This window comes from Vipera berus (assembly GCF_964194415.1).
Source record: "Vipera berus genome assembly, chromosome: 6".
Classification (NCBI taxonomy): Eukaryota; Metazoa; Chordata; class Lepidosauria; order Squamata; family Viperidae; genus Vipera; species Vipera berus.
This window is the reverse complement of record NC_138208.1, coordinates 89,686,350-89,829,684: the sequence shown is the minus strand read 5'-3', so window position 1 is coordinate 89,829,684 and position 143,335 is coordinate 89,686,350. Positions and strand designations below refer to the sequence as shown.

At 45.9% G+C, this 143,335-nt stretch overlaps 2 protein-coding genes and 1 pseudogene across 3 annotated transcripts; all 3 read left to right on the top strand.

The window, feature by feature from the left end:
- The first annotated feature begins 62,684 nt into the window (after positions 1 to 62,684).
- Positions 62,685 to 92,062, top strand: NET1 (neuroepithelial cell transforming 1). The gene is made up of 10 exons (XM_081331760.1): positions 62,685 to 62,912; positions 77,419 to 77,526; positions 78,699 to 78,866; positions 79,719 to 79,781; positions 81,622 to 81,718; positions 82,759 to 82,835; positions 84,725 to 84,982; positions 85,953 to 86,123; positions 88,115 to 88,301; positions 89,961 to 92,062. The coding sequence occupies exons 1-10, from the start codon at positions 62,820 to 62,822 to the stop codon at positions 90,359 to 90,361; spliced, it is 1,623 nt and encodes a 540-aa protein (XP_081187886.1). The 5' UTR covers positions 62,685 to 62,819; the 3' UTR covers positions 90,362 to 92,062.
- A 19,621-nt stretch (positions 92,063 to 111,683) lies between these two features.
- On the top strand, positions 111,684 to 112,148 carry LOC308670203 (calmodulin, striated muscle-like; the record flags this gene model as incomplete). The annotated part of the gene is made up of 1 exon (XM_081331524.1): positions 111,684 to 112,148. The coding sequence occupies exon 1, from the start codon at positions 111,702 to 111,704 to the stop codon at positions 112,146 to 112,148; it is 447 nt and encodes a 148-aa protein (XP_081187650.1). The 5' UTR covers positions 111,684 to 111,701.
- Positions 112,149 to 125,727: 13,579 nt separating this feature from the next.
- Positions 125,728 to 126,318, top strand: LOC308669575 (annotated as a pseudogene). The gene has a single exon. The product of its transcript is annotated as an uncharacterized misc_RNA (transcript).
- Positions 126,319 to 143,335: the final 17,017 nt, after the last annotated feature.

Below are 143,335 nucleotides of genomic sequence, written 5' to 3'. Positions count from 1 at the left end.
GCGCCGGTTCTCCGCTCGGCCATAAAATAGCTTTCTTCCAGCAGCCTCTCCCCTTAAATAGAAAGGTATGCTTCTCCTCCCCACTCCGTCCAAGAAAATAATAAGTGGTTGAACAAGTACACCAACAATATTTATGAGACTCCAGCCCTAACTATCCCATGGGCTTTTTGCATGACTGTATAGGTAGGCCTCGCTTTATAACGGAGCCCGCCCACCACGGTCGTCAGTCGCGATGGTCATAGAATGGGTCAGTTGGGTTTTTAACGAACTTTTTTCCTATTGGTATTAAGCGAACGCGGAGGCGGTGAAATGAATCGAAAGGTGGGCTTGGTAAGCATAACTTTGCCCAAAACTGGAAGTGGTTTGGGGGGGTGGGGACTGCTGTAAAATGTGATCACATGACCACAGGACACTACAAACGGCCGTAAATGCAGCCCGGCTGCTGCGTGGCCAAACTCTGATCATGTGACCGCTTCTGATTTGTAAGGACCCCCTTAGGTTGGTCTTTTGGAATTTGGAACAGTTGCTAAGCGATGGGTCCTAGGTTCAGGACTATCTCTATAGACTTATTTTCTCCCTAGAAACCTTTCTGCAGCCTTCACACATCCTATTAACCCCTAAAATGTGTTGACTGGCGAGCCATTGCAACAGTAGCCGAAATAAGCAGACTATAACGGAGTGTGCGCTTGATGATGATGATGATGATGATGATGATGATAATAATAATAATAATAATAATAATAATAATAATAATAATAATAATATAATATAATAATAATGTTGGAAGGGATCTTGGAGGTCATCTAGTCCAAACCCCTGCTCAGGCAGGAAACCCTACACCAGGTTTCTTCAAACTTGGCCCTTTTATGACTTGTGGACTTCAACTCCCAGAATTCACACTAGCTGAGGAATTCTGGGAGTTGAAGTCCACCAGTCATAAAAGGGCCAAGTTCGAAGACCCCTGGCTTATATGGTCCATGCTGGCTGAGGAATTCTGGGAGTTGAAGTCCACAAGTCATAAAAGGGCCAAGTTTGAAGACCCCTGGCTTCTATGGTCCATGCTGGCTGAGGAATTCTGGGAGTTGAAGTCCACCAGTCATCAAAGGGCCAAGTTTGAAGACCCCTGGCTTCTATGGTCCATGCTGGCTGAGGAATTCTGGGAGTTGAAGTCCACCAGTCATAAAAGGGCCAAGTTTGAAGACCCCTGGCTTCTATGGTCCATGCTGGCTGAGGAATTCTGGGAGTTGAAGTCCACCAGTCATAAATGGGCCAAGTTTGAAGACCCCTGCCCTACACCATCTCAGACAAATGGCTGTCCAGTCTCTTCTTAAAAACTTCCAGCGTTGCTCTTTTACCTGACACAAGTATAATACAGGTGGTCCTCGGTTTGCAACGCTTCGTTCAGTGACCGTTCAAAGTTGCAGCGGCGCCGGAAAAAGTGACTTAAGACATTTTTTTCAGTCACGGCTTTTGCAGCAACTGACTCGTATTTATGACAGCTGCAGCATCCCAGGGTCACGTGATCCCCTTTTGTGACCGTCTGACAAGCAAAGTCAATGGGGGAAGCCAGATTCACTTAACAACCGTGTCCCTAACTTAACAACTTCAGTGATTTCCCTTAACCACTGTGGGGAGATAGGTCGTACAATGGGGCAAAAACTCAATTAACAAATGTCTCGCTCAGCAAGAGAAATTTTGGGGCTCAATTTTGGTCGTACGTCGAGAGCTATCAATGATGATGATGATATAATAAAATTGGAAGGGACCTTGGAGGTCCTCTAGTCCAACCGCCTGCTCAGACAGGAAACCCTATACCATTTCGGAGAAATGGCTGTCCAGTCTCTTCTTAAAAACCTCCAGTGTTGGAGCATTCACCGCTTCTGGAGGCAGGTTGTTCCACTGGTTAATTGTTCTGTATATTTAGGTGCTAGTCCCTTACGTTTGGTTTCACCCCAGCCAGACAGCCATGCACCAAGTCCATACATCTCTCTAGGTGTCTAGTTTGGCTTAGCATGTTACATGAAACCAGCTCCTTTTGCTCCTCTCGATAGCCATTCCTAAAACGAGACTTCGCACAAAATGCTGATACTGTCAGAAGCCACTCATAAAAGAGAAATTGTGGCACCCAATTTATTTATTTATTTATTTATTTATTTATTTATTTATTTATTTATTTATTTATTTATTTATTTATTTAGATTTATATACCGCCCTTTCCCGAAGGACTCAGGGCGGTTTACAGGGAATTTAAAAGAAAGTCAAAACAAACGTTAAAACAAAGATTAAATAGAACCCTGAGAAAATTAAAACCCAGTTAAAATTAAAATTAAAAAATTCTCAGACTGGGCCAGAGAGCTCGAAGAGCCAGGTCTTCAGGTCCCGGCGGAATGAACGGAGGTTGGGGGCAGTCCTAAGCTCCGCAGGCAGCTGGTTCCACAGGGCAGGCGCACCCACTGAGAAGGCCCTACCCCTGGGTGTTACCCGCCGGCAGTCTTTAACCGGCGGCACCCTGAGGAGACCCTCCCTGTGGGAGCGCACTGGACGAAGGGAACTTGATGCTGGTAGCAGGTGTTCCCTCAAATATCCCGGACCCTCGCCATTTAGGGCTTTATAGGTCAATTTATTTATTTATTTACTGGGCCGGTTAAGTCATCGCAGTCAAACAGACTCCGAGCGATGTGCAGTTACCCAAATCTGTAACTTGGCTTAACAAAAGGGCAATGAGCATAAGCGAAATCAGAACTAAAACCCACAACGCAATCATACATAAATTGAGGATTTAAGCACTTAAAAGAATCCGCTCCTTTTGCCGAGAAAATATTCATAATAACCCTCCTCTCAAGGCCTTATAGAATAATCTTTTATTTATTTTTTTGGCAGTAAATCGGGAAAAAAGGGAGACTATTCTAGAGAAGGGACAATGGCTTCCACGGCCGATCTCTGACTTGAGGGGGCAAAGAGTTATTCTCTGATTGAAAAGAGCCCAGCTTTATTCGATTTTATTGGAAACTCAGATTTGACACGGGGAAAACAGTCCTGCAGATAACCAGACCCTGAATTGTGAAGGACTTTAAAGGCAACAAGAGATAGTATACGGGTGCCTTGAGGATATTATTAATCTTGTACTCTTTTGAAGGTCCCAGACATGAAGACAGATAATCCAAACAGACATTTGATAAATTGCTATCCAGAAATTCTTTGATGAAGTCCCTAATGAGTAATTTAGTAGCCTTGAGTTTTTAAAAAACGCCAGCTAAAGAACAAGAGACAGTAGAAATTAGCAGATGTTTCATTTACAGGCAGTCCTCGATTAAACGACCAAGACAGAGCCCAGAATTTCTGCTGCTAAGTGTGACAGCTGTTTTAAGTGAGTTTTGCCCCTTTTTAAAACCTTTCCTGCTACAGTCGTTAAGCGAATCACTGGGGTTGTTCAGTTAGTAACCGTCGTTGAGTGAGCCTGGCTTCCTCCTTGACTCTGTCGGTCAGAAGATTGCAAATGGGGATCACATGACCCCCTGGGACGCTGCAGCCGTCATAAGTATGAGTCAAGTTGCCAAGTGTCCAAATTTTGATCATGTGACCCCAGGGAAACTGCAACGGTCGTTAAGTGTGAAGAACGGCTTTAAGTCACTTTGTTCAGGGATGTTGCAAATTCAAACAGTCACTAAACGAGCTGTTGTAAGTCGAGGTCTACTTGTATACTGTATATATACCAGGGGTAGGCAACCTTAACTCTTTTATGACTCGTGGACTTCAACTCCCAGAATTCCTGAGCCAGCATGGGGGAACTATGGCCCTTTCATGACTCATGGACTTCAACTCCCAGAATTCCTCAGCCAGCATGGGGGAACTATGGCCCCCTCATGACTCGTGGACTTCAACTCCCAGAATTCCTGAGCCAGCATGGGGGAACTATGGCCCCCTCGTGACTCGTGGACTTCAACTCCCAGAATTCCTCAGCCAGCATGGGGGAACTATGGCCCTTTCATGACTCGTGGACTTCAACTCCCAGAATTCCTCAGCCAGCATGAGGCAACTATGGCCCCCTCGTGACTCGTGGACTTCAACTCCCAGAATTCTTGAGCCAACATGGGGGAACTATGGCCCTTTCATGACTCATGGACTTCAACTCCCAGAATTCCTGAGCCAGCCTGGAGGAACAATGGCCCCTTCATGACTCATGGACTTCAACTCCCAGAATTCCTGAGCCAGCATGGGGGAACTATGGCCCTTTCATGACTCATGGACTTCAACTCCCAGAATTCCTCAGCCAGCATGGGGGAACTATGGCCCCCTCATGACTCGTGGACTTCAACTCCCAGAATTCCTGAGCCAGCATGGGGGAACTATGGCCCCCTCGTGACTCGTGGACTTCAACTCCCAGAATTCCTCAGCCAGCATGGGGGAACTATGGCCCTTTCATGACTCGTGGACTTCAACTCCCAGAATTCCTCAGCCAGCATGAGGCAACTATGGCCCCCTCGTGACTCGTGGACTTCAACTCCCAGAATTCTTGAGCCAACATGGGGGAACTATGGCCCCCTCATGACTGGTGGACTTCAACTCCCAGAATTCCTGAGCCAGCCTGGGGGAACTATGGCCCCTTCATGACTCATGGACTTCAACTCCCAGAATTCCTGAGCCAGCATGGGGGAACTATGGCCCCCTCATGACTTGTGGACTTCAACTCCCAGAATTCCTCAGCCAGCATGGGGGAACTATGGCCCCCTCATGACTGGTGGACTTCAACTCCCAGAATTCCTGAGCCAGCCTGGGGGAACTATGGCCCCTTCATGACTCATGGACTTCAACTCCCAGAATTCCTGAGCCAGCATGGGGGAACTATGGCCCTTTCATGACTCGTGGACTTCAACTCCCAGAATTCCTGAGCCAGCATGGGGGAACTATGGCCCCCTCATGACTCGTGGACTTCAACTCCCAGAATTCCTGAGCCAGCATGGGGGAACTATGGCCCCCTCGTGACTCGTGGACTTCAACTCCCAGAATTCCTCAGCCAGCATGGGGGAACTATGGCCCTTTCATGACTCGTGGATTTCAACTCCCAGAATTCCTCAGCCAGCATGAGGCAACTATGGCCCCCTCGTGACTCGTGGACTTCAACTCCCAGAATTCTTGAGCCAACATGGGGGAACTATGGCCCCCTCATGACTGGTGGACTTCAACTCGCAGAATTCCTGAGCCAGCCTGGGGGAACTATGGCCCCTTCATGACTCATGGACTACAACTCCCAGAATTCCTGAGCCAGCCTGGGGGAACTATGGCCCTTTCATGACTCATGGACTTCAACTCCCAGAATTCCTGAGCCAGCCTGGGGGAACTATGGCCCCTTCATGACTCATGGACTTCAACTCCCAGAATTCCTGAGCCAGCCTGGGGGAACTATGGCCCCTTCATGACTCATGGACTTCAACTCCCAGAATTCCTGAGCCAGCCTGGGGGAACTATGGCCCCTTCATGACTCATGGACTTCAACTCCCAGAATTCCTGAGCCAGCATGGGGGAACTATGGCCCCTTCATGACTCATGGACTTCAACTCCCAGAATTCCTCAGTCAGCATGGGAGAACTATGGCCCCCTCATGACTGGTGGACTTCAACTCCAAGAATTCCTGAGCCAGCATGGGGGAACTATGGCCCCCTCATGACTCGTGGACTTCAACTCCCAGAATTCCTTAACCAGCATGGGGGAACTATGGCCCCCTCATGACTGGTGGACTTCAACTCTCAGAATTCCTGAGCCAGCATGGGGGAACTATGGCCCCCTCATGACTGGTGGACTTCAACTCCCAGAATTCCTCAGCCAGCATGGGGGAACTATGGCCCCTTCATGACTCATGGACTTCAACTCCCAGAATTCCTGAGCCAGCATGAGGGAACTATGGCCGCTTCATGACTCATGGACTTCAACTCCCAGAATTCCTCAGTCAGCATGGGAGAACTATGGCCCCCTCATGACTGGTGGACTTCAACTCCAAGAATTCCTGAGCCAGCATGGGGGAACTATGGCCCCCTCATGACTCGTGGACTTCAACTCCCAGAATTCCTGAGCCAGCATGGGGGAACTATGGCCCCTTCATGACTTGTGGACTTCAACTCCCAGAATTCCTGAGCCAGCATGGGGGAACTATGGCCCCTTCATGACTTGTGGACTTCAACTCCCAGAATTCTTGAGCCAGCATGGGGGAACTATGGCCCCCTCATGACTGGTGGACTTCAACTCCCAGAATTCCTGAGCCAGCATGGGGGAACTATGGCCCTTTCATGACTCATGGACTTCAACTCCCAGAATTCCTCAGCCAGCATGGGGGAACTATGGCCCCCTCATGACTGGTGGACTTCAACTCCCAGAATTCCTGAGCCAGCATGGGGGAACTATGGCCCCCTCATGACTCGTGGACTTCAACTCCCAGAATTCCTCAGCCAGCATGGGGGAACTATGGCCCCCTCATGACTCATGGACTTCAACTCCCAGAATTCCTCAGCCAGCATGGGGGAACTATGGCCCCCCTCATGACTCGTGGACTTCAACTCCCAGAATTCCTGAGCCAGCATGGGGGAACTATGGCCCCCTCATGACTCGTGGACTTCAACTCCCAGAATTCCTGAGCCAGCATGGGGGAACTATGGCCCCCTCATGACTCGTGGACTTCAACTCCCAGAATTCCTCAGCCAGCATGGGGGAACTATGGCCCCTTCATGACTTGTGGACTTCAACTCCCAGAATTCCTGAGCCAGCATGGGGGAACTGTGCCCCCTTCATGGCTCGTGGACTTCAACTCCCAGAATTCCTCAGTCAGCATGGGGGAACTATGTCCCCTTCATGACTCGTGGACTTCAACTCCCAGAATTCCTCAGCCAGCATGGGGGAACTATGTCCCCTTCATGACTCGTGGACTTCAACTCCCAGAATTCCTCAGCCAGCATGGGGGAACTATGGCCCCCTCGTGACTCGTGGACTTCAACTCCCAGAATTCCTGAGGTAGCATGGGGGAACTATGGCTCCCTCATGACTTACCTACCCCTGGTACACACACACACACACACACAAACACACACACACACACACACACACAGAGAGAGAGAGACAGAGAGAGAGACCATTAAACCAGCAGTGACATCAATCCATGCTCCAAAGGTTCTTCAAAATGATATTTTTTTTCACGACTTAAGGAAAATATCAGGGCCGATCAAACTTCAGAGGCCAGGCTGTTCCAAGAACAGATACGCAAAGAGAGAAACTGCTCCGGAGCCTCCCGGCCACTTTATTCACAGGTGTGGGGAGAACCACAGACAGACTCGCTTAGTCTAAAGCAGCGCTTCCCAACCAGGGGTGCGAGACGATATTCCCCAAGGGGCGCGAAAAGTTGGGCTTTTCAAAACTGTAGCTCCACGCCTAATCCGTTGCCGTTAGTTTGAGCTTTTGTAAGAGGTGCGAGAATATGTCAGAAGGCGTGCGGGATAGAGAAAAGGTTGGGAACCCCTGGTCTAAAGAAAAGAAGAAATAGGGGAGACAGGATGGCAGCGTTCCCAGTATTTGAGGGGCTGCCCCAAAGAAGAGGAGGGGGGCCACGTTATTCTCCAGAGCAGCAGAGGGCAGGACGAGAAACGATGGATGGAAGCTGATCGAGGAGAGAAGCAGCCTGGAATTAAGGAGAAACGTCCTGACAGTGAGGACAATTAACCGGTGGAACAGCTTGCCACCAGAAATCGTGGACGCTCCATCACTCTTTTTCAAGAAGAGACTAGACAGCTAATTGAGATCCAACCCCCTGCACAGACAGGAAAGCCTGGCAACCTCGGCTCTTTTATGACTCATGGACTTCAACTCCCAGAATTCCTGAGTCAGCATAGCTGACTCAGGAATTCTGGGAGTTGAAGTCCATGAGTCATAAAAGAGCCGAGGTTGCCTACCCCTGGCCTAGACCATTTCAGACAAATGACTGTCCAGTCTCTTCTTAAAAACCTCCAATGTTGGAGCAATCACAGCTTCTGGAGGCAGGTTGTTCCACTGGTTAATTGTTCTAACTGTCAGGAAGTTTCTCCTTAGTTCAAGGTTGCTTCTCTCCTTGACTAGTTTCCATCCGTTGCTTCTTGTCCTGCCTTCAGGTGCTTTGGAGGATAGCTTGACTCCCTCTTCTTTGGGGCAGCCCCTGAGATACTGGAAGACTGCTATCATGTCCCCCCTGGTCCTTCTTTTCATCAGACTAACTAGACAGAGTTTCATTAAACTAGATAGAACCGGCGTCCAATTTGATAACTAGCTCCACACATCTGTTTACCGACTCCAGATCACTCGGCAGGCCTGCAATTTAACTGGGCTTCGTCTCTCCGGCCGCTGGCCCCCTTCGATATGTAAATAATACGCAAGGGAGGTTTGGAGACGTATTAATGACCGGGCAGCCAGAGAAATTGCCTTTTCATGAGCGGGGCAGGCCTCTTAATTCAGCGTGTAAAAAAAATGAAAGATTTATTCCTCTACTGCAGTTTGACCACACACGTTCAAGGAGTGTCTCTTAAAGTAACATTATCTTCGACTGCAAACATGCTTCTCGCTAACAGGCCCAAGCTGGCAGATGTTTGCTGCCCACCCTCGAAGTGGGTGGCAAGCCAAGAAGGAAGGCCGTTATTTATTTATGGTTACAGTCTATCTCAGCAGGGGATCCCATAGAACAGGGGTCCCCAGCCTGTGGGCCGCAGCCGGTAGTGGGCCGTGGCCACTGGGCCACGGGAGAGGACACTTGCGCTAGCTCCGTGGCCGCAGGACGCAAAACTGAGCTGCCGCTACACTTTGGGGGCGTGAAAACGGCACCACGGGGCATGAAAATGGGCGCCACCGCACCATGGGACACGAAAGCGGGCCACCACCGCATCGCAGGGTGCAAAAAACTGGGGTGCCGCCGCGCTGCAAGGCGCAAAAATGGCAGAAAGAAGGGGCTGCGCCATGCAAGAACGGGGTAGGGCTAGTGAGTATCACGCGGGCGCTAGCCCAGCCCTGTCCGTGCGCGCGCGCATGTAAAATGCTTCCCCCTCCCTTTTCCTCCGGTCTGCCAACCGACAAAGGTTGGCGACCTCTGCCGTAGAACACCACGGTCAGTGATGCCCAAAGCAACTGAGGGGTCTCAGAGAATAGGCTGTTTACCCCGGGGGTGTCCAACGTTGGGACCTTTTAAGACTCGTGGACTTCAAGTCCCAGAATTCCCCAGCCAGCAAGGTCTTAACGTTGCCAAAGTTGGATACCTCTGGTTTATACAGATCCTGGTCAACCAGGCAAGGAAGACGATCGTTTCTGTCCCCAAATCAGGCCTAAATGAGATCGATAATGATAATGATAAAGTTGGAAGGGTCCTTGGAGGTCATCTAGTCCAACCCCCTGCTCAGGCAGGAAACCCTATATACCATTTCAGACAAGTGGCTGTCCAGTCTCTTCTTGGAAACCTCCAGTGTTGGAGCACCCACAACTTCTGAAGGCAAGCCCTTCCACTGAATACAGAATAACAGAGTTGGAAGGGTCCTTGGAGGTCATCTAGTCCAACCCCCTGCTCAGGCAGGAAACCCTATATACCATTTCAGAGAAATGGCTGCTCCAGTCTCTTCTTAAAAAGTCTTCCAGTGTTGGAGCATTCACCGCTTCTGGAGGCAGGTTGCTCCACCGTATTTTTCAAGTCTACATCGCTTTGACGGGGCACAGCCTGCTCCAAAATTTTGCTCTAAAACTTAGGTAGTGCAAGAAATTAGAAACTGATTGGTTTCCCCCCCCCCTAATTAAAGCCTTGCTACTTCTTATTTAATTTAATTTAATTTAATTTAATTTAATTTAATTTAATTTAATTTAATTTAATTTAATTTAATTCAATAATTTAATTTGTATACCGCCCTTCTCCCGAAGGACTCAGGGCGGTGAACAGGGCGATACATAATAAAAAAACAATACAAAAATTAAAAAGTGATTAAACAATTATGCCCGTAGTAATTAATACATATTAAAAATTAAAACTAGTTATAAACACCCAACCGTATCCCATCAGACCAGGCCAGCTTGTTCAAAAAAGAAGGTTTTAAGACACCGTCTTTCTTCAGATCTCAGTCTTACAGATAAAGCTTTCTTTGGCTCCTGATGACTTGGTGGATATGTTCAGGGCCTCCCATCCAAGGGACCAGAGCTACACTAATATCGAAGAAATGGTGGAACAGAACCATGAAAGAAAGGATGCAAAAGCAGGGACGAAAGGAAATGTGAACGTAATTTTTTTTAATTATTTTAAACACAGGCAGTCCTCGACTTACAACAGCTCATTTGGTGACGGTTTCAAAGTTACAACGGCACGGGGGGAAAAAGTGACGTAAGGCCGTTTTCCCACAGTTACGACCTTTGCAGCTTCCCCCGTGGTCACGCGAACAAAAATCAGACGCTTGGCACCCGGCTCATACTTACGACCGCTGCTGTGTCCCAAGGCTCACGTGTTCCCCCCTTTTTTGCGGCCTTCTGACAAGGAAACTCAAAAGGGAAGCCAGATTCAATTAACAACCGGGTGACTATCCATTGCGGCGGTTCACTTTGCGACTGTGGCAAGAAAGGTCGTGAAACGGGTCGAAGCTTGCTGAGCAAGTGTCTCGCTTAACAGCGAAAACGTTGGGCCTCCATTGCGGTCGTAAGCCAAGGACTGTCTGTAATGAAATGGAATTACTGAATTGTCCCACGACATATGGGCCGCGTTGAGCCAGCCACGGTGAGCTGGCTGTGGCACATTGGCCGCGATGGGTTTTCCCATTCCGCTCGTCGGAAACTTAACTGGGGATTCGTTTTATGTACCCGAGTGTTTCCTTAAAAAGGCGTCGGAATCAAACCCGTTGGGCCGTGGGTTGGTTGCAAAAAGCAGTGACCTGCACCGCATCTTACATGGAAACAATCCGGTGCGCGTCGGGCTGCTGAAATTAGCACAGCACGATCTGCACTTTCCCAATAAGGCTGTTCCCATTTGTGTGTGTGTGTGTGTGTGTGTGTGTGTGTGTGTGTATGTTCTACTTTGGAATTAAAGTTCACTTTTATCTTGATCGCTGGCCACATCTTAAGCCTGTTTATGGCCAAAGTTTTGCTCAAGAGCGCTGGGGGTTTGTGGGGGCTCCCCTCCACCTTTTCGAATGTCGCTGGCTTGGCTTATTTAGATCAAGAAGCCAGAGATAAGCTATCCTGGCCTGATAAGACAATGTCCAGAGGGTGCCTGTTGGACTTGGAACCTACAAGGAGTCTTGTGTGTGTTGTAATTCCGCCCCCCCCCCCCACACACACACACTGTTCTTACAGCCTAGCAAGATTCTCATCCGCTCGGCTGATTTAGGTTGCAAACTACAGAAGGGAAAAAGAGGTGGGTTTTTTGGATCATAGGATCACAGAGCTGGGAAGGACCTTGCAGATCTTGTAGTCCAGGGGTCCCCAACCTGTGGAGCGTGGCTAGGTAGTGGGCTGTGGGCTGCTGGCCACCGGGCCGCGGACAGGCTGGCCAGCGTGCGCACACGTGTGCACCCACCCACTCGTACTAGCGCTGTGGCTGCGGAGCATGAAACCCGGACGTTGCGCCACACGGTGCAAAACCAGGCTGATGCCACGCTGCGGAGTGCATAAACGGGCCGATGTCACGGCACACCGTGCAAAAACGGGCCGATGCTGTGCCGCGGGATGCAAAAATGGGCCAACGGTGCACCGCGGGGTGCAAAAACGGGACGCCGCACTGCATGAAAAGAATTTCCTTTTTTCAGCCAAGCCAGGATCCCAAATATGAAAGGTTGCTAGGGTTAGGCAGCTTGGCTGGGATCAGAAGTCTCCTCTGTTGGACGAAAATTGGAGAGACAATGTGAAAAGGAAGGGCTTAATTCCAGCGAAGGAAGTCTGGTGCCGGGTGATAACGGGGCATCCAAGGGGACGTTTAGAGGTCGGGGCATAGCGAAGTGGGAAAAGCACGGCAAATCACAACTCCGCAACCTCCCGTCGGACGCGTTACTTAAAAACTTCCAGTGATGAAGCACCCAGAACTTCTGGAGGCAGGTTGTTCCACTGGTTAATTGTCCTCACTGTCAGGAAATTTCTCCTTAGTTCTAGGTTGCTTCTCTCCTTGGTGAGTTTCCATCCGTTGCTTCTCGTCCTGCCTTCGGGCGCTTTGGAGAATAGCTTGACTCCCTCTTCTTTGGGGCAGCCCCTGAGATACTGGAAGACTGCTATCCTGTCCCCCCTCGTCCTTCTCTTCCTTAAAGTAGACATACTCAATTCCAGCCACCGTTCTTGATCTATGTTTTAGCCTCCAGTCCCCTGATCATCTTTGTTGCTCTTCTCTGCACTCTTTCCAGAGTCTCAACATCTTTTTTAAAATCGTGGTGACCAAAACTGGATGCGGGATTCCAAGTGTGGCCTTACCAAGGCCTTGTAAAGCGGTATTAATCCTTCACGTGATCTGGATCCTCTCTCTCTCTTAACGCAGCCTAGCACTGCCTTGGCTGTTTTGGCAGTTGCCACACACTATGTCTTGAATTAATCGTTGCTGTACGAACCCAACCACCGTGCAATTTTGCCTATATTTTTATTGATTACATTTTTGTTCCGCTTTGATTATGTCACAAAGGTAGTCCTCGGCTTACAACCCTTCATTTAGTGACCGGTCCAAGTTACAACAGCAATGAAAAAAACAGTTTTTCACGCTTAACGACCGTTCCGACGTCCCCGGGGTCACGTGATCAAAATTCAAGACGCTTGGCAACCGGCTCACATTTACGACGGTGGCCGCGTCCCCGGGGGTGTCACGTGACCCCATTTTGCGACCTTCTGCCAAGCAAAGTCCATGGGGGAGGGGAAGCCAGATTCATTTAATGACCGTACCGTATCGCTAATTTAACAACTGCACGGGTGGCCTTAGCCGCTGGGGCGAGAAAAGTCGGAAAATGGGCCAAAGCTCACGGAACGACTGTCTCGCATAGCAACGGAAATTTTGGGCTCCATTGCGGTCAAGGACCTAGCTCTCATTGCGGCTAATATTTTTAATTTTCTCTCGGTGATAAAATAGCAAGGGAGCTACGTGAAAACAGTCTGCTCCTCCCTTTCGATCACATTTACATCACGTCAAGCTTATTTCCTTTTCTTAAGTCAAAAATTGGCCCTGGGCTCGTCTGGCTGCCTGCAAAAAGCATTATTCCAAATCGCTTTAACATCAAAGAAATTTAGTGAAATGCTAGCCTTTAAAACTCGAGCTGGGCAGGCAGAAGAGGAAGGAACTGGAGAATTGCTGTCCCGTCTGAAAAATTGCTTTTGGATAACCGGGCGCAAGGTTAAGACGGCTGTCTCATTAAACTTTGCAACTCTCTGGATAAACGATTAGGAGGAGATTTGTTGGGGATGTTGATGGAAGCTTTTCAGACCGGCAATAACTCAGCCCGCTTAAATTCTCGCTTTTGCGGAGGGGGGGGGAACTAAAAACACGGCCTCTTGCAGACTGCTTCGATTGAGCTTATTGCTGCATTCACCCGAGTCTTACGGGCTTGTTCAACAAATCATGTCTGAAATAAACTTGGCTTTGTCTTCTGAGCAAAGGGCATCCATTAGCTGAGTAGGATGGACACATTTGGGGACACCTTTTGGGCCTAGTTTTCTTGAAGGAAAAGTCTTCATCGTGGTTCAGTCCAAGCCGGGAATAAACAACACGGCGACCGCTTTAGAAAGAAGGTTGCAGTTTATTGAAGACGAGAGCCAGACAGGAAGATGGCTGTGGAAGAAAAGAGAGCGAGCACATGTAGGGAGTGGGGTTTTATACCGTCTGGAGCCTTTTGCTTGGAGTTGTTTCTGTGGCATGAACTTTGACCTGAGTCTAAGTGTGCCCCTTTGGCATCTGTGGGTTAATCCTATTATGTCCCGTCTTAGAGTTTGGGTGGGGTATGTAGGTTTTAGATGTCTTTGTCTTCTTAATCTTCTAATTGGGGGCCTCCAACCTTCCTGAATGGATTATTTACACCTGCATTTCTACAGAGCTGGTTTCTGCTTTTTGCCTTTTGGTACTGTCCATGGTCTTCCTGTGCTCTTCCCAGTTGCAATGTGTGGCTGTGAAAGTTGGACCATAAGGAAGGCCGAGCGCCAAAGAATGGAGGCCTTTGAACTACGATGCTGGAGAAGACTCCTGCGAGTTCCTTGGACTGCAAGGCCATCAAACCGGTCAGTCCTAGAGGAGATCAACCCTGACTGCTCTTTAGAAGGCCAGATCCTGAAGCTAAAACTCAAATACTTTGTCCACCTAAGGAGAAGGAAGGACTCACTGGAGAAGAGCCTCATGCTGGGAAAGGTGGAGGGCAAGAGAAGAAGGGGACGACAGAGAAGGAGGTGGCTGGATGGAGTCACCGAAGCAGTAGGCGTGAGCCTAAATGGACTCCAGAAGATGGTGGAGGACAGGAAGGCCTGGAGGATCGTTGTCCATGGGGTCACAATGGGTCGGACACGACTTCGCAGCTAACAACAAGTTTCTGCTTGTGGGAGGGAGACTTGGGACTATTAAGAAAAAAACTGGGCCTGCTTTTCTGCCTCTTTAAGATCCTTTGAGGAAATATATTTTTTTGCCCTTTTAATATTTGCTTCTCTGGGGGGGGGGCTGACTTCCCAAACTAGGGAGTGGCTGCCTTAATCTTCATGCAAAATATGCATTTATTTCTTGATTTTTTTATCTCGCCCCTCTCCTCTACAAGGTGACTCTGGGCAGCGTAAAATTCAGCGGTAGTCCTGGGCTTAGGACCCTTTGTTAGTGGCCGCTTGAAGTCACTGGTAGTCCTCGACTTAACAACTCGGTTAGTGACCGTTCGAAATTGCAAGGGCGCTGAAAAAAGGGACTTCCGACTGTTTTTTCACCTTTAACGACCGTTGCGGCATCTCCGTGCTCACGGGATCAAAATTTGTCCGCTTGGCAACTTGACTCACGTTTATGATGGTCGCGGCATCCCGGGGTCACGTCATCCCCCTTCTGGGAAGTCAGATTCACTTAACAACCGTGTTACTAACTGTTAACTACTGCAGCGATTCGCTTAAGAGCGGTGTCAAGAAAGGTCGTAAAATGGGGCCAAACTCGCCGAACAAGTGTCTCACTTAGCAACGGAAGTGTTCAGCTCCTCTGTGGTCGTAAGTCAAAAGACTGCCTGTATACCAGAACTGAAAAGTCCTCACCCTTATGGCCATCACAATGTCCCTGCAGTAATGTGCCGGGCAATTTAGGAACTTGGTAACTGGCAGCTCTTTATTTAATTTTTTAATTTATTGATGGGTTGGAACCCCCGCCTTTATTACTTTTCCAAATAAACTCAAGGTGGCAAAACGTGACCATCCCACCGTTTTCCTTTCTATTTGGCACCACAGCCTATTTACAACAGGGAGCTTTGAACAAGCAAAGTCAGTGGGGGGGGGGGGGAACCCGTGTGATTGACTTAACAACTGGCAAAAGTTGAAAAAAAAAACTTTGAAAATCGGGCAGTGCCAATTTAACAGCCATCTCACTTAGCAACGGCGGGTCCAATTATAGCCGTAAGTCCAGGACCACCCGTACGTATCCTTGAAGCAGAGATTTGTGGTTTATGAAAAGTTGAAAGAGCTGTCAGTAATACAGTGAGGCCGGTCAGATTTTGCATCTTAAGTATTAGGTGAAGGAACATTTTGAGTTTATTTTGCATTTTTTGGGGGGGGGGGCAAGCTCTATGGCTATACTCGGTGTTAAGTCCTCCGTTTTTACTACACAACTTTCACAAGCGAAGTATTCTCTCTGATGTCTAATCCCGCAGGAGCTATTTTGATAGGCTGTTCCAAGTGTGGGACATTTAGAAATTGTAAACCACATTAACTCAATTTTTTTTATGACTGCAATTGCGGCCCGCCGAATTAAACACAACTGGCTGTGTTCACAGATCCAGCTGAGCTACGTAGTTTACAAATGGCGAGGGCTAGATTTACACAGTATGCTGAGCGAAATCTAAAACACACTTTAGCTAAGGGTGATATTCAAATCCAGCCTCTGCCCATGAATTAGCCCTCTTGTTTAAGCTAAATCATTACAGACTTTAAAAAAAAAAGGCTGTCTAATTTAACCGGCTACTTGGTACAGCATCTGCTAACTATTTCAGACAGCTGCTGTAACTTAAATTAGCATTTCGAGTTATTGGGAAAAGAAATAGCAGACCGAAACAAAAGCAGCTGAAGACATGGCATAGCAAATTGAATTCTGCACAGCCAGGCAGATCCTCACTGTGTATAGGATCAGGAACAAAATAGAAACAAGTGAGAACTAGTTTTTGTTCTTACATAGTTTGTGGCGTAGTCTGCCGAAAGTTTAGACTGGATTTGGCATATTTTAATCCACCAGTTGGGTCCTTCCCTAGGACCCCGGATAGGAAGATGCTTGATGGTGTTCGAGGTAAGAATAATAAGAATAATAAGTTGGAAGGTACCTTGGAGGTCATCTAGTCCAACCCCCTGCTCAGGCAGGAAACCCTACACCATTTCAGACAAATGGCTGTCCAGTCTTTAAAAACTTCCAGTGTTGGAGCATTCACCACTTCTGGAGGCAGGTTGTTCCACTGATTAATTGCTCTCACTGTTGGGAAGTTTCTCCTTAGTTCTAGGTTGCTTCTCTCTTTGGTTAGTTTCCTTCCGTTGCTTCTTGTCCTGCATATATATTATATTATATATTATTATTATTATTAAACCTATATGCCGCCTATCTCCCCAATAAGGTGAATCTGGGCGGCTTAAAAATCGTAAAAAGGTAAATAGAAAAAGTTAAAATTTTATATGTCTCCCAATGATAAAGGAAATTGATTTTTTTAAAAAAAAATGCGTCAAAGGGATGAGCAACTAAATGTGTTTTAATTGATTGACAGCTCATACAGGCAATCCTTGACTGACAGTCATAAAGGAGTCTGCCAATTAATGGTTATAAATTACAGATCATAAAGCGACCTTTGTTTGCGGCGGACATTAAGCAAAGCCGTTGTTCACTGCGGGGTGTTGCTGCCGATCATCAGAAGTAAACGCCGGTGTCCACAAAACCGCCTTAAATCGAGGCCAGATAACTGCGGGATGCTGCAGACAGCCTTAAATGCCGACCAATCGCTGGGCACCCAAGGACGGTCACGTGACAGCCGTCTCTAAGTGATCCGTCATAAGTCGAGGACAACTTGTCACATGCCACTGTTTTCGAACCATGCTTCCCTGCCTTTTCGGTCTTGTAAAAACTGGGATTTCAGACTATATTCTTGCGAAGAACCCAGATTTATTGTTGTCTTTGAGGATTTTTTTTTTCTTCCAGTGTTTCCTCTGTCGCAGGTAAGCTTAGGTGGTCCTCAACTTATGTCTACCACTGGGCCCACAATTTCCGTTGCTAACCGAGAAAGTTGTTAAGTGAGTTTTGCCCCATTTTTACGACCTTTCTGCCCACGGTTGTTAAGCGAATGACTGGGGTTGTTTAGTTAGTAACCCGGTTATTAAGTCAATCTGGCTTCCCAACTTGATTTTGTATGTTGGATGGTCGCAAAAGGGGATCGCTTGACCCCCTCCAGGCTGCTGTGACCATCATAAATATGAACCAGTTGCCAAGGGCCCGAATTTTGATCACATGACCACGGGGATACTGCAACGGTCGTAAGTGTGAAAAACGGTCATAAGTCACCTGGAACTAAGGATATATTTCCTGACAGTTAGGACAACTAACCAGTGGAACAGCCTGCCTCCAGAAGTTGTGAATGCTCCAACACTGGAAGTTTTTAAGAAGAGACGGGACAGCCATTTGTCTGAAAGGGTTTCCTACTTGAGCAGGGGGTTGGATTAGATGACCTCCAAGGTCCCTTCCAATTCTATTCTATTCTATTCTATTCTATTCTATTCTATTCTATTCTATTCTATTCTATTCTATTCTATTCTATTCTATTCTATTCTATTCTATTCTATTCTATTCTATTCTATTCTATTCTATTCTATTCTATTCTATTCTATTCCATTTTATTCCTTCTCACTGGAGAAGAGCCTAATGCTGGGAAAGGTGGAGGGCAATAGAAGAAGGGGACGACAGAGAAGGAGGTGGCTGGATGGAGTCACTGAAGCAGGAGGCGTGAGCCTAAATGGACTCCGGAAGACGGTGGAGGACAGGAAGGCCTGGAGGAACGTTGTCCATGGGGTCACAATGGGTCGGACACGACTTCGCAGCTAACAACAACAATTCTATTCCCTATTTTCTATTCTATTCTATTCTATTCTATTCTATTCTATTCTATTCTATTCTATTCTATTCTATTCTATTCTATTCTATTCTATTCTATTCTATTCTATTCTATTTCTATTCTTCTATTCTATTCCATTCTATTTCATATTTTCTATTCTACTGTACTCTACTCTCTACTCTCTACTCTATTCTATTCCATTCTTCGCTGCCATTGTAACTTTGATAGCTAAGTCGAGGACTGTCTGTACCGTCAGAAGGAGACTTCTCTTTTCAGCAGACTTAACCACCCGAGTCCGATAAATTTGTCTGATGGCATTCTGGTTTTTCCTGCCCCGCTCGGCTCCCTCGGTGCCCATTAACTCCGAAGGGGAGAGGGCGGAGTAGGTTAAACAAACAAGCCGGGATCCCAGCCAGCCGAAAGGAACTTGCTGCCGAAGGCTCTTTAGAGAGGCAAAGCAGAAATTAGAAAAAATAATAATAATAATAGTAATAATAACCAGATGGCATAAATATCACATCGAGTTGCTCCGGCTAGACTGGGCAGCCTCCAATCTCAACAGAGGTACGGAATGCGCCATTTCCAAAGCCCCCAAGAGGGATTTGCTGATGTCTGCTTTAGCACCATTTGCATTTTCAACCCGATCTTTGCCGGGTAATGAAGAAAGAAATGATAAAAACAGAAGCCACGATTAAACCGTACAGAGGGCTGTGTGGAACCACAGCGGTAAGGTGTCTCTGGAAAATATCCAGGTCAGGGTTTATCCCAAAGGTGGTTTTTCCAAAAGGGAACTGGCTTTTCTTGGGGTTGTTATTTTTTTGGTCTTTTCTTCGAACACGTTTTGCTTCTTATCCAAGGGGCGTCTTTTTTTTTTTAAAGATGTTTGAGACTCTGGAAAAACAAAAAGTGCAGAGAAGAGCAACGAAGATGATTAGGGGGAATTGAAGGCTGAAACATGCCAATAATGGTTGCTGGAATTGGGTATGTCTAGTCTGAAGGGACGCGGTGGCTCAGAAGGGACGCGGTGGCTCAGTGGGTTAGGACGCTGAGCTTGTCAATCAGAAGGTTGGCAGTTTGGCGGGTCGAATCCCGAGTGCCGCGTAGCAGAGTGAACGCCTGTTACTCGTCCCAGCTTCTGCCAACCTAGCAGTTCGAAAGCACATAAAAATGCAAGTAAAAAAATAGGGACCGCTCCGGTGGGAAAGGTAACAGCGTTCCGTGCGCCTCTGGCGTCTACTCATGCCAGCCACGTGACCACAGATACGTCCTCGGACAAGCGCTGGCTCTTCGGCTTTGAAACGGAGATGAGCACCGGCCCCTAGAGTTGGAAACAACTAGCACGCATGTGTGGGGGAACCTTTACCTTTTACTAGTCTGAAGAAGAGAAGGACCAGGGGTGACATGATAGCAGTCTTCCAATATTTGAGGGTGTTGAAGGAAAAGTCTTCATCGTGGTTCAGTCCAACCTTTAGAAAGAAGGTTGCAGTTTATTGAAGAGCAGAGCCAGACAGGAAGATGGCTGTGGAAGAAAAGAGAGCGAGCACATGTACGGAGTGGGTTTTTATATCCTCTTGGGCTTTTTTTTTTGGAGTTGTTTCCTGTTCCTGTTTGAGGCTTTGTATTTCCTGTGTCATGTATTTTGACCTGTGACCCTTGCGCATTGGTGGGTTAATCCTATTATGTCCCCCGTCCTAGAGATTGGGTGGGGTATGTAGATTTTAGGTGTCTTTGTCTTCCTAAGCTTCTAGCTGGAGGCCTCCAACCTTCCTGAATGGATGATCACATCCGCATTTCCACAGAGCTGGTTTCTGCTTGGGGGAGGGAGACTTGGGTCTATGAAGAAAAAACTGGGCACACATTTCTGCCTCTTTAAGATCCTTTGAGGAAATACGATATTTTATTTATTTTTATTTTATTTTAATTCCATTTATATCCCGCCCTTCTCCGAAGACTCAGGGCGGCTTACAAGCTTAGCAGTAGCCTTCATTCTATGTATATGCCTGCTTATTAGGGCTTTCGCCCCCCCCCCCAAGTGGCATTATTACAAAGTCAGCTTATTGCCCCCAACAATCTGGATCCTCATTTTACCTACCTCGGAAGGATGGAAGGCTGAGTCAACCTTGAGCCTGGTGGGACTCGAACCTGCACTAATTGCAGGCAGCTGGTGTTACTTAAGGAGGCATTAGCCCACTGCTCCACCAAGGCTCTATAATTTTGCCCTTTTCATATTTCCTTCTCGGGGGGGGGCTGACTTCCCACAAGGAGCTGCCCCAAAGAAGGCAGGGGTCCACCTCTTCTCCAAAGCACCCGAAGGCAGGACAAGAAGCAACGGATGGAAACTCATCAAAGAGAGAGCCAATCTATAACCCAGGAGAACTTTCCTGACAATTAGAACAATTAATTAATCTGTGGAACAACCTGCCTCCAGATGTTGTGGATGCTCCAGTATTGGAGGTTTTTAAGAAGGGATTTGTCTGAAATGGTGTAGGGCAGGGATAGGCAACCTCGGCTCTGTTATGACTCATGGACTTCGACTCCCAGAATTCCTGAGTCAGCTGACTCAGGAATTCTGGGAGTTGAAGTCCATGAGTCATAAAAGAGCTGAGGTTGCCTACCCCTGGTGTAGGGCCAGGGTCTTCAAACTCGGCCCTTTTATGACTCGTGGACCTCAACTCCCAGAATTCCTCAGCCAGGCATGCCTGGCTGAGGAATTCTGGGAGTTGAAGTCCACGAGTCATAAAAGGGCCGAGTTTGAAGACCCCCGATGTAGGGTCTCCTTGCTTGAGCAGGGGGTTGGACTAGAAGACCTCCAAGGTCCCTTGCAGCGTGGGGATGCTGCAAAGGTCGCGAAAAACAGTCCTAAGTCGCCGTTTTCATTGCCGTCATAACTTTCATACGGTCAGTAAGTAGACTGTTGCAAGCTCGTATTCCAGGTTTAATCCTCCGTTTCGACGTGCCGAGAAAGCAGCCCAAACCTTTTGCTAGAACTCTTCAAACTCTCTGGGCTTTCAAAGCGTTTTACCCTCACGGATTTAGCACGTCGTGGTGGCTGCTCGGATCTCATTTCCCCACGTTAGTGACGCTTAAGCTACGATACGGGTTTTCGGTGCTCGGTTAACTCTAGGTGTCACGTGGCGAATACGTTGGTTTTGTTAGCCCTGATTTATTGGGTTGTAGGGATGCAGGCCCCCCCCTCCCTCCCTCGTCCTTTGGACTTGCAAGGGACCTTTTTCCTTTCTGGCTGGAATTTCCAATTATTCAGGAACGAGCCCAATTTTGTGCTTGCTTGGATCAGAGGCAGACACCCCATTCTGGGCTCCACAGCTGGGCCTTAAAACTGAACTGAACTGAAGATCATATAATAATATAACCAAGTTTGCAAGGGATCCAGTTCTCCTCCACCCGCTTCCCAGCCTTTGAAGTCGGCAACGTGGAGATTGATGGCTTCAACAGCCGGCTCGTAGAAAAAAAGGCAGCCCATAATAGACCTTAACAGGCGCTCAGGATCTTCCTGTTAAATCCCAAACTGATTGCAGTTTCCCCACTAAAGGAAGTAGTGCCATTGTTCGGTCTCTTCCTGGAGTAAATATTTTGGAGGGCCTAATTTTCATAAGAGGCTTATGGCCAGTCTAGATATACATGTATTAAAAAAAAGGACTGGGGGAGCGGGGGAAAAACATGATAGTAGTATTCCAGGATTTGAGGGGCTGCCACGAAGAAGAGTAAGTGGGAGAGGTCAACTTGCTTTCCAAAGCTCCTTGAAGGCAGGACGAGAAAGAACGGATGGAAGCCGATCAAAGAGAGAAGCAAACCAGGAATTAAGGAGAAACGTCCTGACAGCGAGAACAATTAACCAGTGGAACTACTTGCCTCCAGAAATGGTGGGTGCTTCGTCACTGGAGGCTTTTAAGAAGAGACTGGACAGCCTCTTGTCCGAAATGGTAGAGGTCTCCTGCTTGAGCAGGGGGTTGGACCAGATGACCTCCAAGGTCCCTTCCAGCTCCATTTTGATTAAATTGATTGAAGAGATAGATAGATAGATAGATAGATAGATAGATAGATAGATAGATAGGATGGATACAGATAGATAGATAGATAGATAGATAGATAGATAGATAGATAGATGATAGGATGGATACAGATAGATAGATAGATAGATAGATAGATAGATAGATAGATAGATAGATAGATAGATAGGATGGATACAGATAGATAGATAGATAGATAGGATGGATACAGATAGATAGATAGATAGATAGATAGATAGATAGATAGATGATAGATAGTCAGAAATTGTGGGTGCTCACTGGAGGTTTTTAAGAAGAGACTGGGCAGTCACTTATTTGAAATGGTAGAGGGTTTCCCGCCTGAGCAGGGGGTTGGACTAGATGACCTCCGAGGACCCTTCCAGCTCTGTTCCAATTGACTTTTGCTGGAAAGAGCTGTGAGCATTTCACCCTTGCGACCGTTGGTCCCGTGATTTACATTCGGGCGCTTGGCAACTGACTCACACTTCTGACGGTGGCAGCCTCCCGGAGTCCTGCCATTTCCCCTTTGGCGACCTTCTGACCAGCAAAGTCAATTGGGGAGGCAGACCCGTTTCACTTAGCGACCGCGTTACCGACTGAACAACTGCAGCGATTCACTTAAGAGGAAGAGCGGCAAGGAACCTCGTAAGACACGGGGCCAAGCCCCCTTGACAAATGTCTCCCTTAGCGAACAGAAATGTTGGGGCTCCTTTGCGGTCGTAAGTTTGAGGACCCAGCTGAACGATACCTCCCAGGGGAAGGCAGCGAGGCGCGATCAATTTCAGACACTTTTCTCGGCCTCCTTCGAAGTCATTTGAAGCCGTTGGAAAGCTTCCTCTTAATTATTAAGCGTAAATGATGGAATTGCCGGCCTGATTTATCCCTTTTAATTATTTGATCTTGAATACCGCTCAGCTCCTCGACGTCTTCCGGCAGCTTTCCGAGAATTGGAACAACTTGAACGAGGTTATGGGTGGCATCAATTAGACGCCTGGCACCATTGCTGGCACTGAAGTGGGACCACACGTAAATCTTACTCCCAGCCTGCTATCCCAGTCCCTATCAAGACTCTGCAATTTTATAACCGGTTTCCCTTTTTTTAAAAAAAAAAATTTTTTCCCACCTCTGGAGATAACTGTCTTCCAATTTGGGAACTGTCTTTCTGTCCTAAGATATAAAACAAGAGTCTTTCATACTGCATCCAGTTTGAATCACCACGATGTAAAAAAAAGGCTGCATCAACAGAGGGATAGAATCGAGACCACGTGAAGTGTTAATACCACTTTACAAGGCCTTGGTAAGGCCACACTTGGAATACGGCATCCAGTTTTGGTCACCACGATGTAAAAAAAGACGTTGAGACTCTAGAAAGAGTGCAGAGAAGAGCAACAAAGATGATCAGGGGAGTGGAGGATAAAACATATGAAGAACAGTGGCTGGAATTGGGAATGTCTGGTTTAATGAAGAGAAGCATGAGGAGGGACATGATAGCAGTCTCCCATTATCTCAGGGGCTGCCCCAAAGAAGAGGCAGTCAAGCTATTCTCCAAAGGGCCCGAAGGCAAGACAAGAAGCAACGGATGGAAACTCATCAAGGAGAGAAGCAACCTGGAACTAAGGAGAAACTTCCTGACATTGAGAACGAAATTAACCATTGGAACTCCTTGCCTCCAGAAGCCGTGAATGCTCCAACACTGGAAGTCTTTAAGAAGAGACTGGACAGCCATTTGTCTGAAATGGTATAGGGTTTCCTGCCTGAGTAGGGGGTTGGACTAGATGACCTCCAAGGTCCCTTCCAACTTTATTGTTGTTGTTATTATTATTGTTTCAAACAACTCCGACCTAAAACGATACTAGCTTTCTTGGGCGTTCCTTCTCTTTCTGTGGTTGGAATAAAAAAAGCATATACAGGCAGTCCTCCCCTTAACGTCAGAAGGGAGCCCAAAATGTAAGTGGCTAAGCTTGCGAAGTGAGTTTCGCCCCGTTTTTATGACGCTTTTTGTCACCTTTGTTAGCTGAATCGTTGCAGCTGTTCAGTTAGTAACACGGTCGCTAAGCGAATCTGGCTCCCCCCCCCCAAATTGATTTTGCTTATCAGGAGGTCGCCAAAGGGGGATCACGTGACAACCCCCCCCTTCCCCCAGGACACTGCGACTGTCATAAACGTGAGTCAGTCGTCAAGCGTCCAAATATAAATCGCCTGATCCTGGGGATGTGCAATTTTATCATGTGTGAAAAAAATGCTCTTAAGTGGCTTTTTTCCCCCCAGTCTGTTGTAACTTTGAACCGTCACTAAATGAGCTGTTGTAAGTTCAAGGACTGCCCGTATAGAACACACGCTCTTTTTGCTTGCCTCAACCGTATGCAAATAAACAGGGAAAAAAAACAACCCCAACTTGTCTGTCCACAGGTATCCTTTGCGGCGAGGAAGTTCCTTCACATTCCTAACTCCGGGATCCCAGTGGGACTTTACCCTGGTAAGTGAAAGTAAATTAACTCACTGCTTCATTCCAGTGGGACTTTACTCTGGTAAGTGAAAGTAAATTAACTCACTGCTTCATTTTGTTTGCCCACTTGGTCCATATTTGTGCTACAGACACTTTCCATGCAACACTGCAGGCAGAACTGGAATTACAGCAATGCTTCTCAGCCCTGGAATTCTGGGTGTTGAAGTCCAGCCCTCTTAAAGCAAGCCGGCTGAGGAATTCTGGGAGTGGAACTCCACCCATCTTAAAGCGTGCCGGCTGAGGAATTCTGGGAATTGGAGTCCATCCCTCTTTAAAGCATGTTGGCTAGGGAATTCTGGGAATTGGAGTCTACCCCTCTTAAAGCATGCCGGCTAGGGAATTCTGGGAATTGGAGTCCACCCTTCTTAAAGCGTGCCGGCTAGGGAATTCTGGGAATTGGAGTCCACCCCTCTTAAAGCATGCCGGCTGGGGAATTCTGGGTGTTGAAGTCCATCCCTCTTAAAGCATGCTGGCTAGGGAATTCTGGGAATTGGAGTCCACCCCTCTTAAAGCGTACCGGCTAGGGAATTCTGGGAATTGGAGTCCACCCCTCTTAAAGCGTGCCGGCTAGGGAATTCTGGGAATTGGAGTCCACCCCTCTTAAAGCATGCCGGCTGGGGAATTCTGGGAGTCCACCCCTCTTAAAGCGTGCCGGCTGGGGAATTCTGGGAATTCAAGTCCACCCCTCTTAAAGTAGGCTGGCTGGGGAATTCTGGGAGCTGAAGTCCTCCCATCTTAAAGCAAGCCGGCTGAGGAATTCTGGGAATTCAAGTCTACCCATCTTAAAGCATGCCGGCTAGGGAATTCTGGGAATTGGAGTCCACCCCTCTTAAAGCGTGCCGGCTGGGGAATTCTGGGTGTTGGAAGTCCACCCCTCTTAAAAGCGTGCCAGCTGGGGATTTCTGGATGCTGAAGTCCACACAACTTAATGGGTGGATGATTAGAAGAGCGGAAGCTTAAAACACATGAGGAATGGTTGCAGGAATTGAAGTCCACCCCTCTTGAAAACATACTGGCTGGGGAATTCTGGGTGTTGAAGTCCACCCCCCCTTCACGTTGCCACGTTTGAGAAATACGGAACTAGCTATCTTCATAGCTTTCAGCAGAGCCCTCCATGTCAGCTTCTCCGTCCCACTCCTTTCTCTTTAATTGCTAGCAGTCCTTTCATCTTGTACATCAACGCAGCTTCCCCCCTCCCTTGATCCTCCACAATAGCAGAGTTTTTTTTTTTTAAAAAAAATTACACAACTGTATGATCTTGGCTACCCTGCCTTCGTCCTGTGGTCAGAGAGAGGCTGTTCTTCAAGGCAGTGATCCTAATCTACTGCCGTAGCCCGAAAGAAAAAGAAAAAGAAAAAAATTAGAAATTATTTTTTCCCCCTTGTTTTACGGCACCCTTCGAATTAAAAAAAAAAAGCACGAAAACCAGGAAACGTTCAGTTGTGTAGCTCTGATGTTTCAAGGCCTTTATGCCAGGACGGATTCCCTGTACACCGTCCTATTTCACACGCTTTGGAATATGTAGGAAGAAAAACTGGGATCCGGCTGGCCTAATCGGCGTCTCCAGCCCGCTGGGTTTGCGTGGCTGTAAAAGAAGCAAATTAAACTCGGGATGAGGCGAATTGAACTTCTTCGTTAACTCGAAATTACCCGTCACTCCAAGTCTGGTCCTGACATGCCTTGCTCAAGAGATGCCTGTTCAGTATCTATGAATAAGGAGGGATTAATAATTCTTGGAATTAGACGGTTTCTGCACACTTCGGATAAGTTTCCTTGAGAACTGTTCTGCTGAGGCTTTAACTAAGCCTGGGGTTCACCATAGTACAAAGGCATGCGGTAAACGGAGCTATTTTAAGCTCATTTTGGTAGAAAAGGAGAGCAGCGAGGTCAGAGCACTTGTGCGGTACAAATGTTTCACTGTATTTTTAAATGTAAGGGTCACTAGGCAACTCATGACTCATTGGGTCATCCTTCCAGAAGAATTTCGTTATCCAAACAGAAACAGAATGACCGCAGATGGGCAGAAATGCAGTGGGAGTCGTAAATTTCTGATTTCCTGCTGGCTTCCCCATTGACGTTACTTGTGGGAGGCTAGCAGGAGCTTGGAAATCCCTCCTCCTCCTCCTCCTCCTCCTTTCTGCAAACCCCACTCATTCTAGCACTAAGGATGTTACCTCAGAGAGTACCAAGGACCCCACAGTCATCGTCCTCCTCCTTTCTGCAAACCCTACTAGCACGGAGGTTGTTACCTCAGAGAGTACCAAGGACCCCACAGTCGTCGTCCTCCTCCTCCTTTCTGCAAACCCTACTCCTAGCACGGAGGATGTTACCTCAGAGAGTACCAAGGACCCCACAGTCGTCGTCCTCCTCCTCCTTTCTGCAAACCCTACTCCTAGCACTGAGGATGTTACCTCAGAGAGTACCAAGGACCCCACAGTCCTCCTCCTCCTTCTCCTTTCTGCAAACCCTACTCCTTCTAGCACTGAGGATGTTACCTCAGAGAGTACCAAGGACCCCACAGTCCTCCTCCTTTCTGCAAACCCTACTCCTAGCACTGAGGATGTTACCTCAGAGAGTACCAAGGACCCCACAGTCCTCCTCCTCCTTTCTGCAAACCCTAGTCCTTCTAGCACTGAGGATGTTACCTCAGAGAGTACCAAGGACCCCACAGTCCTCCTCCTCCTCCTCCTTTCTGCAAACTTTACTCCTTCTAGCACTGAGGATGTTACCTCAGAGAGTACCAAGGACCCCACAGTCGTCGTCGTCCTCCTCCTCCTCCTTTCTGCAAACCTTACTCCTTCTAGCACTGAGGATGTTACCTCAGAGAGTACCAAGGACCCCACAGTCGTCGTTGTCGTCGTCCTCCTTTCTGCAAACCTTACTCCTTCTAGCACTGAGGATGTTACCTCAGAGTACCAACGACCCCACAGTCGTCTTCTTCCTCCTCCTCCTCAACTGACCCATGGAATTGTCACTTTGCTGGATGGAGGGGGAGCAAAAGATGCCATGGACCATAGAGAAAACCCCCTTGCACCCCATCCCAGCATTCTCCCAAGGGCCTCCTCTCCCTCTCCAGGCAGGAAGAGGGCTCACACATGCCGACCTCCGACACGCCCCTTCCCCCAGCCAGCCCTCCCTCAGCAGAAAGCGTCAGAGTCACCCCGTCGTCCTTCCTACATCGTTTTGGTTCCCAAACAGCCATTTGACGCTCCCCGTTGTGCCTTGCCGCCTGTATGGGAAAGAGTGGTAGAACGTGGGGGGCGGCGTTAAAAGAGGGATCAGCCTAGAATCCCTACGTAGCCACAAGCGGACTAACTCCAACCCTCTGTAGGGATTCCGCTGACTCTTATCTAATTCCAAACAGATGCCGACCGTTACTTGAGAATATCCCTGGGCATAGAACAGGGGTAGGCAACCTTGGCTCTTTTATGACTCATGGACTTCAACTCCCAGAATTCCTGAGCCAGCGTGGCTCAACTTGGAAACCTCTCCCTTTCCCCTCAGCATGGCTGGCTCAGGAATTCTGGGAGTTGAAGTCCACGAGTCATAAAAGAGCCAAGGTTGCCTAACTCTGCCCCAGCCAGCCAGGAATTCTGGGAGTTGAAGTCCACGAGTCCTGTATATATTGTACTGTTTTAATTTGCCCTGTGAACCGCCCTGAGTCCCTCGGGGAAAAGGGCGGTATATAAATCGAAATAAAATAAAATAAATAAATAAAAGAGCCAAGGTTGCCTACCCCTGCCCCAGCCAGCCAGGAATTCTGGGAGTTGAAGTCCACGAGTCATAAAAGAGCCAAGGTTGCCTACCCCTGCCATAGACTGTTTGGCATTAAATCCAGTTAATTGCACCTTCGCTTGTGGACCTGATCTCTCGCACCAGCCAATCGGGAGGGCCAGCATTGTGAGCGAGAGCGACTTCTGACTTCCTGCCAGCTTCCCCAGTGACTTTGCTTGCGGCAAGCTGGCAGGGAGCATCGGAAATGAGTCCTCCTCCTCGGCTGACTCATGGAACTACCTGCCACTTGGAGGAGGAGGAGGAGGCACAGTGGAATACAAGGAAAACTGCACTCCCACTCCCCATCCCAGTGGTTCCCCAAGAGCCCTCCCCCCCTCCTTACCTGTGGACCGTTAGCATCCCCCAGCCAGCCCTACCTCACCCGCGGGCATCTAAGTCGTCCCCTCATCTTTCCTTTGACCTTTAAAACATTAAATAATAAAAAAAAATCAAAGCTCAACCTCTGTTCCAAAGCAGCCAATCCCCGCTTGCCTGTCATGCCTTCTGCCAGCCAATAGGAGGCAGGGTTCAGAGGGAGGTGGGAAAACGAGAGCGAACTATTAATGATTGGAATCGTCTGCAAAAGGAAAGATAAATATATTTCCTTTTCAAGAAAAGTGACGGTTGGAGACGGGGCATCAGATAATAATAATAATAATAATAATAATAATAATAATAATAATAATAATAATAATAATAATAAGAAGAAGAAGAAGAAGAAGAAGAAGAAGAAGAAGAAGAAGAAGAAGAAGAAGAAGAAGAAGAAGATGACCTCCGAGGTCCCTTCTATTAATAACAACAACAACAACAACAACAACAACAATAATAATAATAATAATAATAATAATAATAATAATAATAATAATAATAATAATAGAAGGGACCTCGGAGGTCATCTAGTCCAACCCCCACCTATGTCGATTACCAGTTCTGGAATAGGACAACTCACTGCGGGCATCTCCCCCTGTGTGTGTGTGTGTGTGTGTGTGTGTGTGTGAAATCCAACCATTCAGTTTAATTATTTAAAATAATTTAAAAGGTATTTTAATTTTCTCGTCCTTCCTGTTTCCTTTGGCACCCTTTCTTTCATGATTTTCTCCCACCGTTTCTTCGATCTTAGCGTAAGTAACTCTTGTCCTACGGCGAGTTTTTCCCTGGTGAGTTGGCCCCCACGAGTTGTCCCCAGTGGTTCCTTAAACAAATATATATATATTATTATTTTTTTTGGAGGAAAAAGTTCAAACAAGAGCAGCTAAGATGATTAAGGACCCGGAGACCGAAACGTACGAAGAACAGTTGCTGGAATTGGGGATGGCCAGTCTAGAGAAAAAAAGGACTATGGTGGGGGGGCGAACACACATGATAGCATACGTTCCAATATTTGAGGGGCTGCCACAAAGAAGAGGGGGTGTCAACTTATTTTCCAAAGCCCCCAAAAGGCAGGACAGGAAACAACGGATGGAAAGTAAGAGAGAAGCAACCTGGAATTAAGGGGAAGCTTCCTAACAGTGAGGACAATTAGCCAGCGGAACAGCTTGCCACCAGAAGTTCTGGGTGCTGCAACACTGGAAGCTTTAAAGAAGAGATTGGGCAACCGCATGTCCGAAATGGCATAGGGTCTCCTGCTTGAACAGCGGGCTGGACTAGAGGACCTCCAAGGGCTGTTTCTGAGACCAGATTGAGGGATCCGGAGTCAGACCATTGACACGATAACACTAGGGAAGTGTGACTGCTTTGCCTTGTCCTATCACCCCTACAGTAGTCCTCAACTTATAATCATTCGCTTACTGACCGTTCAAAGTTGCAACGGCACCAAAAAAACCCTGACTTACGACTGTTTTTCACACTTAACAACCGTTGCAGCACTCCCCACGGTCAAAATTTGGACAGTTGGCAACCGGAATGTATTTAGAGACGGTCACAGCGTCCCGGGGTCACGTGACCCGCTTCCGCGACCTGACAAGCAAAGTCAATGGGGAAAGCCGGGTTCACGTAACAAAACGGTTCACCAACTTAATGGCGACAGTGATTCCCTTAGCAACAGTGACGAGAAAAGGCCGTAAAATGGGGGGGCAAAATTCACTTAAGAAAGGTTTCTCTTAGCCACAGAAATCCCGGGCTCAGTTTTGGTCGTAAAACGAGGACCGCCTGTATATATGTTCTCTTGGTTGTTATGGCTCATTTGCTGTGTGGGCTGCTTTGTTCTGCTGTCGGGTCTGTAACTATTTTAATTGTAGACATGGATCCATTGGGAAGCCACCCAGAATCTCTTGTGTGTGGGTGGCCTGAATGCATAAATTCATTAATAACGTCTGCAGTTTTTTTTTAAAGGCCCTTTTTAAAAGAAGAATGACCGATGTATTGTTAGAAATAACACTGGGCGTTGAAATAAGGAGGAAAAAAAGCAGAAAAAGCAAAAAAAGCTGAATTCTTGCCAAAGAAACTTTCTTGCCTTAGTAGCTGACCTCATCCTTGTGTGTGCGTGTGTGTGTGTGTGTGTGTGCGCGCGTGTGTGTGCGTGTGTGTGTGTGTGTGTGTATGTGTGTGTGTATGTATATATGTATATATATGTGTGTATGTATATATGTGTGTGTATGTATATGTGTATGGATATATATATATATATATATATATATATAAGGTAAGGTAAAGGTTCCCCCGCACGTGCGTGCTAGTCGTTTCCGACTCTAGGGGCCGGTGCTCATCTCCGTTTCAAAGCCGAAGAGCCAGCGCTTGTCCGAGGACGTCTCCGTGGTCATGTGGCCGGCATGACTAGACGCCAAAGGCACACGGAACGCTGTTACCTTCCCACCGGAGTGGTCCCTATTTTTCTACTTGGCTTTTTACGTGCTTTCGAACTGCTAGGTTGGCAGAAGCTGGGACGAGTAACAGGCGCTCAATCTGTTACGCGGCACTCGGGATTCGACCCGCCAAACTGCCGACCTTCAGATCAACAAGCTCAGCGTCCTAACCCACTGAGCCACCGCGTCCCCTATATATATATATATATATATATATATATATATATATATATATATATATGTATGTATGTATGTATATATATATATATATGTATGTATGTATATATATATATATGTGTGTGTGTGTATATATGTATATGTATGTGTGTATATATATATACACACACACATACATATACATATATATATACACACATACATATATATATACATACATATACATATATATAAAAGGGACGCAGTGGCTCAGTGGGTTAGAACGCCGAGCTTGTCGATCAGAAGGTCGGCAGTTTGGCAGGTCGAATCCCGAGTGCCGCGTAGCAGAGTGAGCGCCTGTTACTCGTCCCAGCTTCTGCCAACCTAGCAGTTCGAAAGCACGTAAAAATGCAAGTAGAAAAATAGGGACCACTACGGTGGGAAGGTAACAGCGTTCCGTGCGCCTTTGGCGTCTAGTCATGCCGGCCACATGACCACGGAGACGTCCTCGGACAAGCGCTGGCTCTTCGGCTTTGAAACGGAGATGAGCACCGGCCCCTAGAGTCGGAAACGACGAGCACGCATGCATGGGGGAACCTTTACCTTTACCTTTACCTTATCTATCTAATCTATCTATCTATCTATCTATCTATCATCTATCTATCTATCTATCTATCTATCTATCTATCTATCTATCTATCTATCTATCTGTCTATCTATCTATCTATCTATATTGTTTAATAACAGTTACTGCTTTTCATCGCCTTTGCTGAGTCTCAGTAACACCGACGGCTTTTTCCCCCCCGCAGTTTCTCTCAGACCGTATTCTGTATTAAAATATATATATATATATATTCGCCTGGAGATGGTTTTCTAATTTTCGGCATCCGATGTAGCCGAGCAGAGCCAGCTGGCTTCGTTCATCTTCAGTGCAGGAACCTCAGCCGTGCTGAAAAGATTCAAGGGCCTTGTCAAGGCAAGCCCTATTAAACAAGTCTAGCCGGTCTTAAGAAAACAAACTTTTGAACTTCCTTTAATGTCTGGAATTGGAACGGAGAGCAAAACTGAATGGCAGGAATATTACCTAATGCAGCATATAAGGAATCTACGGTGGGAAATAAAGCTTGATCATTATATACATATGTATGTATGTATGTATGTATGTATGTATGTATGTATGTATGTTAAAGAGGCCCATCTTTTTCCACTTGCCCAATTTTTTCTGTATTCCCCCCCCCCCTGTGCTTTCCTGCTTCTTCTTCCTGACAAACAAGAGAGGAGGACGAGGGATTCTGAATGGCAGAGTTGAAAGGGACCACTGGAGGTCTTCTATTCCAACCCCGCTGCTGGAGCAGAAGGCCTTCAGAGACCAGGGGCTGTCCATTTTTCTTCTTAAAAACCTCCAGTGATGGAGCACCCACCACTGCATATTGATATTTGATTTTATTTGTTTAATTTCTTCCCCCCCCCCAACCACCTTTCTCAGTTTCATAAACAGCGCAAAAGGTGGCGAACAAATCGGATATTCCTTCCTTCTCCTACTTTCCTCACAGCAACAACCCTGTGAGTTGATTTGGGCTGGGAGAGAGGGACTAGGTCAAAGTCACCCAGCCCGTTTTCATGCCTCAGGCGGGACTAGAACTCACCGTCTCCTGGTGATTGGCCAAAAGTCACCCAGCCCGTTTCATGCCTCAGGCGGGACTAGAACTCACCGTTTCCTGGTGATTGGCCCAAAGTCACCCAGCCCGTTTTCATGCCTCAGGCGGGACTAGAACTCACCGTTTCCTGGTGATTGGCCAAAGGTCACCCAGCCCGTTTTCATGCCTCAGGCGGGACTAGAACTCACCGTTTCCTGGTGATTGGCCAAAAGTCACCCAGCCCGTTTTCATGCCTAAGGTGGGACTAGAACTCACCGTCTCCTGGTGATTGGCCAAAAGTCACCCAGCCCGTTTTCATGCCTCAGGCGGGACTAGAACTCACCGTCTCCTGGTGATTGGCCAAAAGTCACCCAGCCCGTTTTCATGCCTCAGGCGGGACTAGAACTCACTGTCTCCTGGTGATTGGCCCAAAGTCACCCAGCCCGTTTTCATGCCTCAGGCGGGACTAGAACTCACTGTCTCCTGGTGATTGGCCCAAAGTCACCCAGCCTGCTTTCATGCCTCAGGCGGGACTAGAACTCACTGTCTCCTGGTGATTGGCCAAAAGTCACCCAGCCCGTTTTCATGCCTCAGGCGGGACTAGAACTCACCGTCTCCTGGTGATTGGCCAAAAGTCACCCAGCCCGTTTTCATGCCTCAGGCGGGACTAGAACTCACTGTCTCCTGGTGATTGGCCAAAAGTCACCCAGCCCGTTTTCATGCCTCAGGCGGGACTAGAACTCACTGTCTCCTGGTGATTGGCCCAAAGTCACCCAGCCCGTTTTCATGCCTCAGGCGGGACTAGAACTCACTGTCTCCTGGTGATTGGCCAAAGGTCACCCAGCCCGTTTTCATGCCTCAGGCGGGACTAGAACTCACTGTCTCCTGGTGATTGGCCCAAAGTCACCCAGCCCGTTTTCATGCCTCAGGCGGGACTAGAACTCACTGTCTCCTGGTGATTGGCCAAAGGTCACCCAGCCCGTTTTCATGCCTCAGGCGGGACTAGAACTCACCGTTTCCTGGTGATTGGCCAAAGGTCACCCAGCCCGTTTTCATGCCTCAGGCGGGACTAGAACTCACCATTTCCTGGTGATTGGCCAAAAGTCACCCAGCCCGTTTTCATGCCTAAGGTGGGACTAGAACTCACCGTCTCCTGGTGATTGGCCAAAAGTCACCCAGCCCGTTTTCATGCCTCAGGCGGGACTAGAACTCACCGTTTCCTGGTGATTGGCCAAAAGTCACCCAGCCCGTTTTCATGCCTCAGGCGGGACTAGAACTCACCGTCTCCTGGTGATTGGCCAAAAGTCACCCAGCCCGTTTTCATGCCTCAGGCGGGACTAGAACTCACTGTCTCCTGGTGATTGGCCCAAAGTCACCCAGCCCGTTTTCATGCCTCAGGCGGGACTAGAACTCACTGTCTCCTGGTGATTGGCCCAAAGTCACCCAGCCTGCTTTCATGCCTCAGGCGGGACTAGAACTCACTGTCTCCTGGTGATTGGCCAAAAGTCACCCAGCCCGTTTTCATGCCTCAGGCGGGACTAGAACTCACCGTCTCCTGGTGATTGGCCAAAAGTCACCCAGCCCGTTTTCATGCCTCAGGCGGGACTAGAACTCACTGTCTCCTGGTGATTGGCCCAAAGTCACCCAGCCCGTTTTCATGCCTCAGGCGGGACTAGAACTCACCGTCTCCTGGTGATTGGCCAAAAGTCACCCAGCCCGTTTTCATGCCTCAGGCGGGACTAGAACTCACCGTTTCCTGGTGATTGGCCAAAAGTCACCCAGCCCGTTTTCATGCCTAAGGTGGGACTAGAACTCACCGTCTCCTGGTGATTGGCCCAAAGTCACCCAGCCCGTTTTCATGCCTCAGGCGGGACTAGAACTCACCGTTTCCTGGTGATTGGCCAAAAGTCACCCAGCCCGTTTTCATGCCTCAGGTGGGACTAGAACTCACCGTCTCCTGGTGATTGGCCCAAAGTCACCCAGCCCGTTTTCATGCCTCAGGCGGGACTAGAACTCACCGTTTCCTGGTGATTGGCCAAAAGTCACCCAGCCCGTTTTCATGCCTAAGGTGGGACTAGAACTCACCGTCTCCTGGTGATTGGCCAAAAGTCACCCAGCCCGTTTTCATGCCTCAGGCGGGACTAGAACTCACTGTCTCCTGGTGATTGGCCCAAAGTCACCCAGCCCGTTTTCATGCCTCAGGCGGGACTAGAACTCACTGTCTCCTGGTGATTGGCCAAAAGTCACCCAGCCCGTTTTCATGCCTCAGGCGGGACTAGAACTCACCGTTTCCTGGTGATTGGCCAAAAGTCACCCAGCCCGTTTTCATGCCTAAGGTGGGACTAGAACTCACCGTCTCCTGGTGATTGGCCCAAAGTCACCCAGCCCGTTTTCATGCCTCAGGCGGGACTAGAACTCACCGTTTCCTGGTGATTGGCCAAAAGTCACCCAGCCCGTTTTCATGCCTAAGGTGGGACTAGAACTCACCGTCTCCTGGTGATTGGCCAAAAGTCACCCAGCCCGTTTTCATGCCTCAGGCGGGACTAGAACTCACCGTTTCCTGGTGATTGGCCAAAAGTCACCCAGCCCATTTTCATGCCTCAGGCGGGACTAGAACTCACCGTCTCCTGGTGATTGGCCCAAAGTCACCCAGCCCATTTTCATGCCTCAGGCGGGACTAGAACTCACCGTCTCCTGGTGATTGGCCCAAAGTCACCCAGCTGGCTTCCATGCCTAAGGCAGGACTAGAACCCGCCGTCTCCTGGTTTCCAGGTCAGCCCCTTAACCATTAGCTATAGGAATTTCACATGTCCCCTAACTTCTATCAAACCAATTTGCGTCGTAGTGATCCAGTTCTAGTAACACTGGCTGCGTTCATTCGTCATATTTAACAGGGAGCCACAGAGAGGGTTCACGGGCTGCAGTGGCCGTGGTCAAGCCTTGTTCTAAGCCCGAGGCAAACAAACCACAGTTTGACCTGGCAGGCTGTGTGAATCCAGTCCCTGCTTTGGGTGCAAAGAGTAGTGGCAGTTGTCGACCTTGACAACAGTTCGTTTAGTGACCATTCAAAGTTACCCCAGCCCTGAAAAAACGACTTATGGCCGTTTCCCCACAACCGTTTCGGCATCCCCGTGATCTAAATTCATACCCTTTGCCATCGACTCATATTTATGACGGGATCAGGCGATCACCTTTTGTGACCTTCCGAGAAGCAGAGTCAATGGGGAAGCCAGATTGTCTTGACAACCGTCATAACGACGGCAGTGGTCCACTTAACGGCCGCGGCAAGGAAGGCCGTAAAATGGGGCAGAACTCCCTTAACGAATGTCTCGCTTAAGAACGGAAATTTTGGGGGCTCAATTACGGCCACAAGCCGAGGACTACCTGCACAGCGGTACAGAGACTTGCATAGAGTTTAGGAAGGCTTTGGCTCACTCCCTCTCTCCCTCAGCCCAGCCCACCTCACAGGGTTGTTGTTATTGGGAAAACGGAAATCGGAGTTGCATCGGAGAAGTTCCCCGCCTTGAGTTATTTGCAAAAAATTAAATACAGGTGGGCTGCAAACAAATACCCATGAGGTTCGGATGGCCCCAGATCTCCAGTCCTTTCGCCGCGGCCTCAAAACACTCCTTTTCCACCTGGCTGACCTGGACTGACAGGGATTTCAATTATGTTTTTAATTTTTTTAACTCTAATTTTTAATTTATTTTAATTTTAATTTATTGTACAGAGGCCTTTAATTTTAATTTTATCTTAACTTCTGTATTTATTGTATGTTATTGTTGTTAGCCGCCCTGAGTCCTTTGGGAGATAGGGCGGCATATAAATCCCAATAATAAATAAATAAATGAACGAATGAATGAATGAATGAATGAATGAATAAATAAGAGGGGAACCACTTTGTATTATGTAGAACTTTATCCAGAAATGTAGGACAGCAAATTACAATCCCTCCAAGGCGGTGGAAACTTGCTCCTCTGGAGGGAAGCTTTTGCTTGCAAGATCAGATGAAAAGATAATTACAAGTTTTGTCGGTATGTGGGAATTAACCGCAAGAGAGCCTTGCAATCCCCCATCACCCACGGCCAATTCTTTTTTTATATATATTATAAAAAAAACGTAATTGTGAGTTCACGAGCCACAGCAGGTCCCTTATTGCATTAAGTAAATTCTGGAAATAATTCCAGGTGTCGGGGTTATATTAATATATGCCTCTTGCCTTCCTTTCCTTTCCTTTCCTTTCCTTTCCTTTCCTTTCCTTTCCTTTCCTTTCCTTTCCTTTCCTTTCCTAAACCCTTTTCATCACTTGACACAAGTAAAGGGAGCCGAGGACACTTTTCAACCTGTCATTTACATGTCAAGTCGGATGACGTTAATGGCCAGAATGACATTTATCCCGGCGGTTTATATCTACAATTTAAAAAACAAAAAAACAACAACGCAGTTTTGAGGTCGTTTTCGTTTCCCCCCCCCCTTTTTTTTTTGCATCGGAGTGGCCCGCATAGCAAACCAGATCCCATCAGTAGATTCTGACGCTTCTTGCATAACGGGTTTTTTTTTCCTCTTGTTGCAGAAAAGGAAGCGGAGAGAGAAAGATGACGACGCGGTCAGTATTTGCAGCTTCGATCTGAAGGTAATTAAAAAGTTTTGCCCCTGAATGTACCATCGGTTAAAAATGTGGCCTCCCTTGATTCCAGCTGGAAGGTCTTGACCCAACAGACCAGAGAAAAGCCAGAATTCCTTTAATCTATCTCCTCAATCTCTAGCTGACATCTGAAATTAAACTTCATTCAGCTCAACCTCAGTACATGCCATTACTCATAGTTTACCCTCTGTATTATTCACTCGTCCTTTCTTAACTTGACTCTCGTCATCTAGAGCAGGGCTGGGGAACGATGGGCCTTTTATGGCTTGTGGACTTCAACTCCAATTCTGGGAGTTGAAGTCCACAAGCCATAAAAGGGGCCATCCAGCCATGCTGGCTCAGGAATTCTGGGAGTTGAAGTCCACAAGCCGTAAAAGGGGCCATCCAGCCATGCTGGCTCAGGAATTCTTTATAAGGAAGGCTGAAGTTTTGGGAAATACCACTAAGTCCCCACCTTTGGAGTGCAGAGAAGAGCAACAAAGATGATTAGGGAGACTGGAGGCTAAAACATACAAGGAACGGTTGCTGGAAATGGGTATGTCCAGTTTAATGAAGAGAAGGACGAGGGGGGACATGATAGCAGTCTTCTAGTATCTCAGGGGCTGCCCCAAAGAAGAGGCAGTCAAGCTATTCTCCAAAGCCCCTGAAGGCAGGACAGGAAGCAACGGATGGAAACTCATCAAGGAGAGAAGCAACCTGGAACTAAGGAGAAATTTCCTGACAGTGAGGACAATTAACCAGTGGAACAACCTGCCTCCAGAAGCTGTGAATGCTTCATCCTTGGAAGTCTTTTAAGAAGAGACTGGACAGCCATTTGCCCAGAATGGTATAAGGTCTCCTGCTTGAGCGGGGGGGTGGGTGGGTTGGACTAGATGACCTCCCAAGGTCCCTTCCAACTTTGTTCTTCTGTTATCTGTGCCCAGACCTAGCCTTTTTCCCTGTACATAAGTCTGCATATCCTTGGCTCTGCGCGAAAAAGTAAATATTGTGAGATTCGCATCCGCTGAGCGCTTGGTTCTTAAAGAGAGATTTAGGCCGGGCGCAGCCTTCTGTCTGGCTTTGAAAAATATGGGGTTCTTCCAAAAAAAAAATTGTGTTTTTTTTTTAGTATTATATTGCTTCTACTTCTTTCGAGATCTTGTAAGAAAATAAACCCTGAAAATGAGATACAGTCCGTCTGGGAAGTTTGTATGATTCAAACCTCAAGCTTTTTTTTTTCCTTCCTCTTTTTCTCCCCCCCCCCCCCACTACTTCCCAGAGCACAGCCTATTTCTTAAAAAGTCAGTTCCCAATTATTATCTGAGCCTCTGCCCACTGGATGATCTCATTTGAGCTTTCAAAGATTGGTTTCCTAGGAAGAGACTTCTGCTTTCCTGATCTAGGATTTTGGGTTAGAGATTCTTCCGCTATCATTTTTGCCTTCTTCTGAAGAGTAAATGAGGGCTCCTCGGCGCTCTCTGAGCTTGGCTGTTTTCTGGCAGACGTTTCCTGACCCAGCTAGGTAACGTCATCAGTTCTGATCTGCTACTTGGCCAGCGCTGATGATGTTATGTAGTTTGGCTTGGGTCCGGGATATCTGAGCGAGCACCTGCTGCCGGCATCAAGCTCCCTTCGCCCTGTGCGCTCCCACAGGGAGGGTCTTCTCAGGGTACCGCCGGTAAGAGATTGCCGGCGGACAATACCCAGGGGGAAGGCCTTCTCTGTGGGAGCGCCTGCCCTCTGGAACCAGCTGCCCGCGGAGCTTAGGACTGCCCCTGACCTTTGCTCATTCCGCCGGGACCTGAAGACCTGGCTCTTTGAGCTCTCCGGCCTGGACAGAGAGTATTAACTGGGGTTTTAATTGTATTTTAATTGGGGTTTTTATGCCAAGGTTAATGTAATCATTTTAATTGTTTTTAATTTTTGTAATTTGGTGTGTTGTTTTTAAAAACCTTGTGAACCGCCCTGAGTCCTACGGGAGAAGGGCGGCATATAAGTCTAATAAAATAAATAAATAAATAAATAAATGCCTGCAAGAAAACAATTTAAGCTCCGAGAGCACTAAGGACTCCACACAATCCTCCTCCCATCTTCCCCTTCTACCACTGATGATGTTCCCTAGTTGGGTCGTGAAACGTCTGGCAGAAAACCACCCAGCTCAGAGAGCGCCAAGGACCCCACAGTAGTCGTCGTTGTCATCGTTGTCATCGTCGTCGTCGTCCTCCTCCTCCTCCTCCTCCTCCCTTCCATCACTGAGGATGTTCCCTAGTTGGGTAATGAAACGTGCACTAGAAAACCACCAAGCTCAGAGAGCGCCAATGACCCCACAGTAGCCTCCTCCTCCTGCTCCTGCTCCTGCTCCTCCTCCTCCTCCTCCTCCTCCTCCTCCTCCTCTTCCCCCTCCCTCCTAGCACTGATGATGCTACCTAGTTGGGTAATGAAACGTGCACTAGAAAACCACCAAGCTCAGAGAGCACCAAGGACCCCACAGTAGTCGTCGTCGTCGTCCTCCTCCTCCTCCTCCTCCTCCCTTCCATCACTGAGGATGTTCCCTAGTTGGGTAATGAAACGTGCACTAGAAAACCACCAAGCTCAGAGAGCACCAAGGACCCCACAGTAGTCGTCGTCGTCGTCCTCCTCCTCCTCCTCCTCCTCCCTTCCATCACTGAGGATGTTCCCTAGTTGGGTAATGAAACGTGCACTAGAAAACCACCAAGCTCAGAGAGCGCTAATGACCCCACAGTAGCTGCCTCCTCCTCCTCCTTCTCCTCCTCCTCCTCCTCCTCCTCCTCTTCTCCTCCTCCTTTCTTCCTCCTTCCTCCTCCTCCTCCCTCTCCCTGCAAATCCCCCTCCCTTCTGTCATTGATGATGTTCTCTCTTTGGGTCGTGAAACGTCTGCCAGAAAACCACCAAGCTCAGAGGGCACCAAAGACCCCTCATTTCAACCCTGAGCGAGAAATATTCCCCTTGATCGGAAGAATCCGTGGCGGTTTATTTCAGCTGGGGAGATGCCAGTCTTAAGAGAACCGGTGCTGCTTAGCAGTGCCAGCCAAAGCTCATTTTCCTCTCTCGAAGCCGTTCCTGTCTTCAAAAGCTGGTTGCTGTGGCACTCCCTAAAATGTCAGCTCTCTGCGCCAAGCCCTCGTCCCCGCCTCCGCCTCGCCTAAGTCAACACCTCCTATCTCACCTCACCTGCCCTTTCGTGGGGCCTGCCCCAGCCTTGCCACTCGGCCCTTTCAGATCTCTTGATTTGGCCTTCTCACAGCTGCCTGAAGCCGGCTGGACCATTTAAAAAAAATCTTATGTATTGATTCGCACAGGTGGTCCTTGACTTACGAGCGCAAAGTTTCCGTCACTGAGCAAGACGGTTTATCCACTGAGTTTTGCCCCCTTTCACGACCTTTCTTGCCACCGCTCTTCAGTGAATCACTGCAGTTGTTAAGGCAGTGACACAGTCGTTAAGCGAATCGAGCTTCCCCGTGGACTTTGCTTGTTGGAAGGACGCAAAAGGGGATCGCGTGACCTCTGGGCACTGCGACCGTCATAAACAGGAGTCAGTCACCAAGTGCCTGAATTTTGATCATGTGAGCATGGGGGATGCTGCAAAGGTTCTGAATGTGAGAAAGGGTCATATCCCTTTTTTCAGTGCTGTTGTAACTATGCACAGTTTGATGATGATGATGATTAGGTAGGTAGGTAGGTAGATAGCTAAAGGTGACAGACAGACACATAGATAGGAGAGAGGAGAGAGATGGAAGAGAGATAGACAGACAGACTAGATAAATGGATTGAGTGAATGAAGAGATAGATATAGACAATAGATGATAGATAGATAGATAGATAGATAGATAGATAGATAGATAGATAGATAGATAGATAGATAGATAAATGATAGGTAGGTAGATAAAGATGATAGATAGATAGAAAGGAGAGAGGAGAAATAGATGATAGATAATAGTTAAAGATGATAGACAAACATAGATAGATAGAAAGGAGAGAGGAGAAATAGACGATAGATAGATAGATAGATAGATAGATAGATAGATAGATAGATAGATAGATAGATAGATAGATAGTTAGATATAGACAAACAGATGATAGAGATATAGAGATATAGATAGATAGATAGATAGATAGATAGATAGATAGATAGATAGATAGATAGATAGATAGATAGATAGATAGATGATAGATATAGATAGAGAGGAGAGAGATAGACATAGACGATAGATAGATAGTAGATAGATAAAGATGATAGACAAACAGATACATAGATAAATAGATAGAAAGAAAGGAGAGAGGAGAAAGATAGATATAGACGATAGATAGATAGATAGATAGATAGATAGATAGATAGATAGATAGATAGATAGATAGATAGATAGTACACATTAAAAATGAAATTTAGTTCCTTGCTCTCAAAGTGTACGTATACATAACACACATGAAAACATACTATATACAACATATGTATAGACCTACACTCTTACAAATAAGTAACATATAAATATTAATCACTGCCCATCTTGAACACATAGTGGAAGGAGGAAGCTTGAGAGCTCACAAGGTTCATACTGTATGGAACAAAACTATTGTCATTGTTATTGTTGTTATCTACTAAACAAATGGTTGTAAGTCGAGGGCTACTTGTATCCTGCTTTTATTATTTTTCGGAAAATAACTCAAGGCAGTGAAGCTATCCAACGCACCTCCCTCCTCCTCCTCCTCCTCCTCGTTTCCCCAGAACAGCAACCCTGTGAGGTGGGTTGGGCTGAGAGGGAGGGATGGGCCCAAGGTCAGGGTTTTAGCACAGGTGCCCTCTTGCAAAAAGCCAGCAACTAATTGCTCATATTCTTCAAAATAGAATAGAATAGAATAGAATAGAATAGAATAGAATAGAATAGAATAGAATAGAATAGAATAGAATAGAATAGAATAGAATAGAATAGAATAGAATAGAATAGAATAGAATAGAATATTGGAAAATAGAATAGAATAGAAAATAAAATATGAAATGGAATGGAATGGAATAGAATAGAAAATATGGAATGGAATGGAATGGAATAGAATAGAATAGAATATTGGAAAATAGAATAGAATAGAAAATAAAATATGGAATGGAATGGAATGGAATAGAATAGAAAATATGGAATGGAATGGAATAGAATAGAATAGTATAGAATAGAATAGAATAGAATAGAATAGAATAGAATAGAATAGAATAGAATAGAATAGAATAGAATATTGGAAAATAGAATAGAATAGAAAATAAAATATGGAATGGAATGGAATGGAATAGAATAGAAAATATGGAATGGAATGGAATGGAATAGAATAGAATAGAATAGAAAATATGGAATGGAATGGAATGGAATAGAATAGAATAGAATAGAATAGAATAGAATAGAATAGAATAGAATAGAATAGAATAGAATAGAATAGAACTGGAAGGGACCTTGGAGGTCTTCTAGTCCAGCCCCCTGCTCTTGCAGAAGGTTACTGACAAAAGCTGCCGTAGGTTTTTTTAAAACAGCTCTCCAGAAAAATGTACTTGGAGAACTTATTTACCGCTCCCGGGGCTCTCTGTACCAGCTGTAAAGGAGATTAAAGAGTGTGTACTTTGAACAGCAGGAACTCTGTGTAAAGAGAGTTACTGATAAATGCGGCACTTGGGGTTTAAGTCAGCCAGATTAGAAACTGTTGAACAACTTTGCTAGCTGAACAACACAGCCCTTTAGTCCAGCTGGGGGAAGGCGATTGGTTCACTATTAGCATTTCGAGTTCTGCCAGTCCTCGGGTAGCACGGCAAAATATTTGCATTTCCCTCTTAACGTTCAGCTGGGTGGATTTGTTGATTTTATTTTTTAATTTGAGACGTTTTTAATCTCGCCACTATTATTCCCATAAGCAACTCAAGGCAGCAAAGATGCCTAATGCTCCTTTCTGCTCCTATTTTCCCCATAATAACAACCCTGTGAGGTGGGTAAGGTTGAGAGAGAGGGACTGGCCCAAAGTCGCTCAGCCAGCTTCCAAGCCTAACAAGGGACTAGAACTCACAGTCTCCTAGTGATTGGCCCAAAGTCACCCAGCTGGCTTTCCTTCCTAAAGCAGAGCTAGAACTCACAGTCTCCTGGTGATTGGCCCAAAGTCATCCAACTAGCTTTACTACCTAAGGCAGAACTAGAACTCACATTCTCCTAGTGATTGGCCCAACGTCACCCAGCTGGCTTTCCTTCCTAAAGCAGAACTAGAACTCACAGTCTCCTGGTGATTGGCCCAGTCACCCAGCTGGCTTTCCTGCGTAAAGCAGAACTAGAACTCACAGTCTCCTGGCGATTGGCCCAAAGTCACCCAGCTGGCTTTCCTGCCTAAAGCAGAGCTAGAACTCACAGTCTCCTAGTGATTGGCCCAAAGTCAGCCAACTAGCTCTACTACCTAAGGCGGAACTATAACTCACAGTCTCCTAGTGATTGGCCCAACGTCACCCAAGTGGCTTTCCTGCCTAAGGCGGAACTAGAACTCACCGTCTCCTGATTTCTAGCCTGGTGCCTTCCTGACCAGACCAAGCTGGCTCCCTCATCAACATGAGCCCCAGGAAACGAAGAAGAGAAATAACACTGATGACTTTTGTATTAGAATTCTCTCTTCTTGTCTCTTTATCCAGCAAATGAGATCCGTTGTGAAATGAACAGGTTGCACATGGCATGTTTTCCGGTGGCTAACTTAACCCTGGCTTGCTTAATCAAGCGCCCGGTGGAGCGGTAATCCCTCTGGGATATATGGCTGCCCCTAAACCGGTTGTCGTTTTGCAAGCCTTTGAAGCCCTGCCTTCTTCACAGGCGTTTTTTTTTTGTTAGGAATTTAGGGGACTAATTACCAGCTTGCCCTCCTTCCTTTTTTTTTTAACAGCTCAACTGGAGATTAACGCTCTCTGTAACCTCATTCACCCTAACCCTAACCTCATTAACCCTGCTAATTATTCTCTGGTTAATGGCTGCTGCCTGTGGGCTGTGCATCCTTTCAGTTCTCCATGGGATTATTATAATATCTTCTGACCAATGAGACGGAGAGGCAGATTTAAAATAGGTCCCCATCTTTGCTCCGAATCCTCCCTTCTCCCGTCCCGAAGTTCGGATTGTCCTAAGGAGGCCATTTAAAGCCGTCAGTGGGGCCAGAACGTAACAGGTTGCAAGTTTGGTAAACCGTCAGGGACTTGGGTTTTTCTCATGGGTGTGAGCTGCCCAGAGTTCTTTTTTCATAAGATGGGCGGCCATATAAGATGATGGCTAAGTGGATAGATAGGTAAGATGGATAGATAGTTAGATAGGTAGGTAGGCATGTTGACAGATAGGTAGGTAGACAAGTAAATAGTTGGTCTTGTAGACAGTTGGATAAATTTGTTGAGTGGATGGATGAATATTTAGGTAAGATATCTATAAGATGGATACATAATATGGCTAGGATGGATGGATGGATGGATAGATAGATAGATGTATAGATATAGATAAATGGATAGATTGATTGAATGAAGAGATAGTCAGACAGTAGATGATAGAGATAGATAGATAGATAGATAGATAGATAGATAGATAGATAGATAGATAGATAGATAGATGATAGATAGATTGAATGAAGAGATAGATATAGACAGACAGTAGATATAGATAGATAGATAGATAGATAGATAGATAGATGATAGATAGATTGAATGAAGAGATAGATATAGACAGACAGTAGATATAGATAGATAGATAGATAGATAGATAGATAGATAGATAGATAGATAGATGGATGGATAGATTGAATGAAGAGATAGATATAGACACAGTAGATGATAGAGATAGATGGATGGATGGATGGATGGATGGATAGATTGAAGAGATAGATATAGACAGACAGTAGATGATAGATAAGATAGACAGACAAACTAGATAAATGGATATATGGATTGACCAGATAAATGAATAGATTGAATGAACAGATGGATATAGGCAGACAGACAGTAGGAGATAGATAGATAGATAGATAGATAGATAGATAGATAGATAGATAGATAGATAGATAGATAGATAGATTTTGTCCTAAGCCTTAGGGATTCAGTATGCATTTTTGATACACTTCAGTGGCCAGCTTTACCCTAGACAGAACCTGAACATTTTCTGAATTTGCTTGGGATTTCTTTTGTGATCATTCTTTGACTTGGGAATACCTAACTAATACCTAAAAAGTTGCTATTTCAACAATAGTGTTAGTTGCCATCAACAGTGTAAACTAAGGGTCAGCCTTGGATGAGTGGAAGCTTTTAAAAAGTGTCAATCGCTGCAAAGGATTGAAGAGCAGATTGAAAAGAAAAGAAAAGAAAAGAAGAAAAAAAATAGGTAGATACCACGACTTAATGGCTGAACATCACCTAGAAAGTTAGCAGACTGAGAAACTTGCTTTTAGCTAAAGCCTTCCTTGTTTTTCCTGTCTTGGCACTAATCCTGCTCTCGTATATGTAAATAAACATATAGGGATTCATTGTCAAGCAGAGCTGTCAAAGAGTGCATTCAACAAAAGGGTGGATCTGGTGTGTGTGTTAGCAACCAAATTGTGGTGGTTTGTGTATCCAGTGACAGGTAACCTGGGCTGACTCAAAACTTCCCTCTCAGCCAGGCACAGACCGTGAAAAAATTTGATTCTGAAAGAAAAATCCTGCATCGAGAATGTCTGGATGGTTTTCTTTGTCTTTTTCCTTTATTTTTTTTAAAAAAGAAAGAAAGTCTGTTTGTTTATACACAGCAGGTTCACAAGTAATCCTGCCTACAGGTAGTCCTCGAGTTAGGATGTAAGTGGAGCCTCCTGTACAACTGTCCTAATTTGTGAACGGTTGTGTAAATCAGGTCATCCACGCGACCGACTTGACATTTCCACTTATCTGCGGTGGTCATTAAACAACGCCGCGGTCTTTAACTAAATGCAGCGGCTCTTAAGCCAATGTTTGGTTTTGCTGTGGGCAGAAGTAAATACTGGTTTGGGGCCAAACTTTTGGGGTTCCGTTGTGGCTATAAGTTGAGCGCTACCTGCGATGTGTCTAGTCCTCTTTTCTCTAAACTGGTTCTTCACCGCAGTTACGTGCAGCCCGAAATATTTTCCGTTGTCTGCCGCGAATCCATCCCTTGAATCAGAGTTTTGTTTTAACCGGGTCACCGATTCCAGTGATTATGGGGGGGGGGAGACTTAATTCCACTTTCTCCTTATCCATTTCTGTCATCTTTCTGTTCTCCTGTGGAGTCTTTAAAAAGAAAAAAAAACACAAAAACGATGGCTTCTCAATGCTATTTTTTTTTTAAAATCCGGATTAGGAAGTTGTTCCTAAGGAAAAAAATATGGCTGTCTTGGGACTCCCCCCCCCTCCCCCCCAGCTCTGCGATAATTTTCCGAGATGGGATGGTCAGCAATGCACTCGGCATGGCAAATATGCAGTTCGGGTAGTCCTCGACTTACGACAGTTGAGGCCAAAATTTCGACTGCTAAGTGAGGCGGTCGCTAAGTGCATTTTTGCCCCATTTTACCACCTTTCTTGCCACGGCTGTTAGGTGAATCAGTACGGTTGCTAAGTTAGAAACACGGTTGTTAAGTGAAACTGGCTTTCCCGTTGACTTTGCTTTGACAAGACGGTCACAAAAAGGGAATCACGTGACCCTGGTGTCATGATTCCGACAGGTGAAACTCTTCAAAGAACTTCGAGGCATTGTTTACCTTAAAGAATCTTTATTCGAGTAGCATAGCATCGGCACTAACATAGTAAAGAATCTTTATTCGAGTACCATAGCATCGGCACTAACATAGTAAAGAATCTTTATTCGAGTAGCATAGCATCGGCGCTAACATAGTCGAAGCCAAAAATCTGAGTTCCCCTCCCCTGAGCACCTAGTATCAAAGCACAATTCCCTCCTCCAATTAACAGTCATAAATCACATCCTCCAATTACCTTGAAATGCAGGCTTTCCCTCCAGTTCTCCAGCCCGCCAATTCTTATCATCTCTTATTTCAATAACCTTGGTTCTCACGCTAGGCACAGCATTATTATGTCTAGCTAAACTCTCGTGCCCATTCCTCCCCTCAGCATCATCTAACTCTAGCTCTAACTCTTAAAGAGTAAAACGTAAGAAGAAAATGGTTGCACTTCCATCTGTCGTCAAAGCAAAAACATCCGATGTTAGCAGCGTTGAAATCCGGGACGCCGTCATAAATGCGAGTCAGTTGCCCAGCGTCTGAAAACCGGTCAAATCACGTTTCTAGGTGACGTTTGTAACGGATGAGAAAAGCTTGCAATAATGTTTGGGATATGAATATGCCTGTGCTTTTCTATGGAATGAGGCGTGTTGGCCGAGAACCCAACAATCTGCGGTAAATGTTAGCTATAAATACATGTGTAAAGATATAAAAACCTATAAAGAATGGTTGCCGGAATTGGATATGTGCAGTTTAATGAAAAGAAGGTCCAGGCTGACGTGATAGCAGTCTTCCAATATCTGAGGGGCTGCCACAAAAAAGAGGGGGGGGTCAAGCTACTCTCCAAAGCCCCCGAAGGCCGCAACGGATGGAAACTAATCAAGGAGAGAAGCAACCTAGAACTAAGGAGAATTATTCTGACATTAAGAACAATTAATCAGTGCCTCCAGAGTTTGTGGGCGCTCCATCACTGGAGGTTTTCAAGAAGAGCCTGGACTGCCGTTTGTCTGAAATGGCATAGGGTTTCCTGCCTGAGCAGGGGGTTGGACTAGAAGACCTCCGGGGTCCCTTCCAACTCTGTTCTGTTAATAACCATCATGATCAACAACTATGGGAACTCGGTATGGTCGTTTAACGAAGAGAATGACCAGGGATGATGTGATAGCATTAGTATCTGAGGGGGCTGCACAAAAAAAGAGGGGGTCAACTTACTCTCCAAAGCCACTGAAGTCAGGACAAGAAGCAACGGATGGAAACTAATGAAGGAGAGAAGCCACCTGGAGCTAAGGAGAAATTTCCTGACAGTCAGAACAATCAACCAGTGGAACTACCTGCCTCCAGAAGCGGTGAATGCTCCCAACACTGGAAGTTTTTTGAGAAGAGACTGGACAGCTTTTGTCTGAAATGGCAGTCGGGTTTCCTGCCTGAGCAGGGGGTTGGACTAGATGACCTCCAAGGTCCCACTGCTCTCCTGTTATATTGCACGATGCAAAGTGCATTTCTCTGAAAATCAACGTGTCACAGACCAAGGGTAGCTAATGGGGGGAAAAAAAAACACGATTGGGCGCCCGCAAATACGGTGGAAAAAACAACAACAACGAGATGGATTTGGGCACTTCGGAATGTTTCCTAAAGATGGGGGAATTCAGAAATGCCAAGGTACGAATACTGGCAGAAAGGAAAGTGGGTAGGTTGAGAATGAATTTCCGTGGGAAGAAGGGGGGAAAACCTGTACTTCTGCCTCTTTTGCTGTAGAGAAGGGGACGAAGGCTACGTGGGGAGAAACAGAGAGGAAATGAATGAATTCTCAAGAAGCGCAGGTGATAAAGAGAGCGGAATGGGGCTGAGTGAATGTGGTTGGATGGAGCTAACCAGATCCTGAAAGAAAGAAAAAAAGAGAGAGAGAAAGAGTAAAAAAACAACAACATAAAAGGCTATACAGGTAGTCCTCAACTTACGATCACAACTGGAACCAGAATTTCCACGGCTAAGCAGAGTTAAGTGAGTCATGCTGGCTGGGAAGGTATCGGGTCTCCTGCTTGAGCGGGGGGCTGGACTAGAAGACCTCCAGGGTCCCTTCCAGCTCTGTTCGATTATAACTCTGCCCACGGCCAGCAGTTCGATCTTTACTTAACTAACTTAAGCCTTCCATCCTTCCCAGGTCGGTCAGATGAGGAGCTAGTTTGTTGAGGGCCATAGGCTGACTCTGTAAACCACTTCGAGAGGGCTGTAAAGCACTGTGAAGCGGTATAAATAATAAAGTTGGAAGGGACCTTGGAGGTCATCTAGTCCAACCCCCTGCTCGGGCAGAAAACCCTATACCATTTCAGACAACGAGATGGATTTGCTAAGCTTGTAAGCCGCCCTGAGTCTTCGGAGAAGGGCGGGATATAAATGGAATTTAAAAAAAAATGGCTGTCCAGTCTCTTCTTAAAAACCTCCAGTGTTGGAGCATTCACAGCTTCTGGAGGCAAGGAGTTCCACTGGTTAATTTAGTTCTCAATGTCAGGAAGTTTCTCCTTAGTTCTAGGTTGCTTCTCTCCTTGACTAGTTTCCATCCGTTGCTTCTTGTCCTGCCTTCGGGTGCTTTGGAGAATAGCTTGACTCCCTCTTCTTTGGGGCAGCCCCTGAGAGATTGGAAGACTGCTATCACGTCCCTCCTCGTCCTTCTCTTCATTAAAGCAGACATCCCCAATTCCAGCAACCGTTCCCTATATGTCTCATCCTCCAGTCCCCTGATCATCTTTGTTGCTCTTCTCTGCACTCTTTCCAGAGTCTCAACGTCTTTTTTTACATCGTGGTGACCAAAACTGGATGCCGTATTCCAAGTGTGGCCTTACCGAGGCCTTGTAAAGTGGTATTAACACTTCGCGTGATCTCGATTCTATCCCTCTGTTGATGCAGCCTAGCACCGTTTTGGCTTTTTTGGCAGCTGCAGCATATCTAAATCTAAGTGCTATTGCTAGTGCCGTGTTCCCACTGCTTTGGGTTCCCAGAGACAGTGGTTGGCTCCCGACCCAGCAGAGCTTCCCCTGGGATTCTCAGAGCAGATCTGCTAAAAATGTCCGTTTACGAGAATATGGCTGTTTTTCATTTTTTTGGACATGGATATAAATACCACTTGATGGAATGTAGCAGATAGATGGCATGCAGGAAGAAATTTAAGAAGAAATTTAATTCTTTTTTAACTTTTGTATTTTTGTAGTTTTATGATATGCCCTGTTCACCGCCCTGAGTCCTTCGGGAGAAGGGCGGTATAAAAATTTAATAAACCGTAAACCGTAAACCGAAATGTGGCCGGACTAGTTACAGGGAACCAGCTCAATCTTAGTTGCAAAATTCAGACGAAGTTGTGGCTTTTCCCCCAAGTGTTATAGTGGGTAATCATCTTCTTAAAGTATGTGCATGTTCGTCATAGTCTTAATAAAGATAGCTTTTCATTAGCCCAAACCAGCTATGATTTCCCAAATCTGACCGCAGAGAAATGCCAATCTTTTAAAGGATCTGCCACTGTTCCTTTTCTTCCTTTTTTGTTTTGTTTAAATATTTTATTGATTTTTAACATAATCGCCTTAATGTTTGGTAAGAGCGTGTTGTCTGGGTTAGTATTTAAAAAAACAATAACAATTAATGTCTATTAATTCTATAGTCCATATAATGCCTTTCCTTGATTTTCTACTCTTCCAATAATACTTTGCCAACCTTAAATTAACACAGTTCTTATTATTTGAATAAATGACCATTCAATATCTTAAATATAGACAAACCTGGCTGGGAAACTGTGATTTTCCCCACATTGGGGTGGATAATTTGCTGCAGATTAGATTTGGAAGGGTTGAATAAGAGAATCACAAAGCTGGATGGGGCTTTTGAGGTCTTCTAGTCCAACCCCCTGCCCCTCTACCATTTCACACAACTGGCTGTCCAATCTCTTCTTAAAAGCCTTCAGTGATAGAGCACCCACAACGTACGTATGTCTGTCTGTCTGTCTGTCTGTCTGTCTGTCTGCAGTCAATTTAATCAGAGTAGAGCTGGAAGGAAACTTAGAGGTCTTCTAGTCCAGCCCCCTTGCTCAGGCAGGAAGACGCTATACCATTCCAGACAAGTGGCTGTTCCAGTCCCTTCCTCATCTCCTCTTTCAAATGAAAACAGGGAGGAAGGAGGTCAGGAATAAGGAGAAAAATGCAACTTGGTGTTAATTCCCGATTTGCAGGAGCCCAATGTTTGCCGGCATTGTTCCCACTATCGTTTACCAGCACAGAGGAGATAAACCTAAAAAGGAAGTTTCTATCGGTGGAAGAGCAGCCAAGCAAAGCAACACAGGATGATGAAAGAATGCTACTAAGTGGATAGAAGCAAAAAAATATCAGGAGGTGCCTGAGTGTTTTATTTGGGATGCTTTCATTTCATTTCCCTGGCCCAGGGGTTGGCAAGCTTGGCTCTTTTATGACTCGTGGACTTCAACTCCCAGAATTCCTGAGCCAGCATGGGGGAACTATGGCCGCTTCATGAGTCGAGGACTTCAACTCCCAGAATTCCTCAGCCAGCATGGGGGAACTATGGGCCCCTCATGACTCGTGGACTTCAACTCCCAGAATTCCTCAGCCAGCATGGGGGAACTATGGCCACTTCATGACTTGTGGACTTCAACTCTCAGAATTCCTCAGCCAGCATGGGGGAACTACGGCCCCCTCATGACTCATGGAACTCCCAGAATTCCTGAGCCAGCATGGGGGAACTATGGCCCTTTCATGACTCATGGACTTCAACTCCCAGAATTCCTCAGCCAGCATGGGGGAACTATGGCCCCCTCATGACTCGTGGACTTCAACTCCCAGAATTCCTGAGCCAGCATGAGGGAACTATGGCCCCCTCATGACTCGTGGACTTCAACTCCCAGAATTCCTGAGCCAGCATGAGGGAACTGTGGCCCCCTCATGACTCGTGGACTTCAACTCCCAGAATTCCTGAGCCAGCATGAGGGAACTGTGGCCCCCTCATGACTCGTGGACTTCAACTCCCAGAATTCCTGAGCCAGCATGAGGGAACTGTGGCCCCCTCATGACTCGTGGACTTCAACTCCCAGAATTCCTGAGCCAGCATGAGGGAACTGTGGCCCCCTCATGACTCGTGGACTTCAACTCCCAGAATTCCTGAGCCAGCATGAGGGAACTGTGGCCCCCTCATGACTCGTGGACTTCAACTCCCAGAATTCCTGAGCCAGCATGAGGGAACTGTGGCCCCTTCATGACTCGTGGATTTCAACTCCCAGAATTCTATCTGTCTGTCTATCTCTATCTCTCTGTCTGTCTGTCTATCTCTATCATCTATGTCTATCTATCTCTGTCTCTCTGTCTGTCTGTCTATGTATCTATCCCAACTTAACTGCAGCAATTCACTTAACAACTGTGGCGAGAAGGGTCGCAAAATGAGGCAAAACTGACTTTATCCCCTGCCTCGCTTAGCAATGGAATATTTGGGCTCAGTCGCAGGTGTAAGTTGAGGGCGACCAGCATTGAAAATAAAATAATACAATTTAAAAATAAATAAACAAAACAAAAACAAACAACAACACAGCCGACATCTTTTTTTCATCGAAGCTCGTTTCTTTTTTTATTACGCTTCCTGCTCTCGGGTTGACATGACTGTAATAGGGAAGAATGTTAAAAGCAAAGGACTTCAAAGGGAGCCAAGGCAGAACAAATAATCGTCCTCGTGCTTGGAGTTTGGCAAACCTGAAGCCTTGCAAGCTGAAATGTTTACTTTTTTACGTCAATTCTTAAGATCAAGGAAAGAGCAGCCGGGCCAGGCTCACCGAACGCGCAAAGAAAGCTGGCTATTCCTTCTGCTGCTGAATTGTTTTAATGGCCTTGGGCGCTGCTCGGCAGTTGTCTGAACCTTTTTAAATACACCCCCCCCTTTTTTTTCTCTCCCTCTCTCAAAGAAATAGACAAGCCTGTGGGAGGTAGGACCAAAACCCTTAGTAACTTCCCCAAAAACAAGAGAGGTTCTTGCAGAAGGACTGAACTCTCCCATTTTTTTTCAAGGTGCAAAATTATAGAGAAACGTGCTGCCAAGTTCTAGCAGACCCCCCGTCTTTCTTTTTCTTTCTTTCTTTCTTTCTTTCTTTCTTTCTTTCTTTCTTTCTTTCTTTCTTTCTTTCTTTCTTTCTTTCTTTCTTTCTTTTTCTTTCTCTTTCTTTCTCTTTCTTTCTTTCTTTCCTTTCTTCCTTCCTCTTTCTCTCTCTTTCTTTCTTTTTTCTTCCTTTCTTCCTTCCTTCCCTTTCTTTTCCTTTTCCTTCCTTCTTTCTTTTCCTTCCTTCCTTCCTTTCTTTCTTTCTCTTCCTTCCTTCCTTCCTTCCTTCCTTCCTTGTTTCTTTTTCTTTCTTTCTTTCTTTCTTTCTTTCTTTCTTTCTTTCTTTCTTTCTTTCTTTCTTTCTTTCTTTCTTTCTCTCTTTCTTTCTTTCTTTTTATTTCTCTCTCTTTCTTCCTTTCTTCCTTCCTTCCTTCCCTTTCTTTTCCTTTTCCTGCCTCCTTTCCCTTCTTTCTTTCTTTCTTTCTTTCTTTCTTTCTTTCTTTCTTTCTTTCTTTCTCTTTCTCTCTCTCTCTCTTTTTTCCCCTTTCTTCCTTCCTTCCCTTTCTTTTCCTTTTCCTTCCTTCCTTCTTTTCCTTCCTTCCTTCCTTCCTTCCTTCCTTCCTTCATTCCTTCCTTCCTTTTTCTTTCTTTCTTTCTTTCTTCCTTTCTTTCTCTTTTTTCTTTCTTTCTTTCTTTCTTTCTTTCTTTCTTTCTTTCTTTCTTTCTTTCTTTCTTTCTGTCTTTCTTTCTTTCTTTCTTTCTTCATATTTCATACTTAAAAATTTTACTTATTTCTTAGATTTTTATCCCGCCTTTGTTACCTTTATAAGTAACTCAAGGCGGCGAACGTTCATAATACTTCTTCCTCTTCCTATTTAATCCACAACAACAACCCAGTGAGGTAGATTGGGTTGAGAGAGAGGGGACTGGACCAAAATCACCCAGCTGGCTTTTATGCCTAAAGTGGGACTATAATTCCCTATCGCCATTTGATTGGTCCGAGGTCATCCAACTGTCTTTCATGCCTAAGGCGGGACTAAAACTAAAACTCAGTGTCTCCTGGTAATTGGCCTAAACTCACCTAGTTAGCCTTCCTGTCTAAGGTGGGACTAGAACTCACCATCTCCTGTTGATTCGCCCAAGGTCACCCAACCTGCTTTCATGCCTAAGGCAGGCCTAGAACTAGAACTCACTGTTTCCTCCTGATTGGCCCAAAGTCACCCAGCCAGCTTTTGTATCTAAGGCAGGACTAGAACTCACAGTCTCCTGGTGATTGGCCAAAAGTCACCTAGCCGGCTTTCATGGCTGAGGCAGAACTAGAACTCACTGTCTCCTGGCAATTGGCCCCAAGTCATCTAGTTAGCTTTCATGCCTAAGGCAAGACTAGAACTCACCATTTCCTTGTGATTGGCCCAAAGTCACCCAGCCGGCTTCCATGACTTTTGGACGACTAGAACTCACCATCTCCTGGTGATTGGTCCAAAGTCACCCAGCCGGCTTTCATGGCTTAGGCAGGACTGGAACTAAAACTCAGTGTCTCCTGGCAATTGGCCCCATGTCATCTAGTTAGTTTTCGTGCCTAAGGCAGAACTAGAACTCACCGTCTCCTGGTGATTGACCCAAGGTCACCCAGCAGACTTTCATGGCTTAGGCAGGACTAGAGCTCACCGTTTCCTAGTTTCTAGGCCACCCCCTTTCCTTTCCTTTCCTTTCTGTGCTACATTTTGAAAGCTCTTCTTTAGTGTGGTTTTATTTGTAACTTGGGAGGGCTTCAAATTATATTTTTATAAGGAAGGCTGAAGTTTTGGGAAATACCACTAAATCCCCACCTTTGGAGTGCAGAGAAGAGCAACAAAGAGGATCAGGGGACTGGAGGCTAAAACATATATAAAGAACGATTGCAGGAATTGGGCATGTCCAGTTTAACGAAGAGAAGGACGAGGGGGGACAGGATAGCAGTCTTCCAATATGTCAGGGGCTGCCCCAAAGAAGAGGCAGTCAAGCTATTCTCCAAAGCGCCTGAAGGCAGGACAAGAAGCAACGGATGGAAACTCACCAAGGAGAGAAGCAACTTAGAACTAAGGAGAAACTTCCTGACAGTGAGGACAATTAACCAGTGGAACAACCTGCCTCCAGAAGTTATGGATGCTCCAAGACTGGAGGTTTTTAAGAGGAGACTGGTGTCCGGCCCGCGGCCTGGCAGTTTGACACCCCTGCTATATAGGGTTTCCTGCCTCAGGAGGGGGTTGGACTAGATGACCTCCAAGGTTCCTTTTTTTAAAAAATCCCATTTATATCCCGCCCTTCTCCGAAGACTCCCCAACAATCTGGGTCCTCATTTTACCTACCTCGGAAGGATGGAAGGCTGAGTCAACCTTGAGCCTGGTGGGACTCGAACCTGCACTAAGATTGTTAATTGCTAATTGTTAATTGTTAATTGCCAGATTGTTGGGGGCAATTAAGCTGACTTTGTAATAATGCCGCTTGGGGTGTGTGTGAAAGCCCTAATAAGCAGGCATATACATAGAATGAAGGCTACTGCTAAGCTTGTAAGCCGCCCTGAGTCTTCGGAGAAGGGCGGGATATAAATGGAATTAAAAAAAAATTGCAGGCAGCTGGAGTTTCTTAAGGAGGCATTAGCCCACTGCTCTACCAAGGCTCTGCTCCTTCCAACTCTATTATTATTATAAAACTTATTCATAAAACATGAAACTCAGTCAACTGAACACTCAAATTGACTGGGGCTAATGGTTGACACGGGTTGCTGCCAGCATCCTAGGTATCGACTGGCAGCAACCCAGTATTAATTAATTAATTAATTAATTAATTTACCCGCCTGCATCAGTTTCCTTAAAAGCTGTTCCTTTCATTAATTCATTCATTAGTTTCATTAACGGAGCTGCTTCTAAATATAGGGCAGGTTGTTCATTCAGCCCTGCTGATAAGGTTGGAGACGGGAAGATTGAGTACGTGGGAATAGGGAAGAGGAAGCAGGTTCCTTCAGCTTCCTTGATTGTTGGAAGAGATTACCTCCAATCCGTCTTTGGGCTTCCTCATTAGGTCTGATGGAGCGGGAAGAGGAAAAGCACATCGTTTATGCAGGTGTGTAAGGTGTTCCTCGATTTACAGCCATTCACTGAGTGACGGCTCGGGCTTGCATTAGTGCCGCTGAAAAAAAGTGACCAAGGATCCTTTTTTTCCATACTTAAAGGTTATATTCAAGGTGGGAAAATTCTGAAGTGATTTATCTTAGTCTGATTTTTTAAATATATTTTTATATGTATTATAAATATATATATATTTATATTTATATTTCTATATGCTCACTCTGAATTCAAGGTTAAGCACCAGAGCACCCAAAATTCTTGGCCTGGAATTGTCCTGGGATTGCCATCATACAGGCAGTCCTCACCTTACGGCAAGAAAGCAGTCCAATCTTTCCGTCGCTAAGCAAGACGGCGGTTAAACGGGTTGCGCCCCATGTTACAATATTTTTCGCTGTTGTTGTCACTGTTCAGTGAAATCACTGCGTGCTGCTTGAGGTTGTTAAGTGGCTTCCAGCGTTGACTTTGCTTGTCGGAAGGTCGCAAAAGTGGGGGTCACGTGATCCCCTTTCGCAACCGTCATAAGTACGAGTGGGTTGCCAAGCGGCAGCGCTTTGACCACGGGGGATGCTGCAACGGCCGTAAGCGTGAGAATTGGTCATGTCGCTTTTTTTCAGTGCCGTTGCATCTTCCCACGGTCGCTAAACGAATCGTTATAAGTCGAGGACTGCCTGTAGGGTGAGACCCACAGAGTTTCCTGGCTCCATCCTTTAATAAAACGGAAGGAATGCCTGTGCTGTAATGGTTTTGGCAATTTGGTGCTTCTTGGTATACTAACTAAGGCCACCAGGTGTGGGCAAAATGCAGGTAGTCCTCACTTAACGACCCCAATCAGGATGCGACTCCGTTGCTAAGCACGTGACTACTACCGCTTTGCTTGTCAGAAGCCAGCTTTGAAAGTTGCAAAAGGGGAGATCACAGCACGCTAGGATGCTGCAAACTTTGCCAAATATCTGAATTATGATCCCATGACTGTGGGAATTCTACCACAGCCGTAAGTGCGAGGACCGGTCATAAGTCCCTTTTTTTAGCGCCGCCGTAACTTCAAACGGTCGCTAAACAAATGCTCACAATTTGAGGACTACCTGTAACCTCGCTGTGTAACTGCAGCTGGATTGTGCAGCCTGCTGAGGACCGGTTTGATAGCTTGCAAAGTTCGCTTTGCTTAGTGGTCTCCTTTCCTGCTTGTCTGTTGCAAGCCACTAAGGTCAGAAGCCATCGGCGGCTTGTTTTGGCTTATCAATCATTCCGGTGGTGGTCTGTTGACCGTTGTGTTATCGTGTTGTCTGTAAGCAGCAAGCCATGATTTAATCCCGTATACCAGTCTCGGCCTTTCCGTTTGACTATCTTTAAATGGCAAAATGAACTAACCCAATCAGCGCCGAGTCCAGATTGAACTAACCTAATCAAGCTTTAGCCCAAGTTGAGGGATTCTCTGGGTGTTTGGGTGGGTGTGTGTATGCGCAAATCCGTAAAATGAAGTGGATTAAATTATATTATGCAAACACAACACTTCCGACGCTTAATTCCTGGCTAAGGGCCAGCATTAGACCTTATCAGCTGCCCGGAGAGCTGGATTTGCACAACACCCTCGGCTAGAAATCTGCCAGTTACATTTCAGCTGACCCAATTGTATTGAACCCAGCTGGCGGTCAGGTACAGATAAGTCCTCGGCCGTACGGCCGCCGTTGAGCTCGAGCAAGACGCTTTGCTAAGTACGCCTCGCCCCATTTTGTGACCTTTCTCGCCGCAGACGTTCAGCGAACCGCTGCCGTTGTTCAGGGAGCAACGCGGTTGTTTTAAGTAAATTTTATTTATTTATTTATTTATTTTTATTTTATTATATTTGTATACCGCCCTTCTCCCGAAGGACTCAGGGCGGTGAACAGGGCAATACGTGTTAAAAAACAAGAATACAAAAGTTAAAAAAAGATTAAACAAGATGCCCAAAAACTATAACAATAAGTTAAGTTAAAATACATAATAACACAATAAAACCCAAACCCATCACCCATCAGGCCAGGCCGGCTTGTTCGAACAGGTAAGTCTTTAGATCGCGCCGGAAGGAGCAAAGGTCGGGCGCCATCCAGAGCTCAACCGGAAGATGGTTCCATAAATCCGGCGCGCCCACAGAGAAATGGGGCTTCCTGCTCGACTTGGCCAGTCGCGAAGATCTCCAGAAGGGATCGCCTGACCCCAGGGCGCTGCAACTGTCAGAAGCACAAGCCAGTTGCCAGAGTGCCTGGATTCAGGTCATGTGACCCCGGGGACAACGCGGTGCTTGCGAAAGGGAAAGATGGTCATGCCGGGTTTAAACCCGCCCCCCCCCCCCAGTTCCGTTGTAACATCTTAATGGTCCCTAAAACGGTTACACGTTGCGGATTACCCGCGTAGCTATATATTCACAGAATGCGTTTGCCCGTAACGTATTCAAATAATATTCATTTTCTGGATTTTTGTGACATGCCACATAGCAGCAAACTGAGGACACCGGGGGGGGGGGTGTCACTAACCAAATTTTGAGTCACTAACCAAATTTTCCCTGGAAAATGGAGAGTTCCCTAAACGGCCACAAAGACTTTTCCATTAGAAGAATAATTTTAATTATTCCCCCCTGCGTAGAACGCGCGCGCACACACACACACACACACAATTCAGAAGTAATTTCCAGTAATTAACTATGCTTCAGATTAGCCCTCCACATCTGGAGCTTTGCAGCTGGAATGGAAAAAAATGCTCCGGTTCTGGAATATTTGCTGGTTTTGTCAGCTGAGTGCGTGTCTAAGCAAGAACCCGGTGTAGTTTCCCCGCCTCTCTCCAAAGCCAACCCAGGTCGGTCCAGCTGTTGCACATCTGGAAAGCCTGTCTTATTTGAAGTTTTCTAGCGCTTCCAGGCCTTGCGAGACTTTCATGGGAAATTGCCTCCAGCCTTCAAATAACAACCCTCTAACAGGGAAAGTGGTGCTGTTGTGTGAACCCCTGGGGGGTGGGGGTGAAAAGTGTGTCCACAGGTGTCTGTCCGGAGGGGTTTCGGAGGCCACAATCCAATTAAAAGGAGCTGGTCCTGGCTTGGGCCGGTCGCAAGGGTTGAGTTTTGGGGGCCAGGTCAGGCTGCCGTTTCTTACGTTACACGCATTCTTGCCCCGAAGTAGCACCAGGAAACCCAGCGGGATGGACTGCCCTGGGGTTTTGAAGGGAACGGACCCTCCATAATCTAGGAGGGGATGGTCAATAAAGGAGAATATTCGTAGCTCAGGGTTGAAATGAGGGGGTCCTTGGTGCTCTCTGAGCTGGGTGGATTCCTTGCAGACGTTTCATGACCCAACTAGGGAACATCATCAATGCCGGGAGGGGGGTTTGAAGGGAGGAGGAGGAGGAGGAAGAGAAGGTGGACTGTGGGGTCCTTGATGCTCTCTGAGCTGGGTGATTTTCTTGCCGACGTTTCATGACCCAACTAGGGAACATCATCAGGGCTAGAAGGGAGGGGGGTTTGTGGAGGAGGAGGAGGAGGAGGAAGGACTGTGGGGTCCCTGGTGCTCTCTAAGCTGGTTGGTTTTCTTGCAGACGTTTCATGACCCAACTAGGGAACATCATCAATGCCGGAAGGGAGGGGGGTTTGCAGGGAGGAGGAGGAGGAGGAGGAGGAAGAAGAAAAGGACTGGGGGGTCCTTGGTGCTTTTCTTGCAGACGTTTCGTGACCCAGCTAGGTAACATTATCAGTGCTAGAAGGGAGGGGGGTTTGTGGAGGAGGTGGGGGGGAGGAGGAGCTGGAGAAGGATGTGGGGTCCCTGGTGCTCTCCGAGCTGGGTGGTTTCCTTGCAGACATTTCGTGACCCAACTAGGGAACATCATCAGGGCTAGAAGGGAGGGGGGTTTGTGGAAAGGAGGAGGAGGAGGAGGAGAACGACGACTGTGGGGTCCTTGGTGCTCTCTGAGCTTGCTTGTTTCCTTCCAGATGTTTCATGACCCAACTAGGGAACGTCATCAGGGCTAGAAGGGGGTGGGATTTAGGAGAAGGAGAAAAAGAAGAAGGAGTGTATGATCCTTGGTGCTCCTTGAGCTTGCTTGTTGGCTCACAGTTGTTTCATTAGCTAACTAGGCATCATCAGTGCTAGAAGGGAGGGGAGCTTGCGGAGTGGAGGAGGAGGAGGGGGGAGGGAAAGGGCTGTGGGTTCATTGGTGCTCTCTGAACTTAGGTTTCTGGCAGATGTTTAATTACCCAATTAGGTAACATCATCAGTGCTAGAAGGGTGTGGGGAGGAGGAGGAGGACCACTGTGGGCTCCTTGGCGCTCTCTCCGCTTGGTTATTTTGTTGCAGATGTTTGGTGACCCAACTAGGTAACGTCATCAGGAGGGGGTGGGGTTGTGGAGAAGAGGGTGGGGAGGACAGCTATGGGGTCCTTGGTTGTTTTCTTGCAGATGGTTCATGACTCATGTAGGTAACATCATCATCAGAAGGAAGTGGGGTTTGCAGAGAAGAGGGCAAGGAGGACTTTGGGGTCCTCGGGGCTCTCTGAGCTGGGCGGTTTCCTTGCAGACGTTTCGTGACCCAACTAGGGAACACCATCAGGGCTAGAAAGAAGTAGAAAGGGGAAGGAAGGAAGGAAGGAAGGAAGGAAGGAAGGAAGGAAGGAAGGAAGGAAGGAAGGAAGGAAGGAAGGAAGGAAGGAAGGAGGAGAAGATGACTGTGGGGTCCTTGGTGCTCTCTGAGCTTGGCTGTTTTCTTGCAGACGTTTCATGACCCAACTAGGTTATATGATCAGGGCTAGAAGGGAGGGCGGTTTGACGAGGAGGAGGAGGAGGAGGAGGAGGAGGAGGAGGAGGAGGAGGAGGAAGAAAAAGACTGTGGGGTCCCTGGTGCTCTCTGAGCTTGGTGGTTTCCTTGCAGACGTTTCATGACCCAAGTAGGTGGCATCATCAGGGCTAGGAAGGAGTGGAAAGAAGAAGGAAGGAAGGAGGGAGGGAAGGAAGAAAGAAAGAAAAGAAAGAAGGAAAGAAAGAAAAAGAAAGAAAGAAAGAAAGAAAGAAAGAAAGAAAGAAAGAAAGAAAGAACTGTGGAGTCCTTGGTGCTCTCTGAGCTTGGTTGGTTCTTGCAGATGTTTCATGACCCAACTATGGAACATCATCAGGGCTAGAAAGAAGTAGAAAGGAGAAGGAAGGAAGGAAGGAAGGAAGGAAGGAAGGAAGGAAGGAAGGAGAAGAAGAACTGTGGGGCCCTTGGTGCTCTCTGAGCTTGGTGGTTTCCTTGCAGACGTTTCATGACCCAACTAGGGAACATCATCAGTGCTGGAAGGGAGGGGGGTTCAGGAGGAGAAGGAGAAGAAAGAGAAGGGAGGAGGAGGAGGAGGAGGAGGAGGAGAGGAAGACTGTGGGTGTCCTTGGTGTTCTCTGAGCCGGGCGGGTCTCCTTGCAGACGTTTCATGACCCAACTAGGGAACATCATCAGTGCTAGAAGGGAGGGGGGTTCAGGAGGAGAAGGAGAAGAAAGAGAAGGGAGGAGGAGGAGGAGGAGAGGAAGACTGTGGGGGTCCTTGGTGTTCTCTGAGCCGGGCGGGTCTCCTTGCAGACGTTTCATGACCCAACTAGGGAACGTCATCAATGCTAGCGGGGAGGGGGGGGGAATCGGTGGAGAGGGGGGGGATCCCGGGGGCTCTCTGACCTTGGCGGTTTCCGTGCCCCAAACCAGCCCCCATCCTCAGCGCAGGAGCTGGCCAAGTCCTAACTAACCTTTCCGCCGGCCCCTTGGCCCCGACACGTGTCTCGGGACGGCCAGTTCTCCACAAGCGCGACACACCTGCTTGCGAGCTCTCCCGCCCCAGCGAGACAGCCCACCCCTCCGGCCCCCTCCGGGACTCCCCCCTCCCACCCAGCCAAGGTGCGCGGGCAACCGGAGAACGGGGCGGAGCTTTCCCGGCTCCCCCCCCCTCAGCCAATGGCTCCCCGGCAGCCGAAGCCACGCCCCCGCGGCCACGCCCCCGCCTCTTGGAGCGCGGCACTCGGCGCGGCGGGCTTCAGTCGGCGCGGGGCATCGTCGGGCGGCAGTCATGCGGCTCCTGCTTTCGCCCAGCCGGGAAGCGCCGGGCATCGGCGCGGGCCAGTAGCCGCTGGATTAATCGGGGGCGAGGCCGGGGGACCGCGCTAGCAGCCGGAGGCCATGGTAGCGCACGACGAGGCCGGCGGGCTGCTGCCCATTAAGCGGACTATCCGGGTGATGGACGCGCAGAACCAGACCTTCCGCGAACAGGAGGTAAAAAGCGGGGCCGTGCAGATCCTCTCCGTTCCGGGTTTGCGCCTGCCTGTCGCGCTGCGGCTGCCGTCCGTCTAAGGTCGGGCGCTGCTGACTCAACTCGCCCGGGGGTTGCTCCGGGCGCGGGGAGGAAAAAGCCAGCCGCGCTTCGGACGGCTCCGGCTTCTCTTGCAAAAGAACCGGCTCCGGATCTTTCGAAACAAGCCGCGCTTGTAAAAAAAAAAAAAACAAAAACCACCCCCCACCCCCCGGTTTTTCCCTTTTGCAAATGGCTAATTTTATTTTATTTTTTAAAAAATGATGATTTGATGACATTTCCTGCGTGCCCACGCAGGAAATGTCATCAAATCATCATTTTTTTAAAAAATAAAATAAAATTAGCCATTTGCAAAAGGGAAAAACCGGGGGGTCGGGCGGCTTGCGACAGGCTTGCGGTTGGCATGGTGTTGGCATGGTGTGCCTTTGTGCCAAACGTGGGTCCTTTTTTTCTCTCTCTCCCCACCCCGTAAAAAGGAGATTGCCCAGGTGAGAGTTTTTTTTTTTTTAAAAAAAAGCCCTTCCACCTGGGTTTCCCTCCCCCTTCTTTTTTTTTTTAAAAAAAAGTATATTTAACATTGGCTAAAAAAGTGGGATTATTAGCTGCAATTGCTTTGGAAAAGGCAAAAAAAAAGAGAGAGAGAGAGGATTTTCCTACCGGGTTGCTTTCAAATCGGTTTGCCGTTTAAGGAACTTGAAAGCAAGTGACCCTTAGTGGCCTGGAGGGTTTGTATGACTTCTTCCCCCTTCCCTGCCCTGCTCATCGTGTATCATCCCTGCAATTAAAATGGAAGGAGTGTGGGGGGGAACATTCTTTGTTTCCCCCGGGCTTCCTCGGCAAATGAACCAATTCACAAGGAAAGAGTCGGCTTTTCTACTTGGAATTCCAACAATCCTGCCTTGACTTTCTTGTAAGTTGGTTTGTTTATTCGGACGAGTGAGAGAGTTTGAGCCTTTTGCAGGCTTCCGTCTCTGAAAAGGCGCCTTATTTATTTTATTTATTAAATTTATTGGCTGCCCTTCTTACCACAGGGTAACTCTTGTAAGTGGCTTATGGCATTAAGAAGAATAAAATAACATAACATAAATAAAGTGTGTGTGTGTGTGTATATATATATATATATATATATATATATATATATATATAGTGTGAGTGTGTGTGTGTGTGTGTATATACATATATATATATATATATATATATATATATATATATATATATATATATATATATATGTATATATGTATATATGTATATATGTATATATGTATATATATATATATATATATCTTCGCTCTTGCCGGCCTGAACTGAGGGACTGGGATTTTAGATTTTAGATTTTACATTTTAGAAAGTGTTTTATTGTTTAGGGCTACTTGGTTTAATTTATTTTAATTTTTGTATATTATGTGTGGTATATAGTGTTTTAATTGCCCTGTACACCGCCCCGAGTCCTTCGGGAGAGGGGCGGTATATAAATCCAAATAATAAATAAATAAATTATATATATATACACACACACACTTGCCTTCTCTTTATGATGACATCCTGTAAAACTTTTTTTTTAAAGTTGTGGGTGTCTTCTGCTCATGCAATTAAACTGGAAGAGGGGGGAAAATACCCTTTGTTTCTTGGGCTTCCTCCGCAAATTACGCGGAGAGGGTGTGTGTTTCTCTACTGAAACTCAAGCATTGATGGCTTGACTTCATGTGAGTTGGCCTGTTTATACCGATGAATGAGAGCTACCCGTTTTATAGGCTCCGTCTCAAAAAAAAAAACGCCTTATTTTTATCCATCTGTTTATTAAATTTATTTCCCCCTCCCCCTTCTTAACCACCAGGTGGCTTACAGGTATTAAAAAGATAAGGCCGTCTAAGTAAAAATACTACAAAAAATAGACACGCACACAAATATTTTTGCCGCCTCTTCAGGATGCCCACCCCTGTAAAGTTTTTTTTTTTTTAAAGTTGTTGGTGTGCGCACGTCCCCCCCCCCCCCGGGTGATTACAACATGTGAGGTAATCATTGGGAGTCCCACAAAATGCATCGCCCGGAGCTACTCTCTGAAGTCAGAGTCACAAGAACGGCCGAGTCAAAATCTCCCACAAATGACAGCTTTGTCTGACACGAGACATCCTGTCCGGAGACTGGTTGTTGTTTTTTTTTTGTTTCTTTATGATTCAGTTCTCCTTTAGAAAGGTAGCAGTCCTCTCAATGCTTTTTTGAAGCTGAGCAGGAGAAAAGCAAACCTCAGGATTTGTCTCAGTAAGTTCTGCCTTTACTTTTCTTTTCTTTTTTTTTCTTTCTTTCCGGATGTCGGGGAGAGTCGATCCTCCAGTTAAACAGGTTACTCGGTAAAAGAGAATATATGTGTATAGCTCAGGGTTGAACTGTGGGGTCCTGGGTGCTCTCTGAGCCTTGCGGACGTTTCGTGACCCAACTAAGTAATATCATCAGTTCCAGAAGGGAGTGGGTTTGAAGAGAGAAGGAGGAGGAGGAGGACTGTGGGGTCCTTGGTGTCTCTGAGCTGGGTGGTTTCCTTGCAGACGTTTCATGACCCAACTAGGGAACATCATCAGTGCTAGAAGGGAGGGGGGTTTGTGGAGAAGAGAGGAGGAGGAAGGCTGTGGGATCCTCGGTGCTCTCCGAGCTTGGGTGTTTTCTTGTGGACCTTTCATGGCCCAACTAGGTAACATCATCAGTGCTAGAAGGGAGATGGGTTTGTGGAGGAGGAGGAGAGGGAGGAGGACGGGGAAGAGGAGGAGGACTGTGGGGTCCTTGATGCTCTCTGAGCTGGGTTGTTTTCTTGCAGACGTTTCATGACCCAACTAGGGAACGTCATCAGTGCTAGAAGGGAGTGGGGTTTGTGGGGGAGGAGGAGGAGGACTCTGGGATGCTTGATGCTCTCTCTGAGCTGGGTGGTTTTCTTGCAGACGTTTCATGACCCAACTAAGTAACCAAACAGGTTGTTGCTTTGTTCTGATTTATGCTGGCGATCCCGAGTAGGACATCCGTGATTTACTCCCACGAGCTACAAAAAAGGAGATTGGAGAAGGATCATGTATGTTCTGAAATGTTCTTTGCCAGTTGAGCCTCCGCCTGGAATTCCAGGTGATCCCTCAGGTTGGATCAGAGGGCTTCTGGTGGGCTCCAGTTGACGTTTCTTGATCTCTCTCTCTCTCTCTCTCTCTCTCTCTCTCTCTCTCTCTCTCTCTGTGTGTGTGTGTGTGTGTGTGTGTGTGTGTAAAATGAGAGAGCCTAGAGAAGTGGCTTTGTTTGGAAAGGTTGGGCGTGAACCAAGAACTTCAGCTTGCAGGTCATTGTAGCATGTAGTAACTAGTTCTTGGATGAAGGATTTGCTCCTAGAGAGATCTTTCTTTCTTTCTCTCTCTCTCTCTCTCTCTCTCTCTCTCTCTCTCTCTCTCTCTCTCTCTCTCTCTCTCTCTCTCTCTTTCTTTCTTTCTTTCGCTTTATGTTGCTTCGTGCTGTTAAATTCTTCCTATCTCTTTAGGTTGAGGAAGAGTCTGATAGAAGAGAATATTTGTAACTCAAGGTTTAACTGTGGGGTCCCTGGTGCTCTCTGAGCTTGGTGGTTTTCTTACAGATGTTTCATGACCCAACTAGGGAACATCATCAGGGCTAGAAGGGAGGGGGGTTTGTGGAGAGGAGGAGGAAGAGATAGAGGAAGAGGAAGGACTGTGGGGTCCCTGGTGCTCTCTGAGCTGGGTGGTTTTCTTGCCGACGTTTCATGACCCAACTAGGGAACATCATCAGTGCTAGAAGGGAGGGGGGTTTGTGGAGAAGAGAGGAGGAGGAAGGCTGTGGGATCCTCGGTGCTCTCCGAGCTTGGGTGTTTTCTTGTGGACCTTTCATGGCCCAACTAGGTAACATCATCAGTGCTAGAAGGGAGATGGGTTTGTGGAGGAGGAGGAGAGGGAGGAGGACGGGGAAGAGGAGGAGGACTGTGGGGTCCTTGATGCTCTCTGAGCTGGGTTGTTTTCTTGCAGACGTTTCATGACCCAACTAGGGAACGTCATCAGTGCTAGAAGGGAGGGGGGTTTGTGGGGGAGGAGGAGGAGGACTCTGGGATGCTTGATGCTCTCTCTGAGCTGGGTGGTTTTCTTGCAGACGTTTCATGACCCAACTAAGTAACCAAACAGGTTGTTGCTTTGTTCTGATTTATGCTGGCGATCCCGAGTAGGACATCCGTGATTTACTCCCACGAGCTACAAAAAAGGAGATTGGAGAAGGATCATGTATGTTCTGAAATGTTCTTTGCCAGTTGAGCCTCCGCCTGGAATTCCAGGTGATCCCTCAGGTTGGATCAGAGGGCTTCTGGTGGGCTCCAGTTGACGTTTCTTGATCTCTCTCTCTCTCTCTCTCTCTCTCTCTCTCTCTCTCTCTCTCTCTCTCTCTCTCTGTGTGTGTGTGTGTGTGTGTGTGTGTGTGTAAAATGAGAGAGCCTAGAGAAGTGGCTTTGTTTGGAAAGGTTGGGCGTGAACCAAGAACTTCAGCTTGCAGGTCATTGTAGCATGTAGTAACTAGTTCTTGGATGAAGGATTTGCTCCTAGAGAGATCTTTCTTTCTTTCTTTCTCTCTCTCTCTCTCTCTCTCTCTCTCTCTCTCTCTCTCTCTCTCTCTCTCTCTCTCTCTCTCTTTCTTTCTTTCTTTCGCTTTATGTTGCTTCGTGCTGTTAAATTCTTCCTATCTCTTTAGGTTGAGGAAGAGTCTGATAGAAGAGAATATTTGTAACTCAAGGTTTAACTGTGGGGTCCCTGGTGCTCTCTGAGCTTGGTGGTTTTCTTACAGATGTTTCATGACCCAACTAGGGAACATCATCAGGGCTAGAAGGGAGGGGGGTTTGTGGAGAGGAGGAGGAAGAGATAGAGGAAGAGGAAGGACTGTGGGGTCCCTGGTGCTCTCTGAGCTGGGTGGTTTTCTTGCAGACGTTTCATGACCCAACTAGGGAACATCATCAGTGCTAGAAGGGAGGGGGGTTTGTGGAGAAGAGAGGAGGAGGAAGGCTGTGGGATCCTCGGTGCTCTCCGAGCTTGGGTGTTTTCTTGTGGACCTTTCATGGCCCAACTAGGTAACATCATCAGTGCTAGAAGGGAGATGGGTTTGTGGAGAGGAGGAGAGGGAGGAGGACGGGGAAGAGGAGGAGGACTGTGGGGTCCTTGATGCTCTCTGAGCTGGGTTGTTTTCTTGCAGACGTTTCATGACCCAACTAGGGAACGTCATCAGTGCTAGAAGGGAGTGGGGTTTGTGGGGGAGGAGGAGGAGGACTCTGGGATGCTTGATGCTCTCTCTGAGCTGGGTGGTTTTCTTGCAGACGTTTCATGACCCAACTAAGTAACCAAACAGGTTGTTGCTTTGTTCTGATTTATGCTGGCGATCCCGAGTAGGACATCCGTGATTTACTCCCACGAGCTACAAAAAAGGAGATTGGAGAAGGATCATGTATGTTCTGAAATGTTCTTTGCCAGTTGAGCCTCCGCCTGGAATTCCAGGTGATCCCTCAGGTTGGATCAGAGGGCTTCTGGTGGGCTCCAGTTGACGTTTCTTGATCTCTCTCTCTCTCTCTCTCTCTCTCTCTCTCTCTCTCTCTCTGTGTGTGTGTGTGTGTGTGTGTGTAAAATGAGAGAGCCTAGAGAAGTGGCTTTGTTTGGAAAGGTTGGGCGTGAACCAAGAACTTCAGCTTGCAGGTCATTGTAGCATGTAGTAACTAGTTCTTGGATGAAGGATTTGCTCCTAGAGAGATCTATCTTTCTTTCTTTCTTTCTTTCTCTCTCTCTCTCTCTCTCTCTCTCTCTCTCTCTCTCTCTCTCTCTCTCTCTCTCTCTCTCTCTCTCTCTCTCTTTCTTTCTTTCTTTCGCTTTATGTTGCTTCGTGCTGTTAAATTCTTCCTATCTCTTTAGGTTGAGGAAGAGTCTGATAGAAGAGAATATTTGTAACTCAAGGTTTAACTGTGGGGTCCCTGGTGCTCTCTGAGCTTGGTGGTTTTCTTGCAGATGTTTCATGACCCAACTAGGGAACATCATCAGGGCTAGAAGGGAGGGGGGTTTGTGGAGAGGAGGAGGAAGAGATAGAGGAAGAGGAAGGACTGTGGGGTCCCTGGTGCTCTCTGAGCTGGGTGGTTTTCTTGCGGACGTTTCATGACCCAACTAGGGAACACCATCCGTGCTAGGAAGGGCTTGTATATAAACAGTGAGCAATCCCCGCTCCCTTCTAGCACTGATGATGTTCCCTAGTTGGGTCACGAAACGTCCGCAAGAAAACCACCCAGCCTAGAGAGCAACAAGGCTCCCACCCACCCACCGTCTCCCACGGTGAAGCACACTTTTTAGTCTAAAGCCAAGTCAGCAACACCTTTGCATCGGCGCACAGCGTACACACGGTGCATTATTGCCAGCCGCCAGCTAACCCTTGTAGAATTGAGGTTTGCTTCTGCCTCCGGCTTGTCGGTGTGTCCGTGTTTTACATCATCCTTTTTTAAAAAGGGCAACCAACTGTCAGGTGTGTTCAACCATTTGTGTTGACGTGCAATAATAATGTGTAGCTTCGGCCTCTTTCGGAGGCGATAGGCGTGGTCTCCGTAGCGCAGAAATTCTGGGGAAAAAATATTTTGAAACCGTCTCGTGGTTTCCCCTTCCTCATTGTTGTGTCCCCCCCCTTTTGTTGGAAAGTGAAAGTCGGCTTACTGGGGGCGGGGAGGGGGGGGAACCTGGCAAAGTTTTGTGGGCTAGTTCCTCCCCACTCCTTGTTTTCTCTGAAACTTAACTTGAAAAACTAGTTTAAGTAGAAGCGGTTGAGCTGAAGTCCAAAAGTTTGCCGTGTTTTGTTGTTTTTTTTTGCAAGCGGGAAATGTTTATTAATAAATTGCTCCAAAGTTAAAAAACAACAACAACAAAACACAAAAATTACTTACAGATCGATTTGGGGATTGGCATGGGGTGGTTTGATGCCGTCTGTCGTGGGTGTGATGTGCAGTTGGGTGTACAGGCAATCCTCGACTTGTGACCTCAATGGTGCTCAACAATTCTGTTGCCTAAGCGGGCCGTTTGTTAACTGAGTTTTGCTCCATTTTACGACCTGAATCACTGCAGCTGTTAGTAACGTTGCTAAGTGAATCTGGCTTTGCTTATCAGATGGTCTGAAAAGCCGAGGGGGGGGGGGAGGAATCACCTGACCCCGGGGACGCAGAAATATGAAACAGTTGACAAGGGCCTGCATTTTGATTGTGCGACCGTGGGGATGCCACAACGGTCGTAAGCGTGAGAAACCGGTCCTAAGTCCCTTTTTTTCAGTACTGTTGTAAATTTGAGCGGTCGCTAAGTGAACCGTTGTAAGTCGAGGACTTGCCTGTGTTTTCCCCCTTTCTGAAAAAATCCAGCTCTTAGCCATCTTCTCTTCCATCCAGTTTTGCTATTAAACAAGAATATTATTTATTTACAGAAGTTACACCGGTAGTCCTTGACTTATGACCATGGTTGAGTGAGTGTTAATATGGACCTTTCAGGGGCTACTTAACAACCTGGGTTTGAAGTTCTTACACGCACACGCACACATACACAAACGCACACACTGCCACATGACCACATTTTGGCTCGCATTGACGGCCGTTTCGGCTGTCTTGTAGTCACAGGACCCGTGGTTTGTGATATTTTCTGCCAGAAACGCACATTTATTTCCAGTTTCCTGCCAGAAATACCCGTTGTGGACAATGGGTTTCGCTTACCGTCTGCGGCGGTTCACTTAATCGCCAAAAAGGCTGCAAAATCAGGCACGATCCATTTAGCGACCAGCACGACTCACAGCTATAACCCTGGGCTCAACTACGGTCGTAAGCTGAGGACTCCCTGTATATTTCTTGGGCTTATAGGTGAGAGAGGTAGCTGAGAGCAGCCTATACCAGGGGTCGGCAACCTCGGCTCTTTTATGACTCGTGGACTTCAACTCCCAGAATTCCTGAGCCAGCATAGCTGGCTCAGGAATTCTGGGAGTTGAAGTCCACGAGTCATAAAAGAGCCGAGGTTGCCGACCCCTGGCCTATACAAACAAAACACTGGATTTAAGGGATAGGGGGGGGCTCAATAAACGAAGGATCGGGACCCCTGCCTCCCACAGCCCCCTTTACCTGCAGAGTGGGCATTTTTCAACCCTTTAGGATGCGGTTATAATATTATAAATTCTAAATAGGGGGTGGCAACGGTTGGATTTCCCCCTCCCTTTTAGAATTTATAATTTTATACCTTATCCCGGGGAATTCTGGGAGTCGTAGTCCACCAGTCTTAAAAGTTGCCAATATTGGACACCCCAGTTCTAATTTGTAGAATTATGGAACACGTTAGGGTGGCGTCACTTTTGCGTGGGAGTCTTGTGGTTCCTTCATTTTCCAGGAGCAAGAATCGATCCCGGTCCCAGCCTCCCCCACCCCCCACCCCAGTTAAGTGGAATGCATGACCTCATTCCTGAATATTCCTCGGCATCCCGGTCCCCCAGCAAAGGGCTCTGTTCTTTGTTCACTAATTTCTGAGTCGGGCTCCTGCAAAGCCCAGCCTTTCTCAGCCGGCCTTAGGGTCCCCGTCCACTTCCTTCTTCCTGCGAGGAATGGAGAAAGTGTGGGGAAAAAAACAGCGACAACCCCATCCTGCCTGCACAGTCCGCCAGGCTCCACAAAGTTCTGAAGGTTCTCGGCCCATTTCCAAGGCCCCCAACGGACTGAGATGCAGTAAAAAATAAAAATACTCTTTGAGAGCGATGGAGGGAAGGAAGGGATGAGAGGAGGAAGGGGAAGGAAGGAAGGGGGAGGAAGGAAGGAAGGAATGATGGAAGGAAGGAATGGGAAGAGGAAGGAAAATGAGAAAGGAAGGAATGGGGAGAGGAAGGAAGGAATGGGGAGGGAGGAAGGAATGAGAAAGGAAGGAATGGGGAGAGGAAGGGAGGAATGAGGAAGGGAGGAAGGAAGGAAATGGAAGGAAGGAAGGGGGAGAGGAAGAGGGAGGGAGGGAGGAATGGGAATAGAGGAAGGAATGAGGAAGGAAGGAAGGAAGGAAGGAAGGAATGGGGAGGAAGGAAGGAAGGAAGAAAGGAATGGGGAGAGGAAGGAAGGAAGGGAGGAAGGAAGGAAATGGAAGGAAGGAAGGGGGAGAGGAAGAGGGAGGGAGGAAGGAATGAGGAAGGAAGGAAGGAATGAGAAAGGAAGGAATGAGGAGAGGAAGGGAGGAAGGAAGGAAGGAAGGAAGGGGGAGAGGAAGAGGGAGGGAGGAAGGAATGGGGATAGAGAAAGGAATGAGGAAGGAAGGAAGGAGAAAGGAAGGAATGGGGATAGAGGAAGGAAGGAAGGAAGGAAAGAGGAAGGAAGCCCACGCTCCACCATGAACTACGGATGACGATTCAATCCCTCGTGGGCCCTTCTGAGCTTTGGAGGAGAGAAATTTTAGAGATTTTTATAGGAGTCGGAAAGTTTGGGAAATAGCTCCGTGTGTGCGTAGCTGGGCAGGAAACGGTGGCTTTCACACCGTCTGCTCGCCAGGCCAAGAGTTTGTGTAGCACCGCCTGGTTGAATAACCTGTAATCGTCCACCTTCCTGCAACATCCAAAGTCCTAAACGATGGTTTGCAAACCGCACTGGTAGCCCAGGGGGAAAAGACGACAACAACAACGTGCCCGATTCAAACAAGGACGCTTCGGCTTGTTTTGAGCTACTTATCTGACGTCACCCCCTCTGAGCAACACTAAAGTACACCATATTCCTGACCTGGCCCAGAGATCAATGCAGGGGAGGATCCTAGGCGGTCCTCGACATACGACGGTTCGTTTAGTGGCCGTTCAAAGTTACAACGTCACTGGGGGGGGGAAAAAAGGGACTCGGGACCATTTTTCACACTTTTTAACGGCCGTCGCAGCATCCCCCGCGGTCACGTGGTCAAAATTGAGACAGTTGCCAACTGACTCATATTTATGACGGTCGCAGCGTCCCGGGGGGGGGTGTCCCGTGATCCCCTTTGGCGACCTTCTGACCAGCAAAGTCAATGGGGGAAGCCAGATTCACTTAACAGCCGGGTGACTAACTTAACAACTGTGGCAAGGAAGGTCATAAAATGGGGCAAAACTCACTTAACAAAGGTCTCGTTTAGCAGCATAATTTTGGGGCGTAATTGGTCATAAGTCGAGAACAACCTATCCGGACCAAGGAGAACCAGGGTCAGGTCTATCTATCCCCAACCAGGTTAGCTTAATCCAGGGGTCTTCAAATGTGGCCCTTTTATGACTTGTGGATTTCAACTCCCAGAATTCCTCAGCCAGGCATGCTGGCTGAGGAATTCTGGGAGTTGAAGTCCTCAAGTCATGAAGGGGCCATAGTTCCCCCATGCTGGCTGAGGAATTCTGGGAGTTGAAGTCCTCGAGTCATGAAGGGACCATAATTCCCCCATGCTAGCTGGGGAATTCTGGGAGTTGAAGTCCTCGAGTCATGAGGGGGCCATAGTTCCCCCATGCTGGCTCAGGAATTCTGGGAGTTGAAGTCCTCGAGTCATGAAGGGGCCATAATTCCCCCATGCTAGCTGGGGAATTCTGGGAGTTGAAGTCAGTTCCCCCATGCTAGCTGGGGAATTCTGGGAGTTGAAGTCCTCGAGTCATGAAGGGGCCATAGTTCCCCCATGCTGGCTGAGGAATTCTGGGAGTTGAAGTCCTCGAGTCATGAAGGGGCCATAGTTCCCCCATGCTGGCTGAGGAATTCTGGGAGTTGAAGTCCTTGAGTCATGAAGGGACCATAATTCCCCCATGCTAGCTGGGGAATTCTGGGAGTTGAAGTCCTCGAGTCATGAAGGGGCCATAGTTCCCCCATGCTGGCTGAGGAATTCTGGGAGTTGAAGTCCTCGAGTCATGAAGGGGCCATAGTTCCCCCATGCTGGCTGAGGAATTCTGGGAGTTGAAGTCCTTGAGTCATGAAGGGACCATAATTCCCCCATGCTAGCTGGGGAATTCTGGGAGTTGAAGTCCTCGAGTCATGAAGGGGCCATAGTTCCCCCAAGCTGGCTGAGGAATTCTGGGAGTTGAAGTCCACGAGTCATCAAAGGGCCACGTTTGAAGACCCCTGGCTTAGTCTAACCTCGGGGCTGTTGTTTTCGAAGCCATCTTGGAAGCAGGGAATGCCCCGCCTCTTACTCTTCCCACCTCTGTGCAAGCAGAAACTCGAATGTTACGCACAGATTAGCCAGGCTTGTACTCTCAGTGTGTGTGTGTGGGGGGGAAGGGTGTTTGGGCTGGACCAGGAAGTCTAATCAAAAGGAGAGCAAGATCAAAGGAAAAAACAGTTTGCATGCTCAAGGGCACCAAGAAAGGAAAGCTTTGCTTGAGACCTTGAACCTTCTCCAGACCTCAAATGCTTCGGAAGGCTAAGGTCTTCCCTCCAGGCAACACTATAGATAGAGCAGGGGTCTTCAAACTAGGCCCTTTGATGACTTGTGGACTTCAACTCCCAGAATTTGCCTGCCTGGCTGAGGAATTCTGGGAGTTGAAGTCCACAAGTCATCAAAGGGCCTAGTTTGAAGACCCCTGCTCTATAGAGCATCGCACGCCAGAACAACAACTAGACAGAAGGACAGGTTCTCTCTACCCCCACCCCCACCCCGCCCGTGCATCCCTCTGCTAAACAACTCGTTCCCACAACACTTGTCAAGCTATCCACTAAGGCTTGTCTTTCCTGTTACCTGTCTACTTATCTTCTTTTGACTATAACTTTGTTAACGATTTATATTAATTGCTTTATTTGGTATCCTGATAGGATTTATGTTGTTTGCTTATTAGGCGTCCTGTGACTATCGCTAAGTGTTGTGTCTTATAATTTATGATGATTTTTTTATGCTGATTATGATCGTGATTTATCACCTGTTATTTTGTATGCACACTGAGAGTTTATGCACCAGAGACAAATTCCTTGTGTGTCCAGTCACACTTGGCCAATAAACAATACTTCCATTCCATTCCACTACATTCCATTCCACTCCATCTATTCCGTTCTGTTCTGTTCTGTTCTGTTCTTTCCCATTCTATTTTATTCTATATCATTCTATTCTATTCTATTCTATTCTATTCTATTCTATTCTATTCTATTCTATTCTATTCTATTCTATTCTATTCTATTCTATTCTATTCTATTCTATTCTATTCTATTCTATTCTATTCTATTCCATATTTCCTATTCTATTCTATTCTATTCTATTCTATTCTATTCTATTCTATTCTATTCTATTCTATTCCATATTTTCTATTCTATTCTATTCTATTCTATTCTATTCTATTCTATTCTATTCTATTCTATTCTATTCTATTCTATTCTATTCTATTCTATTCTATTCTATTCTATTCTATTCTATTCTATTCTATTCCATATATTCTATTCTATTCTATTCTATTCTATTCTATTCTATTCTATTCTATTCTATTCTATTCTATTCTATTCTATTCTATTCTATTCTATTCTATTCTATTCCTATCCTCTATACTCTGTATTCTATCCTATCTTCTATTCTATTCTACTCTAAAGGTATCAGTCCAGGCCAAAATGCATGTGGTTAAGCGAGATTTGCCCCACTTCACGCCCTTTCGCGCCACAGTTGTTAAGTGAATCCCTGCAGTTGTTCAGTTAGTGGCCTGGTTGTTCAGTGAATCTGGCTTCCCCATGGACTTTGCTCGCCGTTGTGGCAAAAGGGGGATCACGTGACCCCCCGGGATGCTGCAACCGTCATAAATACAAGTCAGTTGCCAAGCGTCTGAGTTTTGATCGCGCGATCACGGGGGGTGCTGCCAGCTTGTGGGAAACAAGTCCTGAGTCTTCTCTTTTCAGTGCCGCCGTTACTTTGAACGGTCGCTAAACGGATGGCTGTAAGCCGAGGACTGCCTGTATTCCTTCTTCGTCTACGCAGGGCTTTTATTTAACAAGAGAGAAAAGACATTTTCCGCTGTTTCTCCTCTCTCCCTTCCAAGTTAATGGCCTTTGCCTTCAGGCGTCTCCTGCAACCTGTTGTGTTTTAACCCGTTTGCTGCATACCCGAAATTTCTGCAGGTGTTGGGGTTTTATCAAGTCTGCAACACCAGCCTAAAGGCAGGGTATGGTTTGAAAACGTACGCGCTTCACAAAACTTAAGGATGGAGTTGGAAACGCGTAGCCTGAAAGCATCCTTGTCCTTCCTGGCCCCTGTGCACGCTGTTATTTTGGCTAACAGACCAAGAAACCTTGCTTGTGCCTTGCTTCTCCTTGCTAAAAAAATATGCAGAGAGGCTGGTTTTAAAATGAGAGAGAGAGAGAGAGAGAGAGAGAGAGAGGGAGAGAGAGAGATGATTAGAGATAGAGATAGAGAGAGATAGAGATAGAGATAGAGAGAGATGGATAGAGATAGAGAGAGATAGAGATAGAGATACGTAGAAACACGGATGGATGGATGTTTGTGTGTAGATAGATGGGGGACGCCATGGCAAACCTAGACAGCACACTAAAAAGCAGAGACATCACCCTGCCAACAAAAGTGCGTATAGTCAAGGCTATGGTCTTCCCAGTTGCAATGTATGGCAGTGAAAGTTGGACTATAAGAAAGGCTGAGCGCCAAAGAATTGAGGCCTTTGAACTCTGGTGCTGGAGAAGACTCCTGCGAGTCCCTCGGACTGCAAGGCGATCAAACCGGTCGGTCCTGGAGGAGATCAACCCTGACTGCTCTTTAGAAGGCCAGATCCTGAAGCTAAATGTAAAATACTTTGGCCACCTAATGAGAAGGAAGGACTCACTGGAGAAGAGCCTAATGCTGGGAAAGATGGAGGGCAAGAGAAGAAGGGGACGACAGAGAATGAGGTGGCTGGATGGAGTCACAGAAGCTGTAGGCGTGAGCCTAAATGGACTCCAGAAGATGGTGGAGGACAGGAAGGCCTGGAGGAACGTGGTCCATGGGGCCGCGAGGGGTCGGACACGACTTTGCAGCTAACAACAACAGATGGGGAGAAAAGGAAGAGAAAGGTGGATAGATAGGGATAGAGGCATGGATAGATGAATGGGTGGCCGTGTGTGTTGTGTATAACAGAATAACAGAGTTGGAAGGGACCGTGGAGGTCGTCTAGTCCAGCCCCTTGCTCAAGGAGGAAATCCTGTACCATTTCAGACCCAGGGTTGTCCGATCTCTTCTTAGAAACTTCACAACTTCTGGAAGCAAGCCCTTTCACTGATGGTGTGTGTGTGTAGAGTGGGGGGGGGAGGAGGGAAGGAGGAAAGAAAGAAAATGAAGGGAAGGGAAGAAAGAAAATTTCTCTTGAAGGAGCCCCAGTGTTTTGGGGGCAGGGTGCCTTGAAGCAGTGGCCGATGATTTTCGATGCTGCAACCTTCCCCCCCCTTGACCCCTAGCACACTCTGTCCAGCCAGGGTTCTTTAAGTCCTGAGTAAACCAGTTGTACAACTTGTTCTCTCCTTTTATCTCTTTGCAGGAGCCGAGCAATAAACGTGTCCGGTCACTGGCCCGGGTCACCTCTTTGGCAAACCTGATTTCGCCTGTACGAAATGGTGCCGTGCGTCGCTTCGGGCAGACCATACAGGTAGGTGCTTGAGCAGCGGGCTGGACTAGAAGACCTCCAAGGTCCCTTCTAGCTCTATTGCTCTATTCAGGTGGGCGAGTGAGCCCGAGCTGTGGGGCGTAGGTGGTTCAAGGAGCTCCTGATCCAGACAGGATTTTGGCGCCCATCTCTGTTGTCCGCCATGGGGACGTCCCTTTCCCCCCCCTACCCCGGCAGAATCTTTTGTGTAAGAAGTTCAATCTGCTTTCTCTAGCGTAGTAGACTCTAAACATGGCCACTTTAAGACTTGTGGACTTCAACTAACTCCCAGAATTCCCCAGCCAGCATTTGGAATGCAATGGAATAGAAATAGAAATAGAAATAGAATAGAATAGAATAGAATAGAATAGAATAGAATAGAATAGAATTACAAAATAGAATAGAATTACAGAATAGAATTACAGAATAGAATTACAGAATAGAATAGAATAAAATAGAATAGAATAGAATTACGAAATAGAATAGAATTACAGAATAGAATTACAAAATAGAATTACAGAATAGAATAGAATTATAGAATAGAATAGAATTACAAAATAGAATAGAACAGAATTACGAAATAGAATAGAATTACAGAATAGAATTACAGAATAGAATAGAATTACAGAATAGAATAGAATAAAATAGAATAGAATAGAATTACGAAATAGAATAGAATTACAGAATAGAATTACAAAATAGAATTACAGAATAGAATAGAATTATAGAATAGAATAGAATTACAAAATAGAATAGAATAGAATTACGAAATAGAATAGAATAGAATAGAAAACGTTATTGTCACTTTAAATATACACTGATTGGCATACATTAAAATGAGATTTCGTTGCCTGCAGCTCTCAAAGGCTGACCGCCTCCAATATACCCTTGCCTAAAGATGACCGGGAAATCAATCAATCAATCAATAAATTACTCGCATACCCACACAGATATGTGGCCCAGAGAAACAGCACAAGTCTAGTTCGGATGTGTACATAGACAGGGCAAGAAAAACGAATCTTGCCAGCTTACCAGACGGAGGGCACCAAACTGCCTCTGCGGGTAGCCCAGACTGCAAGGGTTTGAAGAAAAAAAGAAAAAGAAAAACGGAATTTCTTACACTCATCGTGGCTCACGGACTGTTTCTCCCCCCCACCCCAATCTCTTCCCTCCAGTCGTTCTCCCTCCGCGGCGACAACAAATCCCCAGCTAGTGGTCAGAAGCTGTGCAGCCGGCTAACGGCCCCCACCCCTCCCAAAAGAAGGAACAGCGTGCTCTGGTCCGAGACGTTGGACGTCACTATGAAGGAGACGCTCAGCACCAAGGAAATCAAACGGCAGGAGGTAAGGCTGAGCCTTCAGCAGCAGGACTGCCTTTGGGCCGAGGCCGGCTCGGGGACGGTGCCTGCAGGATGCGATCCTGAAGCTTCTCCCTTTTTATTGGGGCGCCGTGGTGGCGCAGTGGTTAGAGGGCGGTACTGCAGGCGACTTCTGCCGGCAGTTCGATCCTGACTGGCTCAAGGTCGACTCGGCCGTCCATCCTTCCGAGGTTGGTTAAAATGAGGACCCAGATGGTTGGGTGGGTGTGGTGGTGGTAATATATTGACTCTGTAAACCGCTTAGAGAAGGCTGTCAAGCACTGTGCAGCGGTATATAAGTCTAAGTGCTATTGCGAAGGAAGGAAGGAAGGAAGGAAGGAAGGAAGATGGAGGCAGGGAAGGAAGAAAAATGGAAGGAAGAGAGAAAGAAAAAGAAAGAAGGAAGGAAGACGAAGGGAGGCAGGGAAGGAAGAAAAATGGAAGGAAGAAAGGAAAAGAGAGAGAAAGAAAAAGGAAGGAAGGAAGGAAGGAAGGAAGGAAGGAAGGAAGGAAGGAAGGAAGGAAGGAAGGAAGGAAGGAAGGAGAGGTTTTGGGTGTTCCAGGTAATTTTTAAGAAGATATTGGGCAGCCATTTGAAATGGCAGAGTCTCCTGCTTGAGCTGGGGGTTGGACTAGAGGACCTCCAGGACCCCTTCCAACTCTGTTATTCCGTTTCTTACCCAGAAGTAACTCCATTTGTGGCTCTGGGTTCTTGACAGAAAGCAGGTTAGCAATCTTAACCCATAATAACCCAACCAAGTTAGTAGACTGTGAAGTCTTCCAAAGGCGAAGAAGCTTGTTAACAGTCCGGGCCCTTCCGTTTTTCTCGCGTCTGCAGGCCATCTACGAACTCTCTCGAGGTGAGCAGGATTTGATTGAGGACCTGAAGCTTGCCAGGAAGGTAAGTCTCGCCTTGCTCTTGTTGACTTTGATTGCTAACCCGGCACGCGGGACTCACTTTCTTCAAAGAGATCACAAGCCGCCGGTTAAAATGGGTTTCTTCTGTGGCTCGGCCTTCCTCCTCCTCCTCCGTGGCAACCTCTTCCCAGTAGCAGCAAGAGAGCCATCGACTGCGCAGCCAATCCTCAAATTAACGACCACAATGGAGAACAGACTTTCTGTTGCTAAGCGAAGCGATGACGTGCTTCACGGCCGATTTTATTATTTCTTTATTTTTGGCCACTGTGGTTAATTAAGCGAACCGCTGCAGTTGTTCAGTAAATCAAAGCGGTCATTAAGCGAATCCTGCTTCCCCCCCCCCCCCCCCCCCGTTGACTTGGCTTGTCAGAATGGCGATCCCATCACCCTGGGAATGTTGCAGCCGTGGTAAACACACGCCGGTTGCCAAGCGCCTTCTCAGAGCGTGGACAGTCCTATTGCGCTGAGACAACCCAGGAGTAAACACAGTAGATAGCGGTCTATGTTAAATGGTGGTTTATCTTACACTACCTACAATATCATACCCCAGGAACTATATGCATATACGTGCTAACACACACCAGGCTCCAACACACGGCAGTTACAGCAGGAAGAGAGGAGGAGTAAAAAGAGGAATAAAAGAAGGAGGAGTAAAAGGAGGAGTCAATGGAGAAGGAAGAGTAAAAGGAGGAGGCAGAGGAGGAGTAAAAGGAGAAGGAAGAGTAAAAGGAGGAGGAAGTGGAGTAAAAGAAGGAGGCAGAGGAGTAAAAGGAGGAAGAGAGAGCAGACATCTGCATATCCTTCCCTTTTGTACAAGGCTCTTAAAGGGACGCAGACCCTGCTCAGTCATTTCCCAACATTACATCATACATCTTACATTACATTAGCTCAGGGGTCTTCAAGCTTGGCCCTTTTATGACTTGTGGACTTCAAGTCCCAGAACTCCTCAGCCAGCGTGCATGCTGGCTGAGGAATTCTGGGACTTGAAGTCCACAAGTCATAAAAGGGCCACCTTTGAAGACCCCCTGCATTAGCTGTTTGGCTTTGAAATCATTACTTTAACACGCCTGAAGTTTGATCGTGAGAATGCTTAACAGCCGTAAGTGTGAAGGACCTGATTGGGAGTCACGTTTTTCACCGGGAGCTGTAGCCTCCAACGGCCGCTAACCGAATCGTCGTAACTCACACAAGACTACTTGTACAGTCTGAAAAGAGATTCGGTCAGACGACAAGCGAAAGTCCTCGTGCCGGTTGGCTTGGCAGCTTCAAAGAAGAGGCTCCAGGGTCTTTTGCTGGGATCCAGAGGGCTGAAGGAAGGTCCAGCCTCATATTCTCAATCCGGCAGAGTTCCGAACGGAATCGGGGCAGGGAAAAGCAAGCAAGTAGGGCACTGATATGAGTCAGGGGGTCTTCCCCCCTTAGAGTTGTTGTAGCGTTGTTGTGTTCAGAGATCTCCAGCATGATAACGAGTCGGTCCGTCCAGCTTTGTGAAGGATTGTCAGTGCTTCTCAACCTCGGCAGCTTCCCGATGGGTGGACTTCAACTCCCAGAATTCTCCAGCCAGCCAGGTGTAAGGGCTGGACCGTCCCTCGCAAGAAAGACACACACACACCCCCGGTTCAACGAGCTTCCATTCGAAGGACTGGAATTCTACACTTGGTGGCGTGCTTTCCTTCCGCAAATCGCAGCATTCTGGGAGTTGAAGTCCACCCACCCTGAAGCTACCACGGCTGAGGAACTGCTACTCCGCCATTTCCATCAGAAGCCTCCTGGCTGCAGAGATCCTACTCGGAGGCTGAACCCCTCTCTTCCTCTTTCGCCAGGCTTACCACGACCCCATGTTGAAGCTCTCCATCATGTCCGAAGAGGAGCTGAGCCACATCTTCGGAGACCTGGATTCCTACATCCCCTTGCACGAAGGTAAAACCGCCGGCCCAGCCCAGCCGAGTCAGGATTTCTTGACATCCTGAATGGCTCGAGGCCAGACCCGCCCAAGTGACTAAGAAAGCAAAGGAACGTGTATCGCTGCACAAAGAGTGTCACGCTCCGCCGAAATGTTGTTATCAAAAAAAAGGGAGAGGAAAAAGTCAGATCAGTCACGGATAAAGTTATTGGTAAGGAAAAGCTGCCCAGATGAGCTCGGCAGGCTGTGAGCTCGGCAACCAACCATCAATGGTGGCTTCTCCAGCAGTTTTGTTTTTTATTATTTAGGATAGGATAAGAATAGAATAGAATAGAATAGAATAGAATAGAATAGAATAGAATAGAATAGAATAGAATAGAATAGAATAGAATAGAATAGAATAGAATAGAATAGAAAATATGGAATGGATTGGAATGGAATGGAATAGAATAGAATAGAATAGAATAGAATAGAAAATATGGAATGGGATAGGATAGGATAGGATAGGATATGTGGAATAGAATAGAACAGAACAGAACAACAGAACAGAACAGAACAGAACAGAATTGAATAGAATAGAATATGGGATATAGAATGGAATAGGACAGGATAGAAAATATGGAATAGAATAGAATAGAATGAGTTGGAGGGGGCCTTGGAGGTCATCTAGTCCAGCCCCCTTTTTTTCAGTGTAACTGTGTAACTTCGAACAGTCACTAAGCGAACTGTCGTAAGTCTGAGGACTGCCTGTAATTGCATTTTACAACACCTGTGTGTCTTCGTTTTTTCAACAAAGCCACACCCCTAGTGAGCGGTGGATTCACACTTGACGACCTTTGCTCTTGCAACTGCCACATTTGCTTAAAGACCACGGCAGGAACCCATCCAGAAAAATCGGGCCGGCCACACGATCCGACTCGGTTTTAGAACCACCGTTACGGCTTAACGGCCCTAGTGGGCGGGCTCCCTTATGGCTGCACCTCGAGGACGGATAGCCTGTATTTAACATTTAGACCCGTCCTTCCTCCTTGACGGATGATCTGCCTTTCCCTTGCAGCCTTCCTGGAGAAGCTGGGCCAGGTGACCCGGCCGGATGGGACGGTGGAGCACATCGGGCCCCTCCTCGTGGAATGGGTGAGTGGGCCCTCGGGCCCTTTCCTCCTCCGCCCTGCTTAACGCCCGCTGGCCAACCCACTTTTCTTCGCCTCCTGAAGTTTCCGGATCTCACTGAGCTTTCTGCTTCCTTCGTTAGTTAGTTAGTTTGTTTGTTTAGGCCGCCCGTTCGCTCTCTGTGTCTCTGGGCAGCTTACAGACAATCAAGGTAGAAGAGGAGAAACACACACACACACACACACACACACACAGACCCCGCCCCTGTTGGCTTGCAAATTGTGACTTTGTGCCTTCTCCTCCACCTCCGCCTCCTCCTTTTACTCCTCTGCCTCCTCCTCCTTTTACTTTTACTCCTCCTTTTACTTTCCTTTTACTCCTCTTCCTCCTTTTACTCCTCTGCCTCCTCCTCCTTTTACTTTTACTCCTCCTTTTACTTTCCTTTTACTCCTCTTCCTCCTTTTACTCCTCTGCCTCCTCCTCCTTTTACTTTCCTTTTACTCCTCTTCCTCCTTTTACTCCTCTGCCTCCTCCTCCTTTTACTTTTACTCCTCCTTTTACTTTCCTTTTACTCCTCTTCCTCCTTTTACTCCTCTGCCTCCTCCTCCTTTTACTTTTACTCCTCCTTTTACTTTCCTTTTACTCCTCTTCCTCCTTTTACTCCTCTGCCTCCTCCTCCTTTTACTTTTACTCCTCCTTTTACTTTCCTTTTACTCCTCTTCCTCCTTTTACTCCTCTGCCTCCTCCTCCTTTTACTTTCCTTTTACTCCTCTTCCTCCTTTTACTCCTCTGCCTCCTCCTCCTTTTACTTTTACTCCTCCTTTTACTTTCCTTTTACTCCTCTTCCTCCTTTTACTCCTCTGCCTCCTCCTCCTTTTACTTTTACTCCTCCTTTTACTTTCCTTTTACTCCTCTTCCTCCTTTTACTCCTCTGCCTCCTCCTCCTTTTACTTTTACTCCTCCTTTTACTTTCCTTTTACTCCTCTTCCTCCTTTTACTCCTCTGCCTCCTCCTCCTTTTACTTTTACTCCTCCTTTTACTTTCCTTTTACTCCTCTTCCTCCTTTTACTCCTCTGCCTCCTCCTCCTTTTACTTTTACTCCTCCTTTTACTTTCCTTTTACTCCTCTTCCTCCTTTTACTCCTCTACCTCCTCCTTTTACTTCTCCTTTTACTCTTCCTTCTGCTTTTACTCCTCCTTTTACTTTTCCTCCTCTTCCTTTTACTTCTCCTTTTACTCCTCCTCCTTTTACTCTTCCTCCTCCTCCTCTTCCTTTTACTCCTTCTTTTACTCTTCCTCCTCCTATTTTACTTCTCCTTTTACTCCTCCTCCTTTTACTCTTCCTTCTCCTTTTACTCCTCCTCCTTTTACTCTTCTTCCTCCTCTTCCTTTTACTTCTTTTACTCCTCCTTTTACTCTTCCTTCGCCTTTTACTCCTCATCCTCCTTTTACTCTTCCTCCTCTTTCTTTTACTTCTCCTTTTACTCCTCCTTTTACTCTTCATTCTCCTTTTACTCCTCCTCTTCCTTTTACTCCTCCTCCTTTTACTCCTCTTCCTCTTCCTTTTACTCCTCCTTTTACTCCTCTGCCTCCTTTTACTTCTCCTTCTACTACTCCTTTTACTCTTTCTTCTCCTTTTACTCCTCCTCCTCCTTCTATTCCTCCTTTTTACTCCTGCTCCTTTTACTCTTCTTTCTTTCTCCTTTTACTCCTCCTCTGCCTCCTCCTTTTATTCCTTCTCCTTTTACTCCTCCTTTTATTCCTTCTCCTCTCCTTCTCCCTCCTCCTCTCCCTCCTTCCTTCCTCCTCCTCCTCCTAAATTTGGGCAACTGCTCGACGTTATTTGCAAGACCCTAGTTACAGAAAGAGCAGATGTCTCTCTAACCACCCTGTCTCTCCCCCCCCCCCCTCCAGCTACCCGGACTGAATGCCTACAAGGCCTATTGCAGCAACCAGTTGGCAGCCAAGGCCTTCCTGGACCAGAAGAAGCAAGATGCCCGGGTCCAGGACTTCCTCCAGCGCTGCCTGGAGTCTCCGTTCAGCCGCAAGCTGGACCTCTGGAGCTTCCTGGACATCCCTCGGAGTCGCCTGGTCAAGTACCCGCTCCTCTTGAAGGAGATCCTTCGGCACACGCCCAACGATCACCCTGACGTCCAGAGCCTGGAAGAAGCGGTAAGGGGCTATGCTTTACTCCCTCTGGGCTTGGAACGCTCTCTGAGCTGGGTGGTTTCCTTGCAGGCATCTCATGACCCAACTAGGGAACACCATCAGGGATGGAAGGGAGTGAAGAGGAGGAGAAGGAAGAGAGGGGAGGGGGAGGAAGACTGTGGGGTCCTTGGGGCTCTCTGAGCTGGGTGGTTTCCTTGCAGACGTTTCATGACCCAACTAGGGAACAACATCAGGGCTAGAAGGGAGGAGGAGGAAGGACTGTGGGGTCCCTGGTGCTCTCTGAGCTGGGTGGTTTCCTTGCAGACGTTTCATGACCCAACTAGGGAACATCATCAGTGCTAGAAAGGAGTGGAAAGGAGGAGAAGGAAGGAAGGAAAGAAAGGAGAAGAATTATGGGGTCCTTGGTGCTGTCTGAGCTGGGTGGTTTTCTTGCAGACATTTCAAGACCCAACTAGGGAACATCATCAGTGCTGGAAGGGAGTGAAGAGGAGGAGGAGGAGAAGAAGAAGGAATGGGAAGGAAGGAAGGAAGGAAGGAAGGAAGGAAGGAAGGAAGGAAGGAAGGAAGGAAGGAAGGAAGGAAGGAAGGGACTGTGGGTTCCTTGGTGCTCTCTGAGCTTGGTGGTTTTCTTGCAGACATTTCATGACCCAACTAGGTGACATCATCAGGGCTACGAGGGAGAGGGATTTGAGGAGTGGGGGAGAAGGAGAAAGAGGAAGAAAAGGAGAAGGAATAAAGGGGAGGAAGAAGGAAGGAGAAGAGGAGGAGGAGGACTGTGGGGTCCTTGGTGCCCTCTGCACTTGGTTGTTCTCTTGCAGACATTTCATGACCCAACTAGGTGACGTCATCCGTGCCAGCATTCAGTGTTTAGTCTAGCCGCGTTTCCTTCCCTACATCTCCTCCACGCTCTCTGTTCCCGTCCCTGACTTCAGTTGCCGAGCCACCTTCACTGACGGGTGCTTTTCCCTCCTAGATCTCCATCATCCAAGGAGTCCTCTCGGACATCAACTTCAAGAAAGGAGAGACGGAATGCCAGTACTACATCGATAAGCTGGAATACCTGGAGGAGAAGCAGCGGGATCCGCGGATTGAAGCCAGCAAGGTTTTGCTTTGTCACGGAGAGCTGAAGAACAAAAATGGCCACGTAAGTGAAAATCTGGGAACTGGGACATCTGGGAGCTAAGAGTGCTTAAGATGGTGGCCTAGAAACTAGGAGACGGTGAGTTCTAGTCCCAACTCAGGCATGAAAGCTGGCTGGGTGACTTTGGGCCCATCACTAGGAGACGGTGAGTTCTAGTCCCGCCTTAGGCACGAAAGCTGGCTGGGTGACTGTGGGCCCATCACCAGGAGATGGTGAGTTCTAGTCCCACCTTAGGCAGGAAAACCAGCTGGGTGATTTGGGGCCAATCACCAGGAGATGGTGAGTTCTAGTCCCACCTTAGGCAGGAAAGCCAGCTGGGTGATTTGGGGCAATCACCAGGAGATGGTGAGTTCTAGTCCCACCTTAGGCAGGAAAACCAGCTGGGTGATTTGGGGCCAGTGACCAGGAGATGGTGAGTTCTAGTCCCGCCTTGGGCATGAAAGCCGGCTGGGGAATTTTAGGCCAGTCACCAGGAGGCGGCGAGTTCTAATCCTGCCTTACGGATGAAAGACATTTTGGGTGACTTTGAGCCAATCACCAGAAGACGGCGAGTTCTACTTCCACCCCTGGGCACGAAAGCCGGCTTGGACCAGTCAGCAATAACTGCCTCAAATTACATATCAGTAACAAAGGGGGGATTTAAAAAAAAATATAGAATCAATTCTTGAGGACAAGCCCAGAAATGAAGGCCGGGGAGCTTCTGTTCCTCGGTTTCTTGTTGGAAGATCTGTCATCCAATAAAAATAAGGATTCCGTGCCTTCTGCCAGCTGCCCTTTATTTCTTCTCTTTTATAATTAAAAAAACAACAACCCAAAACTAAAGAGAACACAGCCTTTCCGTGTTAGCCCTGGCGCCACTTGAGCTGCCGAGTTGAGGTTGGGTATGAGAAGAAGTCCATTTAAAGGCACCAGGCAGTACTTGGGAGACAGAGAGCCGAGCTGGGGGCTGTCCAGTTTCCAGAAGCCTGGGACATACTTCACAATTTGGATTTTGCAAAGGGGGAGATGCATTCCTGAAGAGGGGGATAATGCACTTTATTAAATGGCCTTTTAGGCCCGCAGCCGTCAGGTGGGAAGAACATCAGAGGCTGTTCTATCAATATTTACTTAGGGTTGCTTTGCAGAAATAAAAGATGGAGTTCAGAGGGGTCTTGTTGGTTGTTTTTTTTTTTAATTTCATCTTTTGTCCCGGCTATAAGCAACACATTTTCTCATTGGTCAGTTTCATCTTTTCCATTACAGCCGGGGTGCTCCAACCTCGGCGACTTTTTAAGGCTTGTGGACTTCAACTCCCAGAATTCCTCAGCCAGCCTTGGCTGGCTGAGGAATTCAGGGAGTTGAAGTCCACAAGCCTTAAAAAGTCACTGAGGTTGGAGGACCCCTGAACTGAAGGGTTGATGGAATTCTGGGAGTTGAAGTCCACAAGTCCCCACAGCTTGGGGACCCCTGAACTAGAGTATTGTTCTGGTTGAGCTCTGGATGGCTTGTTCTGGGTGCTAGACGTTTCCCAGGTCTTGTAACCTGAGTCGCTGAGGATGAAATGGACAATTTTTTTTAGCAATAGCATTTAGCGATTTACAGAGTCAGTCTGTGGCCCCCAACAATCTGGGCTCCTCATTTTACCGACCTCGGAAGGGTGGAGTCAACCTTGAGCCGGTTAGGATCGAACTGCTGGCAGCTGGCAGTCAGCAGAATTAATGGTTAGTACTCCATTCCAACCACTCCGCCTCCGGGACTCTCTTAAATAGCGAAAGCTATCTGGGAGTTGAAGTCCACAATCCTTAAAAGTCGCCAAGGTTCGACAACCCCGAACTAAAGCAAATGTTTGGTGGTTAAATGATGGGTTATTTTGGGGTGTGTGGGTGTGTGTGAGATGCCAGAACGTTCCAAAACCTTTTAGCTCGCATAGAAATATATACTGTGAGCTTTCACTTCCCTCTCTTGGATTGTGCCTGGATTTCGCTAAAAAACCACCTCGCTTCTCTTCCTTCCAGAAGCTCTACATCTTCCTTTTCCAAGAAATCCTGGTCCTCACCCGGCCCGTGACGCGGAACGAGCGCCATTCTTACCAAGTGTATCGGCAGCCCATCCCGGTGCAAGACCTGGTCCTGGAAGACTTGCAAGACGGAGACGTCAAAATGGGCGGCTCGTTCCGAGGGGCCTTCGGCAATTCGGATAAAGGTAGGCAGGAAGGATTCCAATATATTGGAGGGGCTGTCCCAGAGAAGAGGGGGAGGGCCCGTCCTGTGTTCTCCAAAGCATCTGAGGGCAGGACAAGAAGTGACAGCCGGTAGCTTGTCCGAAAGGGATCCAAGCTAGAATTGAAGGAAGAAGGAAGAAGAATTAATCGGTGGAACGACTTTCCTCCAGAAGTTTTGGATGCTCCATCACTGGAGGATTTTGAGAAGAGACTGGACAGCCTTTTTGTCTGGGATGGTATAAGGCAGGGGTCTTCGAACTTGGCCCTTTTATGACTTGTGGGCTTCAACTCCCAGAATTCCTCAGCCAGGCACGCGTGCCTGGCTGAGGAATTCTGGGAGTTGAAGTCCACAAGTCATAAAAGGGCCAAATTTGAAGACCCCTTGACTTGTGGACTTCAACTCCCAGAATTCCTCAGCCAGCGTGCCCACAAGTCATAAAAGCCCACAAGTCATAAAAGGGCCAAGTTCGAAGACCCCTTGACTTGTGGACTTCAACTCCCAGAATTCCTCAGCCAGCGTGCCCACAAGTCATAAAAGCCCACAAGTCATAAAAGGGCCAAGTTCGAAGACCCCTTGACTTGTGGACTTCAACTCCCAGAATTCCTCAGCCAGCGTGCCTGGCTGAGGACTTCTGGGAGTTGAAGCCCACAAGTCATAAAACGGCCAAGTTCGAAGACCCCTGATATAAGGTTTCCTTCTTGACCAGAGAGTTGAAGTAGAAGACCTCCAAGGTTTTGAGGAAAAACAACCCCCTCCTCCTTCAGCGCCTGCCCTTAATCTAGAGGCTGATCTGTAGAGGGAAGCTTCTGACTCCTGCAATCCCACTTTTCCCCTACTTTGGCACATTCTCTCAGGGGTCCCTAAAAACAGCAGAGGGACACCCTCTAGAGTCATCCCCCCCTAAAAGCTCATCTCCACCGAAGACTCTTTTCAGGACCTTTCTGGAAGAGATTCCCAACCAGGAGCCCACATCTGATGTAGACCTTCAATAGTTGACCAGAATATCCTTCTTCTCCCGAAAGTGCTTTTTCCAAAAGGTCACCACTGGATTTTCTTGGTGTTGGCTCTGAAAATGTTTTGCTTCGCCTCCCAGAAGCTCCTTCAAGTCTCATGTCGGCTCTAGAACAGTTTCCCTTCCAACCTTGGTTCTAGAACGTCTTCAGTTCCAACATCAGATAGAACTGAAGAGACGCGAAACACTTTTAATCTGGTTTTTCTTGTTTGTGTTCCCCCCCAAAAAAACCACCGTTTTGCTTCTCATCCCAGAAGCTTCTTCAGGTCTCACGTCGGTTCTAAAACTGCTTCAATTCTAACATCGGTTCTAGAACTTCAGTCCCAAAGTCGGATAGAAATGAAGAGACTTCTTGGATGAGAAGCGAAACATTTTGAATCTGGTCTTTTTTTCTCTCTCTTTCCAAAAAACGTTTCGCTTCTCATCCAAGAAGCTTCTTCCGGTTCTAACATTCAATCCATAACTTCAGTGGTGGCGTCAGTTAGAACCAGAGGAAACTTCTCGGATGAGAAGCGAAACCTTTTCAAAAGAACATGAACAAGAAAGTCCAGTTGCCTTTCGGAGGGGGGAGGGAAAAAATGACTTGAGCATCTCGGTAAATCTCCTCCTCCTCGCTTGCTTTTCCAGCCAAAAACATCTTCCGGGTCCGATTCCGGGACTCCGCCTCGGGCCAGTCCCACACGCTGCAGGCCAACGACATCTTCCACAAGCAACAGTGGTTCAACTGCATCCAGACGGCCATTGCCCCCTTCCAGCCCAGCCCCGTGCCCTTCGACCTCCAAGACCTGCCCGAGTTGAGCGAAGAAGGCGAAGAGAACCAACCTTTCGGATCCAGCGCCAAGATCCAGAGGAGACAGACTTCCGGGTCGGGCAGTTTCCGCGCGGAGCTCGGCGACAACGGTGCCGGTGCCGCCGCCGCCGCGACGGGAGAGATGAAGAACGTCAAAACCTACAGGGTGCATTCAGGGCTGAGGAAAAGCCGGGACAAAAGCCAGCTCAGCGTCAAACGGAAAGAGACCCTGGTTTAAAAAAAGCGGGAGCGAGGCCTTCTTTTTCCTTTTTTATTTTTTTTTCCTTTCCCCTCCCGCTCTTTTATTTATAAATAAAAGTGTACATTTTCTTTCCTGTAATGTGAGAATGGTGGAGGCCCTTCTTTCGCCTTCTTTCTTGGTTGATCTTTTTGTTATACATGTGAATTTTGGTTTTCCTTTTTTTTCCTTCCTTCCTTCCTTCCTTCCTTCCTTCCTTCCTTCCTTCCTTCCTTCCTTCCTTCCAATTTCTTTCTTTCTTTTTTCTTTTTAAAGGCAGCTACTGGTTTTCCCCGCAAACATTGTTGAACCCCGGCGTCTGATCCCTGGGGGGGGGGGTTGGTGTTAGGGTGGGAAGGAAAATTAAGGGCTGGGGGTTTCTGGACTGTAACCGCAGATTCCAGAGGTTTTGATCCTTCTGTATATATGACTGGATCGGGGAATTTCCCTTCCCAATATGAATTGGCTCTTTTAAAAAATAATAATAATAATAAATAAAAAATAAAATGTTCATTGAGAAATTGGGATTTTGGAGGCAGAGGAGGGGCTCCTGTCACTTCGTGATTCTGATTCTCTTGTGTCAACAGAAATAAGCCTGATTATCAAGTTTTCTCCTCGAGCAATATTTCTTGACTTTGAAGACGGGTGGATTTCCAAATCCCAGAATTCCCCAGCCAAGCCATGCTGGCTGGGGAATTCTGGGAGTTGAAGTCCGCCCGTCTTCAAAGTCGCCAAAGCTGAGAAACGCTTCTCTAGAGTGACACGGTCTAAGGGCTTGGTCCGTTCCTCGCGAAAAAAGACCCCAGGTTCAACAAGTTTCCATTTGAATGACTGGAATTCTATACTTGGTGGTGTCCTTTCCTTCTGCGAATTGCTACGCCCCATATTTAATCTCTCTCTCTTCTCTTTATTTTTTTTTCTTTTAATATTATTTGAAAATGTTTGTAGACACTTCCCTTTTGTACTTTGATTTCCGGGTCGTTTTTCTTTCTCAAAGCAGACCTTTTTTTTTCTTTTTCTCTCTCCCCCCCCCCTTCCTTTTTCCTTGTCTTGATGCGTGACTGCTGGCATCACCGTTTGTGACTCAGAGCTTTTAAAAGCCAATTCAGGACTTTACGACGGGCGAAACCAAGCCATGGATAACCCCGGAAGGGGAAACAGACCTTCCAACAAACTTGGGATTTGGGGGGGGGGACCTTTTGGAATCGGGTCAGAGGAGACAAAGCTTTCCTGTCCATGCCAAGAGTGGAGCTCCAGCGGTCAAGAATTGGCTACCTTGGAACAGAGTTTGTTGAAGTTTGTTTGGGAGGAGGGTTAAACCGCAGCAGGCTGAATTTTTGAACTGCTGGAAGGAGAAGTGGTGGCGGGGTTACGGAAGGTGGATATAAAGGGACAAAGTTTGCGAGAAAGGGACAAAGTCTTTTGAAAGGCATCAGAAGATGCAACCGTGGTGGGAAGCACAGAAAAGCACAATGTACGTCGGATAAGAGGGTTAGCGAGAGGGGGGTGTTGCTGTGTTGGGATCGGGGTGGGTGGGAAGAGAGTACGGACGTCTGCTGGCGATTCTCTTTTGAGGACCCGAACTTCCAGGTGGGAAGAAGCCGCTCTCGCTCAAAATGCAGAGTTGCAAAAAATAATAATAAAAAATAAAGCTATTTGAACCAGCCCACCTGAAGCGCTTACCAAAAAAAAAATTTTTTTTTTAAATCAGCCAGGTAAGAAGTCAAAAAAAAAGAGAAAATAGTGCGGGTTTTTCTGTTTTTGTTTTTTTTTTTTTTGTTATTCTGGTGCAGAAACACATCTGGCCAGCAGCGAGAGGCTGGGGGGGGGGAGGGAAGCCCCCCCCGCCGGCCCGTGTAAATAGAGATGAACCAAAGCAGTGTAAATGTTTCCTTGTACAGTAACATGAAAATGGAATACAATTAAAGCTCATATTGCATCGATTCTGGCCTGGCTTGTTTTGATTTGGAAGGGATGAGCGGGGGGGTTGCTGGTGGAAAGGGGGGGGCGCTTCAGATGTTCCAAATATTCTTCAAAGGGACGCATGTTTTAACTTGGAGGGTCACGGCAACCCAGTCCGTGCACAGACGTCCCGCTTTATGGGGAATGTGTTGTTCGGCTGCAGCGCAGCCCGAGGAGCCAAAAACGCGGCTCCGTCACTCCTGCGCAAATGTGGGAACGCAGCCAAGGGGCAGCCCTTGACTTTATTTTATTTATTTATTTAATAATATTTATATACCGCCCTTCTCCCGAAGGACTCAGGGCGGTGAACAGGGCAAGAATAAAAAATACAAAGTTACAAAAGTTAAAAAAGGAATTAAATATATGCCCACTAAAAACAGTAAATGCAAATATTAAAACACAATAAAAAAACCCCACCAATCCCCCATCAGGCCAGGCCAGACTTTGACGTAGATCCGGGGGCAAGGAACACAGTCCTCAATTTACGGCCACAATCGGGAGCGAAATTTACGTGGCTAAGCAATAAGCTGCTGTTAAGTGGGTCGCGCTCAATTTTGACACTTTTATTTTATTTTTTGCCACGTGGTAAGCAAATCACCGCAGTTGTCGGATGGATTGGAGGCCGTCCTCTTACAGCAGTTCATTTAACGACCGTTCAAAGTTACAAGGCCGCTGAGACAAGGGACTTAACGACCGTTTTTCCCCACTTAACGACCTTTATAGCAGCCCCCCCTGTGGTGATGTGATCAAAATTCAAACGTCTGGCAACTGACTCATACTTAAGACGGTCGCAGCGTCCCGGGGTCACGTGATCCCCTTTTGCAATCTTCTGACAAGCAAAGTCCATGGGGGAAGCCCAGATTCGCTTAACAGCCGTGTTACTAATTATAACAGCTGCACTGATTCGCTGAATTGGCACGCAAAGCTGTCAAATGGGGCAAAACTCACTTAACAAAATGTTTCACTTAGCCACAGAAATTTTGGGCTCAATTACGGTCGCAAAGCGAGGACTTCCTGTATGCTGACATGAAGCAGGTTCATTGACTCTGCTTGACCAAAGCTGGCTAGGAAGATCGCAAATGGTGATCACTGGATCCCGGGATGCTGCAATCGTTAAATACCCACCGGTTGTCAGGTGCCCACATTTCTGATCAGGCGGCCATCAGGATGCTGCCAGGGTCGTACGGGCGAGGACTTTAAAACTCACTGTCGTAACTTTTAAAGGTGGGCTAAACGAATTAATAAGTTGAGGACTTAATATTGTCTTAAATGTTTGTTTGAAGGTCATCAACGAAAGCAAGTTAGCTGCTTCTAACCCAGGGGTAGGCAACCTCGGCTCTTTTATGACTCATGGACTTCAACTCCCAGAATTCCTGAGCCAGCATGAGGGAACTGTGGCCCCTTCATAACTCGTGGACTTCAACTCCCAGAATTCCTGAGCCAGCATGGGGGGACTATGGCCCCCTCATGACTCGTGGATTTCCAACTCCCAGAATTCCTGAGCCAGCCTGGCTCAGCTTGGAAAACTCCCTTTCCCCTCAGCATGGCTGGCTCAGGAATTCTGGGAGTTGAAGTCCACCAGTCATAAAAGAGCCGAGGTTGCCTACCGCTGTAAATCTCGAGGGAATGTCTTCTGAAAAATGGCTTTGAGAAGTTTGCAGTTGAGGAAATAAAAAATAGGGTTTATTTTTCTGGGTAGGGCACTTCCTATAAACGTGGCTGTGATTTATTAACTCGGATTTTAGGGCTAGGCGTGTTGTGTCATGCAAATACATGGACATCGTCAGCCTGGTGGAGAACTTTTATATTCTATATGTTCATCTTGATAAGAAATCTAGGCAAATAATTGCTGGGCCCAATTGCGCAATGGGCCTTGTGCAATCCTCTTTCTCGGCGAGGAGTTGAGATTACTAGATTTTATCCAATCCGTTTTTTTTTTATTGTTCCTTTGAACGTTTCAACAGCGCGGCCTGTTTCAATTCTCCTTTAGTCAACAATCCGTGTCATTTTTTTCACGCCCACGCCTAGTGCAGCCTTTCCAGGCTTATCCGTAGACTTCCTATTCGTCTTTTTCAGCTTCTCCGTTCATCCCCATTTTGGATCACGTTCCGGAAGGAAAATGATAAGAGCCATTTTGGCTTAGTGGTTAAAGCGTCAGGCTAGAAAGCAGGAGACGGTGAGTTCTAGTCCTGCCTCAGGCATGAAAGCTGGCTAGGTGGGTTTGGACCGATGACCAGGTGATGGTGAGTTCTAGAACACCTTAGAGGAGACGGTGAGTTCTAGTCCACCTTAGACAGGAAAGCCAGCTGGGTGACTTTGAGCCAATCACCAGGAGACGGTGAGTTCTAGTCCCGTCTCAGGCATGAAAATCCGCTAGGTGACTTTGGGCCAATCACCAGGAGACTGAATTCTAGTTCTGCATTGGGCATGGAAACAGACTGGGTGACTTTGGGCCAATCACCAGGAGACTGTGAGTTCTAGTTTCACCTTAGGCATGAATGCCAGCTGGGTGACTTTGGACCAATGACCAGGTGATAGTGAGTTCAAGTCCCACCTTAGAAATAAAAATTGGCTAAGTGACCTTGAGCCGATCACCAGGAGGTTGTGAGTTCTAGTCCCGTCTTAGGCATGAAAGCCAGCTGGATGACTTTGGGCCAATCACCAGGAGACGGTGAGTTCTAGTCCTGTCTCAGGCATGAAAATTGGCTAGGTGACTTTGGGCCAATCACTGGGAGACTGAATTCTAGTCCTGCATTGGGTGTGGAAGCCGGCTGGGTGACTTTGGGCCAATCATAAGGAGGCAATGAGTTCTAGTCCCACCTTAGGGGTGACCCTGAGGACACAGGCAAACTTCCAAGTGGCCTCAACGACTCTCTTAAAAAAATGCAAATGACCAGCTATCTGCAAGGAGTATAAATCCTTCCATTCCCCACCATCCAGTCAGAGCTGAAGAAGCTTCTTGGGTGAGTAGCAAAAGGTCTTCAAAAAACAAACAAGTCCATTTGCGTCTTCCACTTTTGGGTATTAACTTTTTAGATATTTTAGAGTAGCTGTATTTTTCCTTTTCTCTCAGTCAATTGTGACTCTTGAATTCGATTTGCTAATCTATGAACAATAAAGATTGGTTTGATCTTGGTAGTTCTTCTCTTAGCCTTTATCACGTTCTCAGTCCATCCCAACTTTGGCTAACCTTCCTGGAAGAAAGGAGAGGTTAATATGACCTCGATCTTCAAAATCCTTAGATTACTTTTTTCTTTTTCTTTCCGGGATCGACGTTCCTCGATCTCCAGACCTTTTTTTTTCTTTTTTTTTAAAAAAAGATGACGTTGAAATGCAGAATTCTCTTTTCAAGGGCCCTTTCAGCAAAAGTTCACAGAATCATCACAGTTGTTTTTTTTTCTCCGACCCAAAATGTAACCAGAAACGCTGTTCAAAGCAGTGTCTGGTTTTTTGTCTCTCGCTGTGCGTGATGTGCCTTTGGAAAACATCTGGCACAAACCCGCTTGCTAGAAAGAAAGAAAGAAAGAAAGAAAGAAAGAAAGAAAGAAAGAAAGAAAGAAAGAAAGAAAGAAAGAAAGAAAGAAAGAAAGAAAGAAATGAAATCGAAACAATCAAAGTTTAATTCTTTGCAGCTGTCAGACTGCACGTCAGACAAGACATTAAATGGGGGAAGGACCCCACTGGATGGTGGTGGGCTGGTTCCAAAAAACGATACAAGAGATTTTTGGTTTTCATGAAACCATGACTAAACTTGGTTCTGCAGGGGGAGAACAAATCTTAGCCTGGATGTTGAACCTTCGGCAGAAAGCTTCATCTCCAAATCGTTATGGAACAGTGCAGCCTTCACAGCGAGAGGAATTTGTTGTCACTTTCCAGGCTTTTTCAACTTTCAGCAATCTTGTCTGTAGCTCTGGAATAGAATAGAATATAATAGAATAGAATAGAATAGAATAGAATAGAATAGAATAGAATAGAATAGAATAGAATAGAATAGAATAGAATAGAATAGAATAGAGAAAGAATAGAATAGAATATAATAGAATAGAATAGAATAGAATAGAATAGAATAGAATAGAATAGAATAGAATAGAATAGAATAGAATAGAATAGAATAGGGAATAGAATAGAATAGAATAGAATAGAATAGAATAGAATAGAATAGAATAGAATAGAGAAAGAATAGAATAGAATATAATAGAATAGAATAGAATAGAATAGAATAGAATAGAATAGAATAGAATAGAATAGAATAGAATAGGGAATAGAATAGAATAGAATAGAATAGAATAGAATAGAATAGAATAGAATAGAATAGAATAGAATAGAATAGAATAGAATAGAATAGAATAGAATAGAGAAAGAATAGAATAGAATAGAATAGAATAGAATAGAATAGAATAGAATAGAATAGAATAGAATAAGGAATAGAATAGAATAGAATAGAAAATAGGGAATAGGGAATAGAATAGAAAATAGAGAATAGAATAGAATAGAATAGAATAGAATAGAATAGAATAGAATAGAATAGAACAGAATAGAATAGAATAGAATAGAATAGAAAATAGGGAATAGAATAGAAAATAGAATAGAATAGAATAGAATAGAATAGAATAGAATAGAAAATATGGAATAGAATAGAATAGAATAGAATAGAATAGAATAGAGAATAGTGAATAGTGAATAGTGAATAGTGAATAGAATAGAAAATAGAATAGAATAGAATAGAAAATAGTGAATAGAATAGAAAATAGAATAGAATAGAATAGAATAGAAAATATGGAATAGAATAGAATAGAATAGAATAGAATAGAATAGAATAGAATAGAATAGAATAGAGAATAGTGAATAGTGAATAGTGAATAGTGAATAGAATAGAAAATAGAATAGAATAGAATAGAATAGAGTAGAAGAGAAGAGAAGAGAAGAGAAGAGAAGAGAAGAGAAGAGAAGAGAAGAGAAGCTGGAAGGGACCTTGGAGGTCTTCTAGTCCAGCCCCCCCCCCCCGCTCAAGCAGGAGAATCTACACCATCTCAGACAACTGACTGTCCATACTCCTCTTAAAAACGTCGAGTGATGGAGCGCCCACGATTTATATATATATATATATATATATATATATATATATATATATATATATATATATATATATATATATATATATATATATATATATATATATATATATATATATATATATATATATATATATATATATATATATATATATATATATATGTTGATTTTTTCATACAATTCAAAAGTGCTTGTTCAATAAGGGTGTTGCCTGAGTTTATCATTGACTAATACAAATTAAATTTCTAATCCCTTATTCTTTTCTCCAGCCATTGATAAAATAAGTCCCAGGTTGGAAAATATTCTGCTTCTTCTTTTTCTTTCAACCTCAAAGTGAGGCTATCCATTTCCGCACAGTCTAGTATTTTTTTTAATTATTTCTTCCTCTGGTGGTATTTCTTCATTTTCCCCCCCCATATTGTGCGAATATGATTCTTGCCGCTGTTATGACATGTAAAATCAAATATATACTTTGTTTGTCAAGCTTTTCTGGCATTATACCTAATAAAAATAGTTCAGGTTTAAAACCTACATGTTTTCCCAGCATCTTTTCCAGTCAGGTATGTATTTTTGTCCAGTTATCTCTTTGCTTTAACACATGTCCACCATGCATGATAATAAGTGCCTGACTTGTGTTTACATTTCCAACATCTATCCGACATATTGTTAAACATTTTTGCTGCTCTTGCTGGCAGCAAGTGCCATCTATAAAACATTTTATATTAAGTTTTCTTTGTAAGAAAGGTGAGGTTGTCAATTTATAATTTTTCCCCCCACAGGTTCGGCCCTTTCTCTAAATCTATATTGTATCCAAAATTCTTTGCTCGTGTTGTTCTTCTTTCTTCAACTTGTTCATTTTCCATTTTCAAATTCCAGAAAGAGTTATACATTTTCTTAATTAATTTAAGAAACGATTTCTGGAGGCAAGCTGTTCCACGGGTTAACTGTCCACACTGTCAGGAAGTTTCTCCTTAATTCCAGGTTGCTTCTCTCCTTGGATAGTTCCCATCCGTTGTTTCTCATCCTGCCTTCTGGTGTTTTGGAGAATAAGTAATAATAATAATAATAATAATAATAATAATAATAATAATAATAATAATAATAATAATAATAATAATAATAATAATAATAATGATGATGATGATGATGATGATGATGAAGAAGAAGAAGAAGAAGAAGAAGAAGAAGAAGAAGAAGAAGAAGAAGAAGAAGAAGAAGAAGAAGAAGAAGAAGAAGAAGAAGAAGAAGAAGAAATTGGAAGGGACCTTGGAGGTCATCTAGTCCAACCCCCTGCTCAGGCAGGAAACCTTATACCATTTCAGGCCCCCCTCTTCTTTGTGGCAGCCCCTCAAATACTGGAATGCTGCTATCATGTCTCCCCTATTTCTTCTTTTCTTTAGACTAGCCCAGAGGTAGGCAACCTCGGCTCTTTTATGACTCATGGACTTCAACTCCCAGAATTCTTGAGTCAACATAGCTGGCTCAGGAATTCTGGGAGTTGAAGTCCATGAGTCATAAAAGAGCCGAGGTTGCCTACCCCTGGACTAGCCAAACCCAAGTCCCGCAGCCGTTCTTCGTATGTTTTGGTCTCCAGGCCTTGGATCATCCTAGTTTTTCTTCTCTGATTTTTTTTCCTATACTCTCAACATCTTTTTTGTGATATGGTGACCAAAACTGGCTCCAGTATTCCAGGTGTGGTCTCACTAAACTTGGGATTGGTGAAACCTAGGAAGTATGGAAATGGTTAAATAGAGTGTTCAACAAGATCCAGAGACACTCTGAAGAAATGGGCCTGTCCGATGGCTTCTGCCCTTTGTCGTTGTGGTGACACACAGACAACCACATATACGTAATCGGCCCTTGAGGCAACACGACACAAAGCAATGTATATTTTTATTTATTTATTTTATTTTAATCCCATTTATATCCCACCCTTCTCTGAAGACTCAGGGCGGCTTACAATCTAAGCAGAAATTAAATATTTACTAGTTTCTGGGCAAGACCTATTTAACTTGCACATATTTTAATCCTGCATTTATACATTTTAAATTTTATACCGTATAGGAAGTCTTATTTTAATTGTGAGTCTTCCCACGGGAATAAAGAAAAAACAAACAATCCCTGGACAGGATCGCTGATCTTATAAATAGTGAATTAATTTTCTGGCTATTCATGTATTTCATTTGTAAATCGCATGTCAGCCTGGAGGTACGGTTTACAAAGCTTACCTACCAGTTGTGTAAGCCTGACGTTGTGATGTTCCAGATGTCACTGGCATAAACAACCTTTAACGACACAGATTATTTAAATTCCTGCCTTGTGACTGTTGTTAATTTGTTGACTAACCTTAAATTGAGGGTTTGGTTGCTGTTTGGCTCACCTAAATCTGGACTCGGCTGCATGCAAATATTATACGTTCGTAGCTTAGTTCAATGTTTTTCAAACTTGGCAACTTTAAGATGAGTGGACTGAGGAATTCTGGGAATTGAAGTCCTCCCATCTTAAAGCAGGCCGGCTGGGGAACTCTGGGAGTGGAAGTCCACCCGTCTTTAAGTTGCCAAGTTTGAAAAACAGAACTGTGGAAAGGGAGGTGGTAAAATGAGGCCGAACCCACTTAACAAGTGCCTCATTTAGCAATAGAAATTTTTGCATTCAGTTCTGGTCGTAAGTAGAGGATTATCTGTATCTGTACTGAGCTGAGGCAATTGCTCGAGAAGAAACACGACAGAGGAAAAGTCTCACTTAAATAATTCAGGTGAACAACCAGAATTAAGAAGACCCACCCACCCCCACCCGCCATCTTGTTAAATAGAGTGTTCAACAAGATCCAGAGACACACTGAAGAAATGGGCCTGTCCGGTGGCTTCTGCCCTTTGCCATTGTGGTGACACACACACACCCCGCCAGCAGAAGACCACAAAACCATGATCCTTTTTCCAAACTTCTCGGACGTCCCATCCTTAAGAACGAAAACCTTTACTGGGTGCCAAAATCCATGTTTCGCACAACTTTTGTGGTTCTCTCAAAAGGATTTTTTCCAGGCCAACGGAAACTTTTGGACTTTGGAAAGCATGTGAAGTGGTCCCCGGATGGCGGGGGCTCTCCTGTTTTACCAAATAGCATCCTTGGACGGGGTGGGGTGGGGGAGGGAAATGTCAACTTACGAAACCCTTTATTTTCCCCCCCAGAAGGTAGAGCGGTGGAGTGGTTAGTGCTCAGGATCTTCTTTGCCACTCAATTGCTCCTGTGTCAAGATGGCCGATGAAAACTGAACCATGGGGCCGAAGGATTCTTGATAGACAGGCAGTCCTTGAGCAAAGCAGCCCTAGATTGTATCAGCAAAGGGATAGGATCAAGGTCACATAAAGTGCTAATACCACTTTACAACGCTTTGGTAAGGCCACACTTGGAATACTTGCACCCAGTTTGGGTTGCCAGGATACAACAAAGATGCTGAGACTCTACAAAGGATGCTGAGAAGAGCAACAAAGATGATTAGGGGATTGGAGATTAAAACATATATGGAAAGGATGCTGGAATTGGTTATGTCCAGTTTGATGAAGAGAAGGACCAGGGGGGACATGATAGCAGTCTTCCAATATCTCAGGGGGTCCCACAAAGAAGAGGGAGTCAAGCTATTCTCCAAAGCGCCTGAAGGCAGGACAAGAAGCAACGGATGGAAACTAGTCAAGGAGAGAAGCAACCTGGAACTAAGGAAAAAATTCCTGACAGTGAGGACAATTAGCCAGTGGAACCACCTGCCTCCAGAAGCAGTGAATGCTCCAACACTGGAAGTTTTTAAGAAGAGACTGGACAGTCGTTTGTCTGAAATGGTCTAGGCTGGGGAGGTCTGACTCAAAGGAGATGCAGGCAGATAAGTTCCCAACTGTTTTTACCAGAAAAGATCTGGAATTCTGCTCTGCTGGAGAATTACATGTTGTCCTCACCCTCCCGGCTCCTTCCAAGGAACCAGACCCAAAGCTGAGCTTATCGGCGCCTGGTGGCCTGGCCATCCAATTCCCCACCTCTTTATTTAGCAAACGAGCCAGAAAGGGAAGCTTTACTCAAAGTAGTCTTTGCTTTTCCTGGCATTTGCATCATGGTCCTCTGCAAAGCTGGGCCAGGAAAGGCATTTTTCTGCCATGGGAAGGTGCCGAGAATTCGACCTTATCCGATAACATTTGTGGATAATCCTAGACTTTTTTTTTTCTTCTTCTCCTTTGCAGCCACGTTCTCCCTGACTGAGCAACTCAGGAGTTTCTCCTAACCATGTCAAACAAACTATGGTTGATTTGGAGTTGGGGGACGAGGAGGAGGAGGAGGAGGAGGAGGAGGAGGAGGAGGAGGAGGAGGAAGAGGAAGAGGAAGAGGAAGAGGAAGAGGAAGAGAAGGACTATGGGGTCCTTGGAGCTCTCTGAGCTTGGTTGTTTTCTTGCAGACGTTTCCTGACCCAACTAGGGAACATTATCAGTGCTAGAAAGGAGAGGGAGGAAAGAAGGAAGGAAGGAAGGAAGGAAGGAAGGAAGGAAGGAAGGAAGGAAGGAAGGAAGGAAGGAAGGAAGGAAGGAAGGAAGGACTGACTGTGGGGTCCTTGGTGCTCTCTGAGCTTGGTGGTTTTCTTGCAGACGTTTCTTGACCCAACTAGGGAACGTCATCAGTGCTAGAAAGAAGTGTGAGATATTTACTCTTTATATACTAGTGGATGCCCTGTCAGTGTGGGTGGAAGTGCTGTTGGTGGTTTGTTGAATAGACTGTTGTTTACTGCCGGGTCCTTGGTGCTCTCTGAGCTGGGTTGTTTTCTTGGAGACGTTTCATGACCCAACTAGGTAACATCATCATTGCTAGAAGGGAGGAGGGTTGTGGAGAGGAAGAGGAGGAGGAGGAGGAGGAGGAGGAGGAGGAGGAGGAGGAGGAGGAGGAGGACTGTGGGGTCCTTGGTGCTCTCTGAGCTTGGTTGTTTTCTTGGAGACGTTTCCTGACCGAACTAGGTAACATCATCAGGGTTAGAAGGGAGTGGGGTTTGTGGGGAGAAGGAGGAGGAGGAAGGAGGAGGAGGAGGAGGAGGAGGAAGAAGAAGAAGAAGAAGAAGAAGAAGAAGAAGAAGAAGAAGAAGAAGAAGAAGAAGAAGAAGAAGAAGAAGAATAGGAGGAGGAGGAGGAACAAGAAGAAGAAGGAGGAGGAGGACTGTGGGGTTCCTGGTGCTCTCTGAGCTGGGTTGTTTTCTTGGAGACGTTTCATGACCCAACTAGGTAACATCATCATTGCTAGAAGGGAGGAGGGTTGTGGAGAGGAAGAGGAGGAGGAGGAGGAGGAGGAGGAGGAGGAGGAGGGGAGTAAAGCGAAAGAGACTTATATGGTCTGCTAAACTTTGATCTCTCAAGGGCTCTCTGGATGCTCTCAACTGGCGGTTTAAACACGATTCCATCACCCTTTGCAGCTTCTCCCAGCAAGGGACCATGGCCTTGCAGGTCAGGGGACAAGCGCCACAATTCATTTTATTATTTATTTACATCCTGCCTTTATTGTGGCCTTTTATGTAAACGACTCAAAGCTGCAAACATATCTAATACTCCTTCCTGCTCCTATTTTCCCACAACAACAACCCTGTGAGGTGGGTTGAACAGAGAGAGTGTGTGTGATTGACCCAAACCACCCAGCCGGCTTTCATTCCTAAGGCGGGGCTAGAACTCACCGTCTCCTGGTGATTGGCCCAAAGTCACCCAGACGGCTTTCGTGCCTAAGGTGGAACTAGAACTCAACCTCTCCTGCCATAAGATAAGGTCTAGAAACCTCAGAGAAAAACAATATTTAATATATGACTGTTTTGTACCGGTAGTTTAGCTTTTCATGATGTTGCAAGTTCCCTAGAGCCACTTGACAACCAGATGGGCAACACATAGTTTTATTTAATTACAAAAACCATCAGCCACCCAGAGTCACCCCTGGGCAGGATAGGTGGCATACTGTAATTGTCTAATCCATCCATCCATCCATCAATCAATCAATCAATCAATCAATCAATCAATCAATCAATCAATCAATCCACTGTTTGACATCCCTTGTTGAATCCTTCTAGCAGCGTCTGCCTTCTCCTTCAGAAGAAACCCTTAGTTTGCCTCTGGACCACACTTAAAGTCCAGCTGCCTCCAGCGGTGTGCAGTTCTCAGACTCCAGATGTGGGACGCCTTAAGCGAAGGTGTGTGATGTTTGCAGCTTTGTGGCTGGACCACAAAAATTGTTCTGGAGGGTGGGCTTCTGTGGAATGAAGATGGGTTTCACACTATGAGTGGGTTGAGGACCATCAACCCTTTAGTTCGGGGGCCTTCAAACTTGGCAACTTTAAGACTGGTGGACTTCAACTCCCAGAATTCCTCAGCCAGCCCTGAGGGCTGGCTGAGGAATTCTGGGAGTTGAAGTCCACCAGTCTTAAAGTTGCCAAGTTTGAAGGCCCCTGCTTTAGTTGACGGTCTCCAAGTTTGAAAACAGATGTTCTTGGTAACATCCCCAGGGTTTAATGTGACCACGTTCCTTAGATACAGCCGCCGTGTGTGATTGTGGGCAGGATGAGTTGATTGGAGGGAGACGGTATTATTTCTTTGGTCAGCGGGCCTTCTCCGGGGCTGATTAGATGCTGGTTCCAGCTTATCTTCATCTTGGTTTTATGGGTTACCGATCCGTCAATGGGGCTGATTTCTCTTCAACTAGACATCCCCAATTCCAGCAACCGTTCTTTATATGTTTTAGGCTCCCGTCCCCTGATCATCTTTGTTGCTCTTCTCTGCACTCTTTCTAGAGGGGAGATACAGAAGCTGAAGGTCAAATATTTTGGCCACCCAGTGAGGAGATGGGACTCCTTGGAGAAGACGCCGCTGTTGGGAGAGATGGAAAGCAGAAGGAGAAGGGGACGGCAGAGGACGAGGTGGTTAAATTAGGGTCACTGACGCAACGAACGAGAATTTTGGCAATCTCTGGGAAACAATGGAGGACAAGGGGGTGCTGTGCTGCATGGAGTCAACAAGAACCGGACACAACTTAGCAACTGAACAACAAAGGTGCTAAAATTAGGGGCTGCCCCAAAGAAGAGGGAGTCTAGCTATCCTCCAAAGCGCCTCAAGGCAGGACAAGAAGCAACGGATGGAAACTGACCAAGGAGAGAAGCAACCTGGAACTAAGGAGGAATTTCCTGACTGTGAGAACGATTAACCAGTGGAACAGCTCGCCACCAGAAGTTGTGGGTGCTCCAACAGTGGAAGTTTTTAAGAAGAGACTGGACAGCCATTTGTCTGAAATGGTATAGGGTTTCCTGCCTGAGCAGGGGGTTGGACTAGAAGACCTCCAAGGTCCCTTCCAACTCTGTTATTCTATTCTATTCTATTCTATTCCATTCCATTCCATTCCATTCCATTCCATTCTATTCTATTCTATTCTATTCTATTCTATTCTATTCTATTCTATTCTATTCTATTCTATTCTATTCCATTCTATTCCATTCTATTCCATTCTATTCTATTCTATTCTATTCCATTCCATTCCATTCCATTCCATTCTATTCTATTCTATTCTATTCTATTCTATTCTATTCTATTCTATTCTATTCTATTCCATTCCATTCCATATTTTCTATTCTATTCTATTCTATTCTATTCTATTCTATTCTATTCTATTCTATTCTATTCTATTCTATTCTATTCCATTCCATTCCATTCCATTCCATTCTATTCTATTCTATTCTATTCTATTCTATTCCATTCCATTCCATATTTTCTATTCTATTCTATTCTATTCTATTCTATTCTATTCCATTCTATTCTATTCCATTCTATTCCATTCTATTCTATTCTATTCCATTCCATTCCATTCCATTCCATTCCATTCTATTCTATTCTATTCTATTCTATTCTATTCTATTCTATTCTATTCTATTCTATTCTATTCTATTCTATTCTATTCTATTCTATTCTATTCTATTCTATTCTATTCTATTCTATTCTATCCTATCCTATCCTATCCTATCCTATCCTTATCCTATCCTTATTCTATTCTATTCTATTCTATTCAATTCTATTCTATTCTATTCTATTCTATTCTATTCTATTCTATTCTATTCTATTCTATTCTATTCCATTCCATTCCATTCCATTCCATTCCATTCTATTCTATTCTATTCTATTCTATTCTATTCTATTCTATTCTATTCTATTCTATTCTATTCTATTCTTTTTCTTTTTCTATTCTTTTTCTTTTTCTTTTTCTATTCATACTTGAGAGCTAAAGTGCCTGCAATTTAAGAATTCCATTCCAGGAACCACCTACTTCTTCTTCTTCTTCTTCTTCTTCTTCTTTTAAATAAACATTGGAAATGTGTAAATCGGAACTTTTGTTGCTTTGTTCAATCAAAGTTCCCAATTTAAATCTGCCTCGGATCAGCAACTAGAGATGGAAGGAAGTCTACGGTGGGTTGATGTCACTTGGCTGCCTGCCACAGGTTGGGTGGATGTGATTTTTACCCTCTTTTTTGGCTACACCAGACCTTTCCTTCCTAAGGGGCCCACCACAACAATTCCTTTGGGTAGGGGAAATTTTTTGGAAAAAAAAAGTCATGTTTTTCTCCCTCGGCTGGCGAGAGATTCCAGGACGTGATTTAATACATCTGGATGGAATTAAATTGAGTGGAGGGGGGCTGTCTGATTCTTTCCATTTTGGAAAATAAAAGCCTTTTTTTTCCTCTCTCTCTCTCTCTTTTAAATGGCTGGCACGCTCACGTTTCGGAAAAGATCCTAAAGGGAGCATGGCGCTCATTAAAACGGGGTCAGGAATTTCCAAAGGAAAGCAAAACAGTGACACGAAACGTTATTTCCACCGGCAACATGCCTTCGCTGTTTTTATTATGTCAAACAATTATATATATATATAATTGAAGTCCTCAGGGAATAGGGCGGTATATAAATATAACTAAATAAATAACTAAATAAATAAATATATATATATATATATATATATATATATATATATATATATATATATATATATATATATATATATATATATATATATATATATATATATATATATATATATATATATATATATATATATATATATATATATATATATATATATATATATATATATATATATATATTTGAGGTTTGGGAGGGGAGGACTCAGAGAATTTGCCCATCGGGTGGAAAATTATCCAAAAAAGAAGCTTGTCCTCGACTTACGACCGAAATTGAGCCCAACATTTCTGTGGCTGAGGCAGTTGCTAAGTGAGCTTTTGCCCCGTTTTATGACCTTTCCTGCTACCGTTCTTAAGTGAATCATCACAGCCGTTCAGTCAGCCACACGGATCTTAAGGGGATCCAGCTTCCCCGTTGACTTTGCTCGCCGGAAAGTCACAAAAGGGAGATCACATGACCTCCCAGGATGCTGCAACGGTCATAAGTACACGCCAGTTGCCAAGGGTCTGAATTTAGATCACATGATCAAGGGGATGCCGCCACCGTCGCCAGCGTGAAAACCGGTTCTAAGCCACTTTTTTCAGTGCCGTTATAGTTCGAACGGTCACGAAGCAAACGGTTGTAAGTCGAGAACCCCTTGTATTATAGCAGTGTTGCGAAAGAGTCTGATCTGCTCGGTTTCCAAGCGCCCCATACGGACCCAAACCCTTTTTGCCCGGAGGGAGAAATGATGGAGACTAGAAGCTTTGGGCTTATTTTAGGCCCACCTCCAAAAGATCAGGCTAGGGCTTAGTTTTGGGATGGGCCTTATTTTCGGGAAAAACCTGGTACCTGTAGTGTTTCTCAATTTTTGTCATCTTCAAGTAGAAGCAGCAGTGGACCTTGACAGGGAGGATGTAGGAGTTAATTTTCTTCATTAAGCAGTTAAACCCAGCAAACTGATTGGGGAATACCAGGTGGATACAAGATGGGGTGGCAAATAAATTTAGAAAGAAAGAAAGAAAAAGAGAGAGAGAGAGAAAAAGAAGAGGAAGGAAGGAAGGAAGGAAGGAAGGAAGGAAGGAAGGAAGGAAGGAAGGGAGAAAGAATGAAGAAATAGAAAGAGAGAGAGAGAGAAAAAGAAAGAGAAAGAAAGAGAAAGAGAAAAAGAGAGGGAGAGAAAGAAGGAAAAAAGAAAGAAAGAAAAAAGAGAAAGGAAGGAAGGAAGGAAGGAAGGAAGGAAGGAAGGAAGGAAGGAAGAGAGAAAGAAAGAGAGAAAGAATGAAGAAATAGAAAGAGAGAGAGAAAAAAGAAAGAAAGAGAAAGAGAAATAGAAAAAGAGAGGGAGAGAAAGAAGAAAAAAGAAAGAAAGAAAAAAGAGAAAGAAAGAAAGAAAGAAAGGAAGGAAGGAAGGAAGGAAGGAAGGAAGGAAGGAAGGAAGGAAGGAAGAGAGAAAGAGAGAAAGAATGAAGAAATAGAATTGAGAGAGAAAAAAAGAAAGAAAAAGAAAGAGAAATAGAAAAAGAGAGGGAGAGAAAGAAGAAAAAAGAAAGAAAGAAAAAAGAGAAAGGAAGGAAGGAAGGAAGGAAGGAAGGGAGAAAGAAAGAAAGAAGAAATAGAAAGAGGGAGAGAGAAAAAGAAAGAGAAAGAAAGAGAAATAGAATAAGAGAGGGAGAGAAAGAAGGAAAAAAGAAAGAAAGAAAGAAAAAAGAGAAAGAAAGGAAGGAAGGAAGGAAGGGAGAAAGAGAGAAAGAATGAAGAAATAGAAAGAGAGAGAGAGAAAAAGAAAGAAAAAGAAAGAGAAATAGAAAAAGAGAGGGAGAGAAAGAAGGAAAAAAGAAAGAAAAAAGAGGAAGGAAGGAAGGAAGGAAGGAAGGAAGGAAGGAAGGAAGGAAGGAAGGAAGGAAAAATACACTTCAGTTGAAGTTGTCAACTCCAAGTGTATTTTCTGGCATGCAATCAAGAAAAATGAAAACCAATCTATCAGAATAGAGTTGGAAGGGACCTTGGAGGTCTTCTAGTCCAACCCCCTGCTCAAGCAGGAGACCCTATCCCATTTCAGGCAAATGGCTGTCCAGTCTCCTCTTAAAAACCTCCAGTGATGAAGCACCCACAACTTCTAGAAGCAGGTTGTTCCACTGGTTAATCGTCCTCACTGTCAGGAAGCTTCTCCTTAGTTCCAGCTTGCTTCTCTCACTGATTGGTTTCCATCCGTTGTTTCTCATCCTGCCTTCTGGTGCTTTGGAGAATAATTTGACCCACCACCTTCTTTGTGGCAGCCCCTCAAATACTGGAACGCTGCTATCATGTCCCCCCCCCCCGGTCCTTCTTTTCTCTAGACTGGCCGTTCTCAAATCCTGTGTTTTAGTCTCCAGGCCTTTTAATCGTCAGAATTGCTCTTCTCTGCACTTTTTCCCAAAGTTTCAACCTCTTTTTTCACATGGTGGGGACCAAAACTGGATGGTCTTTGCACGCTGCTTTTCGTTGACTGGGTGAGAACGAACTTTCCTGTTGCTCTCGTGAGACTGGCCGATGTTTTCCCTGCCAGCTGACCATACGTTGAACAAAGCCATTTATCTGGACTCTCGGACGGTCCATCCGAATGGGAAAAGCAGCGTTTTTGACACTCCCTGGGATTTTCAAGTTAACTTCACTTGCAAGCCGCACGGTTTTCTGCCAAGGAAAGTGAGCACAGGAGAAGAGAAGGGCCGCATTGGGCCAAATTAGCGCGATCGGTTTGAATTAGCGCAGCGCTCGGAGCATTTTAAGCACGCCGGGCGCCCGCTGACTCCTTTGCATTTCCCATCTTGCGTCCACATGGAAAGTTTCAAACTTCTGCCTCTGCTCGAGGACTCTCCATTTCTTTCGATCTATTTTTAACCTGTTCCGCTGCTCCGTGGGAAGATAATGTTGTTAGACGGAATGTAAAGCCCAAAGTAGGATAGTCCTTGATTTACGACCATTTGTTTCATGCTTGTTCGAAGTTACAACGTCACTAAAAATAAAAAAGAGATTTAGGACAAATGTTCACCCAGCCATTGCAGCAGGATCCACGTGATCAAAATTCAGACATTTAATAAAGGACATTGATTGCTTATCGAGATTTATTAAGACATGTATAAGCCAAAAAAAATGGATTTATAAATGCGATATTGAAGTTTATACTGAATTTTGATACAATTAGAAATTTATTAGCTTAATTATGAAATAACAAATGTTAGGGGAAACAGAGAAGAATTATTTTTGATGATGTAAACTGAGATACCTACTAAAGATTGTATTACTGAACTATTGTTTAACCCAATTATCACATTGCCTTCTAAATTTGTTGTTGTTGTTGTTGTTAGTTGCGAAGTCGTGTCCGACCCATCGTGACCCCATGGACAACGTTCCTCCAGGCCTTCCTGTCCTCTATCATCTTCTGGAGTCCATTTAAGCTCATCCCTACACCTTCTAAATACTTATCTGTAAAACTGGAAAATTAATAAAATACCTTTTAAAAAAAATTCAAACATTTGACAGTAGACTCATATTTACGGCGGTTTGCAATGTGCCGGGGTCATGTGATCCCCTCATGTGACATTCTGACGAGCAAAGTCAATGGGTGGGTGGGAGCCAGATTCATTTAACTTGTTACTAAACACAGCAGGGGGTTGGACAAAAGCAGAAAGTCAGACTAGATGACCTTCAAGGTCCCTTCCAACTTTATTATTATTATAAACAAATAAGCTACAGATAGATCTGGACTTAACAACAGTTCATTTATTGACCATCCACAGTTACAACGGCGCTGAAAAAAGGGACTTATGACCCTTTATAACACAAGACTGTTGCAGCATCCCGGCAGTCACGTGATCAATATTCAGACGCTTGGCAACTGGCATGTACTTATGACTGTTGCAGTGTCCCGGGCTCACACAATCCCCTTGTGCGAACATCTGACCAGCAAAGTCAATGGGGGGAAGCCGGATTCATTTAACAACCATGTTCCTAACTAACCATGTTCCTAACTTTCTCCATAATTGCAGAAAGAAAGGTTATAAAATGGGGCAAAACTCATTTAACCACTGTCTCCCTTAGCAGCAGAAATTCCGGTCATAAGTCGAGGACATCCAAGAGCATCACGTTTTTTCTGGTTGAGAGAGTTGGAAAAAAATAAAAATTCCGTATCGGACTTAATACATCTTGTAGTGATTTATAAAACTCTGCAGGTAATCCATCCGGGCCAGGAGCCTTATCCTTTTTTTTTTTTTTGCCTTTTCATAGCCTCTATAATCTCCATCGTTGATATTTTTCCATTTAATATGTTTCGAATATTCTCTGGAATTTTGGGCAAGTCTGCTTTTTTTAAGTACTGCTGTATTTTTTTTCCTTTGGGAATTTCCTCCGCCTTATAGAGTCTCTCATAGTAATCTTTAATGATTTTTTTTTAAAAAAATTGTATCATTTGGAAATTGTAATTCGCCTTTTGGATCTTGGAGCTTGTTTATCATTTTTCCCCCTCTTGTATTAAGATGTATTCCTGCCTGAGCAGGGGGTTGGACTAGATGACCTCCAAGGTACCTTCCAACTTGGAGTTCTTTTTCTTCGACTCTGGCATCTCCTGGTACAGCGATATCAATCAGCTGTACGCTTCGGTTCTCTACAACTGCAATATCTGGCGTGTTGCGTTCCAAATGGCGATCTGTCTATATTCGGAAGTCCCACAAGATCTTCACTCTCTCATTCTCGACAACTTTTCCCCCCCTATGTTCCCACGACTTTTCGGACACAGGCAAGTCGTATTTTTTACACAATGCCCAGTGGATTAAGTTTAGCAACTCGATTACGCGATTTTGCTACACTCACATATTTATTTATATTTATTTATTTATATTATATTTATTTATATTTATCTTTATTTATATTAAATGTGAAACAGTTTCAACTTTGCAAAGTTGGCAATTTGGATTGTCAGTAGATTTCTGTATCTTCGCTTTCATGGCATTAGTTTGTAGTGCTTGTTCTTGAGCAGGCAGTATTATTATTACTATTATTACTATTACTATTATTATGTATTGTCCGATACTGAAAGAACTGTGTAATGAAATTCTCTTGGAGGCTAAAATACCAAATACATGGAGTGAAGCTAACGTTACCGTAACATCTAAAGAAAAAAAAATTAAAAATTGAGCATGGCGCACCCTCTGTCGACTTCCCTACTACGTGATGCTTCCTCAAACCAACCGGCCCACATCCAGGCCTTGAGGGCGAGGACTCATCTTTCTCGTTCCTTCGCCGCGTCCCCGTCCTGCACCAGCTTTTCCTGTTGTGTTTGTGGTGTTTGAGAAGCGCGACGGACGTGGGTGTGGGATCAGAGAAGCAACATGGCCAAACGGCTCTCGGAGGGAGAAATTGGGGAACTCAGAGAAGCCTTCGCCCTCTTCGATCAAGATGGCGACGGGCTGATCACCTCCAAGGAGGTGGTGGCCGTAATGAGATCCCTCGGGAAAAACCCCACGGAAGCTGAGGTACGAAGCATCATCGGCGAGATCGAGGCCCACCAGGGAAAGGCCAATTTCCCGAGGCTCCTGTCGGTGATGGCCAGGAGGACCAGGCACTCTGACACGGAGGAGGAGATCCGAGCAGCTTTCCGCGTCTTCGATCGGAATGGAGACGGCTACGTCAACACGGCAGAGCTGCGACATGCCTTGACCACCGTGGGCGAGAAGCTGACAGAGGAAGAGGCAGAGGTGTTGATCAAGGAGATGGACCAAAAAGGGGATGGGAAGGCCAACTATGAAGAATTTGCACGAATAATGGTGGAGAAGTGACGCAAGCTACGGTGTCTTACCAGGTTGGTTATTCGTCTAGCAGGGGTAGGCAAACTTGGCTCTTTTATGACTCGTGGACTTCAACTCCCAGAATTCCTGAGCCAGCATGGGGGAACGTTTGGCCCCTTCATGATTTGTGGACTTCAACTCCCAGAATTCCTGAGCCAGCGTGGGGGAACTATGGCCCCTTCATGACTCGTGGACTTCAACTCCCAGAATTCCTGAGCCAGCGTGGGGGAACTATGGCCCCTTCATGACTCATGGACTTCAACTCCCAGAATTCCTGAGCCAGCGTGGGGGAACTATGGCCCCTTCATGACTCGTGGACTTCAACTCCCAGAATTCCCCAGCCAGCATGGGGGAACTATGGCCCCTTCATGACTCGTGGACTTCAACTCCCAGAATTCCTGAGCCAGCATGGGGGAACTATGGCCCCTTCATGACTGGTGGACTTCAACTCCCAGAATTCCTGATCCAGCATGAGGGAACTATGGCCGCTTCATGACTGGTGGACTTCAACTCCCAGAATTCCTGAGCCAGCATGGGGGAACTATGGCCGCTTCATGACTGGTGGACTTCAACTCCCAGAATTCCTGAGCTAGTATGGCTCAGCTTGGAAACCTCTCCCTTTCCCCTCAGGCTGGCTGGCTCAGGAATTCTGGGAGTTGAAGTCCACCAGTCATAAAACAGCCAAGGTTGCCTACCCCTAGTAGGGTTCTGTTATGAAACAGATGGTGGGACCCAGCAGTGATACGTCTTTTCTGCTGTAGGTCCCCCCCTCATTCCCCCTCTTTTAACCCTAAACCATGGGTTTGTTCGGCCAGCATTGAAGATCTGAGGGAGAGCCCTGAAAAGTGATTGTAATCAGGGGAAGTGATGGTTGTTCTCTGGCTCTCCCGGCCTTGTTGGCTGATTTACGTTACCTCTTTATTTTAACTTATTTCTGATTGTTTATAAATTGTTAGGGAAGCTTTAACTGTTATGTTGGCGTTGTAGGCTGCCCGAGTCACACGTTTGTGAGATGGCTGGCTATATAAATATGCCGAATAAATAAATGCTAATCGTTTTTCAAGAGAGGATTTGAAGCGGAAGCGTTTCAAATTTGAAGCAGGCCTCCGGCAGGTCACACAACCCTTCCATAGTCAGAACAAGGCCAGGATTCTTCCATTAAAGTTAGAAACTTCCAATATATATCGACCTCGGCATGATTCAAATTCAAAATGTTTTGCCAGAGTGGAGAAATGGTAGGGTAATCTCAAAATTGTCTGAAATGGTGTAGGGTTTCCTGCCTGAGCAGGGGGTTGGACTAGATGACCTCCAAGGTCCCTCCCAAATACTTCTTCTTCTTCTTCTTCTTCTTCTTCTTCTTCTTCTTCTTCTTATTATTATTATTATTATTATTATTATTATTATTATTATTATTATTATTATTATTATTATTATTATTATTATTATTATTATTATTATTATTTCACACAGGAGGCAGGACTATAAGCAGTTAGTCAAGCTCCCAAGGTTGAAAGAACAATAATGCATATTGAAGAAAAAATAGGATTTTTTCCCCCTGCAATATAATGAAGGAATTCCAGCAACGGCTGTGTTTCAGGAACAAATCTTAGGTTGGTTTTTCTGAATCTGGGCAACTTTAAGACGTGTGGACCTCAACCCCAGCAGCATGCTGGCTAGGTCTGAAAGCTGGACTTTCACACCCCTTAAAAGTTGCCAAGATTCAAAAGCATGGCCTAGAGAGAGAAACAATACTTAGACTTGGAACACAGAACATAGGGACCTCAGAGGTCTTCTAGTCCAACCCCCTGCACAAGCAGGAGAACTTACACCATCCTATGCTATTATTTTGTAAATATCGGACTGCCCAGATCCCTTTCTTGTGTGCAGAAAAGGCTCTTTCCGTTCCATTGTGTTTTGTGTGTGTGTGTTGTTTTTTTAATGACTGTGAGAAATAACTCTCCCAGGTAAGAATAATGGTGGATGTAACCTCATGATTTCGCATTTCATTTAAATGCAGGAAATTGTTATCTTTGTGTGTGATCAAATTAAAAGGTGGACCTGGGCATGCCTGGCTTTCCTTGGTGCCTTCAAGAGAGCTTGCAACGAACAATCTCCATATTCCCAGCCAGCGTGACTTCGAAGTTGTATTCTCAAATCATCTGATGGATACCAGATTGCTGACTTTGGCTGGGTGTGTGTGTGTGTGTGAGGAAGGTGTTGAGAATGAAAATGTCCCATATTAAACATAAGGCTTCAGAAGTATTTTTCCTTCTTTCGTTTATTTGTTCTGTGGGGCCCTTGGTGCTCTCTGAGCTGGGTGGTTTTCTTGCAGACGATTCACTACCCAACTACATAACATCATCAGTGGACAAGGAGGAGGAGGAGGAAGAGGAGGAGGAGGAGGAGGACTGTGGGGCCCTTGCTGCTCTCGGAGCTTAGTTGTTGTCTTGCAGACATTTCATTACCCAACTAAGGAACATCATCAGTTCTAGAATTTGAAGGAATTTGAAGGAAGGAGGAGGAGGAGGAGGAGGAGGAGGAGGAGGAGGAGGAGGAGGACTGTGGGGGTCCTTGGTGCTCTCTGAGCTTGGTGGTTTTCTGGCAGACATTTCATTACCCAACTAGGTAACATCATCAGTGCTAGAAGGGAGAGGAGTGTGCAAAGAGGAGGAAGGGGAGGAGGAGGAGGAGGAGGAGGAGGAGGACTGTGGGGGTCCTTGGTGCTCTCTGAGCTTGGTTGTTTTCTGGCAGACATTTCATTACCCAACTAGGTAACATCATCAGTGCTAGAAGGGAGAGGAGTTTGCAAAGAGGAGGAGGAGGAGGAGGAGGAGGAGGAGGAGGAGGAGGAGGACCACTGTGGGGTCCTTGGTGCTCTCTAAGCCTGGTTGTTTTCGTAAAGATGTTTCATGACCCAACTAGGCAACATCATCAGTATTAGAAGGGAGTGGTGTTTGCAGAAAGGAGGAGGAAGAGGAGGAGGAGAAGGATGAAGAGGAGGAGGAGGAGGAGGAGAATTGTGGGATCCTCGGTGCTCTCTGAGCTTGGCTGTTTTCTTTCAGACATTTCATTACCCAACTAAGTAACATAATCAGTGCTGAAATATTCTGGTCTATCAGTATATTTGTTACTTGCTGGTAGTTTTCCTCCCCAGCATGCTTGGGAGGAGAGAAATGAGGATATTCAACGAAACACGATAATCTTCTTTTACTTTTGCCTCCATCTTTGCTGCAACCTTTTCATTCGTTCATTCATTCATTCATTCATTCATTCATTCATTCATTCATTGGTCTTCTATGCCACCCATTTCATCTAGAGTCACCTCTAGACAAAACCCAACAGAGTGAACAAGAGGAGACAAAACATTAAAGCATTAAGGTCATAAACCTTAATGTTAAAATTAAAAATAGAATTCAGAACCATGTCTAGGAAGGGAGCAAGGTGCAAACAGGTGGAGGTGGCTTCTTTATTGGACCAGAGATCGTAGTTTATCGTTGTTCATTTCTTTAAATCGCTTAGCCATAACATCAGGACAGCTGTTGAAAAGGGAAGAATTCAAGGCTGTCAAAATAAGACACTTGGAAGATAAAAGGTTGCAGATTGGAGAGGTTCCAGGGGGACAAACTGTCATTCGATCAGAATCCTGGTCAATTATAAACCCCAGTTAACACTTGCGAATCAATCCAACCCAGAATTTGGCATTTCGCTAGGGACTAGTCAGTTTCCTGTAAAAAAAAATCCTCCCAAGATTATGGATCCAGGTGTTGCTTCCTCTTAGCTTCAGAAACAGAGAGGTAAATTTCTTTTGAACGTGGAAGCTCCATTCGTCTATTAGGCCTACTGACAATTACAGATGGTCCTTGCTTCATGACGGGTCATTTAGCGACCATTCAAAGTTACGATGGACTTCACCAGAGCTACTTACAACCCTGTTCTGGAGAGTTGCTTCCCCCGCCCCCTCCATGTGATCACATGATCACATGATTTTGGGACCTTGGCCACCAGCTCACATTCATTTGCGGTGCCTTATGGTCACGTGGTCACACCATTTTTCATGTATGGTTCTAGTTTCCAGCAAAAAAACCCCACCCATTAAGTAAAATGGCTTTGCTTAACCACCCCTGCAAGAAAGATCATAAAATGGGCATAGTCGCGCGGGGACCCACTTAAAGAGCGCTATGACTTATGACTGCAATTCCAGCCAAAATTCCAGTCGAAAAACGAGGCGTAGCCATCATACCTCTCTTCCAGTTCCATAAACCTATCCACACTTCAAGATTTAACTCCAGTGTTTCTCAACCTTGGCAACTTTTCAGGTGTGTGGACTTCGACTCCCAAAATTCTCCAGGCAGCATAACTGCTTAATGAAGGCAATTAACTCCTACGCCTTCCCTGACAGGTGTCAATCCAGTTTCTGCCTAAGGGCTTCCAAAGGAAGAGAACCATTATCTTTTAAGACATCTTCTTTCCCCATTCCTTTAATCGCTCATCCATCAGGAATTATTTTCAATGCCTCTGCACAATTTATGCCCTCGGCTCGTTTTGGAACCTCAATTTCCATATTGTTGTTCTGCTTCAGTTGGATATTAATTACAAACTCTGTCCCAGGTCTTTACAAGGGCTGACCTTCCCACAAGGAGCTTACCCTCAACCAAAGAGCTGAAGAGAAGAGTTATCACTGGAAGAGACCAAAAATCAAAATGGTTAGAAATGCAAGAAAGGAATATAGAGTGGGTTTATTTGACCCAGGTTAAAATAAATATGAGTCTGGCAAGGCTATATACTGTCACCCCGCCTATTTAACCTATATGCAGAGCACATCACGAGAAAGGCAGGGCTAGATGAATCAAAAGTTGGAATTAAGATTACCGGAAGAAATATCAACAACCTAAGATATGCAGATGACATCACTCTAGTGGCAAAAAGTGAAGAAGAACTAAAGAGCCTCTTGTTGCAGGTGAAGAAGGAGAGTGCAAAAGTTGGGTTGAAACTAAACATTAAGAAAACCAAGATCATGGCATCCGGCCCTCTCAATTCCTGGCCAATAGATGGGGAAGAAATGGAGGTAGTGACAGATTTTATTTTCCTGGGCTCCAAGATCACCGCAGACGGGGACTGCAGCCAAGAAATTAAAAGACGCTTGCTCCGGGGGAGGAAAGCCATGTCAAATCTAGACAGCACACTAAAAAGCAGAGACATCGCCCTGCCAACAAAAGTGCGTATAGTCAAGGCTATGGTCTTCCCAGTTGCAATGTGTGGTTGTGAAAGTTGGACCATAAGAAAAGCCGAGTGCCAAAGAGTTGAGGCCTTTGAACTACGGTGCTGGAGAAGACTCCTGCGCGTCCCTCGGACTGCAAGGCGATCAAACCGGTCAGTCCCAGAGGAGATCAATCCTGACTGCTCTTTAGAAGGCCAGATCCTGAAGCTAAAACTCAAATACTTTGGCCACCTAATGAGAAGGAAGGACTCGCTGGAGAAGAGCCTAATGCTGGGAAAGGTGGAGGGCAAGAGAAGAAGGGAACGACAGAGAATGAGGTGGCTGGATGGAGTCACTGAAGCAGGAGGCGTGAGCTTAAATGGACTCCAGAAGGTGGTAGAGGACAGGAAGGCCTGGAGGAACGTTGTCCGTGGGGTCGCGATGGGTCGGACACGACTTCGCAACTAACAACAAAAAATAGATATGTTTTTATCACTCGGTGGGCTTTAATGCAGGGGTCCCCAACCTTTTGGGCACCAGGAACCGGTTCCGTGGAGAACAGTTTTTCCACGGACCTGAATGTGGGTGGTTTTGTGTGCTGCCTGCATCCCGCGGATGGGGCTTTGCTTGTTTGTGCGGACCGGTTGCTGGTGTGTTGTGGCCCTGGTACCGGTCCACAGACCTGGGGTTGGGGACCCCTGTCTCAATGGACTTTTGCTGGCAGCAGGATTGAAGATTTACCAGGCTGTAAAGATTTACTGTACAAAAAAGAGATGGGATATAGAGGGAGAACAATAGATCATCTGTTGCATTTGAAGAGGAGTTGTCAAAATTGTTTATCCTTGCGATGAAGGGAAGAAGTCATTTTGTTACGGTTTTTTTTTCTGTTCTCTTCCTGGGTAGTTTTTCTCAATTGGGTAAATAAATAAAATACATTCTTTCTTTTTCTTCTTCTTCTTCTTTTCCGCTTTTCTTTTTTGCATATATTTTTCTTTTCCGTTCCTGCAGGCAGTTCTCGACTTACGACAGTTCGTTTAATGACCATTGCAACTCACGAAAGCTCTGGGGAAAAAGTGACCAACGACCGTTTTTCACACTTAACGACCGTTGCAGAATCTCCGCGGTCACGTGATCAAAATCCGGATGCTGGGCCACTGACTCGTATTTATGACGGTTGCGGTGTCCCAGGAAGGGGGGGTCACGTGATCCTCTTTTACGACCTTCTGATCGATAAAGTCAAAGGGAGGGAGCCCGATTCACTTAACGGCCATGTGAGTAGCTTAACCGCCGTAGTGATTCGCTTAGCAACGGTGTCAAGAAAAGTTGTAAAAATGGGGCGAAACTCAGTTAACCAGTGTCTCCCTTAGCAACATAAATTTTGTGGACTGCCATAGTTCTCATTTTTGTAATTGCAGTTTTTAATCAAAATTATGAAATACGTGTAAAAGAAGGAATTATTTGAAGGCCATTAGATCATGGGCGCCCTGGAGATCTTTAAGAAGAGACTAGACAATCACTTGTCTGAGATGGTGTAGGTTCTCCTGCTTGACCAGGGGGCTGGACTAGAAGACCTCCAAGGTCCCTTCCAGCTTCTATTCTATTCTATTCTATTCTATTCTATTCTATTCTATTCTATTCTATTCTATTCTATTCTATTCTATTCTATTCTATTCTATTCTATTCTATTCTATTCTATTCTATTCTATTCTATTCTATTCTATTCTATTCGTGCAATGTTGGCTTCCTGAGGACTAGAGTAGCCTTCTTCAGGTGCCACAAACCCAGGCTTGTTATGCAATGAAAATTAAGCCATCCCTGTCTTCCACCCATGCTTGAGGTTGCAATGGATTGTGGGATACCTCCTACCTCAACCAAGCCAACCACAATCCATCGTCCCTTGTGGCAAGGTAGCATTCCAGCAGGTCCCAAATCTGGGCCTGAAACCACAAGGAGGGTGGAGACTGGACTTGTGGGTCCCTTGTCTCCTCATAACTCACACCAGATTTTCCTGTCTCACCAGAGGAATCCCAGAGTGTGCATTTTCTCGAGGAGAGGCACACAGCGCTGCATGCAAAGCGATCGGCAACATGTCCCACGAGTTCAGCGAAGCACAGATTGCCATCTTCAAGGAGACCTTCTCCCACTTAGATGAGGATGGCGACGGAGTCATCACCAAGAAGGAGTTGGGGACCGCCATGCGATCCCTTGAGCACGTTCTCCTCCACCTTCAGGAGAGCTTCACCGACGAGAAGGTGGAGAAGATGTTCAAGGAGCCCGACCTGGATGAAGACGGGAAGGTCACCTTTGAGGAGTTTGTGAAGATGTTGGCAAAGCAGAAGGCGCCGTGAAGGAGACGCCAGATCTTCTCTTGGTACAAACAGGGCAACTGGGAGGACCAACGGCAACATTTGTAGAATGCCTTGTGGTTTGGGCTAAGCCTTCTGGTTCCTTTGCCTCTCTCTCTCTCCTTTCTCTTTCCCGCTTTCTCTCTTTTTTCTATTTCTCCTGATCGAGCAGGGGGGTGGACTAGAACACCTCCATGATCCCTTCCAGATTCTGTTCTGTTCTGTTCTGTTCCAGTCCAGTCCAGTCCAGTCCAGTCCAGTCCAGTCCAGTCCAGTCCAGTCCATTCCATTCTATTCTATTCTATTCTATTCTATTCTATTCTATTCTATTCTATTCTATTCTATTCTATTCTATTCTATTCTATTCTATTCTATTCTATTCTATTCTATTATTCTAGGTTGACTCAGCCTTCCATCCTTCCGAGGTAGGTAAAATGAGGACCCAGATTGTTGGGGGCAATAAGCTGACTTTGTAATAATGCTGCTTGGGGGGGGGGGTGAAAGCCCTAATAAGCAGGCATATACATAGAATGAAGGCTACTGCTAAGCTTGTAAGCCGCCCTGAGTCTTCGGAGAAGGGCGGGATATAAATGGGATTAAATTAAAATAAAATAAATTCTATTCTATTCTATTCTATTCTATTCTATTCTATTCTATTCTATTCTATTCTATTCTATTCTATTCTATTCTATTCTATTCTAGTCTAGTCTAGTCTAGTCTAGTCTAGTCTAGTCTAGTCTAGTCTAGTCTCGTCTAGTCTAGTCTAGTCTAGTCCAGACCAGTCCAGTCCAGACCAGTCTAGTTTAGTCTAGTTTAGTCTCTAGTCTAGTCTAGTCCAGTCCAGTCCAGTTTCTTCTATTCTATTCTATTCTATTCTATTCTATTCTATTCTATTCTATTCTATTCTATTCTATTCTATTCTATTCTATTCTATTCTATTCTATTCTATTCTATTCTATTCTATTCTATTCTATTCTAGTCTATTCTAGTCTAGTCTAGTCTAGTCTCTAGTCTCTAGTCTCTAGTCTCTAGTCTCTAGTCTCTAGTAGTCTATTCTAGTTTAGTCCAGTCCAGTCCAGTCCAGTCCAGTGCAGTGCAGTACAGTGCAGTCCAGTCCAGTCCAGTCTAGTCTAGTCTAGTCCAGTCCAGTCCAGTCCAGTCCAGTCTAGTCTAGTCCAGTCCAGTCCAGTCCAGTCCAATTTATTCTATTCTATTCTATTCTATTCTATTCTATTCTATTCTATTCTATTCTATTCTATTCTATTCTATTCTATTCTATTCTATTCTATTCTATTCCAGTCCAGTCCAGTCCAGTCCAGTCCAGTCCAGTCCAGTCTCTAGTCTCTAGTGTAATCTATTCTAGTTTAGTCCAGTCCAGTCTAGTCTAGTCTAGTCTAGTCTAGTCTAGTCTAGTCTAATCTCTAGTCTAGTTTAGTCCAGTCCAGTCTATTCTATTCTATTCTATTCTATTCTATTCTATTCTATTCTATTCTATTCTATTCTATTCTATTCTATTCTATTCTATTCTATTCTATTCTATTCTATTCTATTCTATTCTATTCTATTCTAGTCTAGTCTAGTCTAGTCTAGTCTAGTCTAGTCTAGTCTAGTCTAGTCTAGTCTCTAGTCTCTAGTCTCTAGTCTCTAGTCCAATCTATTCTAGTTTAGTCCAGTCCAGTCCAGTCTATAAAATAAAAATGATGGCCCAGGTGTAAATAGTGGGACTTTGACCACGTGATCACGGCTTCACTTCTTGATTGCTTTAGGCCTCATCGTTTGCATAATCTTCTGATTTCTCTCTTCAACATGATAGGAAATTAATTTTTTGGTGTCTGTTTGTGTGTGTTGGTGTCTGTGTGTGTCTCTCTTTCTCTGTCTGTGTCTGTGTGTGTTTGGTGAGAAGAAGTCTTTAGTATGGACAAAATCCAGGGCCAAAATTAAATTTATGTCTGGGGACTTAGACCACCGACTAGCTGGAAGTTGAGATCACCAGCTGAGATTGATCCGTAACGAGAGAGACCCCAGTCCAGAAGTCCTGAGTTGGGGGACGTTGAATCTGTGTGCCCGACTTGTGTTGATCTTGCCCGTAGTCAAAGAGGTGCTTTCGGGGTGCGCAACGTGAGTCACCCACTGCGCAAAGACAAGCAAACAAACTCCTTTGATGACCAAGCGGTTGCAGAATCCTGGCTACTTGTGGCTGATGCCTGAAAACATCGTAAAACAAGTCGAGGCTTAACAGGACGCGCAATGAGTTGGATTTTTGTCTGTCTGGTGTGCTGAGCGAGAGAAAGGCAGGGCAACACTTGGATGGCTTCGCTCCAAGGGCATCTGTGAAGGTGCCAACCCACCTCATGTGGAGACCGAGTTGTCGGATCACACAGGGTGTGCTCGTGTTTCACACCACGTAGGGTTGACTCCAGGTGTTGGGTAGTCTTCCCTGCATCGTCGTTGTGATGCTGTTTTCCCTGTAACCATCTAAAGACTAGCCCAGAACTCACGGGGCAAAACAACTGTCTTGTTTAGCGATGGAAATTTGAGGCTCAGTTGTTTGTAAAGAACGACTCGTATTTTCCCCCCCCCCCAATAAAGTCACTGGGCGCTTCTCGTCAGTTCTAGCTTACCGTTTCTTTCCTTTGTTTTTCTCCGCAGCGTCGCCAAGAACTGGGTTGGAAGCAAGCCCTGGCTTGTGGCTACGTGGGACTTTCCACCGCTAAAGATCAGCCTTGTCTCCTCTTGCACCAAAAAACCTTCCTCAGATTAAAAAGTTTTATTGGCAACCCGAGAACGGGAGAAGCCCTTTTATCTGTAATTCTGGGAAGCGAAACAGGACCCGCACTCAAAAGAAGCCTCGGCTGCGAAATAAATGCGGACTTTTTCTCTTGCAGGTTTCGCTTTTCTTTAAAAAAATAAAATAAATCAGCTTGTATTCCATCCGCCTTCTACACACCTTGCAAGCTCTTCCGTCAGAATCAAAATCAGAAGAGAGCTGGAAGGGACCGTGGAGGTCATCTAGTCCAACCCCCTGCTCAAGCAAGACACCCTAGATCAGACATGTCAAACACAAGGCCCGGGGGCCGAATCCAGCCCGCAAAGTGGTTTCATGTGGCCTGCGAAGCCATCCTGGAAACAGTGAGGGAACGGCCCCCACTGCCTTGGCCCTGGCCCAGAGACCCTCCTCCTGCCAGAGACCCTCAGATCTCTCCCACTCCTGCCCAGGCCCCCATAGGCACCCTTGATGCGAACGATATAGAGCTGGCCACGCCCACCCAGTAGGCCACATGCACTCTAGCCACGCCCACCCAGTAGGCCACGCCCACCCTGGCCACACCCACCCGGCCCCCTGAGGGCAACCGCAATGCCGATGCGGCCCTCCATGAAATTGAGTTTGACACCCCTGCCCTAGACCATTCCAGACCAGGTGGTTATCCAGTCTCCTCTTTAAAACTTCCAGGGATGGAGCATCCACCACCTCTGGAGGCAGGTGGTTCCACGGGTTAATTGTCCTCACTGTTAGGAAGTTTCTCCTTAATTCCAGGTTGCTTCTCTCCTTGATTAGTTTCCATCCGTTGTTTTTTGTCTTGCCTTCGGGGGCTTTGGAAAATAGGTGACCCCCCCTCTTCTTTGTGGCAACCCCTCAAATACTGGAGTACTGCTATCCTCTCACCCCTAGTCCCTCTTTTCTCTAGACTGGCCAAACCCAAATCCTGCAGCCTTCGTATGTTTTAATCTCCAGGCCTTTAATCATCCTAGTTGCTCTTCTCGGCACTTTATCCAAAGTCTCAACATCTTTTTTGTAACGTGGGGAGCAAACCTGGACGCAGCATTCCAGGCGTGGCCTTGTTAAGGATTTATAAAGCGGCGCTAATATTGCACATGATTTTGATCCTATGCCTCTGTTTACACAAGCAAGGACTGTATTAGCTTTTGGGGATTTCTGCTGTGGAGCTTAACACCAGGTGGGTGCGCGCAACACACTTGACTAAAGTTAACTACAGCCATTCATCTTTCTGGCTTTGTTCAGGGTGGATTCTAATCTGCTTCCGTTGGGAAGCAATAATGTGTCTGTTGGGTTTGCACTAGAGGTGAAAATTGTACGCCCGCACAACGCCCGGCCCCACAATGCCAGTCAAGATTCAAATTAACCAAGCTTAATCTGATAAAGGGAGTCCATTCATTAATCAATTAAACCTTCATCTCATCATTAGGTCTGGCCAAAGCCTCATCTTCTTCATCACTGGCTTATTTCCATATATATGAAATTTTCAGCTCAGCCTTGAGATGAAAGGGCTTCGCTGAGACTTCAGAGATCAATAAGAAGGAGGTGATAAAAATCTTCACCAGATTAGAAAAAAAAAGAGAGAGAGAAGCACACTTTTTCCCCCCTGCAAGCATTCTTGGCTCCTTAAATAGTTTGACTCAACCAAAAGACAATCCTAAATTAAAGAGTAATATTGCACTCAGATACGTATTCAAGGCGTGGGGTTGACTGCCACAAGTTGTGACAAATTCCTGCAGGACGGCCTCTAGCTAAGGGATCTTCCACGTTGCCACCATCAGCATTCCCAAACCATTCCCACCACCGAGAGCCATTTCTGCCTTCATCTTGTCTGCAGCCATTATTTTGTATTTATTTTGTTCTATTTATTTTATCCTGCCTTTGTTATTTCTATAAACAATTTAAGGTGACAAGCATGTCTAGTATTCTTCCGAGGTCAGTAAACAAAGACCCAGATTGTTGGGGGCAATTGGCTGACTCTGCAAACCGCTTAGCCGTAAAGCACTGCAAAGCAGTATATAAGGTTAAGGGCTATTGCTAAGTGCTAAGGAAAGTTGGACCATAAGAAAGGCCGAGCGCCAAAGAATTGAGGCCTTTGAGCTCTGGTGCTGGAGAAGACTCCTGTGAGTCCCTTGGACTGCAAGGCGATCAAACCGGTCAGTCCTAGAGGAGATCGACCCTGACTGCTCTTTAGAAGGCCAGATCCTGAAGCTAAAACTCAAATACTTTGGCCACCTAAGGAGAAGGAAGGACTCACTGAAGAAGAGCCTCATGCTGGGAAAGGTTGAGGGCAAGAGAAGAAGGGGACGACAGAGAAGGAGGTGGCTGGATGGAGTCACTGAAGCAGTAGGCGTGAGCTTAAATGGACTCCAGAAGATGGCGGAGGACAGGAAGGCCTGGAGGAACGTTGTCCATGGGGTCGCAAGGGGTCGGACACAACTTCGCAACTAACAACCACAACAAGGATCAAGATCACGTAAAGTGTTAGTACCACTTTACAAGACCTTGGTAAAGACACACTTGAAATACTGCATCCAGGCCTGGAGGAACGTTGTCCATGGGGTCACAATGGGTCAGACATGACTTCGCAATTAACAACAATGAAAGAAGGGAGGGAGGGAAGGAGGGAGTAAGTAAGTAAGTAAGTGAGTTAGGTAGGTAGGTAGGTAGGTAGGTGGTGGTGTGGTGGTTAGAATGCAGTATTGCAGGCAAACTCTGCCCACTGCCAGCAGTTCAATCCTTACTTAACTTACTCAGCCTCCTATCCTTCCAAGGTTGGTAGAATTAGGACCCAGTTTGTTGGGGGCCTTAGGCTGACTCTATAAACCGCTTAGAGAGGGCTGTAAAGCGCTGGGAAGAAGTATCTAATTGCTATTCCTATTGCTATCTTGCCTATCAGCAAACAAAACAAACATTCATTCTTGAGTGACTGTGACTTGTGCGTGAACAGGCTGGGCCAGGGTTGCAGACAGGCAACTGGAGGTCATCCACCTCGTGATCAGTTATCATTGTTCTCCCCAATCTGATGTTCTCCAGAACATCGGTTGGAGGCCTGTCACTGAAAACCAGTCGCAGCCCCAGTCCCATAAAGATGTGGGATGAGATCCAGAAATTGTTCACCTCTTTCAGGCCTGGCCCAGACCAGATTAACAGGTTCCTAATGAAAAGGGTGTGGGCCTTTCAGCAGAAGAGTTCCACGGTTGACTTTGCTCCAATGGAATCAAGGCCGGGGTGTTGTCTTCTTGTTGCAAGATGCCAGAACATCTCTGGAAACCAGCCAGTAGAAACAACCCTACCTAGGGGCCAACTCGTTGCAAGAGAAGAGGAACATTTCTTCATCGCCGAGAAGAGCAAGCTGCAGAAGGCGATCGGCGAATTGGTGGGACAGAAGAAGACACCATGACCTCTCTGATGGAACACGAAATTGCAGAGTACAAGGAAGCCTTCATGCTCTTCGACCGGAATGGAGACGGGACCATCACCACTAGAGAACTTGGAACTGTCATGAGGTCCTTGGGGCAAAACCCCACCGAAGCTGAGCTGAGGGAAATCGTCCAGAAGCTGGAAGCTGACAAAAACGGCACCATTGACTTCCCCGAGTTCTTGAACCTGATGGAGAAGCAAGTCAAGAACCGAGATTGTGAGGAGATCCGGAAAGCTTTCCAGGTATTTGACAAGGATGGGAACGGTTACATCTGCGCTGCGGAGCTGAGGTACATCATGACCAACCTCGGGGAGATGTTGTCCAACGAAGAAGTCGAGGAGATGTTGAAGATGGCAGACCTGGATGGAGATGGGCAGTTAAATTATGAGGAACTCCTAAGGATCATGACCAGCAAGTGAAGAGGGCTGCCAAGCCGTGGAGATCTTTGCTGCCAAAAATCAAAGGAATGTATGACTTTGGGTCATATGCAGCCTACATGATGTGGCCTGGCGAGGACAGCTAGGACAATCCGTTTTGGTGGGACGTGATCGATGGACAAAACCTAAATCAGACTTGGGGGACGCAAACTGAACTTCAGCTGTGGGTGTTTGTTGATTATTTTTTTCCCCTCTGCTTCCGAGAAGTGTATGGCATCTTTTGGGATCAAAAGGTATTCGTGACTTGTAGTCTTGTAGAGAAACTACACATGGATATACAGGGAGATTTCTGCAGAAAATTATCCCCAGTTGCTCCTGCTCAGTAACTTAACTCTAGCAAATCAAATAAATTTCTAATTGCTCTTATCCTAATGAGTTCTCTTTCCTCCTTTATTAACATGTTGCCTTTCGTTGGGATAGGAATTTTTTTTAGAGATGGGCTGTGGTGCTGTCTTGATTCACGCGTGATATGTAAAACCTCCACCTCCTGGAATAGAATAGAATAGAATAGAATAGAATAGAATAGAATAGAATAGAATAGAATAGAATAGAATAGAATAGAATAGAATAATGGAATGGAATGGAATGGAACGGAACAGAACAGAACAGAACAGAACAGAACAGAACAGAACAGAACAGAACAGAATAGAATAGAATAGAATAGAAAATATGGAATGGAATAGAATAGAATAGAAGGGCGGGATATAAATGGGATTTTAAAAAAACGAATCAAATCGAATCGAATCGAATCGAATCGAATCGAATCGAATCGAATAGAATAGAATAGAATAGAATAGAATAGAATAGAATAGAATAGAATAGAATAGAATAGAATAGAATAGAATAGAAAATATGGAATGGAATAGAATGGAATGGAATGGAATGGAATAGAATAGAATAGAATAGAATAGAATAGAATAGAATAGAATAGAATAGAATAGAATAGAATAGAATAGAATAGAATAGAATAGAATAGAATAGAATAGAATAATCAGAGTTGGAAGGGACCTTGTGGGTCATCTAGCCCAACCCCCCTTCCAAGCAGGAGATGCTACACCACTTCTGACTGATTGCTGTCCTGTCTCTTCTTAAAGGCCTCCAGTGATGAAGCTCCCATATTTTCTAAAGGCAACTTCTGTTCCATTGGTTGACTGTTCTCACTGTCAGAAAATTTCTCCTTATTTCTAGGTTGAATCTCTTCTTGATCAGTTTCCACCTGTTATTCCTTGTCTGGCCTTCTGGTGCTTTGGAGAATAGCTTGACTCCCTCTTCTTTGGAGCAGCCCCTGAGATACTGGAAGACTGCTATCATGTCCCCCCTCTTCCTTCTTTTCATTAAACTGGACAGACCCAATTCCAGCCACCGTTCTTCATTACGTTTTAGCCTCCAGTCCCCTGATCCTCTTTGTCGCTCTTCTCTGCGCTCTTTCCAGAGTCTCAACATCTTTTTTACATCGTGGCGACCAAAACTGGATTCAATATTCCAAGTGAGGCCTTACCAAGGCTTTATGGAGTGGTATTAATACCTCAGGTGATCTTGATTGAATCCCTCTGTTAATGCAGTTTGGGGGAAGAGAAAATCTCATCTTCTTGAATAACTCTATGTCCCAGTTGGCTGTAGGGTTAGCACTTGGGAAGATGGAGCTTGGGCAACTGGGTGTCCAGGAAGTCCTTGACGTACGGCCACGATTGAGCCCAAAATTACTGTCGCTAAGCAAAGCAGTTCTTCAGTGATTTTTGCCCCATTTTGTGTCCTACTTTGCTACAGTTGTTACGCTAGGGGTCCCCAACCCGGGGGCTGTAAGCCAGTACCAGACCATGGCCAATTCAGAACCAGGAAGTGCGATGGGTGGGCTGGCAGGTTTGAGCATGCACTGCTGCATTCGAGCGAGTGGGGGCCCCGCGTGCACACGCATGAGCGCCGGCCCACCACTGGTGCAGCCTGGTTCCCTCTATACCCCTCCCCCAGCTGGGCTGCCAAGCTGCAAAGGTTGGGGCCTGCTGTATTAAGCAAATCGCTTCAGTCATTAAGTGAATCAGGAAGTTGGTAAGCGAACTGGCCTCTCCCAGTGACATTGAGAGAGAGAGAGAGAGAGAGAGAGGGAGAGAGAGGGAGAGAGAAGAGAGAGAGAAAGAGAGAGAGAGAAGAGAGAGGGAGAGACAGGGAGAGGGAGAGGAGAGAGAGAAGAGAGAGAGGGAGAGAGAAGAGAGAGAGAGGAGAGAGAGAGGGAGAGAGAAGAGAAAGAGAGAGAGAGGAGAGAGAGGAGAGAGAGAGAGGGAGAGAGAGAAGGAGAAAGAGAGAAGACAGAATGAGAGAGAAGAGAGGGAGGGAGAGAGAAGAGAGAGAGAAGGAGAGAGAGAGAAGAGAGAAGAGAAAGAGAGAGAGAGGGAGAGAGAAGAGAAAGAGAGAGAGTGAGAGAGAGAAGAGAGAGAGAGTGAGAGAAGGAGAAAGAGAGGAGACAGAATGAGAGAGAAGAGAGGGAGAGAGAGAGAGAGAAGAGAGAGAGAAGGAGAGAGAGAGAAGAGAGAGGGAGAGACAGGGAGAGAGAGAAGGAGAGAGAGAGAAGAGAGAGGGAGAGAGAGGAGAGAGAGGAGAGAGAGAAGGAGAAAGAGAGGAGACAGAACGAGAGAGAAGAGAGGGAGAGAGAGAGAGAGAAGAGAGAGGGAGAGACAGAAGAGAAATATAGAGGGAGAGGGAGAAAAGAAAGAGGGAGAGAGAGGGAGAGAAAGAGAGAGAAGGTGAGTGAGAGGGAAAGAGAGACGAGAGAGAGGGAGAGAGAAAGAGAGAGAAAGAGAGAGAAGAGAGGGAGAGAGAGAGAAGAAAAAGAGAGAGAAAGAGAGAGAGAAGATAGAGAGGGAGGGAGAGAGAGAGAGAGGAAAAGAGACCGGACCGTGGCCAGAACAGTTCAGCAACACGGCCTCCTTGGACGCAAGCAGACTTACACAATTACACAATTCCTCGTGTGTGTGTGTGTGTGTGTGTGTAAACAGACCCTCCCAACCGTTCCATCGCTTTGGGGGTCTCCAGCAAAGCCTTTGAAGCTCCGCCAGGAATGTCTCCACTTTCTGCGGAATAAAACAAATACATTTGTCTCTCCGGTTTCCTATCTTGCAGGCCTCAACAAGGCCCCTGACACCCCCTCACCGCCCCCCCCCCAGCGGAGCTCTTGCCCCAGGACTGGAAAAATGACGCCACAAAACAGAAAACAGATTTATTTATTTATTTCATCTGGGCAACAAAACCCAGCTTTGTGCGGCAGAATACAGAAAACAGATGAGGAAGAGGAATGGAGGATGGGAGCGGGGGAGGAGGGGGCGTCCTGGTGGGAAGCCATCTTTAGGCACGATGGGTTCACCTTCGGATCTGCTTGGACTACAACTCCCAGCATCCTCAGCCCCCCCCTTTTTTTTGAGCTCAGGGAGATCTACAGGTTGTACTTGGCTAACGACCCGTGACTGAGCCCCCAAATTTCTGTGGCTAAGCAAGACATTCGTTCGAGGAGTTTTGCCCCGTTTTTGCGACCTTCCTCGCCACGGTTGTTAAGTGAATTCATTGCATTTAGTAAGTCAGTCACAGGGTCGTCAAGGGAATCGGGCTTCCCCCTTTGACTTGGCTTGTCAGAAGGTCACAAAAGGGGGTCACGCGATCCCCCCCACCAGGGATGCTGCGACCGTCGTAAGTACGAGTCAGTTGCCAAGCATCCGAATATTGATCACATGACTAGGGGGACGCTGCCAGGGCCGTAGGTGTGAAAAACGGTCATAAGTCACTTCAAACGGTCTTCAAAGTCGAGGATTACCTGTAGGTAAAGTCCTCGACTTACAATCATTCATTTTAGCGACCATTCAAAGTTACAACGTCACTAAAACGAGTGAGTGATGAGTGGTCCTTGCACTTACGACCGTCGCAGTGTCCTGGATCACATGATCCCCTTTTGTGAACTTCTCTCTCTCTTCCTCTCTTTCTTCTCTCTCTCTCTCTCCCTCTCTCTTCTCTCTCTTCTCTTTCTCTCTTTTTCTCTCCCTCTCTATTTTTCTTTGCTCTCTTTCCTCTCTCTCCCTCTCTCTTTCACTTAACAACTGTGTTACTAGCCTAACAACTGCCGCGTTTCCCTTAGTAACTGTGGCAAGAAAGGTGTGTCTCGCTTAGCAACAGAAAATTTGGGGCTCAATTGTGCTCGTAAGTTGAGGACAACCTGTAGTTCGAAGCCGGTTAAGAAATATAAGTTCCTGAGGGAAATTCAAAACAATAAAATACATCCCGTAATCCTTGGAGTCATTAAAACTGCCAACAAATGAGGGGCTAGCAGTAGCCCTACTGCCGTCCGATGCTAGGCCTCCGTTGCTCAACCGTCCAATCGTTTATCGTGACACACACCCCCTTTGAGGTGTCCTCAAGGTGTGTTGGGATTACAATGCCCATAATTCTCCACGGGTGTGGCTGAAGCCCCAGCTGGAGGACAGCAGGCTGGGAAAGCCAGGTGTGAAATGGGCTGCAGGATTGTTGAACTTCCTTGAGCATCACCTCTGGTCTTCTTTGAGGAGAAACCCGAGTGGTCTGATCTGGGGTGAATGGATCGTGCCCCAGATGTGGAGTTTAGGATGAGATCACCCACTTTCTTGGAAGGATTCCAAGATACGTCAAGGAGATTGAAGATAGCAGCTTCAACCTTCTGTAGTTGCTCCAGGTTTCTTTGATGCAGAGATGGTACGTTCCTGACCACGCAACACCTCCTCCTCACTACGTTTCTGTCTCTGATACCTCGAAAGCTGCCTCTGCCTGGCTGACCAGACTCCTCCTGGTTCCAGTTAAGAGTTTCAGAGAGTTCCTGTTGTGTGACTTCTTGCGGCCTGAACAAAAGTTGAACCAGGCGAGGTGAATTATGAGTCCGTTCCGTCTTCTTCTGGAGTGGATCAGAAGTTTCCTCCTGTACATTTGGGAGTAAAAAAAATAAATAAATCTGTGTACCACCACATTCCTCTGGTTAAGACCTTTCTGTTGTGGTCTACAGACGTTGATGTGGTGTTGGGTGTCCTAAGGTGAGGGGGTGGTTTGAATGAGGTCGCTCTTAAGTGCTCCTCATGGACCAATTGGAGACTTTCATGGGTTCTCCAGAGTTCACCAGTGGCCCTGGTAGGACATCAACTTGGTCGGACATGTGAACTTGAAATGGTTTAGCCAGTGGTTTGCTCCCTATTATATACCATAGTTTGCCCTGCCAGTGTTGGTGGGATTGTGGGTTACTCCTTGATAGTTCATTGATTAGGCTATTGTTTTCTGCTTGATTGTTTGACTGGTATTAATCCCTGCTTATCTGGGTGTTTGCTGGAGAGTATGTGTGGAGTCTTTGCTGCTCTCTGAGCTTGATTGTTAACTTGCAGACGTTTCATGACCTAGGTAGTTAACATCATCAGTGCTAGAAGGGAGGGGGGAGGAGGAGGAGGAGGAGGAGGAGGAGGAGGAGGACTATGGAGTCCTTGGTGCTCTCTGAGCTTGGTTTTTGCTTGCAGACATTTCATGACCCAACTAGGTAGCATCATCAGTGCTAGAAGGGGAGTGGGGAGGAGGAGGAGGAGGAGGAGGAGGAGGAGGAGGAGGAGGAGGAGGAGGAGGAGGAGGAGGAGAATTGTGGGATCCTTGGTGCTCTCTGAGCTTGGCTGTTTTCTTGCAGATGTTTCATGACCCAACTAGGTAACATCATCAGTACTAGAAGGGAAGTGGGGAGGAGGAGGAGGAGGAGGAGGAGGAGGAGGAGGAGGACGACGACGACAACTATGGAGTCCTTGGTATTCTCTGAGCTTGGTTCTTGCTTGCAGACATTTCATGACCCAACTAGGTAGCATCATCAGTGCTAGAAGGAGAGTGGGGTTTACTCCCTGTTTATGTATACAGGCTCGCCCTGTCAGTATTGGCAGGGTGTGTGTTCCTCCTTAGTAGTTTCTTTATTTAGAGTATTGTTTCCCGCCTGTTTGTCTGGTGTTAATCCCTGCTTATCTGGGGGTTGGTTTCTGACGAGATTGTGTACTTATCTTTTGGTTTTCTTCTTAGCTTTTTTTTTTTAATAGATGGGCTCTATTAACGAACTCTTGCAATTGTGATTGTGTGTTTCCTTCCTCCCTCTTCCACCCCACTGATATGGTGGGGAGCCAGTCTAGGTCTTTTCTCAACACTAACGTCTTTCCCCAGCTTTAAGGGCTATTTCTGTCTTGTTGTTTTTTTTTCTCTCTCTGCATTTCCCTACCTCTTTTCTCCCTATTCAGCAGATCTTTCCCAGAGATATATTTCAACACCAAAAAAATCAGAACTATTTCACTATTAAGATGGGAAAAGAACACACAGCCAACAACTTTGTTTTCAGGAGCTACACTCCTCTCTAAATTTAGGTGTTCCACAAATATCGCATTTTTTGATACAAGGAAAGGAAACAGTCTTTTATTTTTAGACCTTATTTTCCAATCCCTAACTCTTTCTAATTTGGGGATGTTTTATTAGTGGCATTTTGACGTGAAGTCAAAGGGGTCCTTTCCAGCAAATCACCAAGAACGGTTCCCAGCAAATGCTTGTACCAGGAATAATAAATATACATCCAAACTCTGTTATGCATCACATCCAAAAAATGATAGAACAACTAGTCAAAAATGTGTTGGTTTATTTTTGGCAGCATGAGAAGATTTGGGGACATGGTAGTTGGGGACCGACTCATCCAGTAAAAATATAATAATAATAATAATAATAATAATAATAATAATAATAATAATAATAATAATAATAATAATAATAAACCTTTATTGTCAAAGTACAACATGTGTACATTGAGATTAGCTGAGCCTCCCCCCCGTGCTCTCTCCCCACAACACACAGTGACAACAAACCCTCCATCCCACCACACCATGTGAACCAGCTACACCACACACCGGCCTCCCAAGTCAATTCTGCATAAGTTCGCAGAGATTATATCCTATTTAAAAGCCTTACAGCCCACGGATAAAAGCTATTTTTCAGCCTGTTGGTACGGAGAAAGTGGAGAAGCAAAAATATCTTATATACAAAAACATTTCTTAGCATAAGTACCGATTGACCTTGGCTGGCCAATACATTAATGCCAGTTGGATAGAGAATGAAAAACATTGGTTTCCGGGGTATACATAGAATTTAACATGGAGTCCTTAGTGCTCTCTCAGCTTGGGGGGTTTCCTTGCAGACGTTTCATGACCTGACTAGGTAACATCATCAGTGCTGGAAGAGAGTGGGGTAGGTGGAGAGGAGGAGGAGGAGGAGGAGGAGGAGGAGGAGGAGGAGGAGGAGGAGGAGGAGGAGGAGGAGGAGGAGGAAGACTGTGGGGACCTTGGTGCTCTCTGAGCTTCATGGATTTCCTGCAGACATTTCATTACCCGACTAGGTAACATCATCAATGCTAGAAGGGAGTGGGGTTTACTCCCGGTTTATGTACAATAGTTTGCCCTGCCACTGTTATTTGAGCACAATTTCCTCCCCCCTAGTTCCTTGATCAGGATATTGTTTTCCCCTTGATTTTTTTGTCTGGTGTTAATCTCTGCTTATCTGGATGGAGAGGAAGTGCTCTGATTTTTTTTTGGGGGGGTGTTTCTTCCTTCGCTTTTTTATTTTCTCTTTCAACTGGTGTGTAAATGTGATTTATCCCTGTGTGTCTATTAAGGTCCACCATTTGTGGACTTCAACTCCCAGAATTCCCCAGCCCCAATATGCAGGACCTGTGCTTACCAACCTTACACCAATTCTGGATTGAATTTTACAGCTGACTGTGGAATTCTGGGTGATGAAGTCCTTACCTCTTAACGTTGATCCGGCATTTTAGCAGCTCTTTTAAAGTGTGCTTCCTGTCTTGTCCTTCCTTGAAGAACTGATTAAAATCCAGGAATTGGGTTTCAAGGCCTATTTTCTTCCACATCATAGACGTTTAACAAATATGTGTACAGAATTCACCACAGCACCTTCATTAGAACATTTTAGAGGCAGCTTAATAGTTTGATCATCAGCCCGCTTAACAAAATAAAATATAATAAACCCCTCTTGGTGTTTACTGGTTTTGTTCTAAACAGCTGATAATAATAATAATAATAATAATAATAATAATAATAATAATAATAATAATAATAATAATAATAATAATAATAATAATAATAATAATAAGAAGAAGAAGAAGAAGAAGAAGAAGAAGAAGAAGAAGAAGAAGAAGAAGAAGAAGAAGAAGAAGAAGAAGAAGAAGTTGGAAGGGACCTTGGAGGTCATCTAGTCCAACCCCCTGCTCAGGCAGGAAACCCTATACCATTTCAGGCAAATGGCTGTCCAGTCTCTTCTTAAAAACTTCCAGTGTTGGAGCATTCACCATTTCTGGAGGCAGGTAGTTCCACTGGTTAATTGTTCTCACTGTCAGGAAGTTTTTCCTTAGCTCTAGGTTGCTTCTCTCCTTGACTAGTTTCCATCCGTTGCTTCTTGTCCTGCCTTCTGGTGCTTTGGAGAATAGCTTGACTCCCTCTTCTTTGGGGCAGCCCCTGAGATATTGGAAGATTGCTATCATGTCACCCCTCACCCTTCTCTTCGTTAAACTAGACCAGGGGTGTCAAACTGCCAGCCCGTGGGCCGGACGCGTCACAACAAAACTGTTCCCACCCCATTGCCGGCAATGGGGAAAAAGCTCTGATACGTTGCGTGACGTCACATGACGTCGCAAGTTTGTCATGTTTGAACTAGACAGATCCACTTCCAGCAACTGTTCCCTATATGTTTTAGCCTCCAGTCCCCCAATCATCTTTGTTGCTCTTCTCTGTACCCTTTCTAGAGTCTCAACATCTTTTTTACATCATGGTGACCAAAACTGGATGCAGTATTCCAGGTGTGGCCTTACCAAAGCATTGTAAAGTGGTATTAACACTTCACGTGATCTCGATTCTATCCCTCTGTTAATGCAGCCTAGCACTGTGTTGGCTTTTTTGGCAGCTGCAGCACACGGCTGGCTCATATTGAAGTGATTGTCCACTAGGACTCCGAGATCCCTCTCACAGTTACTACTATTGAGCAAGTTAACACCTATACTATTTCCCAAGCTTCTTGAGTTGTTTTCCCCTTTAGGATTCTCATCCATGGAATTCTTTCCAAGGTCTCTCTAAGTTTATTGAAATTAGCTTTTTTTAAAGTCCAAGACTCTAGTTTGACTGTGTTCTATTGCTTGTGCTTCCAGAATGTTGAATTCCAATATTGCGTGATCACTTCCCCCCAAGGTTCCTGTGGCTTCGACACCTTCTATCATTTCATCTCTCTTTGTGAGAATTAAATCCAATATGGCTAATGCCCTAGTTCCCTTCTCTGCTTTTTGGGAGAGAAAGTTGTCTGCTAGGTTTGACAGGAATCTGTTTGATCTTCCACTTGGTGCAGAGTTTGTCTCCCAGTTGATATCAGGGTAATTAAAGTCCCCCATTACTATTGTGATGTGCTTCCTACATACCTTAGTTAGCTGACTAGCAAAAAGTTCATCTATTTCCTCTGCTTGGTTGGGCGGCCTATAGTATACACCTATGGCAATGTCATTTTTCCCCCTTTTATATTGACCCAAATGCATTCAAGTTTACAGTTTACATCATTGTTGTGCTCTATGTCTGTAGAGATAACGTTATTTCTTATATAGAGAGCAACTCCACCTCCTCTTTTGTTTGGTCTGTTTCTTTTAAATAATTTAAATCCCTCTAGCTGTGTGTTCCATTTGTGGGTTTCGTCCCACCATGTTTCCGTAATGGCAACAATATCATATCCGCCCTCATTTACCTGAATTTCTAGTTCACCCTGCTTACTGTTCACACTGTGTGCATTGGTGTATAGACATTTGAGTCCTTTATGACTGACCCTGTGTTTTTCACACGGCATAAAAACCAGGAACTTTCTCCCAAATGTTTGTTTGTTTAATAAATTATTTCATTTATTCAATTTTTTATGCCGCTCATTTCTCCTGTAAGGAGACTTTGGGCAGCTTACAGGTTATAAAAGAAGTGGTGGGGGGAAATAATAAAAATATTAAAACATTAAACACTATGCAGATTAAGATCTGGATGTCTTTTTAGACGCTTTGAAGGAAGAACACGTTTTAGGCTTTCCTGTTCTTTCCCCAAACTCATTGCATTCATTTTAATATATCGGAATTCTGGAAAAGCAAGATTGTAAAATGTGAGGATTGTAATTTGGGAACTTGTTCTCTATCCTTTCTGCTGCAAAGCTGCGCATGAGAATTTCGAACAGGTTATGCCGACTTTTTTCAAAATGAAAGTCAATTAAAGCATAGAATTCATTAGAGGCAATTGACTAATTTTATGCTTATGCATTGGATTTCTGGAAGGACAAGATTTCAGAATGCAAAACTGCAATTTGGAAAACTGCGACTTTTTTTTTCTAGTTTTCTAGTTCACTGTTTCTCAAGCTTGGCCCCTTGACATTGTCTGGACTTCAACTCCCAGAATTCTGGGGAAAACTGGCTGGGGAATTCTGGGAGTTGAAATCCAGACAACGTCAAGGGGCCAAGCTTGAGAAATACTGCTCTAGTTTATTCTTCAATTTTCCTGTTTGGGGTTTAAGAAAGATTTTTGCTCAACTTGAAATGAATGTTGTATTAGTAAGGTACACACTTAGAATATTAATGGATTTGCTTTCACATAGCGGGCAATGAATTAGTAGTGGAAATAATAATAATAATGATAATGATAATAATAAAGTGGGAAGGGACCTTGGAGGTCATCTAGTCCAACCCCCTGGTCAGGCAGGAAACCCTATACCAGTGATGGCGAACCTTTCAGAGACCGAGTGCTCAAATTGCAACCCAAAACCCGCTTATGTATCGTCGGGTGCCGGGTGGGCGTGGCCCATTGGGTGGGTGTGGCCCATTGGGTGGGCGTGGCTGCGGCAGACTAGGTGGGACTAAAAAGTTCAATCAATTCCAACTTTGCGAGATCTTTTTTTTTTCCTGCGAGAAGTTGAAATTGATTGATTGATTGAACTTTTTTTGCACATGGCAGTGGAGGCCTAAAGCGAAAAGGTTTTATAAAACCCAGCGGAAGGCCTAGGACTGGGATGACAGCGCGCAGGCCCACAGAGAGGGCTCTGTGGGCCACTTGTGGCACGCGTGCCATAGGTTCGCCACCACGGCCCTATACTATTTCAGACAAATGGCTGTCCAGTCTCTTCTTGAAAACTTCTAGCGTTGGAGCATTCACCGCTTCCGGAGGCTGAGAAGTTTGTTGAGTGAAGTTTGCCCCATTTACGACTTTACTTGCTACGTTTGCTGGGTGAATCCCTGCAGTTCTTAAATTGGAAACACGGTTGTTAAGTGAATCGGGCTTGCCCACTGAGTTTGCCTGTCAGAAGGTCGCAAAAGGGGATCAGTGGTATAAAAACCCACCAATCCCTGCTCCGTGCGGTCAGCTTTCTCAGAGCCATCTTTCCTTCTGGCTCTGCTCTTCAATAAACTACGACCTTCTTTCTAAAGCAGTCTCCATTTTGCTTATTCCCGGCTTGGACTGGACCCTGATGAAGATTTTTCTTTCAGCGGAAGGAAGGAAGGAAGGAAGGAAGGAAGGAAGGAAGGAAGGAAGGAAGGGAGGGAGGGAGGGAGGGAGGGAGAAGGAAAAAGAAAGGAAGAGAGGGAGGGAAGAAGAAGGAAGAAAAAGGAATGGATGAATGGAGGAAGGAAGGAAAAGAAGAAAGAAAGAAAGAAAGAAAGGAAAGAAAGAAAGAAAGAAAGAAAGAAAGAAAGAAAGAAAGAAAGAAAGAAAGAAAGAAAGAAAGAAAGAAAGACCGCTTTTGAGGATTGTGAAAGAGTTTGAAGAAAAATTGATTTGTGGAGAGAGAAAACAAGGATTGGAAAGAATGTAAGCAAGAGAGCAAAGAACCCGAATTGTGAAGAGGAGGCCAGAGAAGGCAGAGCAGCCCTTGAGGGAATGAACCTTGTTTTGGAAGAGGCCGGACCAGGAGACCCCAGCAAAGCGGATGGAATGAAAACTAAGGGCAAAGAGGCAGCTGAGGCCAATCCAGCGGGATTCAAATATGTGGAAGTTAGCATTCAAAAATGGCAAACCACACTGAGGTTGTTGCTGACAAAACAACACAGCAGCTCCCTCCGGTCATCTGAGTTCAAGATTGGCTCAAGAGGGATGTTGCCTCTTTTGTCCCCTGATGGAGGGAAAGGCTTGGAGAGTGTGGAAGCTCAGACCAGGGAAGGAAGGAAGGAAGGAAGGAAGGAAGGAAGGAAGGAAGGAAGGAAGGAAGGAAGGAAGGAAGGAAGGAAGGAAGGAAGGAAGAAAAGAGAGAGAAAAAAAAGGGAAGAAAGAAAAAGACAGAGAGAGAAAAGAAAATGAAAGAGACCGAAAGAAAGGAAGGAAGGAAGAAGAAAGAGAAAGGAAAAAGAGACAGACAAAGAAAGAAAGAAAGAAAGAAAGAAAGAAAGAAAGAAAGAAAGAAAGAAAGGAAAAGAAAAAAGAAAGAGAGAGAAGGGAAGAAAGAAAAAAGAGAGAAAAGAAAATGAAAGACTAAAAGAAGAAAGAGAGAGAAAGGAAAAAGACAGAGAAAGAAAGAAAGAAAGAAAGAAAGAAAGAAAGAAAGAAAGAAAGAAAGAAAGAAAAGAAAAAAAGAAAAAAGAAAGAAAAAAGAAAGAGAGAGAGAGAAGGGAAGAAAGAAAAAAGAGAAAAGAAAATGAAAGAGACTGAAAGAAGAAAGAGAGAAAGGAAAAAGACAGAGAAAGAAAGAAAGAAAGAAAGAAAGAAAGAAAGAAAGAAAGAAAGAAAGAAAGAAAGAAAGAAAGGAAGGAAGGAAGGAAGGAAGGAAGGAAAGAAAGAAAGGAAGGAAGGAAGGAAGGAAGGAAGGAAGGAAGAAAGAAAGAAAGAAAGAAAGAAAAAGAAAGAAAGAAAGAAAGAAAGAAAGAAAGAAAGAAAGAAAGAAAGAAAGAAAGAAAGAAAGAAAGAAAATTTACCCAAGTACAGTCATAACGTACGGCAATTACCGTAATATACTTGACCGAAGCATCACTTTAGTTTCCCAGCATGCTTTTGGGCTGCCCCTTCCCCATTTGCTGGCTGAGACAGTCCTGCTTTGTGCCCACCATTGGCTGAACCGGCAGTGGGCCCTCCCCTTTACAATAGCCCAGATCGCAGGGGGCGGTGGGGAGATTTTCAACAGCAGAGTTGCTGCTGCCATCTTGACTTTTTTGACCCCTTTCCCCACGTCTCACTTCCCATCCTACTTCCATGCCTTCTACACTCGTGTTTCCCAACCTTGGCTGTTAGACGATAGATGGACTTCAACTCCCAGAATTCCCCAGCCAGCTTTAGAGCCCTGGAATTCTGGGAGTTGAAGTCCACTTCTTACAGTGGCTGAGGTTGCTTCTAGATCAGGGGTCCTCAACCTTGGCCCTTGTGGACTTGTGGACTTCAACTCCCAGAATTCCTTGTGGACTTGTGGACTTCAACTCCCAGAATTCCTCAGCCAGAAATTTCCTGACAGTGAGAACAATCAATCAGTGGAACAACCTGTCTCCAGAAGCTGTGAATGCTCCAACACTGGAAGTTTTTAAGAGGAGAGTGGACAGCCATTTGCCTGAAATGGTATAGGGTCTCCAGCCTGAGCAGGGGGTTGGACTAGGTGACCTCCACGGTCCCTTCCAGCTCTATTATAAAACTTTTATTCATTGAATGTTCAGTTGACTGAGGTTCATGTTTAATGAATAAAATTTTTATAACAGAGTTGGAAGGGACCTTGGAGGTCATCTAGTCCAACCCCCTGCTCAGGCAGGAGACCCTATACCATTTCGGACAAATGGCTGTCCAGTCTCTTCTTCAAAACTTCCAGTGTTGGAACATTCACAACTTCTTGTGATGCTTGACAACTGGTTCGTACTTATGACGGTCGTGGCGTCCCGGAGGGGTCTGTGGGTCATGTGATCCCCTTTTGCGACCTTCCGACAAGCAAAGTCAATGGGAAAAGGCCAGATTCGCTTAGCGGCTGTGTCGCTAATGGAACAACTGCAGCGATTCTTCGCTGAACAAAGGAGGGGGAAAAAGTCGCAAAACGGGACAAAGAAACGAACAGATTTCTCACCTAGCCGCATAAATTCCGGGCTCATAAAAGTCACTTTTTTTTTTCTCCACTGACTTTGTAACTTTGAACGGCCGCTAAGTGAACCGGTGTAAGTAGAGGGCCACCAGTATTGTCGTGTTGGAGCTGAGCCCCGGAAGACAGAGGTCTCCAGCCCCGGGTCCGTGGACCGGTACTGGTCCACAGCATACCAGCAACTGGTCCGCACAAATAAGCAAAGTAAGCCCCATCCGTGGTATGCACACAACACACAAAACCACACACCCTTCGGTCCGCGGAAAAAGCTCTCTCCACGTAACCGGTGATCCCAGGTGCCCGAAAGGTTAGGGGCCTCTGCCCTAGGATATCTGGACATTGAACTTTCCTAAACAACAGACAGACACGCACACACACACACATACACACAGCAACAAATCTTTTTCCTTAGCGTTTCATGTTTAGACAGCCCAATGGCATTTTCCAGGGCTCCCTGCCAGCAGCCAGCAAGGTTTAGCAAACATCTGGAACAATGCCCTTTTTGAGATGTTCGAACCCAGGGCAACGGGAATGGAGAAAAAAAAAAAAGGCCGCCCGCATCAAAGCCGGGCCCGTCCGTGGAAAGTTGCTCTCCGGTTGCCAAGTATTTCTGGAGGATGAAGAAAAAGAGAGGGTGGGGGGCTGACCCCAGCCAGATGTGTCTAAATTTTGACCCCTTTGGGGGGGATTTTGGCCCCCGTTAAATGGAGCCTCTGGCCGAGGGGCGCTTTGGGGTCCTCACCGGCGGTCCTCGACTTACGAGCGCAGCTGAGCCCAACGTTTCTGTCGCTGACCCAGACAGCTGTTAAGGGGACGTTGCTCCCTTTTACGACCTACCTTGCAACGGGTTGTTAAGGGAATCGCTGCGGTCAGTAAGACGCCGACCGTCATAACTACGAGCCAGTGGCCGAATGGCTGAATTTTGATCATGTGACCGTGGGGACGAGGCAACAGTCTTCTGTCCCTTTTTCCAGGCGGGGTTATTAACTTTGAACAGTCACAAAATGAACTGTTGCAAGTCGAGGATTGACATGTCTTGTCAGAATGTCGGGCCCGAGAGGTACAACAGGACCACCTGTTTCAGGTGAGACGGGATTGTAAGACCTGTTGGCTACGAGGGAGTAAGACGGCACTAAACCTCTGTTTATCAGGCCCCCAGGTATGGCTTACAAGGGGTCAGTTACCGGCAGTCCTCGATTTATAACCATTCATTGTAAGGAATGAGGAGGGGGGGAAGGAGGAGGAAGAGGAAGGGGAGGGGGAGGAGAGGAAGAAGAGCAGGAGGAGGAGAGGGGGAGGAAGAAGAGGAGGAGGAGGACGATGGGGTCCTTGTTGCCGTCTGAGCTAGGCTGTTTTCTTGCAGACGTTTCATGACCCAACTAGGTAACATCATCAGTGTTGGAAGGGAGTGGGACAAGAAACTATGGTTGGAAACTCATCAAGGAGAGAAGCAACCTGGAATTAAGTTCGAAAGCACGTAAAAAAATGCAAGTAGAAAAATAGGAACCGCTACGGTGGGAAGGTAACAGCGTTCCGTGCGCCTTTGGCATCTAGCCATGCCGGCCACATGACCACGGAGACGTCCTCGGACAAGCGCTGGCTCTTCGGCTTTGAAACGGAGATGAGCACCGGCCCCTAGAGTCGGAAACGACTAGCACGCATGTGCGGGGGAACCTTTACCTTTATATATATATGAGCCTTGGTGGAGCAGTGGGCTAACGTCTCCTTACGTAACCCCAGCTGCCTGCAATTAGTGCAGGTTCGAGTCCCACCAGGCTCAAGGTTGACTCAGCCTTCCATCCTTCCCAGGTAGGTAAAATGAGGACCCAGATTGTTGGGGGCAATAAGCTGACTTTGTAATAATGCCGCTTGGGGTGTGTGTGAAAGCCCTAATAAGCAGGCATATACATAGAATGAAGGCTACTGCTAAGCTTGTAAGCCGCCCTGAGTCTTCGGAGAAGGGCGGGATATAAATGGAATTAAAATAAATAATAAAATAAATAAATATTAGTCTCCCTTTAATTCTTTGTTAGCAATCCAAAAAATTTACACACATATGAGCTGTCACTGGTGTGACTACAGCCTGTGGATGGCCTTGGGTTAGGCTGAAACAGGCAATAAGATTTGTCCCGTGTTTGGGGCCTAGCAAGGTATTCTAAAATACTTAACAAACACTTCACACACACACACACACACACACACACACACACACACAGAGTATATTTTGAGATTAGCAAAGACACAGGACCTCAGCTGAATCACATTTTTCTTTTTCCGTCCAAGGTGCGGCACAATTGCGGGGACACACCCCAGGGAAACCCAAAGGCAAGGCCTTCTTTTAACTTGTGCTTTCGAAAGACAACCGCACAATCCCCCCCCCCCCCCCGTGAATTGCTGAATTGTTCAGTCAAACGGGGAGTCATCCTTCCAGCTTCCTGGTTGTCACCCAGGGCTCAGCTCGGCCCCAAGGATCCTGGGGGGTTGCAAACAGGAATGGGCGTGTTTGTGTGTGCAAAAGCCTGTGCGGTTGCACAACTCCATCCTGACGTTTTTAGGGAAGGTTGGCATCCAGGTGACGAAGCGTTTAGGTGGTTAGATAACAAACAGCCCGCGTGGCAACGGTGTGGGTTAGCACATTTTGCAGAACCAGGTGGTCCGAGGATCCCTCGGAGAGATTGTGGTTCTTTGGTTTTAAAACAGCACGGAAACCCAGGGCTTAAGGATTTAAGGTTTACTCACGTCTTTGGTCTCTCGATTCTAGACAATTTGCGCCACCCGAAGTAAAGCAGTCTGCGAAATGGATGGGTAACAAAATGATGAAGAACTGTGAAGAAATTCATAACTGCTATCAGGCTGGGGGATTCTGGGAGTTGACGTC

What these genes read in the sequence shown, in the direction of transcription:
- NET1 (XM_081331760.1), top strand. Translation starts at nt 62,820, where the DNA reads ATGGTAGCGCACGACGAGGCCGGCGGGCTGCTGCCCATTAAGCGGACT. An exon ending in TCCAGAGCCTGGAAGAAGCG is followed by an intron (nt 84,983 to 85,952) that starts GTAAGGGGCTAT and finishes TTTCCCTCCTAG; the next exon opens with ATCTCCATCATCCAAGGAGT. An exon ending in CTTCGGCAATTCGGATAAAG is followed by an intron (nt 88,302 to 89,960) that starts GTAGGCAGGAAG and finishes TTGCTTTTCCAG; the next exon opens with CCAAAAACATCTTCCGGGTC.